Source organism: Eschrichtius robustus, chromosome 3 (assembly GCF_028021215.1).
Source record: "Eschrichtius robustus isolate mEscRob2 chromosome 3, mEscRob2.pri, whole genome shotgun sequence".
Lineage (NCBI taxonomy): Eukaryota > Metazoa > Chordata > Mammalia > Artiodactyla > Eschrichtiidae > Eschrichtius > Eschrichtius robustus.
The window spans coordinates 14,081,380-14,224,651 of NC_090826.1; the positions used below are offsets into that span (position 1 = coordinate 14,081,380).

The 143,272-nt window shown below is 50.8% G+C and overlaps 1 protein-coding gene across 3 annotated transcripts; it reads left to right on the forward strand.

The window, feature by feature from the left end:
- Positions 1 to 8,404: 8,404 nt before the first annotated feature.
- IGSF21 (immunoglobin superfamily member 21) lies at positions 8,405 to 90,356 on the forward strand. 3 transcript variants are annotated; one of them, XM_068537742.1, is made up of 9 exons: positions 8,405 to 8,626; positions 9,669 to 9,790; positions 48,373 to 48,491; positions 75,559 to 75,674; positions 78,604 to 79,078; positions 88,286 to 88,371; positions 88,780 to 88,972; positions 89,390 to 89,428; positions 90,126 to 90,356. In XM_068537742.1, the coding sequence occupies exons 2-9, from the start codon at positions 9,717 to 9,719 to the stop codon at positions 90,197 to 90,199; spliced, it is 1,176 nt and encodes a 391-aa protein (XP_068393843.1). In that variant the 5' UTR covers positions 8,405 to 8,626; positions 9,669 to 9,716; the 3' UTR covers positions 90,200 to 90,356. The 3 variants fall into 3 exon arrangements, with proteins under 3 accessions (XP_068393843.1, XP_068393844.1, XP_068393842.1); XM_068537743.1 differs by lacking the exon at positions 8,405 to 8,626 and adding an exon at positions 9,182 to 9,190; XM_068537741.1 differs by lacking the exon at positions 8,405 to 8,626 and adding an exon at positions 9,365 to 9,490.
- The last annotated feature ends 52,916 nt before the right edge of the window (positions 90,357 to 143,272 follow it).

Sequence of the window (143,272 nt, forward strand, 5' to 3'; positions counted from 1 at the left end):
GGTTGGGAGAGGGTCCATGGGAGTTAGGGCAGTGTCTCCCCATTGTGGTCCCCAACCCCTGCATTCAACTGACTCCATGCGGCTTGTTAAAAATCCCAAATCCGGACTCCACCCATCCGGACTGCATTTGAACCTCTGGGATGGGCTTCCAGGGAAATTGACATTTTCAAACCCTACTCCCACCTGGCTAGGTGATTCTGCTGTGCACAGAAGTCTGAGTGTCTAGCATCTACCCAGGTCCTTCCAGTCTCCCCTGCTTCTTGCCCGCCAGCCCCTGCAGCGTGGCTTTTGGAGGGTACACAGGAGATGGCGAGGGAGGTCTCAGAGCATCCTGTGTCTGGCGGAGTTTGGGGGCTCAGGTGGTTGGGTCCTGACTGTGGTTTTGCATTTGGCTGGTGGGAGCCTGCCCAGGGTGGGGACAATGGCAAGAGGACAGCGTTGGCGTGATGGTGTCTCCCAGCCTGGCATTTCTCAGACACGTGCCCCCCACACACCCGCCCCAGCTGATGCCCCATATCCCCCGGCCCAGAGCAGGGAACAGGGTGTGTAAACGGGGCTTACTCCGTGGGTACAGGCATCATTCACGCACACACACGTGCACACACACCATGAATCCACAGCTGACACACAACCTTGACTGTGCACACACACAATCTTTCTTATACACCCACAAACCCTCACGTTCTTCCCCAAACATCTAGAACGACACTAAATATTCTCACCATCACTTTGCTTTACACACACACACACACGCATCCTTATATGCAGCCTAGAGGCATGTAGACTTGTCCACTCGCCCCTGCTGACAGATATCCATCCCCACACCCCCTGAACACAGGCTTTCTTATCTGCACTCATGCTCATCCACATGAGCTGGCCGCCGGCAGCCCCTGGGACCCCCTTGTGTTCACTCCCGTTGCACACGCACCTCCTCACACTTGCATAGGCTCTGCCCATGTGTGTGCCCACAAAGCTAGCCGCCGCGCCTCTGCCTGCCATTCTTACCAGCCCCCGGGCCCCCGGGCCGCCCCACACCTCATCCCTGAGCTGCTGTCTGCCTTTGCACGGTAACCAGATGAGACAAGCAATTTATGACACCAGCTGTCCCTGTTAAAAACCGGATCTCCCACACACACACACGAGGGGAAGCCAATTACCCTGAGCCCAGCCCTGCCAGAAGCCAGGACTCACAAGGGAGATGGAGTGGGGGTGGAATCTGGCCACCCGGAGTGGTGAGTGGCACCTGACTTGAGGATTCCCACCCCTCCCTGCTATCCCTGGGAATCCGGCATCCTCCTCCCCCAGGCTCCAGGGGAGCCTGCCCTCTCCTCTCTGTGACTGCTCCCCTGGCCCAGCTCCCAGGCCCAGGAGATACAGGAGCAGACTCAGGGTGGAGAACAGGTGGGCAGGGATTCTAGAGGAAGAGTGGTCCAGGGTCACCATGGCAACAAGGAAGGCAGGAACCCTGTGCCCCTCCTGCTACACAGTAAGCCAGGGGGAGGCTGCAATGCTGTCCCCTCTTCCTCTCTATTTTTATTCTCCTTGCTCCTCTCTGAGCAGGTGCCCTGCACCCCGCCCTGGTTTCCCTCTGCCTAGAATACCTGCTCCCTTCCTTGCCCCAACCCAATACTTCATCAACCCTACTGCCTGGGCCACTTCCACTCTGGACCTCGGAATCAGACCCAGGTTCAAATCTTCACTCCTCCACTGACAGACTGGGCAGCCTGGGTGAGTGGCAGCCCTTCAGTGGCTTCAGTTTTTGCATCTATAGAAGACATGTGCATTTCTATAAAAATATTGACTGAGAGCCCCCTCTGTAGCCGGCTCTGTCCTAGGAGTGGGGGATACAACACTGAACAAAACAAAGTCGCAGCCCTCCTGGGCTTCAGGTTCTGCTGGAGGAGCTGGAAGACACCCATTGCAGACATTTAAGTGAGGTGATTGTGTTTCTTCACCGTCTCATCTGCTGTGTCCATGGCTGTCCTCCCGGAATTGAACACAGCTCATGAAAGGAACTCAATCAGTAAGCGAATGCTTGAATGCACAAATGGCTTGAGCCCTATGCTGAGGGTGACTTGATCTAAGCCTTTCTCTAACACTAGTTGATCTTTTGCACTGGGCCTCGGAGGCAGCTTTCTCAGCGTAATTTCTGAGTGGTTGGATGGAGACACATCTAAGTAGACTTTAGAACATTCCTTCCTTCGCTGACTTGTTGATTCACTGCACAAACGTACATTATAAGGACAGACTATGTGCCAGTCCCATGCTAGGCACTCGGGGTTGAGTGAGGTGGGGAAGAGACTTCTAGGTGACGATTGCATGGCAGAAGTTTTTAGATGTGCTTATCACATTTTACAAGAAGCTTTCACATATATTTGGGTTTTTAAAAAGTATTGCTAACAACTCTGGGGCATAGGTCCGATGAACACTTTACAGATGAGGAAACTGAGACTCCAAGACTATCAGTGACTTGCTTGAGAACACAGAGCCAGGAAGTGACAGCCCCCAAGGAGGAACCGAGCCTCCTCACACTTGGCCCAGCATTCCAGCCACCATTCATCACTTTCAGTGTCTCTTTCTCTGCAACTACAACTCTATAAGGCAGCCACGGCTCTTGCCCATTTTTAAAAATTAATTAACTAATTAATTAATTAATTTATGGCTGAGTTGGGTCTTTATTGCTGGGCGCGGGCTTTCTCTAGTTGTGGCGGGGGGGGGCTACTCTTCGTTGCGGTGTGCCGGTTTCTCATTGCGGTGGCTTCTCTTGTTGCGGAGCATGGGCTCTAGGCGCACGGGCTCCGTAGTTGTGGCTCACGGGCTCAGTAGTTGTGGCTCGTGGGCTCTAGAGCGCAGGCTCAGTAGTTGTGGCGCACGGGCTTAGTTGCTCCGCAGCATGTGGGATCTTCCCGGACCAGGGCTCCAACCCGTGTCCCCTGCATTGGCAGGCGGATTCTTAACCACTGCACCACCAGGGAAGCCCGCTCTTGCCCATTTTATTTATTTATTTATTTATTTATTTATTTATTTTTAATTTATGGCTGTGTTGGGTCTTCGTCTCTGTGCGAGGGCTTTCTCCAGTTGTGGCAAGTGGGGGCCACTCCTCATCGCTGTGCGCGGGCCTCTCACCATCGCGGCCTCTGTTGTTGCAGAGCACAGGCTCCAGACACGCAGGCTCAGTAATTGTGGCTCACGGGCCTAGTTGCTCCGCGGCATGTGGGATCCTCTCAGACCAGGGCTCGAACCCGTGTCCCCTGCACTAGCAGGCAGACTCTCAACCACTGCGCCACCAGGGAAGCTGCCCATTTTAATAGCCTGGGAGCCGCCTGGAACCTGCCGGTGCTGGGATTTGAACCTGGGCTGGCCTGACTCTGGAGCCCAGGCGCCATCACTCCTCCATGTCTAATCAGTTCATTAAAAACCCTCCTTGCAAACTCTCCCTCTCACTGCCCAGCCACAGAAACCTCAGCTGTTCCATTTCCAGGAGAGCAAATTCCTTCCCGGCTGGAGAGGAGTTGGGATGATGTAGGCAGGCAATTTAAACAGCTCCAGCAAAATACACCAGCAGTTTTCACTCTCTGCCACTATTACACTTTCCAGCCGTGGCGGGATTGGCCCATAAGTGGGATATCACGTTTATTACAGCTATTTCCAACCTGCAATTGGTTTTGTGGAACACAAAGAGAAGGAGGTTGGAGGGTGGGGGAGCTGATTTTTCCCCCCTTCTTTTTTTTCTCTTCCGGATGAGGGCACCCAGGGACATTGGGAGGAGGCTAGAGTTGGAGACTTATTTGTTTTTCAAATGGAAAACCCCGGTCGGCCCTGCAGGCTCTCACGCTGCTGGCTGGACTCAGTCCGTTTGCCACGCTTTGGTGGCTCCACTTGAAAATCAACCCAGCCTGGCTGAAGCCAGATTTGCTGGTCGGGGACAGCCGGCGCCCTGGGACACGGTCGAGCAGGCTTGGGATCCGTGGGCAGCTGTTGAGCCTTGGCTGGGCAAACAGAGCGTGAATAGGTGTGGCCTCTAGGGCCAGCTGTTCTAGAATCAGAACATTTGGGCATTCGGGGTAGAAATGGCCCTCAGAGGTCACCCTGCCCCACATCTCTTCATTGAGCATTTAGGGCAACTGAGGCCTGGAGAAGGGAGACGTGCAGAGAGATTTAGAACCCAGGTCTCCATCCAGTGTAGCTGAACAGTCGGGGGAGTTGATACCGACCAGGGTTCTTGACCTTCCCAATAAATAGAAATTGACTAGAGGCCAGACAAGAAATTCCGGCAAGGCTTTACTGGGGCCCCTGCTGTAGCAGGGGGGAGCGAGAACAAGTAAGAGGTTCCCTTGCTCGCTCTCCGAGCCGCGGGGCGGGGTGGGGTGGGCGAGCTGGTTCCTTAGATGGGGTGAGGGTAGGGGTGTGTCCAGATAGGTGGCTTAGGTGTTCTGCCCCAGTCCCTTTGTGGTGTTCTGTGTGCAGGGGGCATGCACAGTACCCTGCTTTTGCTCCCGACACCCAGTTTTTGCTCTGGGCTCTTCAGAAGTGGTAGATAGGGTTTTTTTTTTTTTTGGTCTTTTTGTATCTTTTGGTCCAGAATTTGCCCCAACTGTGCATGCATTCAGTTATTTTTAGTCCCATATAGTTTCTTGGTATTTGGTTGCTTGAGGAGAAATTTGTCCAGGTGCAAGCACTGCAGCAAAGGGTCCCAGGTCCCAGCCTGTCTCAGAATGACCTCTGAGAAAAAATACCTCAGATCCATGCTGGTTCCTTCTGGAGCGTCACTGCATGGATGGTCCCTCCACCTTCCCCCCTGGGCCTGGTCCTACTGGGAAGCCCCATCAAACTGGGGCGTGGGTGCAGCAGGTTGTTCTGGGGGCAGGTCTGTGTTGTAGAGCAGCAGGAATGGCTTCTCTTGTTCCTTATGGTGCCCCCAGAGCCTGGAATGTGGTAAGGATTCAACTCACTCTAACAAATATTTACTGAGTAAGAACCATGTGCCCAACTCTGGGGGCAGAGCATGAACAGGGCAGATAAAGACCCTGCCCTCCTAGAGCGTATGTTCTAGAAGTAGCTCACATTCAAGCCCTGTTTATTGATTCACTAAAAATCTGTTGAATGAATGAATGAGTGAATGAACACACAAGCACATCTCCCTCTGGGGAAGGGAAAACCCGCATATCTTTGGCTCTCCAACCGCACCTTGACTACCCCCGCTAGCTTTGTCATTCTCTGTCTGCCCTGATCTCCTGGTCCCAACCTACTATGGGCACCGGGGGACTGTCTTGGAGCCCCCGAGACCAGCCTGCCACCACGTCCTTGATCTGAGCCTCCTCGAGCTCCCTCTTTGGGCTGATATAATAATATAATAATTCAGCAAGTTCCTGGGCCTCTGCTTTCCCCACACACAACCCCCAGCCCTCCAGTTCTCAGTTGCCCACACTGGCTTCTGGCTCCTCCCACTCGCCTCCCTCCCCAGAAATGGACCCCCTTCTTTCATTTACTGATTTTTTGCATCCTCTGGCTTTTCAGCAAGAGATACTGTGCTCTTCAGCCCTGAAGAGTGAGAAGGGACACAGAGAAAGAGGTGGTTCAGAGAAGTGTTAGTATTCATAAAAATAGCTGTCTCCACTGAGCATTGACCACACACTGGGCGATCTTTCCAAGCCTTGTCTCATTTAATCCTCCCAAGAAGATGGGTTGAGTTGTCCCCATTTTACAGATGAGGAAACTGAGGCTTAGAAAGGTGAAATAGCTTGCTCAAAAGCACAAAGTAGTAACCAAAAATCAAGAATTCAACTGGGGTATGGGAAATCAGTATTGCTTCTTGCTCAAAAGCCTCCCATAGGCAGGAAGAAGCAGCCTGAGACTAGATACCCCCTGAAAAGGGCCCACCTCCTCCAGGAAGACTCCTGTGATCACCCCTCCCTCCAAAGGAATTCTTGGCTCCTCCATGAGCCTCAGATGACACTTGGCAAATACCTGTTGCTACAGCCATGATCTCCCAGACTTTGGCCTCTCACTTAACTGTGAGTGGTGTTATCTCCCCCACCAGACTGTGAATAAGCTCGTGATGGGCTGCAACGGTGTCGGAAATTCATTTCTTTCTCTCCCATGGGGCCTAGAACTGTGCCTGCGTGTCTTAGGCCTGGCGACATGTTTCTAGAACTAAAGGGAAGGTGTCTTCCAGCATCTTCTCAGGCTTACACCATGCCCTCTGCCCACAGCCTGTGATTACCCCCACCCCCTCCCAGCCTCTGTCGTGAGGGGTTCAAACCTCCAAGAACTACAGAATAACCTCCTTGCAAATAGCCACTTGCCCACTGGCCTGGGGCCTGAGAGTGAATTTGGAGTCTGTTACTTTCCTTTACCTTCCCTGAGGCTGAGGGAGGTCTGAGAGCCAGCTGCAGGGAGCTGGGACAGTGGATGCCTTGACTGGAAGGAGATCAGTGCTTGTCTCGGGCTGCCCGAGGCCAGTTTAACCACAGCAGCCAGAGGCGGGCCCCAGAGAAAAAGATGTAAATAAAACCAAAGTAAAACTAGGTGCGTCCTTGAAACTCCCCTGTCCCTGGGCCTGAAACAGCGATTTACGATTCAGATAATTCTTCGGTGCTTTATCTGGGGTGTGTGGGTATGTGTGAGTACGTGTGGGGTGTGGGTGTATTTTCCCACTAATAAAAACCTCAGTCCCGGAGAATAAATTTGAGGAGACAGTTTTACTGACAGATTTTTTTTCCTCCTTTGTATAATTAAAAAAAAAAAAAAATGGAGTGAAATTTGAAATTGGGACGATAAGGGCTGCCGCATTTTAGGAGGAGATAAAAAAGCAGTACCTGAAGGGAGGCGAGGCTGCTAGTCAAACAGGCAGGATGCCTTCCACTTTTATGACTTTAGGGGAAAATTACTCAAACCTCCGCTGGGCTTCTGGCATCCTGCCTCCTAATGAGGCAGCCGCTGAGTGTAGAGAGAGAGGGCCTGAGAGGCACTTAGTTCATCCTCAGCCCTTTTCAGCCTAGTGGGTGGGATGTGAACCCTGGTCCAGGAGCCAGAGCTCTGCCAAGGGCCCATTGTGGGACCTCGGATGAATCACTTTGCCTCTCCAAGCCTCAGTTTCTTCATCTGCAAAATGGGAGATTATTGTCTATTCTGCTCTATACAAAGAGATGTGCTTCAAGCAGATTTCTCAACCTTGGTATTGTTGACATTTGGGGCCAGATAATTCTTTGGGGGCTTGTCCTGTGCATCGTAGGATGGTTATAGCATCCGTGGCCTTTACCTGGTAGATACGAGGACCACGTCTTGCCCCTGAGTTGTGACAACCAAAACTGGCTCCCGACATTGTTAAATGTCCCCAGGAGGAGGAGGGGGCAAAACTGTCCCCCAGTTCAGGGGCCTGGTTTAAAGGTACTTTGCTCCTCTTCCTCACTCTTCCTCCATTCTCATCATCCCCTGTTTGGGAAGCGGGTGAGAGGCAATGTGAGAGGACCAGAGGATGAGATGTCTTGCCTTCTGACTGCACCCACGCACAGTCAGAAAAGCGCAAAGCCCTCAGAGAGGGAACAAGTGAAGTGTATGAGCGGTGGGTGAGCCTGCTGGAGACACAGAGGTGTGAGCTCAGCGAGGAGACACCGTGTAGTGGGAAGTCCCACCGCTGATCCCTCTCAGGGTCCTGGAGCTGGTGAGTGTGTTATCATCACTCTAACCCTCACCAGCCGGGGCTTCCCGGGGACCCCAGTGCTAATAGAGGTCTCCTACTCTCATGAGCTTGCGTTTTGGGGAGGGTGAGCCATGCTCTTATAGCTCGTGGCTGGCACACAGCTGGCACTCAATAAATGCTGGCTGCCTTGCACTGAATCTGTGTTCCCTAAACCAGCAGCACTACCACCTTGGCCAGACAGACGTGGTCCAAGTCAGCTGGGGTCCCGATGTGCCCAAAGGAGGCCAGCTGCCCCGGGGGCCAGTCCTCCCAAGAAGGTGGCAGACCCGAGCTCCAGGGCCCCCTTTGCTGGGCTGAGGAAGCACCTTTCGGCATCTCCCCCCTCCCCCAACCTCCTTGGAGAAACCCCATCCCAGCATCTCCCTCCTGCCCCAACCTCCTTGGAGAAACCCCATCCCAGCATCTCCCCCCTCCCCCAAGCCCCTTGGAGAAACCTCAGCCCCAGCCCCCTCTCCTGCCTCCAGCACACAGAGCCACAGGGAGTTAATTCCATTTCTCCAGGAAGTGGAGGCCTCCCTGTTGCAGGCTGTTAGCGAGGAGCCCAGCTGAGCGGCAAGAGGCTGCAACTCTGTAATAGAGTTGCTGAGACAAGCGGAAAACTGCAGCCGGGTAAACAGATAAATAATTGAAAGAGTGACAACACGTACCTTGCTGCTTTGTGGAGTAACACTTTCATTAGCGGGAGGCAGCGCAGCCGTGGGGAGGGGGATGCGGACAGGCGGCAGGCGGGCTTAGGGCACACTTGGGTCCGGCTTCTAATCAGCTGTGAACAGCTGGGCACCTGAGCAGCCTTTGTCTTCCAGCGTGGGCTTTATTACCACCTCCTGAGAGCCCCTGCCTTCTCCGGGCCTCCTTCGTATTCCTATGTGAAACGGGGACTTCCTGACCCACCTCCTGGCCTGTCTCAAGGGCAGCCCGAGGCAGGCAAGTCCCCCACACTGTCCTCTTCTCTCCATCGCTGGTGTCAGTAGACTGGGTTCTCCCTAGCCTCCCCAGGTTCCCCTGTCTCCAGACAAGTCCCTTCAATCTCTTCTAAGGCCAGAGGGAGCTTGTAAATAGAATCTGAAACTCTGCACCTCCTTGGCCTTCGGGGGAGTTGAGTTCCTTTGTCCACCAGGCCCTCCCTGATGTGGCTCCCACTTCACTCCTCAGAGTCTACTCTCTTCACTTCCTCTCTGCCCCAGGCACTCTGAACACAGCCTCCTTTCAATGAGCACAGATGCTTCTTTCCCACCCCAGGCCCTTTCCTCCCGCTGTCCCTTCTGCCTAGAAAGCACTCCCTCCGTTTACCAGGCTGGTTCCTACTCTTCCTTCAGAAGACAACTTACGTATTGCTTCCTCCAGGAAGCCCTCCGTGATTACCCTATCCCCAGGATGGGACCTGCCCCTCCTCTGGGCTCCCTAGCTATTCTGGTCCTCTCCCTTGAAGAATTTATCGGAAACTATTGCAATTTAGCTTGTTTGAATCCGTATGAGATCTTGGCACAGGTGACTGCCCTTGGCCCCAGTTCTTCTCTCTTTCTATCCGGCCTGCTCCCCCATTCCCTCTCTCCTTGGGCGGGGATGGCTTTGGGACTCTGGCTGACTCTGCAAAACACATTCACACTCTCTGGCCCTGTCTGCGGCTCCCCAAGGGTTGCTCGTCATTTTCTCAAGGCCAACAAGTGGGATGCAGAAGTGGGACCGCCTGGTGCATCGGAAAGGGCCAGAAGAAGAGGCAGCCCTACTCCTTCTTAGCTGTAGGACCTCAGGAAGGCACTTGACTTCAGAGCCTCAGCCTGCACATCAGTAATGTGGGGATGACCTGGGAGGATAATAGTGATGGTTGTGACATTTCCCCCCAGAGGCTTCTCCTGGGGCTGCCTGCATCTCCCCAGCATCCCAGGAGCCCACTCACCGCCTGGATGGAAAGGGGTGGCAGGGCTGGCTGAGCACTCACCTGTGACTCCTCTGTGCTCTGTTGCAGGTGACGGATGGCGGCACCATCAAGCAGAAGATCTTTACTTTCGACGCCATGTTCTCCACCAACTTCTCCCACATGGAGAACTACCGCAAGCGAGAGGACCTGGTGTACCAGTCCACCGTGAGGTGAGGGCCGGGCGGGGTCCGGGGGGCCCCTTCTCCAGCCCTTTCATGTCTATCCCACACGCAATGCTCTTGGAGTGGGGAGGGGGGTCTCAGGATCACCCTCCATGGGCTTGGAAGGCAGAGCTGGGGCTCTGCTGCAGAAGGGGGACCCATTCCCAAGGGGAATCACCCCCTGGAGGGAAGAAGCGGGAAGGGGTCAAGTTGCAGCTCTGCCACATGGAGCAGACCCTTTATGTCGGCCTCTCCAGACGGCTCCTGCAACAGTCCCGCAAAGTGGGTTTTCCAAACCCCTTTCCAGGTGAGGACACTGAGATCCAGAGAGGGTGAGCCATATGCCGAAAGTCACACAGCCAGAAATGCCAGAGGTGGGATGTAAACCAGCTCTACCCGGTTCAGAAGCCTGTGGAATACGTCCTATTGTTCCCCACGGGCTCTAAACCTGGGAAGGAAAACAGACCCTAAACAACCGGACCCTAGGTTCAAAGCAGCAAAAGGATGGGGAAGGAAGAGCCCTTGGGAATGGAGATACTTAATATTTCTACCCCTACCCCTTTCCTAGAAGACTTTAAGGTAGCGGATCCCATTCTAGGCCCTGCTGTGTTCTAGGCGTGTGGGCGCCCACGGCCCCACTCCCCTCCCACCCGCTGCCTAAAAGGCCCCAATCCTACTTTATTGCTCTGACCCTTTACACTTGATGGGTGCTGTTCCCTTTGGTCACCTGGTAAACTCCTCATCAGCCTTCAGAACCCAATCGAGCAGGTCTTCCTGTGGGACACCTTCTTTAGACAGCCTGTCACCCCAGCAGAACTGGCCTCCCCCAAAGCCAACGGCTGCGGCTCCTCCAGAACCTCCCCCCACCGTGAGAGAGGGGGGTCTCACTGCATTAATAGCTTGAGTAGCTTCACACAGGCACTGGACCTGCACAGTTTTACACACACACACACACACACACACACACACAGGCGTGCATGCTTTTTCACACAACACAGCCAAATGCTTTGCCTGGTGGCCAGGCAGAAAGTGGCAGTCTGCTCCAAAGCTAGAGGACAGCCTGGCTACACCAGGCACGCAGGGAGATGCTGCAGGAGACAAGCTGGCTCGCGCTGTGCTTCGTGGGGTGCCTGCCGCGTCCCCGCTTATGCCTTTACCCCTGACCCGCCAGGAGGATAAGGCCCCACTGTCCACACACAGGCTGGTCCTTCTCTCTGTGACCATGAGCATCAGGACAGAATGGGTGCTCCCCCTTCACCTGGCATCCTCAGCTCTCAACACGAGGCCTGGCACACAGTAGGTACACAATAAAATTTGCAACTTGAGTGGATGACCCTGGGCACCCTCCTTGGCCCTTTGGGTGTCAGTTTCCCTGTGGATAAAAGTAGAAAATGGGACAAGAAGATTGCAAAGGGTAAATCCAGCCCTGCATAGGGAATCTGGCCGGTGGTCCTTCCATGCCCACTTTGGTAAGAACGGAAGGTGGGTGTGCTCCCCTGGAGGACCTTTCTGGGTGCTCCTCTCTCTGGGCTTTGTGTTAGGAGCTCAGACCCAGCGTTTGTTGGGGGAATCTGGTGAGAATGTGGATGTGAAGGGGCTCCGAAGAGGTGTACAAATGGCCACACAGATACCTTCATCCATCTATTTATGATTTCTCCTACACCCACTTCCAAAAATGATTTGGGGTGCCTTAAAGCACACGTAGGACCCACCAGTTACCATCAAAACGAAAAAAAGGTAAAAGCTCGTTTTGGAGAAGAAAATAGCTATCCTGGGAGCCACAGATGATTTTGCACAAGTGGACATTTAGATCACCTGCGGCTTCCCAGAAACCCGTCTCCGCCTGCCACACCTCTGCCTGGTTACCAAGGTCTCTGAGAAGCAACAGCTCCCCACATACCATCATTTTCAGTTCCCCGCCCGCGGCTGCAGGTATGGTCTCCAGGGTGGTTCCTTGGCTCTGACCCCCACCATCTCATGTATCCAGAGCACAGCCCTGGTACGCAAAGACCTGGTTCAAATCCCAGCTCAGCTACTTCCTGCTGAGTTACCTTGGACCATAAGGACCTTGACCTCTCTCTGCCTTGGTGTCCTCACCTGTAAAGCAGGCTTAATATGATTGGCTTAAACAATCGTTGTGGGGTTTGATGAGACTTATGTCTGATGGCTTGAGTTCTAATCCTGGCTCCTCCACCCCCTTGCTTTAGTGTAATCTTGGGTTGGTAACTCTGTGCCTGAGTTTCCCAATCTCTAAAAGGGAATGACAACAGGAAGAAGCTCACTGCAACCTCGTGAGTTGAGTTAATAATTTGCGTAAAGTGCAGCCACAGTTGCTGAGTGGTGCGTGCACGCTGTTATTGCCTAGAAAAGCCCTCCTTTCCTCATCATAAAAAAAAAAAAAAAGCCCTCACCTTTTCCCAAATCTCATAAAACCCTCCCTGTGCACTCTTTCTCTTGATCCTCACTAACAACACCTGGAATGCAGGCAGGTATTATTATTATTGTTATTATTATTATTATTATTATTTTCTGTAGTCCTGATTTTACAGATGGGGTCAAAGTTCAGCAAGGTCAAGGGACTTGCCCAAGGGTCCCCTGCTATAACAACATCAACTTGGTTGGACCTCAACCCACCTCATCCTACTCCTCCACCACACTGCCCTTCTCATTTTACAGCTGAGGAAACCGAGACTCAGAGAGGGTAAGAGACTAGTCCAAGGTCACACAGCAGCTCAATTGCGGCCAGTGCTCTTTTCTTCCCCAGCCTTCTCCTGGAACCTTGGTTACAATGGGGGGGGGTCTCCCAGGCAGAGAGCAGCAGGGCAGGGGGCCTCGAGGAAGCCACAGAAGAAGGGAAGGAAGGAGCAGACCCTCTTGGAGAGTCTGATCCAATCACGGAGAGCTGCAGCCGCAGGAGCAGCTGCAGGGCTTCGTTAGGGCTGGTGAGGGGTGCGGACTCCACATTTACATATAAATGAAGATGTTTACAAATTAATGCATCTCATCTAGAGAGAGTCCCAGCTCCACAGCTGTCTGGGCTGCTTCCTCTTCAGCTGGGGATAGTGGGAAGAGAATGAGGCTGAGAAGATTACCAAGAGTGGGCAGAGAGCAATTTTCTGGGCAGCCAGGGGAGCCCTAGGGACTCCCAGAGCTTTTCCTCCCACTGGTGGGGTTCCCGGAGAGATGGGAATCAGGTGGGGTGACAGGGCTTATGTCCCCAGGTTGGGGGGTGCAGTTCATGACCCCCCCCAGTTCATGACCTCGTGGTGGGGCCCCAGTTCATGACCTCTTGGGCAGGTCACTGCCCCTCCGCACACCCCAAAGATTCCATCGATCAAATGCCTTTCTAGTTCTGAGCCTCAGAGCCCAGAACTCCCAGTTTGGAATTGACAGTAATTTATTCCTTCAAAGGATATTTAACTGAGCACCAACTAGGAGCCTGGTATGATGCAGGTGCCGGGGATCCAGTGGGGAACAAGAAAGACAGGGCTTTACACTCTCGTGGGGGAGACAGAGAGGAAACAAGGGAAGCAAGACGTCAATAAATTTATCATGACACATTCCACAAAGATGTGAGTCCGATGGTGATCACGTAACAAAGGGCGAGCAGCTTGCAGTGCCGGGAGGACTAAGGTGCTGGGGTGTCAGGCAGAGCCTCCCAGGAAGGTGGCCCTGGGCTGAGACCTGTGGGCTGGGAAGGAGCCATCCATGGTGGGGAAAAGGCAGGTGTGGCAGACGTCGGAGCCCAAGTGCCAGGGAGTTGATGTCTGGGAGCAGCCTCGGCCAATGACTGATGGGAGGTGTTAGATGAAACCCCAGTCCCCTTGTCCCTCCAGTGGGGCAACTCAGATGTGTCTTTTCCACTGTCCCCGAGTTCCCCAGCGGGACTGAATAACCTCCAGGATGCACCTGTGTTGACTTCCTTCCTGCTCAATCCCCACTCCCTTTCCAGCTGCCTGGGATACCCTCCTAAATAAGCCACTGGCTCCCAATTGATTCCTTGTCTCAGGTTCTGTTTCTCAGGGGCCCCTAAGTGGGGACATAGGATATTAGTAACAGTCCCACCTGCGGGCATCCTGCACATCTGCCATCCTCTACCCCTGCCCTCTCAGGCCCTGCCTCGGGCCCCGTTCACCTGTTCCATCAGGCCGGGCACAAGTGGACCAGATGGTTGGATCCCCCTCACTGAGGGGAAGATTGTGTGGGCAAAACTCATTAATCCCTGCAGAACGTGGCCATCCCCAAATGGCAGCTGTGACCTCCTTGGAGGTCAGGGTGAATCACAGCGAGCCTTCACCAGCCCCTGTTCCCCCCCACCCCCCACGCGTTGTGCCTTCCGTTTCCCGAAGTCCTCTGCAGTCCATGTCCCATCCCATCAGCCCAGGGTGTCCCTAGGAACACCAAGCAGGCTTCACTGGCCCTCATTTGGTGGTGAGGGAAATCTAGACTCAAGGGTTCAAGAGTGAGCCCCTCCCACGCCTTGCCCACCTCTCTTTGCCAAGGCCCTGCTCATCCTTTCAGGTTCAGCTGAAATGTTGCTTCCTCCAGGAAGCCCATCCTGACGGCCCAGACTGGGCCAGGCACCCCAGTGCCCTTCCCCTCCCACACTCACTGCCCTGACACCGGGTATTCAAAGTGCCTCCTGCACTCGACCAGAAGCCCCACAAGGATGGGGATTGGGGGTGATGTCTTCACTGCCATCTCCCCAGCCGCCCAGCCCAGCACCCCCTGCCCAATGTGGACAATTTGTAGATAATTGTGGAGTGGATGAGTTAGTGGTAGAAGGCTTGATGGATGTCTTCCACTGACGCTCTCACGGCTGTGGGATAAACTTCGGAAGAAGGAATTCAGGCCTCCGCACCTTCCCCCAACCCGGGCATCATTTATTTATCACAAAGGAATGGAGCGATTGCTGTATGTCAGGGACGGTGCTGGTGATAAAATGGTGAACGAGACATAATCAGACCTGCTCTGGTGAGTCTTACGATGTAGGGGGTGAGGAGAGACAGACTATAAAAATGTGTTTGAAGGAATACGGGAAAATATCTTCAGTAGGTGATGAAGGAAATAAGGGAATGTGACGGAGATGATGAGAGTTGTGGAGCATGTGTGGTGGCGGTGGGGGGAAGGGGGAGCGTGCTCGAGGTTTCTCATAGGAGACATCTGAGCAGGGATCTATAGGATAAAAGAAGCCCGACAGACCAGGCTGGAGGTAGGGAGGGCGTTCCAGGTAGAAGGCACAGCAAGTGCAAAGATCCTGAGGTGAGAAACAGCTTGGCGTGATCTAGGAGCTGCCAGAGGGCCAGCGTGGCCAGAGTTCAGGGAGCAAGGAAACAAGTTGGCTTTTATTCTCAATGTCCTGGAAACCACTGAAGGCTGGGGTCTCACGTGATGTGTCTTGTAAAGCTCACCCTGGTTGCCAAGCGGAGCAGGGGTTGGAGGGGTCAGGAAAGGAAGACAAAGCTTTCCTCAGAGGGGTCTGGGGAGGGAGAGAGAGGTCTCTTCATAGGTCTCAGGACTTAGATTCCAAACCTGAGTGAAGCTGGGAGAGGGAGCTGGACCACCGCTTCGGGCTGGCAGGGGCCAGGAGGCAAAGGTGAGGGCTGAAAGCTGGCTCTTTCACCCGGATGTGATTTCCATAGGCCCAAACCTGCAGGAGCTTGAGAACAGCTGGGAGGGTGGGGGGATGGGGCAGAGCCTGGGGGGATTCGTGGAGAATGTGAGTGCACAGTTACACACCTTCCTAATTCATATTTATCAGGGGAGGGAGATGTGGGAGAAATCAAGTAAATGAAAAAAGAGCCTGGAGGATTGAGGACATGGAAAGAAATGCCACTTCCTTTATTACTTTGAGATGCATCCGTTCATGTAGTCTCTTGATAGCTCATAATAAGTGTTTGCTGCATTCAAGGCACAGAGCTGGGGGGCGGGGGGCACAGTGCCCAGAGGTGGGCAAGACGCAGCCCCTGCCGCCATGGAGCGTAAAGCCTTCTCCCTCTTCCCCCACCCCACCAGCCCATAAGCTCCTCCAAGGCTCTGCTCTATCGTTTTCATCTCAGTGACCTCAGAACCTACTTGGCATTTAGAGAGGAACTCTAAATATTTGTGGGATAAAAGGAAAGAGGAGATAAAACATGGAGATAAATAGCTAACAATTCAGGTAATCAAGTGATGGCTATCATGGGAGGATTCAGAGGTAATGCAATGATGAATCAGAGATGGAGAGCCCGGGCAAATCGTGGAGAAGGTGGCATTTGAAGTGGCCCTAGAAGCATAAGTAAGTTTTAGACAAAGAGGAGCCTGGGAGCAGATACTGCAGGTAGCGGACACTGTGTGTGCAAAGGCACAGAGGCAGGTAGGGAAGTGCTGAAGTAGTAGCAAGGCTGCTCCAGGTAGGCAGACGGAGGTTTCAAAGTCAGAGCTCTCTGGGATCTGTTCAAAAGGAAAAATGGGGTTGGTTTTAAAATAGACATATTCACTGTTGGGTCCAAAGATCAGAGAGGGGTTTGTTTCCCTTTGAAATGTTCCGTGTCCCTTCTGTAGTGTCAGCTGTTAGCGGGCAGGGCAAACTCCTTCTCCACCGTTGGTACAAAAAAAAAGTGCCCTCTGACCCTTGTTGATTTGCAAGTGTGAATTCCACAGCTCACCTCCCTCTGCACGTTACAGTGGACCATACATCTTTTGTCTCCAGAACGTACATAACCCGTGCTGCTTGCACAGGACATGGTCCTTCATTTATTCGTTTATTTGAGCACGCAGCAAACACACATTGGACACCTACTATGTGCCCAGCTGGTGCTGGGTGCTGGGAGAGTGGATGAGCTCAGACCCTGCCCATAGGGAACTATCAAGGTTACACCCAGTCCTCGACCCACTGTACACCCACTCCTCTCTCTCCCACCCAGGAAGCGAATGAGCCAGTGACGTTGTAAGGATAACCGTGAGCCCTTTCAGCGCTTTGTTCGTAACAGCTGCCTCTGAGTAGCATCAGAATTGAACACCCCAGGTCTCCAGCCCCAAGTGGCAGCTGGTCCCCAAATAAAAACCAAGGATTATTTTAGGAGTCGGGGCTGCAGTCTGCCTCCCAGGAAGTTTTCAGCTGAGTGCTCCCCTCACAGCCCACCGCGCCCTAAAGGAGAGGCTGCCAGCTACACCACCTGAGCATGAGCTACCCTCCGTGGTGTCTACACCACAAGCCAATCAGTGCACCACCTGCGTTAGGGTCACCTTGGGAGTTGCTTAAAAATATCAATTCCTGGGCCCCACCAAGACGGAATTTGATTCAAGCATCCCGGAGCAAGGCCTGGGGAAGCAGTCTTTTTAAAAAGTCTTCCAGGTAAAGATGTTGGCAGCGAGACTTGGAAAGCTCTGCTGCACACAGCACCTCCCATCTGCTCCGATGTGCAGATGGGGCCAAAGAATTCAGCGGGAAGCTGCAAGGCACAGATAATTCTCGTTGCTGCCGGTGGTAGCCGGTGGGCGACAGACGATGTCCTAAGGCCCCCAGGGGCCAGACTCGTTTGGGTTAAAGATGACCAAACAGCTGGACCAGCCAGTGACCTCCCAGTCCAGGGCGACCTCACAGGCACCAGCCATTTCAGGAGCCTGGGCCGTCCCCACACCAAATACCATGAGTTATCAGCCGATGGAGCAATAACAGTATGCTGGGCCCCGTGCTAAGCTTCTCAGGAAGTAGGGCCTTGACTGGGGGGCAGGGGGCTCAGGAGCAAGACGTTCTTTCCACAGCCCCCTGGAATTTTCCCCAAAGGTGGAGTGTACCCACACTTTCTGAGCCAGAAGTTTCACTGGACCCCATCCCCAGCCTCCCACCCCCAAAGCATCCATTAGGGAAGAGTTCCTGGACCCACCCTCTGTGTCGGGCCTGCAGGAAGTGCTCTGCAGAGACGCCTGCTCTCAGCTGTCACTCTTGGGTCTTGTCTCTTAGAACTGGACCCTCCCTTCTTCATCTCTAGGTCCTCAGCGCCTGACACAGGTCCTGGGATGGAAGCCCAGGTTTCTCGAATCAATAGGCTGACAGCTTATCCAGATATGGAATTATCATTTCAAACAGTCAGCAAAGCTTTTTTCCATCCATCATCGGTTTAACCCGAGCAACCATCTCATGGAGTGCAGATCTCAGACTCATTGAATCCTGTTATATAGATGATGACACGAAAGAACAGAGAGGTACAGTCACTTGTCCAAGGTCACACAGCTTGCACATGGGGAAGCTTGGGTTCATACCCAAGCCGTGGCGTTCCAACGGCCACTGGAGTCATATTGGGTCTCTGGGCCATCAGGGGCAGGCTCATCCAACAAGCAGTCATGAGTGACCACCCCGTGCCAGGACCTCTGCCAGGCGCTGGAGACTCAAGTGACTTAGTGAGAGTACGTGACCTTGTGTCTTCATCCCAATATGCCCCCGCATGAGCACACGTGCACATGCGCACACACACAGTGGATCTGTGGCCACCCCCTGCTTGACGCCTCCAGGTAGGAAGCTGCCAGAGTTAGTCACCACCTTAAAAATAGACACTGCCTGGCAGTTCCAGGCCCCTGGACTCCCTGGCCAAGGACACCAAGTGATGTCCACTTCTGGCCCTAGAAATGTGACTCCCGGGTCTCCTTGGCTGCCTCCGCTGGTGGCATCAATTCCATTTACCTGCTGAGAAATCCATTTAGGCGAACATGCTTCCGCTGCTCTGCCTAAGTCCTCACTGAGCGCGATGGCGTCCCCTGACCCCCCACTTTCCACCTGCCCCTGCTGCCCTCTCCTCTCCCTGCCCCTCCCCCTGGTGTTGACGTCTTAGTTTCCACTTCTTTCCTCCAGCAGTTGCCTGCCCTTCTCTACCTTTTTGAAGCCCAGCAGCGCGTCCAGGCCCGGTCCTCCCCGACCCTGTTGCCTCTGCGCAGAATCAATGCTACCGACCGCGCTCCAGGAGAACCCTGTGCATTGCATTCAGCTCTTCTCATGCCAGGTCGCAATTTTTCACTCACCCAAATCTGCCCCCACCCAGGCCATGAGCAGCCCAGGTGGGCCAGTACCGGTGGCACAGGCTGGAACTCGGTACCCTCCCGAAGGACTGGTCCTGGTGGGTCCTGCCTCCCTTCACTTCCCGCTGGTAAAGGTCGACCTTCTACTTTTGCTCCTTGAATTTCAGTTTTTCCTATGGTTTCCCTTTCTTAGTGCGATCTTCATCTTTCCTTCATTTCCCCCTCCCCATGCAGGGGCTTTGCCCTCCTGTTCTGTGCACACAGACATACACGTGCATGCACACACACAAGCATGATGCTTTTCATTCTCCTCTCCCTGCACATTCTTGCATCTCTTGGCTTGGAATCCCTCTATGGCCCCAGAATCTCCCCAGCAGCACAGACCCTGGATCCCGAGGCTCCAGGTGGGTCCCCATTCCACACTGGGGGTGGGATCCTGGGTACTTCTCTGTGGTTGGGTCTTGGGTTAGTGGAGACCTTAGACGCAGTGACTGAGATGTGTGTACTCTGCTGAGTCCACAGCTGGCACAGAGCAGCACACTGCACCCACCCACCCCCATTCTGCATTTGTCCCCAGGCCCACTAGGAGGCCACTGGGACTCCCAGAACGCACCCTTCTCGCCAGTTTCTTCCCAGGGGAGGGAAGTGCTTGCAAAGCTGTCTGCCGCCCTCTGGTGATACCCTGGGGTATTGCAACTAGGGAGCCCTCTGCCTGTGCCCGCTCAATCACCAAGGATGGGTCTTGTCCCTCAAGAGTAGGGACCTTCCTCTCTTCATCTCTAGGACCTCAGCGTCCAGCACAAGGTCTCAGTAGAGATCTGTTAAACCGATGAGCTGACAGATTATCCAAATGTAGAATTATTATTTCAAACTGTCAGCAAAACTTTCCCATCCATCATTTGCTTAAACCCTATGGAGTGTAGATCTTAGACCCTATTTATGGGGACCAAGCTCAGCACAGAGAGAGGAAGTGACTATCGCAAGAGCTGGGAGAGCTTCCCCATCACACAGAACTTTCCTCCTCTGGGGGCCTCCCCCGTGAATGGGGCTGAGCCCCTGTGCCGATGGGATGGGGTGGGGAGGGGGCTCTGGCAGTTTGCCTTTTACCAGGGGCCTTTCGGAGACAGTGTCTTCACCCAGAATCAACCCCGAGGAACTGCAAGCCCAGTGTCAGGCGGCACCCTCGGTAGGGGGGTGTGGAATGAAGTTCTGATGACAGGTCCCATGCACCACAGTCAGGGCTTGCCCTAATTATTCACTCGTTGTTTAAAAAGTGTTTCTTTTTTTTTTTTTTAATTTATTTATTTATTTTTGGCTGTGTTGGGTCTTCGTTTCTGTGCGAGGGCTTTCTCTAGTTGCGGTGAGCGGGGGCCACTCTTCATCGCGGTGCACGGGCCTCTCACTATCGCGGCCTCTCTTGTTGCGGAGCACAGGCTCCAGATGCGCAGGCTCAGCAGTTGTGGCTCACGGGCCCAGTTGCTCCGCGGCATGTGGGATCTTCCCAGACCAGGGCTTGAACCTGTGTCCCCTGCATTGGCAGGCAGATTCTCAACCACTGCGCCACCAGGGAAGCCCTAAAAAGTGTTTGTTAACTGAAGACCTCGGGGGACAAGCGTGAGCAAGGGAGACAAGAACCCTGTCCCCACGGAGCTGACATTCCTGGGGTTCTGCTGGCAACACAGGGAGAGGACAGGGGGCTCTCTGAGGCCTGGATGGCAAGATGAAGCAGCCACGTAAAGGCCAGGGAATGAGCATTCCGGCAGAGGAGGAAGCAAGGGCCTGGGATGGGAGCAAGCTCCATGTGACAAGGAAGAGCAGAAACAAGCCCAGAGAGGCTGGGGAATTGACAGGCCCCGCGAGGAACGTGGGAGATGAGGGGAGGAGTCAGCAGAGGCCAGATCTCAGGGTGCAGGCCTCTTGAACCTGACCGTACCCAGGAATCGCTTGTTACAATACAGATTCTCATTCCGTGGGTCTGGGGGAGGGGCCCAGGGCCTATGACTCCAATCATCCCCCAGGTGAGGCCAATGCCGTCATCCATGGTCCACGTCGGAAACATCCGGGAGCTTTACGCACTCCTGATGCCCAGGCCAAGCCCCGCTGGTTAAGTTAGAACTTTGTGGGCAAGGGGTTGGGGACTCAGACATCAGTTTTTCAAAGTCACCAAGGTGATTCCAATATGCAGGCAAGTTTGAGAACTGCTGTTGTAGATCATTCTGGGTCTTTAGAGAGAGTTTGAATTGTATTCTACGGGTGATGTGGAGCCATCGAGGTCGATCTTGTTTCTACGTGTGTGTTGTTAAAAGACCCACCTTAGCTATTGGAGAGGTTGTGAAAGTGAAGGCAGAGGGACCAGGGAGGAGAGGTGGCTAGGGTGGAGGTGGAGGGACGTGATGGGAGAAGAATTTGGAAGCAGAGCGGGCAGGACTCACTGATGGACCAGATCTTTGCTTCCCCCACGAGAGTGATGCTATAGCCATAGCCCTGAGATCTGAGAACTAACAAAAATGCCAACGCCAGTGTTTATCAAGCTCTTATGCCCTGCTGGAAGTGCTTTACACACATTGACTCATAAATCCTTGCACTGTTGGGGCTATTACTACCCGCATTGGTAGGTGAAAAGATGAAGCTCAGAGAGGTTAAGTGACTTGCCCAAGGTCACAGAGCCGGAAGGTGGCCGAGCCAGGATTCAAACCCACCGGCTACAGGAGAGGTCAGCGGCAGAATACAGGCTCTCAGCCACTGCTATGTAAGTGCTCCAGCAGGCTCAGGGTACCAGGATATGGGAACCCCATCACTCTTGGCTATGATGCAGGTAGATATGCAACTATGGTTTGCCTCTATCAGATGCTATCTGTGGTGACACTGGGCAGGACTTTGAGCCTCAGCTTATTCATTGGTAGGAGAAGAATGATGATTCCACCCCCGACCCCGAGCTATGGTGAGGGTTGCAGGAATTCTTACCATCAAAATGCCTAACACCTAGCACGTGGTGGTATTAAGTAAAAAACGGCTGAATCACAGGTGCGTGTCTATAATATGCTTCATAACGTATTATACTTCTGTATGAGACAAATTTTATACCATAATGCAAAATAATAATAATAATAACGGAGGGGAAATGTTGTTGGCTCATAAGAGGCCCTCTCCATTTGCCCCAGCAAGGACCCCTGTTCCCTAGGGTCTCAGGAGCCTCTCCCATCACCCTTCCTTGACTGTCGCTCCTGGAGGGAGGGACCATGTCTGCACCCACCCACACCCATCTGGGCCCGGCAGAGCTCAGCACAGAGGAAGGGTGGAAAGAATGAATGAAGGATCTGGCTTTTCCTTCTGCTTTTCAGGGACTCTTCCCTGGCCCCTCCTCCCAGGTGACCCTCCTGAGTACAGCTCCTACCCCCAGTCTGGCCTGGAGATTTTTGCGGAGTGAGTGGAGAAAGGAATCACTGAACACTGTGTTCTCTTGTTCATTCAGTGAACATTTCTGAGCGCCTCTGATGAGCCAGATGCCAAGTTAAGCAGAGCAGGATGACACGAGGGCAGAAAAAAACCCCTCCCCATCCCCCAAAGGAAGGGCTATTTGCTGAGCACTGATGTGGTTTAAACATTTTACATGGATTGTGTCATTCAAGCCCCACAACATCCCATGAGGTAGGCCAAGCCCCACGTCCCATTTTACAGATGCAGAAACTGAGGCCCAGACAGATGCATAAAGGGACAGTTGCAGTACAGTGTATGGCACTGTGGGATGGACTGTAGGATCCAGGGCATGCGGGTGGGGACTTTCCATGCCCAGGTGCCCATCTGCCAAGGTTGCAGCATGGGCTTACGTGGGCATCCTGGGCCGGGGGGCTGGGGAGGTGGTAACTTGCTTTGTGGGCTCTTCCCTGAGGGGTCAGAGGCCCAGAGCCCAGAGTCTCCATCTCCGTGCTTGTACTGTTGCCTCCTTCACCAACCAGACAAGCCTGACCACTTGGTGCCCCGCCCACAACTCCCGATTCCCCACTTCCCACCTCCCCCAGGGGCCCTCCTCTGGAGGTTCAGACAAGGGGCAGGAGCCCCCCCTTTTCTGGCTTGATGTGAGTGTGATGGGAAGGCAGGGGGATGGCCCAGATGACCCTGTGAGGTCTATGGGCCCAGCAGAGCTTGAATCCATGCCCAGGACCCATGCAGCCTGCAGGGCAGATCTGGGATTTGAAGCAGGCATCAAGCTGGATCAGAGCAGCTGGGAATGGCCAGAGCTCAGGCCCAAGTGCTCACGAACGCTGCCTGGAGCCGTCTTGGCAGGATCCTACTTGGTGCCTGGTGCCCCAGGAGCCCACAGTCACGTTGCCACGTTGGATAAGCTGTGGCTGAGTGGGATCTGGACTCTGCCACCCCTGGCTTCTCCCCACCAGAGTCGTTGAGAAAGAACAGGAAGTGCCCACAAAGGGTCTCTCTGTGGGTCTGATGCCCTCAAAGGGCTCCCAAGCAGAAATGTGACCTTTTTTGCTTTCATCTTTGTAGCCACCAATGATAAAAACACCAACTCATTATAATAGCAAACATTTGTCTGGGACTTCCTATGTGCCAGGTAAAAACTCACAGCTATGGGGCAGATAACCACTATTGGTCCCATTTTACAGATGGGAAAACTGAGGGGCCAAGTGGTTAAATGCCTTGCCCCAGGTTAAGCGTGTGGTAAGGGGTGGAGCCAAGTCTTGAACCCGGGCAGTCTGCAGCGAGGGTACCTGTTCTCCACGAGACCACCCCACCAACCACCATGGGCCTGGAAGTTCATTCACTTGTTTGGTTGTTGCAGGAGTCTGGGGAGTATGGAGGAAGGGACCAGCCTCTGGGGTCAAGAGGACTGGAGTGGGGAGCCCAGATGTGTCCCTTGAGAGCTGTGGGACCTTGGGCAGATCACTCAGCATCTCTGAGCCTCTGCGCCACACTTCCTGTGGTGCTGGGGTATACCCCGGGTGGCCGTTCCCTGCACTGCCTCTAGCTGGCTGCTGAAGGCCTGCCTCCTTTTTGCCTCTGCAATGTACCAGTGCAGGAGACAGGCCATGAGGGCTTGGAGGTGCTGAAGTCTGATGGGGAAAATCCCAGGGTGTCCTAGGAATGATGGAGTTGATGGGAACAGAGCAGGGCCCAGCAGAGGGAGCTGATAAGGAGAGGCTGGCACGGGAGGAGAGAGAACCCGGGCTGCGTCTCTGCGCCATTAGCTCTCCCCGCAATGTTTCCCCCCTGCTTGCCGAGGCTGTGGTGCCAACCCTTGAGATCTAGGGTGGGGAGGGGCACGTGGAGGCCCTGCCAGCTGCTCCAGCTGCTGAGGGACCAAGGGGGCCCCTGGACTTGTCATAAATCCTCTTTAGATGCCACTAAGTGCCCCCCGTCTTGCTCATGGCTATACGCACCTCCTCCACTGCTCAACAATCATCCATCCTCAGCCTCTTGGAGACCAACAGAAGCAACTCCAGATGCCTGTGTGAGACTTTTGAGGTCTCCAGTGGGGGCTCCTCATCTATGTATTTCCCTTTTATTTACATCAGGGTATAACATACACACAGGAAAGTGCTTCATCTAAACGGCCCAGCTTAGGGAATCATTACTCAGGCATACGCCCCGCTGCCCACCCACCGCCCAGATCAGGATATAAAGCATTTCCAGCATCCCACGAACTTTCCATCCACCAAGAGGGAAACGTGATTCTGACTTTTGAATCAACTTAAACTAGTTTTTCCTACCTTTGCTCTGCACACAAATAGGATCACACTTTCCGCATCAGGCTTCTTTCACTCAGCAAGTCACTGCTGCATAGTACTCCACTGCCTGGCTCGATTACAGTTTATTTACCCATTCTCCCATGGAGGGACATTGCAGAGAGTTGCTTCCAGTTTTTCACAATGACAAGTGAAGTTGCTTTGAACTTGAGCATTCATTTCTTTTGGATGTATTCCTGGGAGAGGCAGTGCCAGAGCCTCAGGAAGGCAAATGCTCAGCTGGTGTGGAGGCCGCCCATATGGGTTTGCTTGGGCTGCTGTAACAAAATACCACAAACTGAGGGGCTTAAAACAACAGAAAGGTATTCTCACACAATTCTAGAGGCTAGACGTCTGAAATTAAGGTGTCACCTGAACCTTTGTTATGAATAATAAAGCTACAACATAAAGAACGCTTAAGATAGAAGGTGACATGATAGAGTCACCCTGGAGCTAGGGGTCCTGGTGTCTGAATCCCAGCTCTGTCACTTACTGGCTGTGGGACCCTAGACAAGTCACTACCTCTCTGTGCCTCAGCTTCCCCATCTCTAAAATGGGGATGATGATAATAGTACCCACCTCGTAGGGTGTTTGTGAGGTTTAAATGAGTTAGTAAAGCCCTTAGAACTGGCACGATGCACATGAGATACGAGGGTAGTGGAGATTATGTGCTAAGCACCTCACGTGGATGTTGGCCTTTGCCACGTTCATCCAACAATATTTACCAAACACCTGTGACAAACCAGGCACAGTGCTGGGCTCTGGGGAGACAGTGGTGAGCAATCTGGCCAGACCCTGTTCCATAGGGCTCTGGATTACCATATGGGTAGGAATATTTATTGCTCCCATTTTACAGGTGAGAAAACTGAGCCATGGACAAGCTAAGGTCTTGAGGCCACATAACCAGAAAGCAGAGGAGCTGGTGTTTAAAACCAGATGGTCTGCACTCTGGACCACTGTCCTTTATTGCCTTTCTAATTCACAGCCCCAGGACCCAGAGGCCTGGAACTCTGCCCTGAATCTTTCTAGAAAACTTGGAAACAATTTCAAAGCAGGGGTCTCTTCCTTTATTAAGACCACCTCGGGAAGACATGACTATTTGGCTCTGATCAAATTAGGCCCATGTTGTGGTATAGCTTTCTATATTCACCGTAAAGCTAATAAGCTAATAAATTAGACAGAATGAGAATATCATTGGGCAAGACTGCACACTAAAGCATTGCTGTAATTACTCGCACGGCCGGGGCCAATTTCTCAAATTTCTCCTTGGCCAAGTTTCCTCAGCTCACCGTGTCCCTAATAAGGCATAACTCACTCTATAAACATTAAATTGACTTATTTATTTTAAATTGCAGTGGAACTGAAAACCACCTTGATAAACCTATTCTCATGCGTCTGCCTTCTCATGAACATGGCCCAACATTTTTTTTTTAACAAAGAAAATATCTAGTCTGTTTCAGCCCTCTCCATCCTCCAGCCCAGCCTGGCTGATCCTCCCTTATCACGATTCCAGCTTTAGAGATTTGACTCATTCCCCGGAGGCTAGCAGAGGTCATCTTTTACGTAGAAAGATGATTCGTGCCTAATTAATAATAATAATAGTGCAAACGTTTATGGAGTGTGTATGATGTGGGTACCATGTGCTGGGCCCTCTGTTATGACCTCCGTACACTTGAATTTGTTTAATCGTCAAATAAGCCTGAGAGGGCCGTCCTTCATGAACCTCTCTTTGCAGATGAGGAAACAGGATCAGAGAAGGGAAGTGACTTGCTTGAGGCCACAGAGGGGATGACTTGGAGCAGAGCTGGGACCCAGGCAGGGTGGTCTGAGGCCAAGCCTTGGTCCTCACCACTGTCCTCTCCCACGTCTCAGCAAACTGGCACCAATGCTGAGGACACATCAGGCCTGGGAGGGCAGCTAGGAATTCTGACTGCGATAAGACACATTTCTTTCTTTTTTTTTTTCTTTAATTGTAATGCCTTTTTATTTTTTTTAATTTTTTATTTTTTTAACTTTAAAAAATTTTTAGACAATTTTTGAAGGTTACTTTCCATTTATTACAAATGTTGGCTATATATTATTACAAAATATTGGCTCTATTCCTCACGTTGTACAATACATCCTTGAGCGTATCTTACACCCAATAGATTGTACCTCCCACTACCCCACTCCTATATTGCCCCTCCCCATTCCTCTCCACTGGTAACCACTAGTTTGTTCTCTACATCTGTGAGTCTGCTTTTTTTTTGTTATATTCACAAGTTTCTTGTATTTTGTAGATTTCACATATAAGCAATATCATACAGTATTTGTCTTTCTCTGTCTGCCTCATTTCACTTAGCATAATGCCCTCCAAGTCCATCTGTTTTGCTGCAAATGGCAGAATTTTGTTCTTTTTAATGGCTGAGTAGTATTCCATTGTGTGTGTGTGTGTGTGTGTGTGTGTGTGTGTATACTACATCTTCTTTATCCATTCATCAGCTGATGGACACTTAGTTGCTTCTGTATCTCAGCAACTGTAAATAGGGCTGCTATGAACATTAGGGTGCATGTATCTTTTTGAATGAGTGTTTTTGTTTTTTTCAGATATGTACCCAGGAGTGCAATTGATGGGTCATACGGTAGTTCTATTTTTAGTTTTTGGAGGAACCTCCATACTGTTTTCCACAGTGGCTGCACCAATTTACATTCCCACCAACAGAAAACACACTTCTTGAGCTGTGGGAGGTACTCACAGCCTGGGGGGTGGGGATTGGTGAAGGGGAAGATCTGGACAAACAGACAATGGTTACTGGGGACCCCAGGAGTGCACAGGTATCTACCTGGCCTTCTTGATGGAGGTGCAGGAGGGTAAGGGGCTTGAGCGGTTTATCAGAGACCATGATGGGTCGGGGAGTGGGAGATGCCCAAACAAAGACACAGGGGGAAGGCATCCTGGGTGGAGGGCACAGCAGGACCAAAGGCCAGGGGTGCATCCAGAGGCCTGTGGCTGGAGTGAGGGTGGGGAGTGCAAGAGTGCCGTGTGGGGGGAATCTTAGCATCAGGTAGCATGTGCCCTGGTCCATCCACCATCTCCCAGGCTGTTTCCACTCGGCCCCAAGGAAATGACACCACTGGCAGCTGAGAGCTGTCTGTAAGCTGGCACAAGCTGGCCCATCTGGAGCCACTGGATCCAAGAAAAGAGGGAAACTCTGGCTCCGGGCAGGAAGTGTAGCTGCACTGGAATCCAGGGTTTGATGATGTTGTCCTCCCCAGAGATGAACTGGGATTGGCCCAGCTCCTGGGCACATTATGCCAACTCCCTGAGGCCAGCTCCTCGTGTGTGAAACGGGAGTGGTGATACCTACATCAAGGGGCTTTTATCCTCAGCCTGAATTCTCTCCAGACCTGCACATCCAGCCCCTTATCCGACTTTGCTCTTTGGATGTCTCTCAGGCAACTAAAACTCAAACTGGACTCATGTGGTCCCCTCTCAGCTGCTCCTTGCTGCCTGCTTAGTGAAGGACCCCACCATTGCCAGCTGCTAGAAACTTGGGAATTATCCAGGTGCCTCTGTCTCCCTCACTCTCCACGTGCAATCAGCCACTGTGTCCCATCCCTAATACCTCCTGAATCAATTCCAAGATAGCTGATTTCTCTCTATTTCCCCAGCTAGACCAAGCCAACGGCATTTCTCATCTGACAGCATTGCAGTAGCTTCCAAAGTAGTCTGTCCATCCCCACTCTTGACCTTCCTCTTCCCACTGTCTAACTCGGCAGAGTGGAAAATGCAGACGAATCATGTCATGCCTTCATTCTCACTCCCCCTCTACTCTCTTCAGTGACTGCCACTGTTCTTGAGAAAAAAGCCAAACTCTTTAACATGACCCAGGAGGTCACGGCCCGACCCTACCTTCATCACCTTCCACATCTTGTATTACTGCCCCTCACTCCCTGGATCTTCCCTCACTTCTTTAGTGACCATCACTCCTCTGCCCTCCCCAGTCTTTTGCACATCTGCTTCCCTTTACCTGGAACCCTCTCCACCTGCCCTCCCCCACCACCTCGCCTGCCAAGTCCTGTTCCTTCTTCTGGCCTCTGTGTTCATGTCCCTTCTTCAGAAAACCTTTCCTGATGTTCCAGTGCAGCTTAGTCAGGTCCTCCCATTGTCAATTCTAGGAGCGCCCTGGATGTCTCGTGAAATTCATCACACTGTTAATTAAACATGTATTTAGGTGGTTAGTTCCAATCCTGTCTGGAGCACTAGAAAGTAATCTCCATGAGGGCAGGGATCATGCCTGTCTTGTTCACTGTTGTCTCTCTAGTAGTTACTCTATGTGCCATTGAGTGGAACACGGTAGACACCCAATGTAGAATTGTTGGATGCATGGACAAATGGATGGAGGAATGGTTGGATGGATGAGTGAATGGGTAGTTGGATGGATGGATAGACAGAAGGATGTATGATAAACAGAAGGGTAGATGGATAGATGATGGATGGATAGACAAGTGCAAATGGATGGATGCACCAGAGGTTTAAGGAGATCCTGTGTAGAAGCCCCCAGCATAGTGCCAGGCACAGAAAAGTCATTCAGTGTTTGTTAGGTTGGAAACACAAATCTCTGCCACGCTCCAGTGTAGGGATTCCCGTTTGCCTCTCAGGCTCACTTTCTGGAAGGCAGAGTCCCTGATGGGAAACCAAGATCCACAGCCAGTCTGAGACAGAAGTATGACAGAGGGCAATTGGGGTCCTCGTCCTGTGCCTGTCACTGGGCCTGGGCTCTGCCAGGCAATGATGCAGAGCAAGGGGGTAGGATGCCCTGGAGACCTTGGGCCCTGTCAGAGCGGAGCTGTCATCTGTCCTCTCCCTCCCAGCAGGGGCACGGTCCTGCCAGACCCATAGAGTGTGAGCTCCAAAGCTGAACACTGAGGAATGGGGTCTCTCCTGCTGCTGCTGGGGATGGTACCCCAGTGCCTTCCAGAAACCACAGCTGCCTTCCTACCCCTTGCTCAGAGACCGAGAGGGTCCTTCTCCTGCTCAGAGCTCTGCACAAACTCTCCTTTTTGTCAGTTGTCCTCTCTGACCTTGAACAGTGGCATGAGCAATTCTCTTACTATCTTGCGTGCGAGCCCTGCCCCTCCATTCCATAGTGGGGAATTTTAATGTGGGGAAATAGGAGCACAGAGTGATAGAGTAACTTGCTCAAGGTCACACAGCTAGTCAGTGGAGGCGTCAGGATTCAAAGCCAGGCTAGAGTCCATGCTCTTAGCATCGCCATCTTTGGCATCTGAAGTATTCAGGCAGGCACCCGTGGTGGGTCTGGAGAATGCATGGGGAAAGGTAACCTGTAACATGGAAGAACTTCCTCAGAGCCAGGAGGCGGGCGTGTTGACCATAGATGGCTCTTCCCAAACCAGGACTGTGGGTCACACCACACCCAGTTGTTGGCATTTCCTTGGGTGAGCGTAACTATTACATGACATTGCTGTGGACATGAGCGAGAGCCCTTGCCCCTCCCTCCCAAACACAGGTGGGTGGACAGTTGCTTCTTTCTTCATCCCCACTTTCCCAGCACCACCACCAAGAACTCACCTCCTCCTTACGCTGGCGATTAGCAGAAGGAACAGATGGTGGAGGCTTTGGTTGAAAGAGATGTGTCCGTGAACATTCACCAGGCTGTCCGGCCACTGCTCACTTTTGCGGGTCTTGCTTCTGCCGATAAGGTGTGTGAGAATGTGTGTGTGTGTGTGTGTGTGTTTCGTTAAACAGCGCTGTTTCTGTTTCAGCCTTGTTGAGAATCCAGCATGCTTATTTCAGAAGCTTAAACCCAGGGGGGCTTGAAGTGGGGGCTCACCCTGCAGGTGGCTGCCATGCCAACTCTTCCCTGGCAGGATCAACTCTGAGCATCTGACGGTCCCAGCTCTGCCCCTCCCTTGCTCCTTCCGTTTCCCCTGTAAGTCCTTCCTCTCATGGGGCCTCACTCACAAACCAGGACTCACAGGCCAAAGCCAGCAATAAACAAGTTCTGTTTGACTGACCCTGAGGTTTTTTTTTAATTAAAAAAAAAAGCTTAAAATTAAATCAATGACAAACTTTTGAAATTTCACATACAAATCTTTATTTTTGGCTTCTCTTCAAAAAACGATGATGTGGCCTTTTTACCAGTTATTTCCAAATTATAGCAATTGACTGCCTTAAGTAGTAGCTGGATTTTAACCAGGGAATGACCTCTCTATTCCCCACAGTCCACAACACCCTCTGGTGTCTGAAGCTGTATCCATTAGAATTAGTTTTGTGGCTACAAGCCACAAAAACTCAAAATAAATGTGTCTTAAATTAGTTAAAAATTTAGTCTTCTTTCTCCGAAGAGTCCCATGTGACACCTCCAGAGCATGTACGGTGTTCCATGGTGTCAGAGACCCAAGCTCCTTCACTTTTGATGCTCTACTGTGTGTGACCTCCATTCTCAAGGTTGCCTCGAAGTCTAATAAGGCTGCTCCAGCTCCAGCCCTGGGGACTACATTCCAGCCAGGAGGAAGGGGGAGGAGGAAGGAGGAGGACGCACCCCCTCCCTTAAGAACCCTTCAGGAAGTTGTACGTAACACCTTTACTTACATCCCATTGGCTAGAATGTAGTCACATGGCCACCCCTCCTGCAAGGGTGGCTGGGAAATGTAGTCTTTATTTCATGTAGTCATGTGTCCAGCCATTAGGGCTTCTAATACTATGAAAAGAGAATAACTGTTGAAATGTTGAACTTCCTTACGCAGACCATAAATAAGCCCATGAAGAGGAGACCTTGTCTTTGACTTTGTCTCTCAGCTTCTGTTACTGCATTGGTAATTTACATACTGTTGTTCATCTCATAGAGTTGCTCCGAGGAATTCACAAGGAGATGATGAATGTAAGATTGCTTTGTTTATGGTCTGTCTCTCTCAACTAGAACATCAGCTCCATGAGGACAGCGATTTTTGTCTGTATTGTTCACAGCTGTGTCCCTAGCACCTAGGGCAGGCCCTGACACATAATAGGTACTCAGTAAAAATATATTGAATGAATGACGGTATGAACAGATATTTCTTGAATGTCTTCTATGTGCGAGGCACTGTGCTGGGTGTGAGACAGAGCGGGGAACAAGATGCCTTTCAGGTTTCATATCCCCATGGCACTGAGCCCAAAGCTGAACACACTAAGATAAATACCTATTACCTTGGATGGGATCTCGGTGCCAATGAGAGTCCAGGAGTCTTAATTTTGTTTTGACAAAGAGGCTGATGGGAGAGGCTACCTGGCTTTTCTGTCTCCCATCTGCCGGCAGCCCTGGGTGCCCTGGCCTGACCTTCCCCCTCCCAGCCCCACGTTGCTCAGGACAGTAAAACATAATTGGCCTGCCCTACTTTTTAAGAGAACCCAGATTGAAGGATTGGGTTTTTGATGGGCTGACCTGTTTAAGAGCCTTAAGAGGACGCTGGGAGTTTCAGTTTTCCACTGCCAAAGCAAGGCTGTTTTTAGCTCAGCTTTGATGAAACAGCAGGAATCAGGTTCGGCCCTGGGTCACCCATCAGCTGACCTGGTTGGGAAGGGCCTCCTGAGGGGCTCCAGGCTGAGCTGCAGGTTTGCAGGGAGAGGGAAGTTACGCTTTATTCAACCGGGGTAATTGGTCCTGCTCCGAAGCAGCCCCGGGGCCATCCCAAAGGAGAGAGGGAACACTAGGCCACACTCAGATGCGTGGCCTTCTTGATGGGCTCCAGGAGCCAGACAGACCTGAGTCTCTACCCCAGCTCTTTCAGGCATTAGCTGTGTGACCTTAGACAAATTGCTTGGCCTCTCTGGGCCTCAGTTTCCTAATCTGTTCAACGAGGTTCGTCATTTTCATCTTGCTGGGTGATTGTAGGTACAAATGACGGAATGTCGGCTGGCTGCCGTGTCCATCTCAGAATTTGAGGGTATTTCCCCCGACTCTCTCCCTGCGGGAAGCCAGGCTGATTGACAGCCACGCTGGAGGGGCAGGCCGGCTCCGGCCCCAGCAGGTGAGGCTTCTCCAGCAGGTGAGGCTTCTCCGAATTGCAATGCTTTGGCATGCTGTCTGCTTTTCTAAGGGTAAAGAGCCATTTCTTTGAGCCTCTTTTCTGATCCTTTCGTCAAACTGTGGTTGAAGAGATTGGCCTCTGGGCCACTGTGGTCCCATATTAAAGGGACCCAGGTGATAGATTCTTGCTGGAGTTCGCTTCCAGGAAAAAGTGGTCCCTGCAGATGATGCAGTCTGCTCTTGGTCACCAGAAGGCACAGCCAGGCTATGCACCCAGGACCCCATGCTGCCGCCCTCAGCTGGCAGGAGGCCTGGAGCAGAAATCATTGCTCTAGAGCCTTAGAGCTCCTGAGCATTCTGCTTCCCCTCTATGACTCTCCAGCCTGTGGGAGTGTGTTTCCATCCAGCCACTGACCGCTGACCGGGGGAGGGAACTTGCAGAAGCCCAGAACCTAGAAAGGCACCGAGCACGGGCGCTCAAGGCATCCACTCCGGAGCCCGACTGCCAGGGTGCAAGCCTGAGCTCTGACATCCTCTGGCTGAGTGACCATCAACAAGTTCTAGACAACATCCCTGTTCCTCAGTTTCCTCCTCTGTGAACGGGGCTGATAATACTAATACCTACGTCATGAGGTGGTCGTGAAGATTGATCTTTGCTGATGGGGTAACCGAGGCACGGATGTGAAATTACTTGTCCCAGATCCCTCGACTATAGCACATTAAAGCTGGGAGCATCTGACCCAGGAAGCTCTATTATTATTACTACTATTATTTTTCTTACTTCAGAGGGCTTCTGTGAGGGTTGAAAGAGATCAATGTTCCACGTGCCTCCCACAGGGTCTTGCACACAGTAGGTGTTCAATTGCCACGCAGAGATGAGCGAGGCAGGAATTGTCCCCTAGAATCTCTTGGTCCAGTGGGCTAACCCTAGCCTTGCACACAGTAGGGGCACGGCTGTGTTCACTGAACAAGATCAGAGTGGTCACTGGTGCCGGGAAGTACAGGGAGCCCTGGGACAGCCATAGTTCACACCTTCCCTCTCCTGCTGAAGGCAGGCTTGGTTCCAGTGGGCTTGGCGTCTTCCTGATGCCAAATCTCACCCACTGCCAAGTACAGAAGCAAAGACAGAGAGGCAGAGATTCTTGTTAAAAAGCAAAGCACCCCCAGGGTTAGAAAGGAGGCAGCGGGCACAGCCTCGCGCCCTCAGCCTTTCTGCCTTGCTTCTAGTAGGCTCACTGCCCAGCTTCCCTTGTCCGAGTTCCCTTTGGCCCGCTGCCTGGTTTCTAGTTCCCCACCGCCCAGTGTCTTTCTCCACGGGGCACATGCCGCATGCCATGTGCCTGCTGGGCCTGGGGTGGCATGGGGTGGAGACAAGGTGGAAGGAACGAACCCTTGGCCCCTCCCGCCCTTGCCCACCTCCCAGCCCAGACCCTGAGTTGAGCAGGCTGACTGTGAGGTGCTAAGTGGATCAATCGGGATGTGGAGGAGAAAGCGGTTTCCATGGCAGCGGCAAGAGGCTAGAGAAGAGAAGCCAGGAGAGGAAGGGGAGGGGGAGAGAGGGGGAGGAGTCACCATGGGAGGAGCAGGGGAGGGGGAAGCAGCCGGTCAGAGGGGCAGGGGAATGAGGTCAACAGAGAGACGGGGAGGTGGGATTGGGATTCGGGGCCTGAGGCTCAGTGTAGTAGCTGAACAGGGTGGGGAGGGTCAGGATGGATGGCACAGTGACCCCCATCTTCCATCAACCGGGCATCAACGAGGCCAGAGCAGCAGGGACCAGTGATTCTAAATGTCATCATCCAGCATCCTGGTTACTAACTTCCTGGGCTTGGGTAATCTAGGGATCCCACACTAGGATCCCTAGAGCTAGATGATTTCTTAGGAATTCATCTTTGGAAGATAAAATTTGTTTTCCAAGGGGTGATTTCCCACATTCGAAACAGGTCACTCCCTGTTTGCCCACTGGGAAATCCCAGCTGCCATCTCTGGAGCACCCCTCTGGGCAGGAATGAGGGGGGCCTTCCACAGTGATATTGTTTGAGCCTCAGAACAAAGGACGCACTGTGGCTCTGATGCAGAAGCTAAGGACCAGAGAGGCAAGGGACCTGCCTGAGGTCACACAGTCCTAGGAGGCTGAGCTAGATTTGGATGAGCATCCCCCCTCCCCAGTAAGTTCCCATCCAGCACAAAGGGTCCCTTGTCAGCATGAAATTCTAGGACCTAGGAGGATACAGCTCAGTGGCGGGCCAGTGGGAAGCAAGCCCCTTTCCTCAGAAAGTCAACGGAGGGGCAGAATGGGGCCTCACCCTGTCCTCACCCTAGCTGTCAGTGTAGTGAGTAATTGGACCCCAATTACAACACCTTAATGCTCATGGGCCAGAATCGCCAATCCACAAATCTGGGGCCAGGAGCAAGTCCTGAGATGAGTCTGAGGTTCCCTGGATGGGGGAGGGGAAGACCAATGGAGGGAGGGGGTTGGGAAGGGTGCTAGCCTGTTCTGGAACTTCTCCCCCTTGGCCGCCCTTCTCTATTATCTCCCCTCCAACTACCAGCCCCGCATTTGATTGGAAGCCACAGATACTTCATACCCACTGAGTGGTTTCATGATGGAAACCATTTTCAGGTTGAAAAGGGGGATGAAAATCACAGTAATGGCTTTTTTTTTTTTTTGGCTGCGTTGGGTCTTCATTGCTGCGCTTGGCCTTTCTCTAGTTGCGGCGAGCGGGGGCTACTCTTTGTCGCGGTGCGCGGGCTTCTCATTGCCGTGGCTTCTCTAGTTGTCAAGCACAGGCTCTAGGCACATGGGCTTCAGTAGTTGCAGCACGCAGCCTCAGTAGTTGTGGCTCGTGGGCTCAGTAGTTGTGGCGCACGGGCTTAGTTGCTCAGCGGCATGTAGGACTCTTCCCGGACCAGGGCTTGAACCTGTGTCCCCTGCATTGGCAGGCGGATTCTTAACCACTGTGCCACCAGGGAAGTCCCCACGCTAATGGCTTTTTAAAGGTTCTGGGGGAAAAAAAAAAAAAAAAGAGTTCAGGCAGTTTCTGAAAAGAAGGGGAAAAACACACAAGGAAGAAGGTAATAAAGCTCTCAGCGCTGAGGGAGGGGCTCAGCTCTTAGGTAAGGGGGTTTTTTGGCTGCCCCAGGTCCCCTGCCCTGAGCTCCCTCTCCCTCTGTCCCCTGCCTGGTTCGAGACAGCCTGTTCACCTCTAATGGGTGCTGCTCATGTGTCCTCAGGTGAGCCCACCACAGTTAGACTGGCCAGACCCTTGACTGGCTCCCCAGCCAGAGGGGATGTCTGGAAGGTGGTGGGGTCCCCAGCTGAGGGCTCCCAGCCCCATCGAGAGATTCTGACATGTCCTTCTCCTGCTTGGCTCGGGGAAGAAGTTGGACCCACACTCTCCAGCTTTGTGTTGTAAAAATAGCACCAGATTTTTCTGGCTCTATGAGACCCTGACTCATTGAGACTCTGGCTCATGGCGCTCACAGCGATAGTTCAGTGAACACCTATTATGTGTCCCCCATCCCCACCCCATGTGAGGGGCTCTGTAACACCATCACCAATCCTCAAACCATGCTGCAGGGGGCCATCTGGGTCTATTTCCCGGGGCCCTTTCTGGGTCACCTGGCACAGGTGGCCTGGCCTCTCCATCCTTGACCTGCTGCTGACTGCTATCTGGACCAAGGCAAGTCACTCCTCTCTCTAGTATGTTCGTTAGTTATATGGAAGGTGACCAGCATCCTGATTTGCCTGGAGCTGAAGGGTTCCTGGGACAAGAAATGTTCAGTGCTAAAACCAGGAAAGTCCTAGACAAACCAGGACTTGCTAGCTGGTCGCCCTAGTTAAGACCAGGCTGGACCGGAAGATCTGATATTAAAGGAGCAAAACTCCCAGCCTCCTCCATGCACACCCTGTGCCCATAGGACGAATCCATTCATTCAAGGGAAAGTTTCCTTCCTCCGCCAGCATCTCTGCCTGGTGCAGCCCGCATAGCTGCCCACCTGCCGGGGGAATGTCTCCCCAGTCTGCTCCTGGAAAGGGCTTGCTGGAGGAGAAAATCCAGGGATTGGCCCAAAGGAAGCGAGGGAATCATTTCTGACCCCTTGGGGTTGAGGCTTCTCTTCACAGGCAGCTTCCCCAGGAGTGTATTAACCAGGGGAGGCTCAGGTCTTACCATTTCAGGTGACTTTAGCCAAGTTCACGCCAAATGGGATGAGACCATTTGCCCTGGATCTAAGTCTAGTCTCTGGGTCCCACTTTCTGAGCTGATCTTGAGGGTAGACTCACTCCCAGGAGGCCAGGAACGATTGAGAACACACCATCTCTTTCAGAAGCTGGGGCTCAGGGAGCAGGTGCAGGTGTGGTCCAGGAGGGCAGAGTGAGATTCAGCATCAAGTCAGTGTAGAGTGAGGGTGATGGAGGCCACGTGGCCAGCTTTGGGGCAGGCCCTGGGGGTTTCAACGACCCATGCAGAGCTGCAAAATCTATCCATCTCAAGCAAATTCCATTCAACAATATTCATGAGGGACATACCATGTGTCAAGGCCTTCCAAGCTCTAGGTTCTGGTTGGTTTGGTGAAGCCAATGGAAGGGGACCTCCCAGTGTGTCTGGTGGGGGAGGGCAAGGTTAAACAGATGGATGGACCCCAGGCGAGGGAGGAGCGCTGAGGACCTGACACTCGGGGCTTGCTGACCAGCAGCAGTAGCATCGCCTGGGAGCCTGTTAGAAACTTTCAAGTCCCGCCCCAGAAACCTACTAGAACCTGCATTTGAACCAGATCCCCGGGGGATTCTTGAACACATTCAAGTTTGAGCCTTATACCCCAGCACCTTCCCAGGGTCTCCTATAGAGGATCCCATCCCAAGATAGGGTCTAGGTCTAGACAGACCCTTTCTTGCCTGTCCCCAGGTGCTTTCCCAGACCTACTGGTTGCCACAAATGCTACCCCCAGTAGCCAGTCCATTTCTGAGTGCTGGGGGCGTTCGTGCAGCCATCCAGGGCCTGTGAAGGAAAAGGGCAGCCAGGGAGGGGAAGCAGCTGGGGCTAGCTGAGCAGGTGCACACCTGGGCAACTGGGCCAAACAAACAAGACCTGAGCTGCCCACGGGCTCAGGTGCGAGGGAGGGGGCAGGGCAGATGCCTCAGCCCCCACCCCCATCCTTTGTCAGAGAACAGCGAACCTTTTTCAAGCGTCTTGTTAGCAAACATCCCAATAGCACCCACGGCTGCCGGACTTCACGGCCATTTTTATTTATTCTGTCTCAAGACTCTGCAGAAGTGGAGTGGGCTTTCTGTAATAGTTGCCCCGGCATCATGGGGCCATGACATTTGAACTTGGAGAGTAAGCAGGTGTTGGAGGGAGGGAGAAACAAGATCCAGGCCTCAGGGAATGTGCCGCCAATCAAGGAACCATGGCAGACGCAGGAACAGTAAAACTTCATTGCTTTCCACTTGAGAGTTTTCCAGCAGGCATCACGGAAAGCTGGGCAAGCACTAGGCTAATAGGATTGCAGGGGGTGTGCTTAACCTACTTGCAAGAATGAACTATTCCCAGGCCCCTTAGAAGCTCCGTTTCTATGCAAACAATGGTTGTACAAATGAAAGGCTCTCTCATCTCTTCATTGAAGCGGAGCCTCAAAGGGCCAATTGCTACCTGAATCTTTTTCATTAGCGCAGAATGAGGTACTGTCTATATAAATGAAGACCTTTGCATGACAAAATGTTTTTTAAATAGGGTAGATTATAAAAGTTTGGTTCTGACAAGTCTTCATCAGCAAATTCACTTGCTGAATTTTGGCAGAAGATGTGAGGCCACACACCCCTTTCTTCCCTCCATCCCTTCATCCTTCCCTCCCTTCCTCCTTTCTGGGTTTGGGGCCAGATCAAAGAGGGGCCTACAGTCACACTGAGTTTGGGCTTGATCCTCAAGTGTGTGGAAGCCACGGGGAGGTTTTAAATTGGAAAAGGACAGGCCAGATCCTCACTGTGAGAAGGTCACTCTGGCAGCAGGGTGGGGGAGGGGACAAACTGGAGGGCCTCGGGCAGGGAGACATGGCAAGAATGAAGACAAAAGTGGAGCAGTTCCAGACAGAGCAGAATCAGTAGAGTGGAGGGAAGGAACTGACCGCTGTGTCACCCGTCCTGCCAGCTCCCATCCCCTGAAAGAAGATTAGAAGAAAAGAGGGTCAGAGGCAAATGCCATGCAATCCCATAGCCCCTACCCTTCCTCCCCAACCTTTTTATCCACGTGGCCACACGATTCCCACAGGACTTGTTACCTGGGCTTGGAGCTCACCGCGGATTGAGAGGAGCATTTTAATAGTAGGAATAACGTAACGTAGAATGAGCTGCTTCTCAAGGAAGCACCCCCAAGCAGAGTGTGCAAAGGCAAAAAGCCATAAAAAGTGGAGACGTCCTCACTGTAGAAAACAGTTGAGCAACGTCTTAATGTTAAAATAAGCCCAGCCGTGCCACTCCTTGGTATGAACCCAAGAGAGATGAAAGCATACGTTCATACAAAGACTTGTCCGCATATGTTCATAGCAGCTTTGTTTGTAATAGTCAAATAGAGAGCAGCCCAAGCATCCATCAACAGGTCAGTGGATAGATAGGAGGGGGTGTATCCATGCAATGGGAGGCCACTCAACCTTAAAAAGGAATGAACTATTGATAAAGGCAACAACATGAATGAATCTCAAATAACAGTGACGAGTGAAAGAAACCAAACAAAAAATAGGACATGCTCCATGGTTCAATTTAAATGAAACCCTGAAAACGTGATCCTAGGAAACAGTGACAGAAAGTGAATCAATGGTTGCCTGGCATTGGGGGCAGAATGGGGGGATTACAAAAGGACACAAGGAAACTTTTGGGGGCGATATGTTCATTATCTTGATTGTGGCAATGGTTTCAGTGGTGTATACATATGGCAAAACCCATCGAGTGTGTAAACTTTATGCACAGTTTATTGTTTGTCAATCAGACCTCAATAAAGCTGTCAACAAATTTTTTGGTTAAAGGCAAGGATCCCAGGAGACATAGTATAGGGGCAAACTAACCTAACACATTGCACTACCCCTAAGCCATGGCAGGATGAGATCTGTGCTTATGATGACCTTGATCCAGGGTCAGCTTAACTAATGTTCAGCTGATTTCTCCCAGGAAGGAGGAGACATATATGTAGACTCAACTAAAAAAAAGACACCTTTATAGTGATGCCTGACGGTCCCCAACTTAACGATAGTTCGACTTAACGATGTTTCAACTTTACAATGGTGCAGAAGCGACATACATTCAGTAGAAACCGGGCTTCAGATTTTGAATTTTGGTCTTTTCCCGGGCTAACCATACGCAGTACCAGACTCTCTTATGATGCTGGGCAGGACAGCATGCTCCCAACCAGTCACAGGATCATGAGTGTAAACAACCGATACATTTACAACCATTCTGTACCCAGGTAACGATTCTGTTTTTCACTTTCAGTATAGTGTTCAACAAATTGCATGAGATATTCAACACTTTATTGTAAAATAGACTTTGTGTTAGATGATTTTACCCAACTATAGGCTAAGGGAAGTGTCCTGAGCACAGTTAAGGTAGGTGAGGCTAAGCTATGATATTCAGTAGGTTAGGTGTATTAAATGCATTTTCGACTTAGGATATTCTTAATTTTCAACTGGTTTATTAGGATGTAACCTCATTGTAAACTGAGGAAGATCACTATTGTTCTGTCTTCTTCCATGTTATGTACTCAACACCGTAAACATGGTAGACGTTTAATAGTTTGTTTTAAAAATTTAATACATTAATGGTGCAGGGGGAAAAAATCTGACAAGCGCTTACAGCATGCCAGGCTCTGCTCTAAGTGCATTTGCATGTCATTAATTTAGGTTTCAGGTCTCAGCAAAAGTCACTTACTGGATCATCTGATTTGCCAACAGTACAGGAAAAGTAACTCAGAGATCTGTTCCCTGTTTCATCCCAGCCCCACCCTCTGCCCCCAAGTCCACGATCTCCAGTCTGGGAGAATCTAGGACTCTTCCCAGTGGAAAGACAAAGTCAGGAAAGGAAAGATGATCAGAGGCTCTAGAGTCGTATCAGGTGTGGAGAATGTGAATACAACTGGCTCAGCAAACTCCAGGCATCAGAATTAAGGGGCCCACTGGAAGCTGGAAGAAGGGAATTTAGGAAAATAAAAGACCATCCCGTTTCTCCCAGCAGGGAGGAAACAGATGGCTCTCAAAACCTGGAGAGGTGGCAAGGCTCAAAACAGAAATATGCTCAAGAGCAGTGGAGGCAAATTCCGGTCCCAAGGAGCTCAAATTAATTTGCTGGGAAAGGAAGATCTGACTTACAGTGTGGGGGATGGCGGTGGGGTGCCAGAGACCTTTCACGGGCTCTGGCATACATCAGGCTTGGTTTCGAATCACAGCACCCACCTGCTCACTCTGTGACCTCCTCACATTCCCTCTTCTCTGGGTGCCTCAGTTTCTTCATCTATACAATGGGGATAATAATATTATTATTGCTATATAATACATACCAGAGAAGGTTTTATATACTGCATTATAATAGGGTGGTGTCAAGGATCCAGGGAGATAGGGTAAAATGCTTAGCACAATGCCTCTCGTTGTAAATCTCTATAAATATCAGCTCCTTCCGAAGGCTGTTATCCCACAAGGCAGATATCATAACACCCAGTTATCAGATGGAGAAACCGAAGCACAAAGAAGCCAAAGGGCCTTACCCAACCTCCCGCAGCTAGTCAGGTGCAGAGCCCAGACCAGAGCCCAGGGCACCTAACTCCTGGCCCTGGTAGCTTCTGCCACCCTCATTCATACAGTGAATATTCCCTGAGCACCTACCACGTGGCCAGGCTCGCCTTCAAGTAGCTCATATGCTTCTCTGGGAGGGAAGACAAAAGGGTACCAATGTAGCATGATATGGACAGGTAGGTGCTCCCAGACAGACTCAGCCCTGGGGAGGTGGAGAGGGACTCTGTCTGCACAGGGAGCAGCGGGCAGTCAGGGCAGTCTGCCTGGCAGAGGCAGCATCTGAATGTAAAGCCTTAGGACCACGATGTATCTAGTGATTCTAGTCCATTGGACTTTCAAGCCACATCATTTTGCACTAAGCCCTTGAAGTATCCCACGTAATCTTCTCAATTATCTGATGGGGAGGGATCATAAATGGGGAAAGTGAGACTCAAATGCTAGGCTTTGAAAGATGGCTAGAGGCTTGCTGTGTAGATAAGAAAGGAAAAGTGGTCCAAGCAGAGGGAACAGCCTGGGCAAGGAGGCACAGAGGCAGGAGACAAATCCTTGGCATCTCTGTGTCTACCCCTTCCCCCACCCCTAAGGCTCAGCACAGGGCGTGGTACGCAGTAGGTGTAAATACTTGTGCTGAATATGGACAGCCTACAGTCCTGGCCCTGGGCCTTGTGATGCCCCAGTGACCAGCTCTTGCCTGGCCTCACCTGAGCCACGGGGACAGCCAGTGGGGTCTCCGCTATCTCTGTGCCCAGCTTTTCAAAATCACAATTACTCGCCTGCCCTTCAGAACCACTGTCAGTGTTGGTAAACTCCAGCTGCTAAACTGCATTACGCTGAACTCGCCGGAAACCTTTGCCATTATTAATAGTTTATTGATTGCAGCCCATGGCTGATGAGAGCAGGACTCCTCACCCCCAGCCCCCTCGGGGCCCTGCTATCTGCGGAAGGCCTTCTAGCCAGCATGCAGATCAATGCCACTCAAATCTGGAGAAAGGGGGTCTCTGGGCCACTTAATCCACTTTAGAAGGATAACACTGAAGGCACAAGCTCAGATGAGGTGCTGAGAAGAGGCAGATTGGTCCAAATCAAAGCTGTGACTGGAAGCTCTTGGATCTGCAGACAAGAACCAGAATCTGCCTTGGGGCGGGGAAGGGGATGGGGGGCTGCATGGCTTGCAGCAGAGGGAGGCTCACACCATAGCCTCCTGGAAGGTCTCACCATCCACCCATTTAGCAACTATTGATTGAGTACCAACCATGATGGCAAGCACTGTGCAAGGCCCTGGGATACACTGGTAAGCCAGCTGGATGCAGACCTTGCCTTCATGGATTTTATTGTGCATGGTGTGGGGGAGGAGGACATTCGTGAGTTACAAACATGTCATTAAGTTACAATGTAGACAAGAACTGCTCAGGAGAGGCACTGCAGAGACCTGCTGTATCAGTCAGCTATGGATACATAACAAGCAGTCCCAAATGAGGATGGTTTAAAGCAATGTATTATAGCTCACGAGGTTGGGGTTGGCTAGGTTCAATCCCGAGTGTGGCCTTGGCTGGACCAGCTGGGCCAAGTGGGGCCTCCCTCCACTTGCTCTCAGCCTCCATCAGAGGCTTGTTCTCAGGACAGAGGCAGAGGGAGAGAGAGAGAGAATTCTTTTGAAACTTGGAATTTGCACACCATCACTTTCACCCCATGTTATTGGTCGAAGCAAGTCACAAGGCCAAGAATGGGGGAATAGACTCCACTTCTAGGTGAGAGGAACTATAAAGGCATTTTGCAAGATACAGGGAGGCTGTTAATCCAGGCCATCAATGCAGTCAATCTACCACAGACACCTAGTCCAGGTGGTCACTTTCTAAGTGACCTTTGTAACTTGAAGGATGTAGCCAGGGGAAGAAAATGCAATATTCTCAGGAAAACAGACTGCTGCAATCAAAAGTGCTGAATCAAAAAAGATCCTTGACTCAATTCACCTAGGACTGTCACCTATGAGGGATCCTGGATGGGATTCTGGAACAGAAAAAGGACATTAGTGGGAAAACTGGTGCAATTTGGATAAAGTCTGGAGTTGAGTTAATAGCGATGTATTAACACTGGTTCTTAGTCTGACAACAGTACTGTGATCTTGTAAGAGTTAACAATGGGGGAAATTGGGTGAGAGGTGTTTGGGGACTGTATTCTCTGTGCAGCTTTTCTGTAAATCTAAAATAATTTCATAATTAAAAGTTTCTTTTTGAAAAAAAGGAACTTGGCACATGGGAGGAATGGAAAGAATGCCATTGTCACTGGAGGATGGGGGAGCTGGGATATGGCAAGAACCAACTGTGCTGAGCCTTGTTGGCCCAGATAAGGATTCTGGTCTTTATTCAAAGAGCAGAGAGAAGCTTTTGAAGGGCCTTAGGTAGGGGAGTACCATTAATCCCATTTGCATTTGAAAAGATCTGGGTTCTACCTTGGTGCACAGATCAGGAGGGAGATTAGCAGGGGCAGAGAAACCAGTTAGCTATTCATCCCATATTCCAGGTGAGAAAAGATGTTGACAGTGGAGATACAGGGGAGAGGATGGTTCAGGACATAGTTAAGATGCAGAACATCCAGGACTTGGTCACTGACTGTGTTTGGGGAGTATAGAAATGGGAGATATCAAGGATGGTGCCCAAAGTGTGACTTGGACCTCTGGCGGAGAACAGGACCATTCGTGGAGGAAGAAACATCCGAGGCTGTAAAAACAGTCCTAAGCAAAAAGCCGCCTCCTTCATAAAGCACCAATCCAGATGTCCCCTGAGCTGTCTTCTATACCACCCGTATTGTGTCACCCAAACATACTGCTTGTGTTACTATCACCTGAACACGAGTGTAGTGATTGCCTAAACACATCAACTGTGTCCCTAGCACAGAAATACATCTTCTGCGTATATCACCCTATGTGGCGGTTACCTGTGCATTTCCACCTGTGTGTCAACCGTGTCGTTATTATCTGTAGCTGCCAGCTCCATGTGTCCCTCGAGCCTGTTTCTTTACAGAGCTGTCACCTGAGCATGTCACCTGTACACATGTCCCCGACGCAAGGCCTTTAAGAAAGTTGCCTCTATAACAGGCACCTATGAGTGTCACCTAAACATGTCACTCTAGATGACTGTCATTCAGCAACCCTGCCCAGTAGAGAGGCTATTTTTTTTCAGTCTAGCTGAGTTACAAACAAAGAAAATAGTTCCCAGAAGGGAGACAGTTCCCTGCTGCTTCCGCTCTCACAGTGTTCTTTTCTTCTGAGATGGGAGGCAGCATATTCCCCACAAAGTTTCCCTGATAAAAAGCTCCCCGTTCTTTAAGTCCTTTCGTGACAGTCGGTAGACCAGATGTCAGCCTCTGTGTATTCTATGGAAATGAAGGTGTTTGTTTATGCTAATGTGGGCTGGGCGATGGGAGGGAAGGAGGCTCTGTTAGATGGGCTGGCTTCCTCCATGAGACAGGGGGATGGAGAGAGAGGCTGGGCGCCCAGGTGTGTGCGTGTGGGCACGGAGGGTGGGGGACGTGGGGGACAGTGAGTCATAGGAAAAAGTAGCTGGAAGACAAAGATGGGGGTGGGGACAGCTGAAAGGAGAGGAGAGAGGAGTGACTCTGAGGTTAGATTGCTCAGTAGAAACAGATGGAGAGAGAGGCTTAGCTGAAGGAGAGGGAAATGTGTTAGCTATGGGGGTGGACGCGAAGAGCAGAATTGAAGGAACCCCCCTTCTTGGCGGCAGGGCTGGTACAGGCATCCAGGCATCCAGAGCCTGTGCTCTCAGCCAACGCCCTCTTCCTACACCGGGTTTCTGATAGGACTGCTGGGCCAGTTTGATGGGTAGAGCACCATGCTTGGCATTTACTAGGGTTCTATGAACATGAGCTTCTTCCCCCGGGTTTCTGCTGTGGCGTGAGAACCTCCAAGACCCAAACACAGAGACCCCACTTTCTTTAAGTTGTGGCCAGAATAGGCTCCCCTTCGGCTGCATGATGAGGCCCAGAGAAGGCTGGAACTTGCTGGAGGACACACAGATTTCCCTGGTGCAGCAGCAACATAGCTTCTGAACTCCAGGTCAAGGCTCTTCCCCTTCAAAGTGTCCAGATCTCACTTACCAGGAATCCCCTCTCCCTCATAGGGCATCACAGGATCCAGGAACAACAGGTAATGGTCCTGCGACCATTTTAATGTGACATTCCTGCTCGCAGAGGTCTTGCAGTAACATCGTCACATTTAATCCTCACTGCAGTCCTGCAAAGCATCAGCCCCATATTTTAGATAAGAAATGGAGGCTCAGAGACAGCATGGCTTACACAAGGTCACACAGCGTACCAACAGTGGGGGCAGGATTTGAACTTGGCTCTCTCTAACCCAATGTCAGAGAGGAGTGAGGAAAGAGCTGCCCCGGTGACACTCCCATGGGGAGAGAGAACAACAAACCAACTCATTTTATCGTGGTCTGACCCTGTAGACCCTGTAGAAGGATCTAGAACAGAAATCGTCAAACTACAGCCTGTAGCCTGTAAACCAAGAATTTTTTTACATTTTTAAATGGTTAGAAAAAAATGAAGAAACAGAATAAGATTTCATGGCACATGAAATTGTATGAATGCAAGATTTGATGATTATAAATAAAGTTTTATTGGAACACAGCCACGCTGGTTCACTTACTAAGGGTGGCTGCTTTTGCTCTACAAGAGCAAAGTTGAGTAGTTGTGACAGAGACTGTAAAAACAACACAGCCTAAAATATTTACTCTTTATTTTTACTTTTTTTTTTTTTTTTAAGATTTTTTTATGTGGACCATTTTTAAAGTCTTTACTGAATTTGATACAATATTGCTTCTTTTTTTTGTTTTGTTCTGTTTCTTTCTGTTTTGGTTTTTTGGCCGCGAGGCATGTGGGATCTTAGCTCCCCAACCAGGGGTCGAACCCACACCCCCTGCATTGGAAGGTGAAGTCTTAACCACTGGACTGCCAGGGAAGTCCCAATAGTTTACTCTTTAGAGGGCATGTCTGGAAGAAGGTTTGAGGCAGCGTCTCCTGTCCTCGTGGGTCGACTCCTCTGAGAAGGCCTCTTGACCACCTCGGGCAGAACCAGCTGCTACCCGCTCACTCTACGCATGGATAAGCTCACCCTTTCCCATGGGATCTGGTTTTTTTTTTAATGAAACATAGTTGATTTACAATGTTGTGTTAGTTTCAGGTGTACAGCAAAGTGATTCACTTTTATATATATATATCTATATATATTTATATACAGATATTCTTTTTCAGATTCTTTTCCATTTTAGGTTATTACAAGATATTGAATATAGTTCCCTGTGCTATACAGTAGGTCCTTGTTGGTAATCTATTTTATATATAGAAGTGTATATATGTTAATCCCAAACTCCTAATTAATCCCTCCCCCCACCTTTCCTCTTGGGTAACCATAAATTTGTTTTCTGTGTGAGTCTATTTCTGTTTTGTAAATACGTTCATTTGTGTATTATTTTTTAGATTCCACATATAAGCAATACCATATGATATTTGACTTCATCTTACTTCACTTAGTGTGATAATCTCTAGGTCCATCCATGTTGCTGCAAATGGCATTATTTCTTTTTTATGGCTGAGTAATATTCCATTGTGTGTGTGTGTGTGTGTGTATGTATATATATATATATATGACATTTTCTTCTTTATTTTTTTTAACATCTTTATTGGAGTATAATTGCTTTACAATGGTGTGTTAGTTTCTGCTTTATAACAAAGTGAATCAGCTATACATATACATATATCCCCATATCTCTTCCCTCTTGCGTCTCCCTCCCTATCCCACCCCTCTAGGTGGTCACAAAACACCGAGCTGATCTCCCTGTGCTATGCGGCTGCTTCCCACTAGCTATCTATTTTACATTTGGTAGTGTGTATATGTCCATGCCACTCTCTCACTTTGTCCCAGCTTACCCTTCCCCTTTCCCGTATCCTCAAGTCCATTCTCTAGTAGGTCTGCATCTTTATTCCCGTCTTGCCCCTAGGTTCTTCGTGACCATTTTTTTGTTTGTTTTTTAGATTCCATATATATGTGTTAGCATACGGTATTTGTTTTTCTCTTTCTGACTTACTTCACTCTATATGACAGACTCTAGGTCCATCCATCTCACTACAAATAACTCAATTTCATTTCTTTTTATGGCTGAGTAATATTCCATTGCATATATGTGCCACATCTTCTTTATCCGTTCATCTGTTGATGGACATTTAGGCTGTTTCCATGTCTTGGCTATTATGAATAGTGCTGCTATGAATATTGGGGTGCGTGTATCTTTTTGAATTATATTTCTCTCTGGATATATGCCCAGGGCTGTGTTTGCTGGATCATATGGCAACTCTATTTTTACTTTTTTCAGGAACCTCCATCCTGTTCTCCATAGTCCCATGGGATTTGGGGCATTGATCAGCTTCCCTGCCTCTTTGTCCATTGGGATGGGGGGCGGTCCTTGGAGACAAGAATTTTACTGTGTTTCTTCTCAAGTTTCCAGGGCCATGCATAAAGTGATAGCATGGCAGTGTGGAGAGAGGAGTTCAGATTCCCATCCTTCCTCTTAATAGCCATATTGCGGGGGGTGGGCAATTACATCCCCCCTGGAGTCTCAGTTTCCATGTTTATGAAATGGGAAGAGCGATTCCTGTGGGGGGGCAGCTGTGAGGAATGAGTGAGCTGATGGACTAGGTGACAGTTTTGAGCCTGAACCACATGACAGGCGCCTCAGTCCATGTCATCCTCAGGGGCCCCTAGGAGTGGGCACGTCACCATCCCTGGTCCAGCAGCTGAAAGGAGCACAGATTTTACTCTAGTTGAACACACAGCCCACACCTTCATCCTCTGAAGCATCGGGCACAGGGCCTGGCATACAGTCGGTGTTCCATAAATGTTTCTTCTCCACCCAGCACAGCATGTGGGCATTGGATGGTGGGTCCAGGAGCGTTGCTGAGAGAAGGCTGGATGGTGGGGCTTTGGGGTTGGTTTACTGCAGTGCTGTGACTGCCAGCCCCAGACAACGGACCCTCATCCTGCTCCTCTGCCTCCCCGCAGGCTGCCCGAGGTCCGCATCTCTGACAACGGTCCTTACGAGTGCCACGTGGGCATCTACGACCGCGCTACGAGGGAGAAGGTGGTCCTGGCATCAGGCAACATCTTCCTCAACGTCATGGGTGAGTGCAGGGCTCTTGGCACTGGCGTCACTGTGTGCGTGCACGTGTGCCTGTGTGTGTGTGTGTGTGTGTGTGCGCGCGTACCCACGCACACAGAGGGGCTGTCCTGGGAACCACCTGCCAAAATGCCTGCTGTGCTGGCAGTGGACCCTCTTCTCTCCCACCCTTGCCCTCGAGGGCAGGAGGCCAGCCATGCTGAGGTGTGACCGATGTGGCCTCTCAGGAACCCCTTCTCCTACCGGCACTGACACCCAGACCTGAGGAAGGCAGGGCTGTGCCTCATCCCTGCAGCCTCATGGACCAGGCACTTTGAAGGGGCTCCGACATGTTGATTGGAATGAATGAGGGACACTGAGACTTCCTGAGGGGCGGCAGCCTGCCGCAGCCTCTGGGCCTCAGTTTCCCCTTCTGTAAGATGGGGGTGGGATGCAGGCCTAGTGGATCACTCATGGATCTCCTAGCCCCAGGCTCTGCGACCTGGTGAGGTCACGGGGAGAAAACACTGAGTTGTATGGGCACCTTTCCCAGGTGAAAGCCAGGAGCCACGTTCATGGAAACACCTGTAGCAAAGTGCAGTGGCGGTGGGCACTCCCCCGGCGGGAGGACAATCCAGGAGCCTCCAGGGTGGGGGAGGGGGTTGAGACAGCATCTCAGTGGTGATGCATACCTACTGCAGAGAGAACGTTCCCTCCCTGTGCCTCCCAAGCCTTTTCCAGGACATTGAAGCATCAGGGGACAAGTTAGAAAGCGTGCTGGACTGGATGTCAGGGTTCCTGGGTTCCCACCCTGTGTCTGTGCCTCCATTTCTACATCTGTAAAATGGGGATAAGAATACTAGTGCCTGTCTCTGGCTGGCTGTGTCCCCTACCCAGCCCCGGTTTCCCCACTTGTAAAACAAGGCCTTTCTCCACGTGGTCTCAGAAGCCCCTTCCAACGCTGACGTTCTTGCCGGGCACAATCTTGGGTTCTGGGTCAGCTCTGCTCCCAGGATTCTAGGCACTTGGCCTTGACTCCGGACTCTGTGTTCCCTGATTTTCTTATCAAGTGATATTTATCAGGGAAACAAAGCTTGCCATACTCGGGCAGTCAGTGAAAGCATAAAGGACTCGTGGAAGCCACTGCTTCTGGGGAAATGGAAAACCTCCAAAGGCCCAACCTCCAGAGGGACATTGAATCCTGTAGAAGCAGCAGCACGCGGTGTGTTCTGGCTTCCTGGGGGACAGGCCATGGCCAGGAGGTGGCAGTGCCAGGAAAACCTCCCCTCTTGCAGTCGCCCGCCCACGGAACGGCTTCTGTAATACTTGGGCAAGGAGTGTTCTTGGTAACCAGCCCTAGGCTGGTCACACCAGGGAGGCCGGTGCAGATGAAACTCGGTTTGCTCCATCAAGGGGCTCCCAGTCTGATGAGGGATGTGTACTCAATTGTTTATTCATCAGATATTTATTGAGCACCTACCACGTGCCAGGAAATGGCCATATACTTTCAATAGGAAACATCTTTGTCCTTGGGAGTTTGCATCCAGTGCATGAGACAAGCATAAAACACATGTGCAGATGGGTAAGTGAGGTGATTATGGAGAGTGACAAATACTGGGAAGAAAATCACGCAGGGTAATGAATGGGTCACGAGTGACTACAGGGGAGGTGGCAGCCAGTTTAGGGAGGGGGCTCAGGGAAGGCCCCTGGAGGCCACGGGGTTAGGTGCTTTCCGGACCTTATGTCATTTAGTCCTCAAAGCCAACCCAAGAGGAGGTACTAGTACTATTATCCCTATTTTGCAAACATAGATATAGAGGCACAGAGAAAGCAAGCAACTTGCTTGAAGTCACACAGCAAGGATCACAAAACCTTCCCGTGAGACCAGGCTGCTTAGTGTTGAGGACAGAACCCAGGTGTCTTGACTCCTGGGCCAGCTCTGTTGCACTGATGGAGGCAGCGTGGATGGTCCAGCTGAGGATTTGCTCTCTGGTGCCTGCGAGCAAGGCCGGAGTCCTCAGAGCCACCTCGGCTACGAGGTTCATGCCCCTCACCCATTCACAAAAGGCTCCTGAGCAGGTGACTGTCCCTCTGTGGCCTCGGTTTCCTCATCCGTACAATGAGGTGGTAGAACCAGATAACCCTAAACCGCCTCTGCTAGTTCCAGCTGAGGCACAAAGAGGTCTTGTGGGGCTAGCCCGGCTTGCACAGCTGGCCTGACACTCCCAGCTGAAGAAGGTGCTGTGCTCCCGGTAGGCTCCGGGGAGCAAGGGACTTTGTACTTCTGGGCTCCTCCCAGAGGGAGGTGGCAGTCAATCCAGGGATGGGGCAGACAGCTCCCGGGATCCCACTTACTGAGCAGGAGGCTGAGACTACCAGGAGGGACCAGGGGTCCCACCCTCACCCGCCCCAGTGCCCCCAGGAAGGCTCTGACCCCTAGAAGTTCAGCGCATCCCGGGATGGGACTCTCCCTGGAATAGCGACCCCCCCATCTCAGTCAATCCTCTGACTGTCCCCAGTGCTCAGAGGTCACCGAGCTTGTCACTGGTCCCTACAGCCTAGCTGTCCCCTGATGGGTCAAGTCCACCGGTGCTTGCCACGCGGGCAGGACCTGATGCCTTGCCCCACCACGGCATGTGCCTGACAGTGCATGAGCTTCCAGCTTCATGCGCGTTTTCCGACAGAATCCTGGCGACAGCCTGTGAGCTGGGAGATGTTATAATCCCTGTCATATGAGGGGAAATGACTTGCCTAGGGTCATAACAGCCATCTGAGGCCAAAGCCCGTGGTCTAAACCAGTGGTTCACAAACTTGAATGAGCGTCAGAATTGCCTGGAGGGCTTGTGAAGATACAGATTGCTGGGTCCCACCCCCAAAGCTCCTAACTCAGCAGATCTGGGGCGGGGCCCAGGAATCTGCATTTCTCACAAGTTCCCAGATGATGGTGATGCTACAGGTGCCAGGACCGCGCTTTGAGAACCACTGGTCTAAACCTCTAAGTCTTCAAAAAATACCAATTCTGTATATATCTCTATTGATATCTGTATCAATACATGCATCAACAGCTGTATCTATACTCTTATCTATATGCGAATGTATTTCTCCTTCCTCCTTATGATTCGCACCTCACCCCAGACACAGGAGAATGCCCCATCTGCATACAAGTTAAGGACACGCGGGTTTGGAGCTGAGTCCCAGATCCACCATGCAACCGTGCATTCATTAGCTTCCCTGGGCCTCTGTCTCCCCATCTGTAAAATAGGGGTAAGGATGCCTCCTTCCTAGGATGATTGTGAGGTTTAAATTAGAAAAGGTTTGCAAAACATCTGGCCCAGCACGAGGCAGCTAAGAGGTTCAGTAGGTCAGATTTTACTGTCTTTATTAACATTGTCTCCGGCCTGCCTGCTCTTGGGCACGGCTGTGGCTGCCTCTTTCTTGCTCCTGGTTTTAGCCCTGGCACAGAGAAGTCCCATCCACCATTCCTGACTCCAGGGAGCTTTAAGCCAGTCTGAGAAATGAATGCTCACAGCTTTGTGCCCACTGGCTCCTTGGAAAGGGGGTCCAGTCCTGCCCTGTGTCTGGGTGTCAGGGTGGCCGGCCTCTTGTGTGACCATCCGCCTGTGGGTCTGCCTGTCCAGACATCACACGTCCAGGGGAGGAGCCAGGATACATCCCAAGTTTGAAAATGACAGCCACACCTCAGTCTTGGCCAGTTTGTGACAGTTCCACGGTGCTTCCCATAGAGCATTTCGCCTGATCCTCACCACGGCCCCTCAGGGGCAGGATAACCATTATCCCCAGTTCCCGGATGAGAAGACTGAGGCTCAGGGAGAGGAAAGGATTGGCTCTGGGCCCCACAGGGCTGTGGCTGTCCCTGTCCCAGAGCAGCGTGGCTTCTGAGGCCCAGCAAGGTCCGGACTGGTGAGGGGAGGGCTGGGAGAGACAGTGGGGCTGAGTGTAAGGCAGTTTCCCGTGTAGTATCTCCCATAACCCCGGCGGCCACGTCAGCCCATGAGGCAGAAACTGCACTGTGCCCACTGCATAGACCCAGGCACAGAGAAGGAAGTGGCTTACTTAGCCAAGGCTGGGAGGATTAAATGAGATGCTCCGTGGCCCAGAATGTTCTGAGTGACCCATACATAGTATCTCTCTACAAACTACTATATATAAAAGAGCTGGAAAACAAGGTCCTACTGTATAGCACAGGGGACTGTATTCAATATCCCGTGATAAACCATAATGGAAAAGAATATGGAAAAGAATATGTATGTATGTATAACCAAATCACTTTGCTGTACAGCAGAAATTAACACAGCATTGTAAATCAGAGAATTCCCTGGCTGTCCAATGATTAGGACTCCGTGCTTTCACTGCCCAGGGCCTGGGTTCAGTCCCTGGTCAGGGAACTGAGATCCCACAAGCTGTGCGACACAGCCAAAATAACACTAATACTAATACTAAGAGTAATTTTTAAAAATAAATCTCTTAAAAAACCATTGAAAATCGACTATACTTCAAAATAAATAAATGAGTAATATCTCTCACAACAAACAGTGATCATGTCAGTTAAAAATCAGGCACAATTAGAAAGGTTTAAAAATTGCCCCCCCTCCCCCTTCCTCCCCCATGACTGTCTCCTTTAGATATATTTCAAGGCAGGTTTCAAAAATTAAAGTCAACTCATTGTTTTGGCCTGTCTGTGGCATTGCATAGAAAGACCCTTTCTTGTCACACACACGCACACAGAGACCTTCCCTCCGGGTAAGTGGAGGTCATTGAAAGCTGGGGTCTCCTGTGGGCCTAAGCCCTGAGGTCTCCTAAGGGACCCTAAGGTCTGTGCAAGGAACAGTGGGGCAAGACGGCCCCTGTCCAATTTGGGGGTCAAAGGGAAACTTCCCAGGACGGTGGGGAGAGGGCAGCCGAGAGGGTGGGCAGCGCCCAGGCCCCCACCTGCATCAAAAGCACAGAGCAGGTCCGCCGGAGAACTGGGCACCGCAGCCCGCTCTCGCCAAGCCTGCATCCATCCAGAACATTCTAACGCGCTGTTTCCAGAGGCCTCTGGGTGGATGTCAAAATGCGAGCGCAGCTGTAATTTCACGCCTATAACATCCCTGCTGCGTGGTGGGGAAAGACATTTGGGAGCCCCATGGGTGACACCGAGGGTTCGTGCTGCACACGGTCATTAAAATGTTTTTATCCGAGCAGCAGATAAATTGTAAGCCAGTTTGAAAGTTGCGTGCTGGGCCCCGGGAACACACTGTGCACAGTCACGGAAGGCTCTCGGAGGCTCTTCTTGGGGGTGTAGGTTATGCGGGGGAGCGTGTTCAGGCTGGGACGTTACCATCAATTAAATGTTGAGAGGCCCAGACACTCCCACCTGCTGAAGCCAAAAGAGGCTGTTCTTCTGGTTTCGCCGCAAGACCAAGGCACAGGGTTTCTCCGCCACCCTCGCCGTGCAGAGTTGCCACTGAGGGGGCCTTTAACCCAGAGCTAATAATCAAGGTCACTAGCCATCAAGCACGGCTATCTGCCCAGCCTTGTGTGCTGAGTATTCAATCCATGGTTCGTCATGTGACCCTCAGGAGCACCTCCGGAAGTAGGCATTGTCACCCCCATTTTACAGATGAGGAAACGGAGGCTCTGAGAGTTTAAGGGGCTCACCCACATGAGTGCCAGAGCTGGGGCTCCCAGCAGGTCTGCCTGAGACCAGAGCTGCTGTTCCTAACAGCATCTCCAAGCTCCCAAGGGGAAACATCCCAACCTTTGGCACAAAAGCTGTTAGTGACACAAATGTCAAGCAAGCATGCGGGGGAGGGGGGGAGCAGTGCAGAGTAGAGAGAGTGCGGACCTTGGGGAGACTGAGCCCCAGCTGGGAGCGCTTGGCACTCAAAACTCAGATGGCCAGTGGGGCTGTTGTCCCTCTAGGGGTCTGGCAGGAGTCTGGGGGCAGGAAGAGCACGTCCACCAGTGCCCCCCGCTTCTCCATTCCTGTGCCCCAGTCCCCGTGGGTGGTTCCCCCATCCGCGCCTACCCAGCGCCCCCTCACTACTTAGACCCTCTGAACGGAGCCCTGAACTTGGAGTCCAGCCGGCCTGGGTCCCAATCCAGGTCGGTGCCCACGTGTGACATGGACAGTCCAGTATTGAACTTTCCTGTCTGGTGAAAACAATATCAGAATGTCTTTTTGGCTGAAATATATTAGAAAGTGACTTGGCTGTCCATACACACGGGCATTCTAAATCTCATTTATTCATTCATTTTTCATTCACTCGTTTATTTACCAAATATTTATGGAGCACCTGGTACATTCCGGTGCTGTCGTATGCATGGGAACTCAGCTTCGGCAATCAGACAGACAAAATTCCAAGTCCTCAAGGAACGGTCAGTGCAGGAAGGGAGGCAGACACGAACAAGTAGACAGCTGGGACCTGTGATATGTCAGTGGGCAGTCAAGCAAAGCAGAGGGAAGTGGGGCTATTGTAAACAAGGTGGACAGCAAGGCCTCTTTAAGAAGGTGACACTCAAAGAAGGTGAGGCCCGAGCCCTGTGGGTTTCATGCCTTCATGCAACCAATTCAATGGCTACTTACTTATTCATCATCTCCCCCGTGCCAGGCAGAGCTCTAGGTGCTGAGGACACATCCCATCTGAGGGAGGTAGCTCATGGTACAGATGCAGAAGCAAGGTTTGGGGATTGTGCTGCATCCCCAGGGCCGCCCATAACACGTGATCATAATCTGGGGGCTTAAAGCGAAAGGAATGTATTCTCTCGCAGTTCTGGAGGCTAGAAGTCCAAAATCAAGGTGTCGGCAGGGCTATACTCCCTCTGACAGCTCTAGAGAAGGGTCCTTCCTTGCCTCTTCCAGCTTCTGGTGGTTGCCAGCAATTCTCAGCATCCTTGCCTTGTAAATGCATCATTCCCATCTCTGCCTCCATCCTCACCTGGCGTTCTCCCTCTGTGCATCTGTGTCCCTGTGTCCCAATTTCCCTCTCCTTGTAAGGACACCAGACAATGGATGAGGGCCCACCCTAATCCATTATGACCTCATTTTAACTTTACATCTGCAAAGACCCTATTTCCAAATAAGGTCCCATTCACAGGGTAAGGACTGCAACATATCTTTTGGGGGGACACAATTAAACCCACAACAGTAACTGACTCAGGAGGGAGCAGGGCAGATTCACTGTCTGATTCCAGAGCCCATACTCTTGGCTCCCAACCACAAGAGTCACTGTTCATTGTGTGTTTGCTCACCTGCCAGGCACCGTGCTAAGCTTTTCATAAGTTAACTTATTGAACAGTCGCGACAGCTCTGGAAGGCAGGTACCGCCACTTCCCTTTTGACAGATGAAGAATCTGAGAGGTTACATCACTTACCCAGGCCACCCGGCCAGCTAGTGCCAGAGCAGGGGTAAATGCATCCTGTACGCTTAACCACTCCACTCTACTAGAGGTCACAGAGTATTGTTAAGCATTAATAAAATGTTCTATCTTGGGATCCCTGTGTCTCTTCTGGAGGCTTCCAAGTGAGGTTGGCAGATAAAGGTAGAACTTTGCAACCCGAGGCCACAGTGGCACCAAACCACACTATATGCTTTTCTAAACCTGATGCCAGGGGACACGGAGAACAGTTGTTAATAAACTTTGCATAGCTTGTCTTTTTTTTTTTCAGTGTGTATTACTGAATTTTTATTAAGTGCATCTGGTGCTTTTTTTTCCCCTTGTTTTTGTTTAAATTGATTTTTATTGCAATAGAATTCACATAACATATAATTCACTCATTTAACGATTCACTCATTTAACCACACGATTCAGTGGTTTTCTGGCCTGGCCTCGTGGAAATGGGCTCAGCCTCTGTCACCCCCCAGCCTGCCTGTAGCTCTCACCAGCCCCAGAGAGAGTTTCGTCTAATGGAATAAAATAGAGTGCGGAAAAAAACCCTCACATTGATAGTCAACTGATTCTCGACAAGGATGCCAAGACAATTCCATGAGGAAAGAAGAGTCTATTCCAAAAAATGGTGCTGGGACAACCAGATAGCCACGTGCAAATAATAAAGGTAGACTTTCCCTCACACCATGTACAAAACTTAACTCAAAATCCATCATCAACCTAAATATAAGAGTTAAAACTATAAAACTCTTAGAAGAAACACACAGGAGAAAATTGTGATTGTGATTCTATTGGTCTGTCTTTCTCCATTGTGACTTGGTTGCTCCCCTGCTGTGTGACTTTGGGCCACAAGTTCATGGGAAGTTCTCCCGTGGCCAGTTCCTGGACCTTTCCCATTAGAAGAAACTCACCCTGGGGCTGGTGAGGGCTAAGAGCATTCCTGGCAGGGTGACGAAGGCTGAGCCCACTTCCTTGAGGCCAGACCAGAATCTAGGATTTCTGGAGAGCTCTGAAGCTCTGCTTTCTAAGACCAGATTCTTTTATTTTTTAAAGGTTATACTCCATTGATAGTTATTATAAAATATTGGCTATATTCCCCATGTTGTACAATGTATCCTTGTAGCTTATTTCTTCTTTTCTTAAAAAATTTTTATTTTGTATTGGGGTATAGTTGATTTGCAATGTTGTGTTAGTCTCAGGTGTACAGCAAAGTGATTCAGTTATACATATATGTAAATCTATTCTTTTTCAAATTCTCTTCCCACTTAGGTTATTACAGAATATTGAGTAGAGTTCCTATGCTATACAGTAGGTCCTTGTTGATTATCTATTTTATATATAGTAGTGTGTATATGTTAATCCCAACCTCCCAATTTATCCCTCCCCCTACCCCTTATAGCTTATCTTATACCCAATAGCTTGTACCTCTTACTCCCCTACGCCTATCTTGCCCGTCTCTCCATAGGTAACCACCAGTTTGTTCTCTATATCTGTGAGTCTGCTTCTTTTTTTGTTATATTCACTAGTTAGTTGTATTTTTCAGATTCCACATATAAGCGATATCATACAGTATCTGTCTTTCTCTGTCTGACTTATTTCACTTAGCATAATACCCTCCAAGTCCATCCATATTGCTGCAAATGGCAAAGTTTCATTCTTTTTAGCAGCTGAGTAGTATTCCATTGTGTGTATATATATATATATATATATATATATATATATATATATATATATATATATATACCACATCTTCTTCATCCATTCATCTGTTAATGGGCACTTAGCTTGCTTCCATATCTTGGCAATTATAAATAATGCTGCTATGAACATTGGGGTGCATGTATCTTTTTGAATTTGGGTTTTGGGTTTTTTCAGATACATACCCAGGAGTGGAATTGTTCTATGGTAGTTCTGTTTTCAGTTTTGTGTAAATGGGTACAGCCACAGTGGAAAACAGTAAGACCAGATTCTGGAACTCCAGTCTCTGAACTCCCAGCCCAGTACTCCTCTCTAAAAGCGGAGCACATACCCAGGACCAGTAATTGGAATGTTGAGGACTTCTCTTGACTTGGGCAGGAGAAATGTCTCTGGCTCCAAGTAGGACGGGGAGATGTGAGGGCTGAGGGCAGACCCTGCATCCCTCAAAGACCTGCTGCTTCTCCCCAGGCCTGAGCAGAGCAGGAGAAGCACAGCCCTGCCTCTCTGTAGGATGCCAGTGGGAAAGTGGGTTTCAGCTGGTAGAATTCAAAGCCTGCCTGTGGGGCAGGACAGCGGTGGGGGCCTGGGAGGCTGTCTGCAGGACCAGCGCACAGCTGGTGTAAATGGTGTGGTCCAGGGAGCAGGTTAGTCATTGGAGGGAGACGGCTGGTCTGAGAATCCCTGGGGGTCCCCAGGCAGGGTAGCTGGGAGGCAAGATTCAGAGCCGCCACTGTAGCCCTCTCCGTAGCCCAGGACGCCTGCTGGGTGAGAAATGATCAACTCATTCCCTTGTCTTGGAGCAGGAGAGGATGAGCCACCTGCTGGGCTTGAACCGGCCCCAGGCGATTGCAGTGGCCACGGGCAAGGAGGCAAGGGCGGGTTGGGATCCCGGCCAGAGCTGCCGAGGAGTCCGGGGGCGCTGAGGGGAAGAGGGTGCAAACCCAAATCTCCACCTCCCACCCCAGAAGCCCCCAGGGTCCTGAAGACCAGACCTGGGCCTTTTGTCCCCCAGGCAAACATCTGGGTACCTCCAAGCCCTCTCCCCTCCCCCATCACCCTTCCCACCCACCCTGGGTGAGTGACAGTAAATGCCCGTGGTCCTCCAAACTGGGAACAGACAGCTGGGTAACCCCCAGTTGAAGAACTACACCTCTGTTCAGTAGGTGTACTGGAAACAGCATTTACTTCCTTAGAGAATCGATGGGTGTTTAAGGGTATAAGCCTTGGATTCAGCCGTGAATTTGAAACCCAGCTCTGCAACTACGAGTAATAAAAGCAGGAAATGCTTATTGAGCATTTACTACACACCAGGCACGGCCCTGCTTTACACCTGTTAACACATTTAATTGTCAGAGCAGACCTCTCAGGTAGGGTCTTCCGTTACTTTCCCCGTTTTACAGGTGTGAAAATGGAGAGGTTAAAAATGTCACCTGAGGGCACAGGTCCAGCAAGGCTAGAAATGGGATTCAAACCCAGGCAGGCTGGCTCCAGAAGCAGTGGTTAGAGGCCTAACCACTACGCTACACTGACAGGCTATTTAATCTCCTTGAACCTCACTTTTCCTATCTGCTAAATGGGGGCTGCAGTAGCATCTCCCCTGCTGAAGCATGAAATGTAAAGGTTTATGTCCCAAGCCCACACTGGGCACTCATGAAAAGAATAGTCGTTCTTACTTCTCACCCATTTTGCCCTAACCTTCACCCTGGAAATGTCAGTAGGGCCAGGGAATAGGGTCAGAGCTGCAGGAAGTGACATCAGCCCAGTGGGAGCCTTATAAGCCAGGCAGTGACAACTGTGGCCCCCTACCCTGGGCCCTGGTGGAGGAGATCAGGAAGGGACCGACCCAGCAGCCCTGAGTCCAATCCTATCCCTCCACAGTCTTACTGTGACTTATCCTCTCCCAGCCTCAGTTTCCTCAACTAGAAACTGGGGGTAATGAAGGTTCCTACTTCATAGGGCTGTTGTGGGAACTAAAGAAGATCGTGCACAGCCTGGCCTGCTGGCAGGTTCTGAAGGCAGAGAGGGCAGTTAGGAGGGGAGAGATGGCAAGAGCCAGCCCAGGGTTCAGTCAGGGGAGGCTGGACATGTGAGGTGTTTCCAGACAGAAGCCACAGGGCATGGGGACCAACTGGAAAGACGGGGGCAGATGTGGAGGACATGACAGGACCTGGCACAGGTTGGAGATGTTCCCCTGGGAAGGTACCAATGAAACCACGTGACCTCACTCAGCAGACGGCGACCGCAGAAAGTGGGCCGCTGGAGTGAAGAGGCCAGGGCTGCAGTCCTCAGGACCTCTGCAGACCTCCTCCCCACCAGTCGGAGCTTCTAGATGGGCATCAGGGGCCGGAGGCAGCTGGCTGGGCTTGGCTGCCAGAGGCGGGGCTGGAGCCCAGAGGACTGAGGCCAGAGTGGCCAGGGTCTTCCAGGATGGACATAAAGCCTGTTCGGAGACTGAACACTGCCATCTTGAGTGCCTGGACCTGGCCGGGGACCTGGAGGAAAGATGCTCGCTCTGCCCACCTGCCTGCCCAAGGGCCCTCAGCCAGCTGAGGTCACTGGCTGAGGGCTCATTCAGAGAGGGGCCAAACAGATGGGTTTGGGGCTCAGAGGAGCTCTTTGCAGCTAACTGGGTCATCTATCAAGGACAGTCACTTCCCAGCTTCAGCTTCAAAGGCCAGAGCCTGCTGACCGCCTCCTGGACAGGCTTCTAGAATCCTCTGTCCCTGCCTCTCTGAACACAGCCCCGCAAAGGAGGAGTGCGCTTGACTGCAGCCCACTGTGTGCTCAGCGCCAGGCCCAGCACAGTCCATTAGCTCACTAGTCCTCCCTCTTGTCTACCCACTCCTCGGCAGGCCCTGTGCTGCCTCCGTTATGGGGGCAAACTACAGACGGCTCAGAGAGGGCAGGGAACTTGCCTGATGTCCCACAGCAGTGAGTGGGCTGGGCTTTGAGCTCAGGTCTGCTGAAAGCCAGAGCCCCCGATTTTTCCACTACACGAGGCTGCCAGGAAGACGGAGGGACATGGCTCCTCTCTGAGTGTGGGCAGCCATTTGGGCCTCGGCCAGACACCAAGTCTCCTCTCGATAGGGACAGCATGGAATATTTGGGCTGCACTGTCAGCTGCTCCTCCTAGCTGTCTGGAAAGTCAGCAAGATCAGTGTCCCCATTTTACAGCAGAGAAAACTGAGTCTGCTAATAAAGGGAAGCCTAGGATAGGAACCTGAATGTTCTCTGATTACCACTCTCCCTCCATGGGGACCTGAGTCCCTGAGCTGGGGATGGAAACAGGGCCTTAGAAGCACATCCACACAAAGGGCTTGATTTGGAAAGCTGTGTAACCCCTCTGACCCATGATCATGGCTGGAAGGTGCAGCGCTTAGTCAAGCAGCATATACACTGTTCTGTGCATCTTTTCCCTGGGGCCACAGAGCTGACGTCACCAGCTCTTCTCTGAGGGAAACAGACCATTTGCTTATTCATTCATCACACTTACAAGTCCTTGTTTCAACTAATATTTATAAGCCCCTATTATGCGCCTGCCATGGGGGAAGGACCGAGAGAGATCCATCTTAATGTTAGTGGTGAATTTTCTAGTTACAGGGGGCCAACCACTGCTCTAAGCACTTTAAATGTATTAATCGATTTACTCCTCACAACCCTAGGAGGTAGGTACTTACTCATTTTAATAAATGAGGAAACTGGGGCCCAGAGAGGTTAAGTAATTCACCCAAGGTCACACAGCGAGTGAGTGGCAGAGCTTGTTTTCAAACCCAGACCGCCTGGCTAAGGAGCCACTTTACAGCCTCTCATGGAATGGCCTGTCATGCCCTCCTGAGCTAAGCTAGAAATTCATCTGCTCCCTGGAACTGTCCAAGCAGGTGGCTACAGTCCCCCAAGGCTCTCACCAACTCCCTGGACCTTCTGTATCTCACAGACCAGGGCTCGCCTCTCGTTCCAAGGTTGCCTCTCTCCACCAACTATCCACCCATCTCGGCTCCAGCCTCCCGACCCCACCAGAGCGGGCCTGCAGGTGCACCATTAAACCATGACAAGTGTTAGGCCCATGCGATGCTTTATCCTTTCCACCACTGGGAGCTGGATTTAGTGTCTCTGGCAGAAGGTAAACTTCCCCTCCCTGGGACAGGCCCCTTAATTACAAGGGATATGTGGCCGCCGAAACTGTCGTGCCTCAGACCCAGTGATTTAAGGAACAGGCACAAGGCTAAAGTTACAGGTGTTAACAGAGCTGTACCAGGAGCTGGGAGAGCAGGGATGGGGCAGCTGTGGGAGGTGGTGAGCCGGTCCCTGGAAGAGCGTCTGCTGCCTATAGCCACTCCTGGGGAAAGGGAAGTAATCCCACCGCCTCACGTACAGAAGGGGAAACAGACCAGGACCACGCTCCAAGTGTAGTTGCTGTTGGGGTCAGCACTGGTGTCTCTGCTGCCAGCCTGCAGTGAGCCCTGGACTCAGTCTCCCCATCTGTACACAAGGAGGCAGGATTACCTTGCTCACTGCCTAGGAGTGATAATCTTCATAACAGATAATCTTAATAACAAAAGCTAACACTGACAGAGTGCTTGTTATGTGCCAGGCATGGTACTAAGTTCTTTATGAGTGTTCTCTTGTTTAATTCTCAGCTGGTGAAGAGAGTGATCATGGTTATTCCCATTTTACAGAAGAGGAAACTGAGGCTCAGAGAGATGAAGCAACTGGCCCAAGATTGCATGGCTAACAAGTGACCAAATGGAAAGCCTCAGCCCCTCTCTCTGAATCCAGACCCTGACCTGTATGCTCCGGGGATAATGAGAGGGATATAAGACCCAGTGTCTGCCCTGAAGGAGTCCCTGAATGATGGGGAGACAAAGAAGGGCACAGGTTTCTAGAATTCCAGCAGATGGAAAATAAGAACGATGGGGGAGGACTAGGGTGCAAGGTGAGGGATGTGGGAGCTCCCAGGACGGAGGCTCTCCCCCAGGGGCTGACATCAGGAAGGCTTCATGGAGGAGGTGGCGTAGAGCTGGGCCGAGCAGGCTGGGGCAGACAGGACAGGAGGCATTTCAGGCAGAAGGAGCCCTGTAAGCAACGGTGTGGGAACAGGAAAGCATGGCAAGTAGAGAGCACTTCTGTGTGGCGGGACCCCAAGGCACAGGAAGGAGTAGGTAGTAAGAAATGCTAATAATAACAGCAACAATAACGACAACGGCTGACATCTATTCAGTGCTTACTGGGTGCCAGGCCAGGGTCTAAAAGTCTAAATACTTTATACAATGCTCACAAGAACCCTATCAAGTAGATACTGAGGAAAACAGGCACAGAGAGGGTAAGTGACTTGCCAAGGTCACCCAGCTAACAGGTGGCGGAGCCAGGATGTGAACTTGGGCAGGCTGGCCCCTGAGCCCATAGAAGGCCAACTGCTGTGCTCCAGATGGGAGCAGGGGAGGTGAGGTAGGAGCCTCCTGGGAAAGTTCTTCTCGCATGCCAAGCTGCTGGGGGTCCTGCCTGCCCTCTGTCCACCGGGCTTGGTCACAGGCAGAGAGGAAAAGTGAGGGGCCCTGAATCCAGTGACGTCTGTCCAGGGATGCCATGGGAGCCAGGATGGGCCTGGGAAACTCCCCGTGGCAGCCGGGGGACTTGGGAGCAGTTGTGAGGGTAGAGAGTGTATTCACTGCGGAACTCTGGTGCCAGGCATGCCTCCCAGCTGATTTTCCCGTGGATCCCAGGCCCATCAGAGGAGAGACCCCAACTCCTGAAGCTCAGGAAGAGCCTGGGCCCTTCTCTGCTGCACAGTCCTGCTATCTGACAGCTGGTTAGGACAGTTTTCCTCTTCTCTAACACTGAACCCTCCTGCTGCTGCCTCTGGACCTCCCACATAGAGCCATAGACTTTTTGAACTGGAGGAGGATTTTAGGACCCACCTAGGCCAGCCCCCCTCACCAGACCACAGAGGAAGCCGATGCCTGGAGAGAGACCCCACAGAAGGCGAGAAGCAGGGCCAGGCTGAGGGCTTAAGCCAGACATGGGTTCAAGTCCTAGCCTTGGTCCTTATTGGCTGAGTAGCCATGGACCAGTGCGTTTGCAAACCTCAGTTTCTGCCTCTGTAAAATGGAGATAATAATTCCTACTTCTCGGTTCTGTAAGGCTTTAATGCATTAAAGCATTTAGCATGGAACCTGCCTCAGAGTGACCAGTGAGCAGAAGTGATGGTCAAGGGCCCTCCCCCGCCTCACCCCACCCACTGTGTGCCTGGGGACCCCATAGACCCTGGACTTAGGGTGCAGAGGAGGATACTCACTGAGTAAATCCAGCACCCCCAGTCACCCCCTCAAACATCAGCTCAGCCCATGCTCGCTGAGATCTGCTCTGTGCTGCCCTTAGCTGGGGCCCTCGTCAGCAGGATGACCCAATGTCCCTACCTGAGGAAGCTCCCAGGCCAGCGGCCAGAGTGAGTGGTGTCGGCAAAGTCCAGCCACTGTTCGGGCCAGTGATGGAGGTTACTGTTCCTAAATATGATGGCCAGTAGGTACAGGGACTTACCAGTTCCAGGCATCCTGCAAAGCGTGCCACAAACATGAACCCTATGCAATAGGTCTGTTGTGATGCCCATTTTACAGATGAGAGAACTGAGGCTGGAGCGGACCTGGTGAGGGATGAGGTTAGAGAGGTCAGAGATGAGACAGGTGGCCAAGGCCTCAGCACATGGGCCATGGAAAGACCAGGGGGAGAGATCATGAGGGCTGGATCTCTGAGACTCCCCCACCCCCAGATCAAGCCCTACCACCCTGGCCAGGAGTTGGATCCCATGAGGAATGAGCTTGGCTCTGCCTCGCCCTGCTCTTGAAAAAGACACAATCCAATAGATGTGTGATAAAGCCAGTAGAGTTAAATGTTCATCGATGAAACTGGGTGATGGATTCATGAGTGTTCATTGGACATTTATTTGAGCTTTTTGATAGGTTTGAATATTTTCATAGTAAAATGTCAAGGAGGAAAAACTACACAATCCTTTTCCCACAAAACGCCCCTTCTCCACGGCTCTTCCCCTCCCCGCTATCCCCCACTTGCCTCCCCTGGAAATTGCTTTGTGAGAAGTGAGCAGCAAGAATGAGTTACTTGCCCTCTGACTCAGGAAATCAATCCTAAAATGCTGATGGGACAGGAAAGACTATGGCTGCAGAGCCCTATGGGAAGGGAGGGCTCTGAGCTGGCAGGTTGGGGGTTTGGGAAGTTCTGCTGGGAGGTTGGTGGGAGTATGCCCAGCCAAGTACTTCAGTCCTCACAGGCACCCGCAGGCACCAGTGTCACCCTTGTCCTATGCGGGAGACCCAGGAAGCTAGCACCTGCCTAAGGGACACATTGCCTGTGAGCAGAAAGCCTGTGACCTGGGAGCCAGGTGCCCCAGGGGCTGGGTGGGGAAGGCCAGGGGTGAGCTCTATTCTAAGCCCCAGAACACCAGGACCCGATGCTTGAGGGGGATACAGTTCTGCTGGAAGGGACAGAGGTTTTCCAGGGTTGGGGAAGAGGGCGTGAGACCCACCCAGAACCTCCAAGCTCCAGCCCATTGTTCTCAGGGGCTTGGGAGGGGGGCGGGGGGGTGGATAATAGAGTAGCCTGAACTTGAAGTTGAACTTGAGCAGGAGGAACTTGAGCTGAGTGTCACTGCCACTGGCCAGATCTCAAATGTGCTTGCCCACTTGCCAGAGCCTCCCCAAGCTTCCGCAGGCTTCTGGAGACTTCTTTCATAAAGCTAAAACGATGGCACCTGGTGAAATTGCCCATGCGTATAATATATACCTCTGGGATACATTGAAAACATCCCCCAAATAGCCAGCCTTGCTGCTATTTAAAATGGGTTCGTGTCACACCCCATAGATTTCATCTCTGCGGAAGTGGCACTTATCGTGGGCCTGAACACATTCACTCTATTGCCACATAAACTACAGTGGCGTGGCAGGGCTGGGGCAGTCACACGTGGTAGGGGCAGTCACACGTGGTAGCCGCAGTACAGGCTGCTGGACAGGCTGCCTCCAGACAGTGAAGCCCAGGTGTGGGGAGGGTCCACCTGGGGCTGGCAGCCTAGGAGGCCAATCAGAACACCTGGAACGTGGGCAAGCAGCCAATCAGGGCACAAGCAGAAAGTTGCTCCACTTGTAGGGGCAGGTAGTTTGGGGATTTGAGGTCCTTTGATTGAATCAGTGCATACAGCCGGAAAGCCTCCAGGGATCTCCACCTGTGCCCTGTCTGCCCATGCCGGGAGAAGCCGGATTGAGGTTCTCCAGCCCCCCTGAGCCTTGTCCTCCCAGCTGGTAATAATTTTCACAACAGTTACCAAGCACCCCCTACGGACCTGATCGTTAGCTCACATAACACTACCTTGCAGTGGGTCTTGTCGTCCCTGCGAGAAGACTGAAGCTTACAAAGGTCAAGGCAGTAATTCCCCTATGGAACTTGCATTAGAACCTCCTGGAAGGCTTGTTAAAACCTGGGTGGCTGGACCCCCACCCCCAGGTTTCTGATTCAGCAGGTCTGGAATTGGGCTCAAGAATTTACATTTCTAACAAGTTCTGAAGCTGCTGGCCCGGGAAACACACTTTGAGAACTTCCAGGTTAAAGGCATAGGTACAAAATAGCACTAGCATGCAAATTCAGATCCAACATCAAGACCTGGGCCTGGCCTCCTCACTACCCTTTTGTGTGTGTGTGTCTGCGTGTATGCATATGTGTGTGTGTGTGTGTGTATATGTATGTGTCTGTGTGTGTGTCTGTGTATATATACATGTGTCTGTCTGTATGCGTATGTGTGTTTATGTGTCTCTGTGTGTGTGTGCGCATATACATATGTGTGTGTCTGTGTGTGTTTATGTGTCTGTGTGTGCATATGTGTGTGTGTCTATATGTGTGTGTCTGTGTGTGTGTCTGTGTATATATACGTGTGTGTGTGTGTATGCGTATGTGTGTTTATGTGTCTGTGTGTGTGCGCATATACATATGTGTGTGTCTGTGTGTGTTTATGTGTCTGTATGTGTCTGTGTCTGTGTCTGTGTGCGCATATATATGTGTGTGCATATATGTGTGTGTGTGTGTGTCTGTGTGTGTATGTAAATGTGTGTGTCTGTGTGTGTGTCTGTGTATATATACGTGTGTGTGTATGCGTATGTGTGTTTATGTGTCTGTGTGTGTGCGCATATACATATGTGTGTGTCTGTGTGTGTTTATGTGTCTGTATGTGTCTGGGTCTGTGTCTGTGTGTGCATCTATATGTGTGTGCATATGTGTGTGTCTGTGTGTGTATGTATATGCGTGTGTCTGTGTATATATACATGTGTGTGTCTGTGTGTATGTGTATGTGTGTTTATGTGTCTCTGTGTGTGTGTGTGTGCGTATACATGTGTGTGTTTATGTGTGTCCGTGTGTGTCTGTGTCTGTGTGTGTTTATGTGTCTGTGTCTGTGTCTGTGTCTGTGTGTGCATATGTGTGTGTGTGTGTCTGTGTGTATGCGTATGTGTGTTTATGTGTCTCTGTGTGCGCGCATATACATATGTGTGTGTCTGTGTGTGTTTATGTGTCTGTATGTGTCTGTGTGTGCATCTATATGTGTGTGCATATATGTGTGTGTGTGTCTGTGTGTGTATGTATATGTGTGTGTCTGTGTATATATACGTGTGTGTGTCTGTGTGTATGTGTGTTTATGTGTCTATGTGTGTGTTTATGTGTGTCTGTGTGTGTTTATGTGTCTGTGTCTGTGTCTGTGTCTGTGTGTGCATATATGTGTGTGTGTGTGTCTGTGTGTGTGCACAGGCGCTCGTAGGATTTTATTTCTGCATCAGCAGTAACCCGAGCTGCATCCTGCTCGGCCCAGCCTCACCAATTCACCACTTCCCACGTTGCACCACCTGCCTCGCACTCCCCTGCTCCCCCCAGAGCAGCCAGCCAGGGCCTCCAGTTGGGGTTGTTAATTTTATCTCCCACCACTGGGAAAGCACAACAGCTGTCAGGAGAGGGGCGAGGCAGGTGAACGGGTGAACGGGGCTGCCAGCCAGCTCTCCTCGGAGAGGAAGGCGGGGTGAATGGGCTACGCCCGCAGCCACTGGGTACCCTTGTGACCCCACTCCACTCAGAAAGGACCCCGTCTCCAGGCAGGGAGGGTCTGGGCAGTGGCCACCGACACTGGCAATGACCTGGACCCCAGATTCCCACCCCTCGCCGGTGCATCAGCACGCGGGCTCCCACTCACTTTCAAGGTTGGGGGTTGTGAGTTGGCTCAGCAGATGCCACATAAAAGGGCCCCATTGCAGCTCATATAAGTACAGACACTGCGTTTATCTCTCCTGTCACTGATGGCGGCTCCATTTGGGGGCTTCTTGTCAGTATTTTTTCCCCTTGGCTGCCGTTACTACTCAGTTCAATATTTAATTTTCCCATAAACCAAAGTGTTGTGCTTTCCCTTCTCTCTTTTTCTTGCTGGAGTCCCCCTTCTGCTGGTGGGCTCTTGCTTCCACAGGTTTCTGCTGGGAGAGAGGGGAGTGGACATGGCTAAGATTTCAGCCCTTCCAAATTGGTCAGGGATGGGAGGGCACTTAAGTCCCTCCTCCCAGCTCATTCATTTGACAAATGTTTATTGAGCAAATCCTTGTGTGTCAGGCCCTTGGATGTAGCAGTAGACAGAATTCCTGTCCTCATGGTGCTTACATACTAGTGGGGTGTGTTGGAAAAAAAGACAAGTGTGAGAACCAGTATATGAAATAACTATATCGTATAATGAGTTCTATGAAGAAATAACAAGGTGTTGTGACAGAGAATAGAAGAGGTACCTCACTTAGATTAGGAGGTGGCATTTGAGCTGAGACTTGAAAGATAAGCAGGACCCAGCCTTGCTCAAAGCTGAGTGAAGGACTTCAGGCAAAGGAAAGAGCAGATGCAAAGGCCCCGGGGTTGAGACAAGCTTAGGGTGTTTATAGACCAAAAAAATCTCCGTACGTTTGGAGCATGGTGTTGGGGGGAGGGTCGAGACAAGGCTAGAGGTGGTGGCAGGGCCCACGGCATTGCAAGGTCTTTCGGAATTCCTTCCACAGGCTGTGTGCTTGTCTGTACTAGGAGAAGTGAAAGAAGGAAAAAAGCAAACAGGAATTGAAATTGAATCCCTGCGTGGCAGGCTTGCACTAGCTCTGAGGTTAAAGAAAGACAAAGCTCCAGCCTTCAGAAAGCACACAGCCTAGTGGAGAAACAGACGTGGGCCCGGGACAGAATGACAAGCACCTATGGGTATGACAAGAACAGGATGCTCCAGGAATCCAGAGGATGAGCCCTAACCCAGTCTGGCAAAGTGCTGGAAGGCTGCCTGGAAGAGGCAACACTTAAGGGCAGACCTGAAGGATGAAGCTGAATTAACCAGCAGAAGGACTAATATGTCCGGGGCACAGAGGAGGTGAGCAAGGCGAGGAAGGAACCTGGGGCATTTCAGTGTGGCTGGAGCAGAGAAGGCTTCCTGGAAGAGATGCTGTTTTGAGTAGCATCTTAAAGAAGCAGAGAGAGACTGGTAGAGAGGATGGGAAAGACACAGAGATGTGGGACAAAAAAAAAGAAAGAAAGAAAGAAAGGAAGAAATTAAAATAGGAAACATGGAGGAATATTTATATTCATGAACACTTTTATATTGAGGGTGGTTTTCTTTCTTTTTTTTAAATATGGTATAATGACTAGGAGCTGATTGAAACAGAAGGCAGTCAATAGAGCAGGCATGCTGAGAGGAAAGAATGGATTTTTGCAAATAATATAATTTTGAACTTGTCTTTTCCCTCCCCCACTCCTCCCCAAAATCTAATTGATTACCGCCCTTTGATAAATGACACCCAGAGCAGGAGTGTGCTAAGACCAATTTAGCACAAGGTACCCAAGGAAAAGGAGAGACTATCCCTTCCTCCAGACAGTGGCCACCCCTGAGAGGAAGATGAACTTCCCCTCTATGTCCCTCCCAGCCCAGGGAGAAGTGAGAGCAATTGAAGAGGTAATATAAATAATCCCTTTCTACTTCACCATCCTTGTAGAAGGTTTATGTCCGTATTCTCACTTGCTTCTTCTCTCAAAATCTTGGAAGCTGAAAGTTTGGCAGGATATGTTTTATTGAACCCATTTTATAGATAGGAAGACTGATGCCCGTGTGGGTCAGTTGATTTGTCCAAGGTCCCATGGGATGTTGGTAACAGAGCCTGGGCTGGAACCTTGGCCTGACTCTATTTGAGCTGGTTCTCTGGGAGAAGTTGGGGGGAGCCTCATGTGGGGAGAGAATTTAACTCTAGTAGATACTGTTAGACCCAGATCTGCTGGGGTTTATATCACAACAGGTTTGTGTTCCTGAATTGCAAAAGCCACAGGAGGATTTACAGAGCTAAGAGCCATCACATTATCTGCAAAGTGAGTTACGATGACCGAAACAAAGTTCTGCTTTCAAGAGAAAAACAGGCAATATTTCAGAGTTAATTTCATAAAACCGATCACCTAACCATTGCCTCACTGTGTCGATGTTAACGGTAGAGTCTAAAATAACTTCGATTCCTGCCCCCCCCCCCCCCCACCGCCAATGTCCTGGAACAGAGACGTGCTGTGCTGTGTGGCGGTGTCAGATGTGAAGCCGCTTTACCTTCCCGGATGCTGGACAAAATCAGTCGAAGAAACTTCTAGCAGCAATTCTCTCTGCTTAAGACAAAGTCAAAAATAAACTGGGAAGTCCACTGGCTTGACTTGGGGGCAGTGGATTCAGGGGAGTTCTATGGCAGTGGCCTCTGTTTGACCATGATGGTGAACTTGTAGAACTGAGGGGCTCTTCCTAATGCACAGGGCTGGGGTTACACAAGTGCCGTGGTATGTCCACGAGTGGTTTGTAAATTCTGAAGCTCTGCCTTTGTCTAGGGTCTTACTGCTATGACTACTACTATTTCTCCCTTGCCCAGGCCAAATATGCCTGCTCAGTGTCTCTGAGGAGGGTCATTTCAGGTACATGGTACCCACCCTCGCCCCAGGAGAGTGTTGCACTAGCACGGACATCCCTGAAGACACACTCTCAGAGTCCACAGGAATGAGGCACTTATGTTGGGTGCATTGGGTACTGTTTCAGAAGAGTGGGGAGAAATTGGAGATCTAGGGGTCTTTGTTAATGATTCTTTGCCATTATATGCCACCTGGATCATAGCCAGGTGACCTTGCTCTATACTGCTCATTCTGCAGCCCAGCTTTGAATTTGGGATTATTCTCGTCCAGGACCTTTACACCCATGACTGCAGCTGGCCATCTGTCTTTGACTGGATACTGCTTCTGGGGCCACGGGATCTATTCCAGGCATAGAGTCATAAGGGGGCTGCTCACTTTGACCTTGGTCAGAGATTGTAGCAGGGATGGGGATGATGAGAATGGAGATGGGGTTGGGCTTGGAGGAGGGATGCGATGGAGACAGATATGAGGATTGAGTTGGGAATGGGGATAGAGATGGAGCAGAGTTAGGGATGGGGAAGGGAATAGAAGTGGGAATAGGAATGGAAAAGGGAATGGGGATGGAGGTGGAGAAGAAAAAAGATGGATGGAGATGGGGATGGAGGTGGGGATGGAGATGGGGATGGAGTTGGAGGTGGAGAAGGAAAAGGATGGAGATGGGGATGGATGTGAGGATGGAGGTGGGGATGGAGATAGGGATGGAGTTGGAGAAGGAAAAGGATGGAGATGGGGATGGATGTGGGGATACAGGTGAGAATGGGACTGGAAAAGGAGGGAGAGATGGAAGTAGAGAAGAAGATGGGCATGGGGAAGACTAAGAGTAAGGGAAGGTTCTAGACCACGAGCCTAAGAAGCAGTAGTTTGTGGGGGAAAGAGTGCTGCACGTAGTCAACGGAAGGGAAGGGAGGAGGAAGGGGGAGAGGATGACGTGTGGATTGAAGCATCCCGAGGCAGCCAGGGACTCCCGGGTGTAGACAGCTCCCTGACCACCCGCACTCAGAGCCCTCCGGCGGGCAACAGGAGGCGAGATGCAGAGTGACATTTTCCTAGGACACAGCAACTGAGGAATACGTTGATGGAGAGTGTGGGAAGCCTGGGCTGTCCACGCTGATATTAGCAGCTCTGCTGTGTCATGGTCCATACAACTGAAATCCGTTATTGTCTTATGAGCTTGATTAACTGTACATATTGCTAACACCTGCTCAGAAATAAAACGAGGGACAAGAACACAGCTCCCAATCAGGGTCTGTGTGGGCGGTGTGCGTGACTTGGGTGCAGATCTCCAGAACGGGGATGTGTGTGTGTGTGTGTGTGTGTGTGTGTGTGCGTTTGTGTGCGTGCATGTGTGTGTGTGTGTGTGTGTGTGTGTTGGGGGGAGCACTCGTGCTGTACAAAGAACCCTGGTCAGGATTTGGAAGGCCTGGGTGCCAGTGTGATGGTGCGACTGTAGGCAAATCTCTCCCTCTCTCTGACCTCAGTTTGCTTACCTGTAAAATGGAAGGTCTAGACTGGCCCTCTCCAATAGAAATATATATATATTTAATTGTAAGTTCTCTAAAGACCACATTAAGAAAAGGCTTTAAAAAGTTAAAATGAATTGGAATAATATATTTGTTCAATCCAATGTTTCCCATGTATTATTTCAGTAAGTAACCAATATAAAAATATTCATGATATACTTAACACGCTTTTAAAAAATTGTCTTCCAGATTCAATGTGTATTTTACACTTACAGCACATACGAACTTGAAAAAGCCACATTTCAAGTGCTTAAGAGCCACAGGGGTGGTCGGCTACTGTATTAGACAGTGCAGGTCCAGAGCATTTCTGGTCTCCTCACTAAACCGTGAATGCCCCAAAGGCAAAGACGATGATTTATTTTCCCAGACAGTAGCAAGGAGCCTCAAAGAAAGAATGTTAATAAATTCTGCTGATAAATGCATCTGATATGCACTTTCAGAACACTTTCAGGTACTTCTTTACTGAATCCTCACAGGTATTCTATAATTCCACTTTGCAGATAAGGAAACTGAGGTGCAGAGAGGCTAAATAACTTGCCCAAGGTCACATAGCTGGTAAATGGTACAGCTGGTCTTTAAACCCTGGGTAGTGTGATTTAGAGCCCATATTCTTAACCATTGTCCCACACTATCTCTTTTATAATAGTGAGACAAATAATATTAATTAAAATTGCTGAACTGTATTGCAGGCTTACTATGTGCTAGGCATCTTGTAAACATCATCTCAATTATTCCTCAAAGCAATCCTATAAGGAAGGTTCTAGGTGTCTAATTCCTGTTTGCTCAGTAAAAGTAAGAAAGAAGGAATGAGTGATTTTAAAGGTGCCCCCTGACTAGCCCTGAGCCTCTAGCACAAGGGTCCCCAACCCCCAGGCCATGGACCGGTACTGGTCCTCTGCCTGTTAAGACCTGGGCCACACAGCAGGAGGTGAGCGGTGGGCGAGGGAGCGAAGCTTCGTCTGCCCCCCATCACTCCCCATCACTCACATTACCGCCTGAACCATCCCCCCACCCCGTCCGAGGAAAAACTGGCTTCCACAAAACCGGTCCCTGCTGCCAAAATGGTTGGGGACCGCTGCCTAGGATTCTTGGAGGGTATACTTATCCCTACCCATAAGCCACCATGAGCAGTGACAGAGAATTATTCTAAGCTCTAATTGGCATGGTCCCTTGATCTTTGGGGTATCCGAGTTAAGTAGAGCCACCCACGGGAAGAGTTCCTCCAAGGATCTGGATTAAAGGTATCCATGAGAGTTGAGATGTGTCAGGTAAATGAGCATCCCCAGCAGCTAAGATATGCACTTAGGGCTAAAGGTGCTAATAGGTACGAACTTCCTTCTTCTTTCCAAAGATATGTCAGTGTTCCAGCTTAGTGTCAGTGTTTGAGCCCTGGAGCCAGGGCACTCGGGTTCAAATCCAAACTCTGTGAACCCCAGAAAGTCACTTCACCTCTTAAGTTTCCCCATCTGTAAAATGGGAATAAATAAACCCATGTAGACGCATGGTGAGGATTAAATGAATTAACACACGTTGAGGGCTTGGAACAGCTCCTGGCTCCTAACTGTTGGTCATTGTTGGTTCTTGCCGTGGGATCCAGGCTTTCAGTGAGTTCTAGAAAATTTAGATTGCAGACTGTGACTTGTGGATAATTGAAGTGTTCTGGTGTATTTTTTCCCCTCTCGGAATTCCTTACCCCACTTCCCATCTGTTTCCTACCATCTCACACTTAATTACAGTTCTCCATCTATTGTTCTCCCATTGTTTCCCGTTTGTTCTGCTTCCCTTGCGACAGCACATGGTGGCTGTCTGAGTGGATGAATGGTTCACACCTGGCTTCGTTTCACTAGACCTTAAAATAGAGCTGCCAGGCGTCTGTCGCCCCCGCCAGATTGTGAGCTTCTCGACGCGCTGTATCCATTTCATCACTGGGCGCCTGTGGTGAGCACCTGGCACCATGCCCGCACCTAGTAGGTGGCAGGAAGTGTTTGTCGGATTTAATTAAACTTAACTGGAGTGAAAACCCCTTGCAGGAAGAAAAGGCCCACCCCTCTTCATTTTCTCTGCGTCCCCCACTGCACTTGACCTAAGGCTACAAGAAGCCAGAACTGACAGCCTTTCCTAAGCAAAGTTGTAAGGTTCCGGCTCCTGTCCTGCTGATGACAAGGCAGTTGGGGAAATAATCTCAAGAATCATAAGACTAGTGAATTCCTAGCACGTGCTAAGCCCTTTCATATCGATTAGCTGGTTCATCCTTCAAATGTGTCTGCCAAGGATTAATCCCACTTAGCAAATCGGGGAACTGAGGCTCACAGTTTTGGTAACTTGCCCAAGGATATGGAGGTGGTGGTGACCTCGCTGGGACTTGGACCCAGGAGGGCCCGATGGCTCCACATTTGACCTCTCAATAACCCACGGTGCCTGGGAACACCGGCTTTGGCAAAGCAGCCAGCAGTGGGCGGTGAGGAGAACAGAAAGGGGAGCTGGTGGGAAGCGGGGTCAAAATAAGCCAACTTTGGCGGGGGGGTGGGAAAGAAAGAGGGAAGACTCTTGGCTCTAAATATCTCTCAAAGTCATCTACTTCTCCCGCTCTGCCCTCACCACGGTCTAAGCGACCCATCTCTCTGGCTTAAACAGCACTCTGTGTATCCAGTCTCTTCAAAATGCAGCTCAGATCATGCCTCTGCTCTTGTTTGAAGCCTTCTTCCTCCTGCTCTCAGGACAAAGAAGAAAAACTCACAACCAGCGGTGGGCTGGTAAACCTGCTCTCTGGGGGCCTGGGGTGGGGACAGGGGAAGGAAACAAACAAGAAAGCCCTGATTTGCAGTGGTGGCTGATTTCCATGGTGTAAAGATGCCCACCATGGCCTGTTTCGATCTAGTAGCAGTTTAAGAACTTGTTCAGAAAATTCCCAGTAATGTCACGATCGGCTCTCAGGAGCTGGTAGGAACCAGCCCCAGCACACCACTGCAAGTGGTGACCCACCAGCAGTGCCCTACACATCTCCCCAGCCCCAGCAGTCACCACATCACCCCTCCTTGCCCTCCCACCGCACAGCCTGCCTTCCATCCCCCCTGCCCTGAGCCAGCTGTCACGAGGCCTTTGCACATGCTGTTCCCTCCACCTGCCACACTTGTCCTCTGCCTACTCTTGCGTCCTCAGGCACAGTACAGCGTCGCTTCCTCAGGCTTGAGTGGGTCCCTTTACGCCCTGTTATACCTCCTGGTATCTGATGCACTTAGCACAGTTGACCGTGAGATCACTTGATTCATGGTTGTCTTCCGCGCCAGGCTGTAAGCCCCGTGAGGCAGGGCCTTGTCTGTATGCCTAGTAGGGACATCCTTCTCACTGTCGTTGCTGCCAGTGGCACCCCCTGGAATTGTGCAATATTTGTCCCCCCCCTTCAATGCCCACTGTGGGACCTGGCCCATCCTAGGTAATCAGTGAACTCTTCCCGAACCTTCCGGTTAAGCGTTGGTCTTCCTGTGCTTCTCTTTTGGGTAGCTCCTCCCACCTCCATTGAGGTGGTGGCCGCTGACACACCAGCCCCCTTCAGCCGCTACCAAGCCCAGAACTTCACGCTGGTCTGCATCGTGTCGGGAGGGAAACCAGCGCCCATGGTGAGTACCCCTGGAGTCGTCCCTCCTCGTCCCCGCCGGGCCCCCCTCTTTCATGGCTCATCCAGCTGCCCCTGTCACCACAGTGCTCAACTCTGCAGCATGAAGGATAGAGGCCACAGCTTGCATAAATTAACTCTGCCCCGTCTGCCTTGGTTTGACCCCGTCCACTCATCTGACCTACCCAGGCGTCCATATGCCCCTCTTGCTCCCAGCCCCCTGGTGCTGAGAACCCCCGCTTCTCCCGGACCCTGCAATCCTTGAACTGCACAGTGAGGGTGGTCTTCAGGGGATCCCAGCCTCAAGCACACCGCTACCCCAGTTATTGAACAGGATGGAGACAGATGAGGTCCGGAGGAGGCAAGAGATGTAGAGGGAGTCAGCTACTGTGTTCTTTTTTTTTTTTTAGTAGTCATCTTTTCTTTTTTAAATTTATTTATTTATTTATTTATTTTTGGCTGTATTGGGTCTTCGTTACTGTGCGAGGGCTTTCTCCAGTTGCGGCAAGCGGGGGCCACTCTTCATCGCGGTGCGCGGCCCTCTCACTATCGCGGCCTCTCTTGTTGCGGAGCACAGGCTCCAGATGCGCAGGCTCAGTAGTTGTGGCTCACGGGCCCAGCTGCTCCGCGGCATGTGGGATCCTCCCAGACCAGGGCTCGAACCCGTGTCCCCTGCCTTGGCAGGCAGATTCTCAACCACTGTGCCACCAGGGAAGCCCGCCACTGTGTTCTTGACAGGGCTGGGACTCAAGGTCATGTCCTCCAGCTCCAAGTCCAGCTCCAAGTAGGAAGGAGGGAGGAAAAGGGGGAGGAAGGAAGTGGGGAAGAGGGGGAAATCCCTGTTTGGGCCAACTCCTTATTAGACCCACCCTAACCGCTTTGAGGTCTGTCAGTGCAGCTCACGAGTTATTGTCGTGGCTGCTGTAAGGGGCGGGGGTAGGATGGGAGAGCATGTGGAGAGCTGGGTTCTAGCCCCTAATGTCACATGCACCAAATGACCCTGAGCAGGAAGACCTCCCCTCTGCTTCTCATGTTCTTTGAGGAGGTTTAGGGCGTGGGCACCATTATAGTTTTTCAGCATTTTTAGAAGCAGCAGGACCTGTTTGGTCTGATTCAAATACACAGAAGCCCCATGTTGAAAACATTTAAAAGTGAAGGAAGGGCAAGTTGCCCTAATGGGTCCCTGAGGCACCTCTGTGGAACCCTTAGAGTTCCCTGAACCATACTGAGAACCTATGGGCTACATACTCCCAAGGCCAATTTTGACCTTATATGATACTTTGAGTCTTGACCTTGTGAGTTTCACACATCACTAGGGGTGGGGCTGGAGCCTTGGGCAGGGGGATTAGAGTTCAAGGTGGGGAGGCAGGTGCTCTCCTCCTTCCGGACCCTTGACTGTCTCACAGGCAGGGTCCAGTGGGGTGACCTTGGGACTGGGCCAGCCCCACCCCAGGACCAGCTGTCCAGGACAGGGCAGGAGTGGAGAGAACCAAGACAGGGCAGTAAGCAGGTGCTCAGAGGCACAGGGGGGCAGTAGGCAGGGGTGCAGAGATGAGCCTTTGACGAGGCCCGTCTCCCTCCACCTGCACTTTACAGTCCTGAGGACACAGACCAAAAAGCAGCTTCAAAGCCAGCAATTGGTGAGAGAAGAGCATGGCCCCAAGATTTCCCTTTGGAGCCCAGAAAGAGGTCTGCCCTCTCAAAGATGAGACAAGCTGGTCTTTTTCCCCAAAGAAAAACTCCTTTTCTGCAGGTCACAAAGAAAGCCTCCTCACCCCCCCTGGGGCTGCAGGAAGACCCCCTCCTCCCCCAGCTGGCCAGTTCCTGCCATTTAAGACATAGCAGTACAATATTCAAATATATATATGTAAAATATATATATATATGTATCTGAAAGGTCCTCATCTCCCCACATTCCAGGCACCTTACGTTTGCCTGGGATATCAGAACTTGAAAGAATTCTTTGACATAAATTACAAACCTGCTTTTGAAGCATTTTTCAAACAAAAAAAAAAGAAAGGAAGGAAGAAAAACCCCAAAGCACGCTATTATGTGCATAAGAGATTCTTCGTTAGAGCTATAAACTCTGACAGATTCTGCGCATCCCACGTTTCATTCCCCTCCCCCCACCCGGTCCTCCCCCGCCTCCTCCGTCTCCCTTTCCCCGCTGGCACCAGCGTCCCCAGAGCTGCTTCCTGGCCTCCTCTCTCCCTGTCTCCCATCGATTTATTTAAAAAAATACACCGAATCCCCACAGGCCCCTGGCGTATGTACCAAAATAAAAAGACAGCAAATTAAATTAAATGCCGCCTCTCAAAACTCAAATTCCCTATTAGCGGAGGAAGTGAGAAGATGCGGCCTTTCTCCTCATCTCGCACCTAGCTCCTTCCCACACGCACACCTGTTTCCTGCCTTCCTCTCCAAAACCTCCAAGATGTGCACACACACACACACAGATCCTTTCCTCCTCCTCCTGACATCTCACTGAATCTCTGGTGCTCCTCCACCTTCGCTCTCACCCACCTGCTCTCCCCAGGTGGGCACGGACCACACCCTTGGAGCCCAGGGGCGCTGCCAGGGCCGGGTCCAGGGTGCTTTTTCCACACACTGTTTCTAAGCATCCAACAGCCTCGTGAAGTAAGTGTTCTCATTCCCTTCGTGAAGTAGGTGTTCTCAGTAAGGAAACTGAGGCTCAAAGAGGCTTGCCAGCTCAGTCTCTGCCACCCGAGCCTGCGTGTCCCCATTAAACCGAGCTGACTCAGAGCGCCTGGGGTGCTGGAGGGAGAGAGACAGAGAGTGGTCCATCTGGAAGGCTACTAGGAGGAGGAGGCTCCTGAAGGATTGGACCCCTGTGGCCAGTTCCTCTGAGAGCCCACTGGGAGATCCATGTCATTGGGGCAAAATCTTTTCCCACACCCTCCTTGCAATTTCAGGTTTATTTCAAACGAGATGGGGAACCCATCGACGCAGTGCCCCTGTCAGAGCCGCCGGCTGCTAGCTCTGGCCCCCTCCAGGACAGCAGGCCCTTCCGCGGCCTCCTGCACCGTGACCTAGACGACACCAAGATGCAGAGGTCACTGTCCCTGCTGGACGCTGAGAGCCGGGGCGGGCATTCCTACACAGAGCGCCCCTCCCGCAGCCTGACCCAGGATCCCAGCATCCTCCTCCAGCCAACCACCGAGAACATCCCCGAGACCGTGGTGAGCCGCGAGTTCCCCCGCTGGGTCCACAGCTCCGAGCCTGTCTACTTCCTGAGCCACAGCCGTACGCCGGGCAGTGACGGCACCGTGGAGGTGCGCGCCCTGCTCACCTGGACGCTCAACCCGCAGATCGACAACGAAGCCCTCTTCAGCTGTGAGGTCAAGCACCCGGCACTGTCGATGCCCATGCAGGCAGAGGTCACGCTGGGTGAGGCTCGATGGAAGCCACTCTGCAGGGCCCCTGCAGAGCTGGGCGGTGGGGAGCCTTGGAATAGGGCGGGCTGCCGGCCACCACGGAGATGGGAAGGAGTTGGAGCAAGCCGGGGTCGGGGTTAGGCACGGAGGTCAGAGTCAGGCTATTTGGGAGGTTTGCTGAGCTGTGTTGGAGGACATGGGAAATTACAGGGAAGTCCGGGGAGTTTGGTCCAGCAGGATCAAGGATATGGAAGTCACGGATGTTTTGCTAGATCAGTGTTAGAAACATGGGAGGTTTTCAGGATTGAAGATGGAACGGGACAGTCCCAGGGAAGTTTGCTGGGTGAGTGAAGAAGACACAGGAGCTGGGACTCATAGGGGAGAGTTGCTGAGTCAGGTCAGGAAACGTCCAGGGAAGGATGGGAACATAGGAGGTGACAAAGGGGTTTTCTCGATTGAAATAAGAGACCCATGAGTTCAGGGACACTTACTGGGTAAGGATCATGAATGTGGCAGGTCGGAGGCTTGTCGGATTAGGGTCAGGAATACTGAAGGTAGTTTTGCCGGCTTGGGGTAGGGAACATACAGGACGTGGGAGGATACTGCTCTCGCTTACACTTTTAAGTACAATGGAAACCCTGTCATCTGCAGGGATGTGGGACGTGGGCACAACCAGGACACTGGACACCCAGGGATAGCTCAGCCCGAGAACCCAATCCCCATCTGGGACCTGCTTCCTCTTCCCATGGAGCCCCAACTCTGCATGTCCCCAGAGCAGATCCTTGTTTCCCCTTGTACATCTCCCAGCTGAGTAAAGGCAGGGAGACGGGACATGTGGAATCTTCTCTATTAGAAATATGAGGCTCTCAGAACCAGGATTTGTATTGACTGGGGTGGGGTGGGGTGGGGCAGGGAGATGGGCATATTGACCCTGTACTGGCCCTCTTTGCCCACAACCCTCTGGACCTTGGTTTTCAGCACCCAGCAGCTCAACCCAGAGCCCAAGGTGCCGGGGCTTGTCCCCTGCATCTCCTGCAGTGGTGAAGAGCTGCATGGAAACATCCACAGCCCCTAACCCAGGACCCTCATGACCGAGGACAGAGAGCAATGACTGACTAGGGTTGAGACCCCAGCCTGTGCCTGGGGGTCCAAAGGCTGTCTCTGTTTTTAACGAGTCCACCAGAAAACCCAGCACCAACTCTGCACTAAACACCAAGAAAAGGATTTCATGTACATATAACACCTACTCTGTGCCAGGAATATATGCAAGGATTCTCTCATTCACTCCTCACAAGCAGTTTACCATGCAGTCCCATTTTACAGGTGAGCAAAACTGAGGCTCAGTTTGGTGGGGTCCCTTTCTCTGAGTCACCAGCTTATAAGTAGCAGAGCTGGGATTTCCAGCCAGGTCTGTTGGTGCCTTCTCCAATTTCCCTATGCCAACCACTGAACTTACCAGCCCCAGGACTGGGCACCCTTGCTGGCTATGGGGTTAGTTGTCTGAAGTCTGATGAAAATGGCCCTTTGATTCCCACAGGACGCTTGCCCACACAGAAAATAATAATAAGGGCTAACATTTACTGAACACCTACTATATACCATGGACCGTTGCTTTTCTCATATGAACACAATTAGTAACCCAGTTACCCAATTGGTAATCCTCATGGTCACTCAGTGAGGTCAGCATTATTAGTATCCCATATCACAGACAAGGCAACTGAGACGCAGGGAGGTTAAGTAAGTTGCCCAGTGTAAGTGGGGGAGGGTTCAAAGGCAGGCAGTGTGGCCCCAGTGTCTTGCCCTTCGCCTCCACTCACTGTGCTGCCTCAGGGCATCTGTTGTCATGGTGCCTGCCCCCTGAGTACCATTTGCTCGTCATGCCGTAGAAACTTCACAAGCACCCCTTATGGCCAGGCCCTGTGCCAGGCCCTGGGATGATCCCCACGCAGAGCCTGCCCAGACCCCTCTCTCAGCCTTCCCTCCTTGCCAGAACTCCCGCCCCCAGTTTCTCTGGACCCTCCATCCTTTCCAGAGCTCCTCCTTTCATTTGAACCTCCCTGTCCCCAAGATACAGTCTGCTTCCAGGCTGGGAGGCAGAGCAGCCTCGGCGCTTCAAGGGGATGCCTTGCCCATGAAAGCCGCCCCCAGCCTCTCTTGCCTAAGGCTCGACTTCCCATGGGAGGGCTCCCTGCCCCACCCCCACAGAGAATGAGAAAGACGAGACCAGACAAGGACTTCCGAGCATCTGGAAAGGTGAGCTTGCGGTTCACATCTCCCAGTGATGGACGGGGTGCTGCCGCTGGCTTGTTCCACCCCCTTGCCACCCCCTATCCCAAGCCGTAGTAAAGCACTTGCCTGCTCTGTCCCAGATTCCAGATTGTTCCCTTGACCGGAGCCACCTTGGTGTGCGCCCCCAACCTCCATCATCAGAGCAAGAGAAAGGCCCGCTCGCAGCCAGTGGGCATGACCGATATGTGTGTGCCCACGGGGAATTGGGGGACACAGCAGGGTCACCCAGGCGAAGGGGCCAAATTGGGTGGGTGAGTGAAGAGACCCCCAGGCTGGCTTCCCGTCTTACCCCAGCTGCTGTCAGTTGGTGAGATCTCAAGCCTCTTAGGTCTCTGAGCCTTGTTCTCTGACCTGTTGAGTCGGGGAATAATAGTAACCTCATAAGTGTTTGGAGCATGTGCTGGCAGCCAGGCTCTATGCAAGATGCTTTTCTCCAAGATCTCCTTGCAGTGACCCTATCAGGCAGCTGAGAGGTGCCATCATTATCCCCATTTTATAAGTAAGGGAACCCAAGCTTAGAGCAACCCTCCCCAGGTCACCCAGCCAGGTCTGACCCCAGAGCCCACGCTCCTAACCACTGTGCTCTACTGCCCATCCGGTGGGGCTGCGGTGAGGACCCATGGAGCCAGTGGGTGTAGCCGGTGGAGAGTGGTGTGAACCGGAGGGGTCCTGAGTGAGTGCTTGCACTTCACACAATCAAGGCACCCTGCACTCTGGCAGGGTGAGACAGAAGGCTGCATGAGATGACCCCGGGGCACAGAATCCAGTTATCTGGTCAGGACTTTAAAAGTTAGGCCAACAAGGGTTGGGGCATGCCTCCCTGTGATGGCCCTTTGCTCCTCCTGTTCCCGCCGCCAGGGATGCCCTCCCCAGCTCAGACGCCACTGCCCCTAAGAAGACAGACGCCTGGTGATCCTAGAGCCCATCTCAGTAGACAGCAACTACATTCTTCCCATTGATCAAGCCAGAACACTTGGAGTCACCCACTATCCCCCTCTTTTCTCCTACCCAACAGCCAAGCCATTCTTAAGCCCTGGCAGCTCAACCTCAGAATATATCCCACATCTACCCTGTCTCATGGTTTCCTCTCCGACCACCCAATCTAAGCACCAGCAGTTCACACTGGATTATTACAGTAGCCCCAAAACTGGCCTTTCTGCTTCCACTTGTGTGCATTTCTGTTCTCCACTCTGATTGATCTAAAATATAAATCCACATACACACCCACCCAAAACCCTCCAATGGTAGACAGATTGATAGAACAAAAAAAGGGCCCAGAAATAGACCCACATAGAGTCAGTTGATTTTCGATAAAGGTCCCTAGGCTGTTCGATGGGAAAAGAGAATGCTTCTTAACACATGGCCCCGGAACTACTGGATACACTTAAGGAGGAAATGAACCTGACCCCTACCACACACACACACACACACACACACACACACACACACACACACACACACACACACAAGAATTAACCTGAGATGAATCACAGACCTCAATGTAAAACCCAGCATCATAAAACTTCTAGAGCAAAACACAGGAATATATCTTTGTGACATTGAGGTAGGCAAGGATTTCTTAAAGAGTCACAAAAAGCACTAAATGCAAATTTGAAAATTGGTGAATTGGACTTAATCAAAATTCAAATCTTCTGCTCCTAAGAAGATACTTTTAAGAAAGTGAAATGTGGTGAAATGGAAAAGCAAACTACAAACAGAGAAAATACTCTCAGTACAGATACATGATGAGGGATTTGTATCCAGAATATATAAGGAACTACTACAGATCAATAATGATGACTCAAATTTTAAAGAGAGGATATACAAATGGCTAATCAGCATATAAAAAGATATATAACATCATTAGGGAAATGAAGACTAAAACCTCAGTGAGATACCATTTCACAACCACTAAAATGCCTAACATGGGAAAGACGGACAACACTAAATGTTGGCAAGGTGGTAGAACAATAAGAACCCTCATACAGGGCTGGGAGTATAAAACAGTACTACTGCTTTGGAAAACTAGTAGTTTCTTACAAAGATAAAAATACCCCTCCCTACTCTATGACCCAGCAATTTCACTCCTAAGTATCTACCCAAGAGAAATGAAAACATATGTCCACAAAGACCTGAATGTTCACAGCAGCTTTACCCATAAGAACAACAACAACAACTGTAAAAAAACCCAAATGTCCGTAACTAGGAAAATGGATGAACAAATCTGTGATATATTCATATAATGAACCACTTCTCATCAATACAGATGAATGAACTCCTAATACACCAACAACGTGAATGAAGCTCAGAAACACTGTGCTGAGTGAGAGTAGTCAGGCAGAAGAGTACAAACTGCACGCTTCCATTTATATGAACTCCTAGAACATGAGACAAACCTCTGAGGATAGAAAGTGGAACAGTGTTTACCTATGGAGGGTGGAAATTGACTGGAAGGAGGCATCAGGGGACCTTTGGAGGGATGGGAATGTTCTCGAATTTGGTTGGGGTAGTGGTTACATAGATGTTCACATTTATGAAGATTTGTCAAATTGTGTTCTTAAGAACAGCGCATTCCCCTTATGTGAGTTTGCTCACAATTTAAAAATATATGAAAGTCAAAACAAAACAAAATAATCCTCTAGACTGCCATCACATCTAAAATTACCTCCCCACGTGCTCATCTTTCACACTCGTCTCTGCCCCATCTGCTCCAGCCACAGGCTTCTCCTTACTCTTCCTTGAATATGCCCAGCTCAGACCCACCTCTGTGACTTTGCACTGTCCTTCCTTTCTGCCTAGATTAATCTTACCCCAGGTATTCTCAATCCCTCCTTCATCAGATCTCTGCTCAAATCTTCTACTCAGAGGCTCTTTCCTTGAACACCCTATTTCAGCCGCCTCCTCCTGGCCCCATCAATTCCTTACCTTGCTTTGCTTTCTGGCATTGCGTTTATCTCCACGTGCAAGTATATGATATATTTTCTTATTGCCTGGATCTTCCACTAGAATTTAAGTTGCACGTGGGCAGGGTCTTTACCTGCCTTGTTCACATGGTACAGGGCTCAGCACAATCTGTAACATATGACTTAATAAACACTTCCCTAATAATCAATTAGTTAATACTTTTCTGAGTTGTTGTGAAGATTAAACAAGGCGTGCATACAAAGTGCTTAGCATAGTGACAGAGTAAGTACTCAGTAAATATAAGCTACTGTTGTTATTCATTATTGTGTCCCCAACATTGCCCTGCATAGTGATCGACACAGATTAGGCATAAAGAACTAGATGGTTAGAGTAGATGAATGAATGGGTGCGTGAGTAGATTAGTAGGTTTGTGGGTAGGTATATGGATGGATAAATGGATGGATGGATGATATGGTGGAGGGATGAATAATATGATGGAATGATAGATGAATGGATAGAACAAATGCTTGGTTGGATGGATGGATGGATGGATGGATGGATGGATGGATGGACGGATGGATGAATGATATGATGGAGGGGTGAATAATATGATAGAGTGATGGATGGATGGATAGAATGAATGCTTGGTTGGATGAACGAATGGATGCATGGATGGATGAGTAAGTGGGTGGATGAGTGGGTGGGCGAGTGGGTAGATGAGTGAGTGGTTGTCTTAGTGAACACCTAGAATTCCTGTGGTGGGGTGCCTAGAGGAGCTTTCCGTGAGATTTCACAAGGCTCTCCTTGCAGCAAAATGCTAAGGAGAGTAAAGAGAGCAGTTATATAATCAGGATTTTTTGTACACCCCTGAACAGATGCACACCACTTCACATTTCACATTTCCATCTCATATCTCTCCCCCATTGTCATTTTCAGAGCAACTTCTCAAATAGTAGGATAGCAGTCTATTCTCCCCATTTACAGGTGAGAAAATTGAGGCCCAACAAGTTGAACTGACTCATCCAAGTCACGTAACTGGAGAGTAGAAGACAGGCCTCAATCCTGGGTCTCCTGACTCCCACTCTTTCCATATGTCCAGGGGTTGAGGGGAGGGAAGTCCCAGGGGCCGAGAACCTTCCTTCAGGTACCTTCAGTGATGTGTTCTAGGGGCAGGAGAGAGGGGCCAGGACTGACTGCCAGGAGCTGCTAATGGGTGTCAGCATGTGGTGGAAGCGTGCGGGTGATAGCAGCTGGCCTGGCTTCCAGAAGCATCTTGATGCAGCAGTGAGGGCAGGAGTCAGAGGGGCCACCTGCCACCAAGGCTCTTGCCGGTCGGCAGCTGCCAGGATTGAGCTTGGAAGAGTGAGGGCAGAGCAGACCCCTTGCCTACCCACCCTCTGCCTCTCAGGGTCAGTTTCACACAGGAGCCTCTGGACCTGGCAGCTCAGGGCAGCAGGGGAGGGGTCTGGCTGCCCACGTGGAAGAAGTCATCCAGCTTTCCTCCTCCTCCACCCCTGGGTTCCAAGCTTCGCTCTAAAGACTTATGTAACTTCAGGTCCCACCCCTGCCACTTCTTTGCTGTGTGACCTCGGGCAAGTCGCTGCCCTCCTGGGAGCCAGTTTTACGGCCTGCAAAACGGGTTTCATGGCAACCTGCCTCGTAAGCACCAAGATGGGTGAGACAGTCCTAGAATGAGGTCTAGCACATGTCAGGCACCTGATAAATGTGAGTTCCCTCCCTTTGGGGCCAGGAGACCCAGGCGCGGCCCGAAGGGGGCGGGCGGGACCTTTAGAAACGGAGACAGTTAGGAATCTGACCTAGGAGAGGAAGTTGTCTGCCCTGGTCCTCCGGCTCACGCTTCTCCGGGACAGGGATGCCCTTCCACGCCCCCTGCTGGCTGCAGCAGGACAGTGCCATCCCAGCAGGACAAGAAGAGGAGACAGAATAACCCAGGGCCAGACGGCCCTATGCAGCGCTTCTCACCTGCAAAGGGACCTTGACAGCACTTGAATGTTCATTAAAAAGACGAGAAAGTTACTTGACTTCCCCAAGCCTTCATTGCCTTATGGGGACAATCTCAAGAGTTTGGAAGTGTAAATGAGGTCATGCATAAAGTGTGTCACAGAGTGCCTGGCACTTAGGATGCTCTGGACAAATGTTAGCCCTTAAACCCACCATCTCCCAATATTCCTAACGACCCAGTGTGGTGGGTGGGCAAGGGTTGCCTTGGCTGTTCCCACTCTGTGTTTGGGGAAAGCCAGGGGAAGTGACTGGTCCAGGGGCACATAGACTAGACTCCTTTCTTAAGTGGGTGGACGCAGCAGCGGAAGCTGCCCGCGCCTTCCCTGCCATTCCCTCCCCTCGCACAGGCCCGGCTTTTCCTGCTGATGCCTCCCTCCGCCCCACACGGCCCTTAGGGTGTCTTGCTCGTGGTTTAATTAATAGTCCTTTGGTCTCATTCTCAGAGAGTGAAATTGGTTGGCAGTGCCTAGGAAATCACCCACATCTGCCAGCTGCTCTGATTTCTGCTCTGAGAGCTCTGAGTGGGAAGGAGAGGCTCGGGTAGCAGGTGGGGCAGATGGGGAGAACCCAGGCCAGCCCCAGGGCCTGGGGACAAAGCTTTTCTCCTGCTGTCACCCCTGGAAGATGTCCAAAGAGAGTGGCACAGAGCATGGCACTCTGATCAAAACCCTATCGCTTTCCCCTGGCCCAGGAAGCTCTATGGGGTCTGGCCCCGTCCCCACCCCCATCACCCCTGACCTTCCACCTCAGCGCCACGCCCTGGCTGTTCCCTCCACGTGGAACCCTTTTCAGGAGCTTCGTCTCAGCTGAAATGTCAGCTCGTTGGAAGAGACACTCAGACCATCACTCCCCACTTGTCCAATTCTCCACACAATGCCATGGCTCTCCAGTAGTTTTTTATTCATGTACTTATTTGTGTATCAAATGTCTCCTCAACTAAAGTGTAAGCTGTGCGTCGGCAGGCATGTGTCTCCATCACCACTGCGTCCCCAGCCCTGCCCCAAAGCCTGCCACACAGTTGGCTCAATAATTACTTGTTAAATGAAAGAATGAGTGATGAATGGATCTGGCAGAAAGAAGCCTGGCACAAAAGTCATGGGACAGGAGAAACTGGCTCCATGGGTGACCTTGGATAAGCCTCTTCGTTACCCCTGGGCCTCAGTTTCCCAATTTGAAACCTGAGAGCATGGACTCAGTGATCCCAGGGGCTCTTCCATCCCCGATATTCTCTGGTTCATAGGAGGGCAGCACCCTTGGGCATCTTGTCTCCCACGTTCAGAGAAGTTAAGGGGCTTGAAAGAAGTGATACAAGCAGGTGAGGAAGAGAGGCAGGGAGCACACAGGCCAGGCCCAAGGAGGGAGATGGTTCCCCCCACATTTTGCCACCTTCCACTCACCTCCAACCCAGAGATTCCAGAAAAACCCCACTGGGCATATTAACCTGGTAGAAGGCTCTCTGGAGTAGGAGTAATGAGACCAGAAACTTCATCCCAGTTCTCCTTCACTGCGTGAACTTTGGCAAGTTACTTCCCCTCTCTGAGCCTCAGTTAACTCAGCTATACAATGGGGATGATAATGGCAGGACCCCACCTCACAGGGGTTTAGTGCAGGTAGGAGTGTGGGTGTTTTGAGTAGAACTGGCTGCTGGAGCAGGTTTCTCCCTGTTAGCTGCTGAGTCGTCTCCCAGGTGGCACCTCCCTTGGGTGTCCCTGACTCCACTGTCCCCTGGGCTTCTCCGATCTGACCCCTTGTTACCACGGTTTGTGCTTGTCCTTTGACCCCACTGAGAGTGAACCCCACAAGGACAGGGATTGTACTCTGTACACCATTAAATCCCCAGGTCCCAGCCAGGGCTCGGGAAACGTGTATGAATGAATGCAGGCATCAGTGAATGATCTGGATGGAAGCTTTCTCTCCCTTTCCCCCAGCACCTCTTTTCTTTGCTTAGTCTCCTCTCCCCGGCACAAACACACACCTCTCTGACCTGGCCTTCCTCTCCCTATAGTTGCCCCCAAAGGACCCAAAATCATGATGACGCCCAGCAGAGCCCGGGTCGGGGACACAGTGAGGATTCTGGTCCATGGATTTCAGGTCAGCCTCTCTCTGAGCATCTGCAAGGGTGGCGGGAGGTCATCAGGCACCAACGGGGCACCAGCATTCCTGGCAGCATGCTCTGAGACCCTCCCCTTGACCTCCAGCACAGCCAGCTGGTCTCAGTCTCCTAATCTGTGTAATGGCAGAATTGGCTTCCACGAGGAATGGCACGGGGTGCACGCATGGATTTGCTCGCCCACCTACAACTTAGAGCAGACATGGCACATGGATCTTGACATACTTTCCAGCCCTAGAGTCCTTTCCTTCCTGGGGTCTGGGCAGCCAGTCCCAACCCATCAGATGAAAATGTGTCACCCACCCTGGCCAGGCCATGCCTCTGGCCCCTTCCTGCTCTGGCAGAATGGTCCCTCCTGTGACCCGACTCTCTCCTGCTCTGGTCAACAGAACGAAGTCTTCCCAGAGCCCATGTTCACATGGACGCGGGTTGGGAGCCGCCTCCTGGATGGCAGCGCTGAGTTTGATGGGAGGGAGCTGGTGCTGGAGCGGGTTCCTGCTGAGCTCAACGGCTCCATGTACCGCTGCATGGCCCAGAACCCTCTGGGCTCCACCGACACACACACCCGGCTCATCGTGTTTGGTACGCTGCGCCCAACTAGGGGATCAGGAGGGCTACCCGAGGAGGCCCCGGGCTGGAGCTTTCCCAAGGAGGAGGGAGCAGTAGGGGCCCAAGTCCCGTAAATTTGCCCTGAGAGGGTGCCCCACAGGGAAGCACAACAGTTCAGTGGTTAAAACCATCACAGCTTTGGAGCTAGAGAACCCTGGGTTCAAATCCCAGATCTACCACTTCGCAGCTGGGCAACGCTGGGCAAACTGTTTCCCCTCCCTCAGTTTCTCCATCTGTAGAATGGGGCTGATACCACCCAGCCCGCAGAGGCTGTGTGGCTGCCCTGAGAGGGTGCACATGACACCCACAGCGGGTGCTGGATGAGGGGCCTCCTTTGCCGAGTTCCAAATGCCATCCCCGCTCTAGTTCTCTTTCTGTTCTTCCCAACAGAAAACCCAAATATCCCAAAAGGAACGGAGGACTCCAATGGTAAGTCTCCGCTCTCAGAGCTTCTAGCTTAAAAGCTCTGGTCCCCCAAACAGCCCCTTTGTATGACCTTGCCCCTCCCTCATGCCGTAGGCACATAACTGACCTCTAGTTGGGCAGAGTCTGGGTCAAAGATCAGGAGTGGGCCCTAAACCAATTAAGCATCCCTAAGCAGCTGCCAGGGATCTCTAGGGACCAAGTCTCTCTCAGAGAGCTCAGCTGCCATGGTCCCCAGATGTGTCTAGCGTTGACCGTGGGGTTGTGATCTGGGGCCCTTGACCACTTCATAGGATGGTGGGGCCCTTTATACTGCCCTCCCTCAGCTGCCCCCGAGCTGGGCACCACCCCATGGGACACAGACACTCCTCCCAGGCCTGCCAGCCCTCCCTTTCCCACAGTGAGCCAATCTCACAGTTCGTGATGGAGGCCCCCCACTCCTAATGCCCACCGCAGCGTCCTGATGGCCACCAGGGAGCCTGACCTCCACCCAGCAGGCCTGGGACAGGGAAGAGATCACGCACAATCAGGTGGGACAGATAGCAGAGCTACGATTTGAACCCAGCCCATCCCAACACTGAAGTCCAGACTCTTGGCCGGGGCCCTTCAAAGCTCTGCGGTCCCCAGGCTCCACACCCACCCATGCCCCCCGCCAGAAAGCAAAGCGAGGGGGTCACAGGCCCTGACGCTGCTCCCTGCACAGGTTCCACGTCTGGCCCTGCTGGCATCCGGCTCACCTTGGTGCTCGCCCTGACAGTGGTCCTGGAGCTGACGTGAAGGCTCAGCCCTGCTCCCTCCATTCCATCTGGCACTGACATCTCTGCAATTGGTTTTCATTTCTTTTCTAAACTATTTCCAGTCTTGTTCTTAGTCTCTTTCTGTCCATGTCTTGGCTTCTTTGGTCAGTTTAATTAAAACAGAACATTTTTCCCCACCTCGGTCTGTGGCTCTGTATTCTTCCTGTTCTATAGCAGCAACTGGGCACCTCCGGACATGCAGCCTTGGGACAGGCACTGAGGGGGGTGTTGAAGGACATGGGCATGCTCTTCCCTGGAGGAGGGGTGGAGGGGCAGCTCCTTGTTTCACACAAATCCAGTTGTGGGAAGTGGCCAGAGACTCTATTCAGGAAATTCAAGTTCCCTCAGGGCCAAGTGTAATAGTCAGCTCTTGCCACAATAATGCTGCATAACAAAGGGACCCAAATCGCAGTGGCATGCAACAAAAAGCCTTTATGATTGTGTTTACGTTTGGGACAAAGTGGTTCAGCTGATATAGTCTGGACTCACTTGGGCAGCTCTGCTTCAGGCAACAGGCTATCTGGGCTGAATTCTAGGGTATGGGTTGGGCACAGGTCTCATCCATGGTTGTTTGTTCTGGGGCCCAGGCTAAAGGGGCTGTGGCTGTCTGACAGTTGATCCTCTTATGGTAGGTCATCATAGCTAAAGAAAAAAAATTCAAACCATGCAAGCACAGTTAAGGCATCTGCCTATCATGTCCTTGAACACTCCTTTAGCCAAAGCAAGTCACATGGCCAAGGCCAACGTCCATCAAGGTCACATATAAGTCAATGGTAGAGGTTCCAGAACTTCCTGTTCAACTACTAGAAGATTCCCCATGCCATTCAGCTATTGGAGGGAAGGGCTGAGAGTGTCTGGAGATGAGTGGGGTTGGCCTCTCTGAGCTGTGGCCAAAACCTGAGGGTCACCAAGGAGAGCCCTGGAAGACGTGTTAATCTGGATAGGAGAAGCTAGGCTGCAGTAACACACTAACCCCAGAGTTTTACTGGATTAACACAATAAAAACTTATTTGGGGCTCATGAAAAGCCCAAGGCAGGTTGGGTAGTCCTCTCCTATCCTGTAGCTAGACCAACTGGAATATGTGGCCTCTACAATCTGCAGGGCAGGGAAAGAGAGGGCTGGAGGATCAGAATGACGGGCAGAATAATAGCCCCCCCACCAAAGATGCTCACATTCTAATCCCAAGAACCTGCGAATATGTTACCTTACCTGGCAAAAGGGATTTTGGCTGATGTGATTAACTGAAGGATCTTGAGATGGGAAGATTGGCCTGGGTTGTCCAGGTGGGCCTAATGTAATCACAAGGGTCCTTAAAAGAGGGAGGCAAGAAAGCAGTAGAAGGAGATGTGATGACAGAAGCAAGAGATTGTCATGATGCAAGGAACGGGCCATGAGCCAAAGAATCCAGGCAGCCTCGAAGCTGAAAAAGGCAAAGAACCAGGTTCAACTCCAGAGACTCCAGAAGGAACCAGCCCTCCCAACACTTTGAGCTCTATAAGGCTTATTTCAGACTTCTGACTTCCAGGACTCTCTTAAGAGAATAAATTTTCCTTGTTTTAAGCCACTAAATTCGTGGTAATTTGTTAACAGCAGCGAAAAGAAACTCATATAATCACACAGGATGATTTTAAGGGTCAGGCCTCGTAGTGGCATAGACCACTTCTGTCACACCCCATTGACCTAGGGGAACTTGCCCTCTTGTCACTTCCACTGCACTGTATTGGCCAACACAAGCTGTAAGGCCAGCCCAGATCCAAGGGGTGCAGGAATCTATTCCACTTTTAGATGAGAAGAACTGCAAAGCCATACTGTATAATGTGCAGATACAGGTCAGGAAGCGGAATGAGGGCCATGTTTACAATCTACAACAACCCCACATTCTGAACTTGATGTTCTAGAATTGTGGTTTCCCATACACCATGACATGCTCTCATTTCAACTGGGAAGCCCAAATGGCTCTTCACTGCAATTTCTCTTTCAAAAATGTAACAACTAAACGATCCATTCATTTGATACATAGTTTCCTGCCTGCATCTTGCAAGCAACAGTAAAGAAGATGATTTTCAAGTGTTGAAAGTTCTATCATATCGATTAATATAAACATCCAGGCCAGGTCAGCAGCAACAACTACATTGCACCACCTGCCTCCTCAACCGACTTCCTTCTTCCCTAAAGCCCTGCTCTGTCTCACATGAGCCAGCTGCCCGCCCCCCCCCCCCTTCTGATACCTGTCAGCAATCCTACCTAAGCCAATGTTACACAATGCCTCTGCCTGTTTTCTGGAAGGAATAAAAAAAGATTTGTTCCTTCTTTTTTGTCTTAATAGAGGGAAGCCCATGTAGGCATGAAATTGGAATTGCTTTCCCTTATTAACAGTGTGGTCTTTGGGCTCAACTGACCCCTAAAGTGCATTAATATCTCAGCAGCAAGTGGATGAACCACAGAAAGTGGCAGAGGACGTGCCCAGAGAGAGCCAACTGGGAGGCTTGAGGTCCACAGCGGGTAGGGCGGCCGTCTGCTTTGGGGTCTGAGTTTGAGGACATTGAGCCCTGAGCAGGCTGAAAAGGATGGCTTATTCAACCTAGGACTGCAGGGATGGAAGGAGGGCTGGGTGACACCGAGCCCAGCCTGATGGTTTATTCAACCTAGGACTGCAGGGATGGAAGGAGGGCTGGGTGACACCGAGCCCAGCCTGACAGGGAGGCGGCTCCTTCATCTATTTGCCCACCTGCTTACTCACTCATCTGACAGACTCTGACCATCCCCCTCTTCGGGCTCTGCGCCAGGCAGGGGAAACACCAAGACAAGCTGGGCAGATCCTACTGTGAAGAGCACCTGATCCATCCAGAACGACAGATTCGAGGAAAAGAACAACTGAAATGCCATGTAGTAAGTATTGGAACAAAAACGTGAAAGAATACAATAGGGTCACAGAAGGGGTGAAAGATTGTCCTGACTGGACAGGTCAGGGGAGGCTTCCAGGAGGTGGTGACTTCACAGCCAGGTCTTGAAGGAGAGGAAGGGGCATCAAAGTCAGTTCTGCCACCTTCACCATTTGGCTCCAGGTCAGTCAGTCCAGCTGTCGGTCCGTGCAGAGACCCATGCTAGGCCTCCAGGGGGCCACCTCCATCCCCCTCCTGGTCAGCTGAGCCCTCGCTGTTGGGCTCATCAAGGAGAACTTGGCAGTCCCATGCGCGGCGGCCCCAAGGCAAGACCACCCTTCCCTGGCCTGGGGTCCCGAGCTACGAACGCTTGGTCACAGGAAGTGGAGGAGGCACGTGCCGCTCTCCCAGTGCTGCCGCTTCCAGGGCGGGGGTTCGGCGCCTGCTGTACCTCTTCCCTCCGCCTGTGCACCCGCGAGAGGAGCGAGGTCTGGGGTCACCGTCTTCTCAGCCTTGGGGTACTGTGCCTCGGGGCCCCACACACCCCCGAGAGGAGTCACATGCCTCCTCTACCCCAACCCACCTCATGGGGCTGGAGGCGTCCAGCCCTCCTGCTTCCACCCCAGCTGGGCTCTTGGCTGAGCAGGAACAGATCTGGGGACCTGCCCACCGTGCAGGCTACTGTGATGCCAGCAGCCGTCTCCACCAGGGGTCACAGCCACCTTGCTGAGGGGAGACATGGAATCGTCAACCATGGCTCCTACACGAGGACCCAGGTCTTCAGAGTAGCCATCCTGACCCCAGGAAGGCTATACGTTTTATGAAGTGCACACATGTACACAGAGCAGAGAAAACAAAACCAAAAACAAGGGTCTCCGGGCTCTGCCCCTGCAGGGAAGCTGACAGCCCCACATGACGCCCAGACCTGGATGCGCACTTTTACATTTCCAGGATGGGGGGCAGGGATGGGAAGGCCAGTGTCGGGGCTGACGCCCCCAGGAGCCCTGGCAGCTGATGAAAATGAAAGGGAGAGGGCTGTGGTTCTGAGTGATGAGAAGGTGGGTCGGGGGTCGAGTGGGGAGGGAGATCTGGAGAGAGCAGAGAGGGAAACCGAGGATGGGGTTGGCTTGGAGAAGGGGGCAGGGAAAGGAAGGAGAGAGGGAATAGGGACAGCCATCCGAGGAGAGCTGTTTGGGGTGCTAGAGGTCAGGCTCACACTGGGATCGGAAATCCTGGAGAGACAGGAGTCTTCTTGGAGGCATTTGGAGATGAGGGATGGAGGGGACAGAGAAGGGGGTCCCTGGAGGAAGGGATTCTGGAAGAGAACTCTCCAATCCAATTGGGCTCCTGTGAAACTTTCGAAAGAGACCAAGATTCGGACTGAATGAGATGAAGAGAAGTGTTGAAAAAGTGGGGAGTGGACAGAAATGAGACAAGAGATAGAGGAGAGACAGAGACACACAGAGTCAGAGAGACAGACACACAGAAAAAAGCAGAAAAAAGAGAGAGACACACACAGAGACACAGAGAGACAAAGAGAGAGAAACAGAGAGTGTGATAAAGACAGAGAAACAGACAGAGACAGAGAAATAGAGACAGAGAGAGAGAGAGACAGAGACAGAGACAGAGATGGAGCTAGAGAGACTAGCCCTGCAGCCCAGCCCAGAGCTGGGGAGTCTTCCAAAAAGCGCTTAAGCTGTTATGTAAGGTATTATGCCCTTGGTTTCCTCTAGGGAAGACAGCCCTGAGTGATGGGTGGAAGGAAATAGATGCGCAAAATACATGCATTTTTTCCAAATGGGCCCAATCATCAGCGACAGGCCTAAATGTCAGCACACACAGCGGAGCCCTGGGCTGCCAGCTGCATCTGACCTTGGGGCTGAGCTTCTCAGGAGGCTCGCCTCCCCTCTGCTCCTTCCCCTCCCCCTCTCCTACTGCCCCAGGCAGCTGTGGTCCCCACCCCAGGCTCCCATTCCCTCCCACCTCTTCCTCCATCGATCCTGGAGATCCCAGGGCCACAGACAAAAAGCATTTTGGAGGAGCCCTTCCCTAAACCGGTACCCCTACCCCCGCCTTCTCAAACTCCACCTCCCCCAGAGACCTTCCTTCTCTGACCACAGGGACAGTCCTTCCCCAGTGACAGCCATAGTTTTGAAAGGCTTTGGGGTTGAAAGTGTTTGAGGGCTCAGACTGCAGCTTTACCACATTCCCACTGTGGGATCTTGGGCAAGTGGCTTAACCCATCTGAACTCAGTTTTTCCAACTATAAAATGGGGATAATTACACAACTTACAGGATGTGTGTAACAAATTAAATAGCAATGTTTCCATATGCAAGAATTTGCATAAATATCAACATTCCAATATTTAGGAATTTACCATATACCAGATCTTCTCTACGTGTTAAGGGCTGTGCTAAGCACGTTGCATGCATGTATCATCTAGTTTGATCTTCACAACAACCTTGCCGTATAGGAAGCATTAGATCCATTTTACAAGTAAAGAAATAGTCTCAGAGAGGTTATGTAACTTGCTGAAGGTCACACAGCAAATAAGTCCTGGAGAAGAGATCTGGACCTAGGCTTGATGCACTAGGTAATTTTGCCTCCATAGGTCAGAAGCCCAGCACAGAGTCAGGTATAGACCAGAAACTCAGTGAATTCAATTCCTTTTCCTTCCTTCTTCCTGGAAGCTCCTCCAAGGCAGATGGTTCTCCTAGATATTCTACTGATCTCAAGCTGGTCAGTCCAAGAGGCAGGACTGTGTGGTAGGTGGTTAAAGAGGTGAGCTCTAGAGCCAAACTCTCCTGGGTTCAAATTCTGGCTTAGCTGTTGACTAGCTGTGTGACCTCAGGCTATTTACATAACCTCTCTGTGCTTGGGTGGCCTGTCTCTAGAATGAGTATCATAACTGTACTCACCTCTTAGGGCTGAATGAGAGAGCGCATATAAAGTACTTAGAAAAATGTCTGGCGTATAGTATATGCTCAGTAAATGTCACCTGTCATTCTCATTCACTTGGCACGAGATGCTAACATTAATCTCCCTCCTTTAGTACTAGATAAAAGAGATCACGTGGTCCTTCCCCCACAAGGTCATTCTGTGCCTTTAAATCAAGCCAGCAGAAGGGGAGGGGAATGGAGAAGAAGGAAGAGAACCAAAGGGAGAGAAACGTAGAGTTACGAACTCAGATTCTTTACAAGCCGTATAAGATAGGACCTATCATGCTCGTTTAATAAATGGAGCAAGAAGGGGGCCTCAAGGGGGAGGGGGACTTGCCCAGAATCACGTGGGTAAAGTGGTGACCCAGCTGGAAATCCCATCCTCTTTACACGCATCTCCCCTCCCCTCCCAAGTGGGAGGACAGGGCCACTGCACCACCCGCCCTCTGAGGGCACTGCCAGCAGGGGGACGAGTGCATGCAGACAGACACACTTTCCAGCGGCAGCCTCAGAGGACAGAGAGTGACCGACAGAAAAGGGAGAAAGGAAAGGGGCAGGCTTGCACTCCAGACCCTCTGGGTGCTACATTAAGGTCCTGACCCCAACTCCAGAGAAAAGACTGCTTCCTTCCAGCTAAAGCAGAAATGTATGTTGAGTCTCAACCCATATCCCAGCTGGGCAACAGAGGCCCCGAGCAGCTCGTCCGGGGTTACAGCAGCTTAGTGGTGACGTGAAGATCAGAAACTGGGTTGACTCACCCCCCATCCCTTTTTCTGGAATTATACTCAGTGATTCTGCCTGGTAAAGAAAATATGGGCTTCCCTGGTGGCGCAGTGGTCGAGAGTCTGCCAGCCGATGCAGGGGACACAGGTTCGAGCCCTGGTCTGGGAGGATCCCACATGCCGCGGAGCGACTGGGCCCGTGAGCCACAACTACTGAGCCTGCACGTCTGGAGCCTGTGCTCCGCAACAAGAGAGGCCACGATAGTGAGAGGCCCGCGTACCGCGATGAAGAGCGGCCCCCGCTTGCCGCAACTGGAGAAAGCCCTCGCGCAGAAACGAAGACCCAACACAGCCAAAAATAAGAATAAAAATAAAATAAAATAAAGAAAGAGCAGCTCACTCTCAAGCATGGTATCATTGCAGTGCCATTTTTTTAAAAAAAAAAAAAAAGAAAATATTAACTCAGCCATTAGGTGCCCCTTTTACCTCTTTGGGGACCTAGGAATCTGTGCCAGGGAGGAGTTCCAGGGCGGGCCAGTCTCAGAGAGAGGGGGAAAAGCTTCTGCAGCCAGGGTGGGCTTCCCCGAGGGATGCGGACCACGTTGCGTAGGGGCTAAGGTCTGAGCCTGGTGGCCCCTCCTGCTGCCACCTCCTGGGATGGGAGCCGTCTACCTGGGGGGGTACCCCACCCTCAAAGGCAGTGACCTTGATCTCACCCAGAACCCTCCTAGGCTCAGGACTCTGTTCCAGGTTCTAACAACTCCAAGGGCTTTTGTTGGAGGCTCTGGCTGAGGTCCTGCAGGAGTCCAGGTTTGAAATAACAACTTTGCTTCACTGGGCACCTGCTTCCATCTTGTCCTTTTTTCTCAATTTCCCCTAAAATATATATATGAGTGAGTGTGTGTGTCTGTGTGTGTGTGTGCTTTGAGGTTGTTCTTGGGAGACTATTAACTAAGAATAATTTAGCCAAGAAATTTGTTATGTTAGAATTACCAATTAGATATGATTATAACTTGCCATGGCTAACACGGCACTACTGTTGGAAATCTGAATCCCATTAAAATCTAATTAGCATATATTAAGTTGAAGGCTGTTTTACTGCAGTGCACCAGCAGGTTTGAGCGGTGCCAGCCCAGCACATGGACTCACTGCCCACTTTGGCATGTGGGCCACGTTGCCCATGGCACCCAGGGGCGTGTCAGGAGGACCCTGAGCAGCTTTTCTCTTCCTAAGCTGGGGACCAGATGGTCCATGCCTACAGACAGGGCCAGCTCCGAAATTGTACATGACATTCAAGGCTCTGTCCCTGGTTGAGATGAGTGGCCAGAATCCATCTTTGATTGTGGCTAACACAGGGTGCTCTGGGGTCAGGGCTCTGGGCCAAGAGGATGGGGAGTGATTTTGGCAGCCCCTGGGGGCAGTTAGCTTCTGGGCTGAAAGCTAGCATCACAGATGGATCCTTCCCTGGGCTTAAGGGCATGGTGGGTCCTGATGTGAGGACCTAACTGCTATCTCCTCGGACCTAGAAAGCCCCTGGCCCAGGAAGAGAAAACACTTACTGGGCTCCTACAGCGAGGCCTACTTTCTTGTTCTCAATCCTCATGAGAACTCCAAGAGAAAAGTTCCAGTATTGTGCCCATTTTATACACAGAGAACTTGAGGCTTAAAGAGGTTAAGGAACTTTCTCAAGATCATGTAGCCACTAAGTGGCAGAATCAGCGTTTGAACACAGGTGACCGTTTTTTTAAAGCTCTGTCTCCTAACAACTCGTTGCCAGAATGAATGAGGTCCGTTGTCAGGTCCAGGTCAAGCTTGATCAATGCCCTCCACTGCCAGCAGGGGGAGGCAGTGAGAGAGCAGGGAGCCTTGGCAGAGTGGGATGTGTTCATGGATGTATTAATGTCAGCTACAAGGTCACCAGGGGATATTCCAGGTGCAGAATAAGACCCCAAAATGATGCTCCATGGAGATTTTCTGAATGCAATCATCCCAATCAATGGGTTTTGAATTTTTTAAAGGGGAAAAAAATCTTTCTTTTGTGCAAAAGCTAATAAAATGTAGCAGACTAGATTACTGCACAGCAAATGTTGTCTCCCTCCCCACCACCTTCAGGATGGGTGTGTACTTTCCCTTCCACGCCCTATTGATGTTGGACATGGCCACGTGGCTTGCTTTGGCCAACAGGATGTTAGTGGATGCACCAGGAGCAGGGACTTCAAATATGCTTGACTGTTAGGCCTTCCCCCTGGCACATCTGCCATCACCAGGAGAACACACCTTGGGTAGCCGAGGTCCAAAGAGGATGAGGGATGCGTGGAGCAGACCTGGGCCCAAGGCCCAGCTTGAAGCCAAGGCCAGCAAGGCCAGCCTGAGCGACAGCCCCGTGGACAATGAGTAAGAAGTGAAGGCTTCTTGTTAAGTGCCACTGAGGTTTGGGTGGTTGTTACACAGCAAGAGCTGACTGATGTACCCGGGACGCCATTGTGAAAAAGACGAAAAGCGAGCTATCCCGATCAAGCAAAGAGACAGGACAGAGTCTTGCTCTCACCGCACAGGCCCTTCCCCCTCCATCATCACCAGCCTTATTTCTAACATTGTCATCAAATGCTTTGCTTCAGCTGGTTTAGTCCCTCAGCCCCAGCCCCTGGCCACACATCACTTCTGGACGTCTGCCCCGCCTCTGTTCCGGTTCCCCCATCACCCACTCTGCCTCCCACAAAACACACTCAAACTCAGTAGGGCCCTGGGACCCGCCGTACTCATCAGCCACCTCCTCTGGGAAGCCCCTGGCCTCCACCCTGCCCAATTTTGAGGCTCTTTTACCTTCTGCCAGCTGGCTGGGAAGGGGATGAAAAGTGGACAGAGGCCTCCTGAATTGCTTGTACCATTCTGTACCCCACACTCCTACTGTTTCCCTGCACAGGGTCACACCTGTGTCCCCAGACGCCTTCCACATTTTCCTCCAATAGCTGGGCCAACTCCCTGCCCCCAGCCCCAATCCCGCAGGAGGAAGGGGAGGCCCAGAGAGGCACGGTGGCCGACGGAGCCACACAGAAAGCCCGAGCCACACATTCTCCCCGGTGGCCTGGGGCGCACTGGTGCTGGGACTGAGCTATGCTCGGGGAGAGAGATGTGACCTGAGGGTTGGGGCCAGGCCTGGGCAGGAGCAGGTGTCACGAGTAGACAGAGGGAGGAACGTGATGGGGAGGAAATTAGAGATCAGCTCAGGGGTCCCCAGCAGAGGCCTGAACAGGCCGGCCCTGCCCGCCTTGCGGGGTCGCCGGAGCGTCTGAGCAACTCCCACTCCTTAGCCTCTGTGCTGTGCTGAACTTCCAATAAAAGAACCGCTTAAACCTCTTCTGGGCTCAGCTGGTATGAGGCCTGGGGACGGGCAGGGAGGCCTCATCCCCGAAGCAGGCAACCCCACGTCCCAGTCGTCTTGGGCACCAGCCCAGCAGCCTGGGGCTTACAAATCGAGAGGAGAGGACCAGGGAGGAGACATCTATATTGCTGTGCAGGGGCTACTGTAACAAGGCATCACAGACTGAGGGGCTTAAACAACAGAAATTTATTTCCTCACTTCTGGAAGCAGGAAGTCCAAAGTATCGGCAGGGTTGGTTCCTTCTGAGGCCTCTCTCCTTGGCTTGTGGTGGCCACCTTCTCCCTGTGTCCTCACGTGGTCATCCCTCCTTACCTATATCCTAATCTCTTCTATATAAGGGCACCAATCAAGTTGCACCGGGGCCCGCCCTAATGACCTCATTGTAACTTAACTGTCTCTTTAAAGACTATCTGCAAACACAGTCGTGTGCGAGTTAGGACTTTAACATATGCATTTGGGGGGACACAACTCAGCCCATAACAGCACTGCTCAGACTGAGAGGCCATGAGACCGACTCCTCTGGCCCCCCTGAAGCAGGGCAGCAAAGGACCGCCCTGGGGACAGCGGGGAGGGGCTCTGTCCTGTTTATGCAGGGTTGTTTCCTTGATAAAACTCTGCCTACACAGTGATAGGAACAAGCCAGTTACAGCTACAGGCCACAAAGTGGCTGGAGGCCCCAGACGTGCAGGTGAGGAGAGGATGCCGGACACAAAGGAACATGCCCTGAGTCCACACACACAAAGTCCCAAAACATGCAAAGCAAGTCTATACTGTTGGAAGTCAGGCCTCACCGTGGTTACCCTGGAGGAAGGGGAGGTGACTGGAGAGGGTATGAGAGACCCTTCCAGGGTGCCAGTCATGTTCTGGTTCTTAATCTGGGCACTGGTTCCAGGGCTGAGTTCCGTTGGTGAAAACCCACTGGGCTATCCACTGAAGGTGTACGCACTTTTCAGTTTAGTGAATAGTATTGTGCCAGTGTCAACTTCCTGGTTTTGACAATGCTCTGTGGTTATGTAAGATTTCATTGGGAAAGGCTGAGTAAAGCGTGGGAACCCTGTACTATTTTTACCACTGCTTGTGGGTCTCAAATTATTTCAAAATCATTTTTTTTAGTGCTCTAAGTAAAAATGATAAAAGCAAGACATTTTAGGTTTATTTTAAGGTTTTGCAACACTTCCAGCCCCAGAGGAGTTGAAATAAATTTTAAATTAAAAAGCAAACAAAAGAGTTATGCACTTTTCTGTGTGTATGTTACAGTTCAATTAAAAGTTAAAAAAAAAAAAAGAAAAAAAGCTTCTGCCAGTCTCTGAGCTTTTCTAAAAGGAGAGGAGAGAAGTAGCATTCATGGAGTACATTTTATGTGCTGGATATTTCTAGGCACTTAACCCAAGTTAACCCATTCATTACTCTGAGTTGGGGGGGCGGTGACTGTTGTGTCCATTTGCATATGAGGTAACTGAGGCTCAGAGAGGCAAGGGAAGCTGCCCAATGACACACAGCTCATTCAGGGCTCAGTGGAGGTTCACACCCAATGCTGGCTGCTTCAAGACCCCTGCTCTTGTCCCTGCCCGTGCTTGGGCCACTCAGAAGGACACCTCTCCCTGCTCTGCTGCCCTGGACTGCCCTGCCCAGCCTTGCCGTGGGGCACCCCCCGCCCCAAACTCTCTCCACTCCGACTCACAAAGATGCCGACGTAGAGTTTTCCAAGGGATGTCCGCTCCACCTGCCAAGCACCCTGGCTGGCACTGACCCTCGGACCCTTATTAGCTCCATTAATTGCAGTGTTGAGTATGCAGCTCTCCTTCCTCGGGTTCCCGCGGACCCTGAAGCCCATTCCATGCTGGGCCCCCTCCCTGCAACACATCTGTACGCCCTCAGCACCAAGGTCCCCAAGACCCTTGGAGCTTGAACAAAATTAACTCATTTATCCAACCAACCCAGTAGGGAGGACTCCTTCTCATTGCCATGGGCCCTAACATTAACCTGGTTTAGCACGTCCTCTGAATTTTGGCTCAAGCAGCACTTTTAGGGACTTTCAGGCACCTGGGAACCAAAGAACAGCTGGAGGAATGGGAGTTGATGACTATAACTCCAGCCTCAAAGATCGTCCCTCAAGGTGGACTGAGGTCAAGGGCGAAGATGAGCCGCCGCTGACCTGGGGAGCCGGTGGCTCCGGGTTTGGTACCCGGCACTCAACCCGTCTGGGTCCTCCTGGCCTGGCAACCACCCAGAGAATGCCGTAGACTGTTCCGCAGGATGCTGACATGGGCTCTGCCCAAAGGAAGTCTGCAAGCTTACAGGCTGGAGAAATTTTCCACTACTGAAGGTCTTCTCAGAGCCCTTATGGTGCTAATATGCTGCAGAGTCTCCAAGATGGACCCATCCAAGACAGTGTTCTCTGCTCTCCTTTGGACAGTCCCTCAGAGAAATGCTGGTCCCAGGCCTTCAGCACAGATGTGTCTCGGGGGCAGTTCTGGAACAAGATGAGAAAGGAAAGAATTTGCAGTGGTGGTAAGGTAATGGGCAGGAGTACTACTGTCCCATTTTGCACAGGGGGAAAACTGAGGCTCAGAGAGGGAGAGAGACTTGCCAAGTCAGCAGGCAAATTCGTGCCAGAGCCAGCCCTCAGTCTCAACAAAGTGTTCTTTCCACTGCCCAGGGCCAAGGTCAGGTGGGTGGAAATCTACTCAGAGAAGATTTTTCAGGGTTCCTTGGTGGGAATGATGTAGTGTCCAAACTGTCTACCAGGCCTGGGAGGAGGAATCAGCAGAGCTACATCATGTATAACTCGCCTGTAACATTTCCAAAGCTCTTTCAAAACTATTCATTATCTTTTCTTTAACAAAATTTTGTCATTATCTTTTTTAATCTTTACAACCTTTCTTTAAATCTTAGGCATTAGAGCCTCATTTTAAAGAGAAGGCACATGGACCTCAACGAGGCGATGTGATTTGTCCAAGGTCTCAGGTCCCATTGATGCCAGAGCAGGGATGTCCCTCCCGGTGTCCCAAGATCCTGAGCCCTGGCCCGCTCCCCATCCACACTCTGGCCCCTGCCCTCCAGGGCAGGACCTGGGTCTTGCTCAATTCAGTGGTCCCACCACTCCCACCCCAAGTGCCAAGTTGTCCAGGGGGAAGCCCCGGCTCTTGGTGCAGAGTCCCCCAGGGGAGGGCACTAAAGGGGCAACTTGGGGTCCAAATCTTCGTGCGTCCAAGGAACTGCCCCTCCCAGCTACTTCTCTCCTTCTTCCTCATTACGTCCCAGCCAAGGTCAAATCCTGGTCCAGCAGCCTGGGCATGGCAGGACTCCTTAAAAGAGGGGGCTTCTCCTTTCTGCTTAGTAAAGGAGGCGGTTACCTGAGATATGAATTTCACTTCCTTGGGAGGAAACGTATCCTCTCTGTTTTAAATCAGGAAGCCAAGTTCAGAGTGAGCAATTAACTTACCATGAGTCACACAGTAACCAGAGATGGAGTTGGTCGACCCAGCTTTATCCATCAGACCAGTGGGTCTCATAATTTACAGTGCCTAGGAATCCTCTGGAAGGAAGTGGGTGGTGCAGACAAACATTCACATAGTAGGCCTGAGACTGCTGTCCTTTGAAAGGCCTGCTTGCAGGTTTGGCCTTGGCTGGCCTCTGGGAACTTGGGTTTGGAGAAGGTTCCAGCTGATAAGAGCAGCTCACATTACCTGACCTGTCGTGCAAACAACGTGCTTTAGGCTGAACCCCTGCTTTTCTTCTGGGAGTCTGGAACTTTGGAACATGCCAGGCAGAAGATGCCTGCATGACCAGCCCCTGGTACCATCCCTGGGCACCCAGTCTCTGAGGAACTCTTCTGGGAGACAGCATTTCACATGTGTTCTCACAACCCAGTGCTGGGGGCATTAGCTCGCCCTGAGGGACTCCAGGGAAAGGCTCTTGGAAGTTTGCACCTTGTTTCCTCTGGACAACCCTCCCAGGCTCCTTTTCCCTTTGCTGATTTTGCTGTTTCCTTCCACTGTAGTAAATCAGAGCCAGGGTATGCTGAGTCCCGTATGTCCTCCTAATGAACCATCACACCTGGAGGTGGTCCTGCCCCCACCGCCCAGCCACAGGGAGATATTACAATGCAGATTCCGGGTCACAGGCTCCATGAGTTATGATCCAGTGGGTCTGGGAACGAGGCCCGGGAATCTGCACACTTGCACACACTCTGGATGGCTCTGAGACCAGGGGTCTGCAAACCTCGCTTAGAGAAACACCACCTCCTGGTCCTAGGGCGGCCATTTCATTAAGGAAAGTGTTGCCTGGGGAGCCTTTCTCTGAAAACTCCGCAGCTCTCTGGGGAAGGAAGACCATGGGGCAGGGGAATGGACCAGAAAACTTTGGAGTTATCTCTGAGATACCGCGTCACCCGTTTTCTGCCTTATTCCGCTTATTCCCATTTTTCACCTTATTCCTCTCTTCTTCCGAAGGAGAGCCCAGAGCGTGAGCCTGAAGCTATTTTCATGCACTGCCTCTGTGTCCTGACTGCACTTCATCGTGGCCAGTGGGAAGAGCACCTTCCCTAATCACAGCCTGGAAGCTGTCAGATGAAGAGGCTCAGAGGAGCGCTGGGGGAGAGGGAAGAGGGGTCTAACCGGCTGCCGAAGAAATGGGACTGATGAGGGGAAACTGGACGCTGGGATGGCAGTGCCTTTCAAGCCTCCTATCTGGTGGCTCTCCCTGCCCGGGCTGGAGAGGCAGGGGCAATCAAAGGCCATTTCTGGCCAAATAAACATCATTCTCAAGGTGCTAATGGCGGCTGATAGAAATGCCCAATCGTCCTGACTCGGCCATGTCACTGTCCGCTTTTGCATCTACACTGGCCGGCAGTTTGACCTCTGTGCACGCCCAAATTCCTCCCAGTTCTCCAGCTTAAAAAGATTAAGTCATCTTCAGTGTGCCTTAGTTTAGCGGGCTCCAGCATCAATACCTTTTTTTTTTTTTCAGAGCTGCGCGGATTCACTGAATTGATTCAGAGCCATGCTAATACAATGAATATTCACTGAGCACCTACTACACGCCAGGCACTATTCTAGACTCTGGGGATGCAGCAGTCAGCAAACCAGACAAAAATCCCCACCCCTGTGAACCTGACATTCTAGTGTGGGAGGCAGACAATAAGCAATGTAACTAAGTAAAATATGCCTTAGAAAATACATTCCATAAAGCAGTGGTCCCCAACCTTTTTGGTACCGGGGACCGGTTTCGTGGAAGACAATTTTCTACAGACCGGGGGGGCAGAGCGAGGATGGTTTTGGGATGATTCAAGCACATTGATTTATTATGGTCTCCGGGCAGTCAAACCTCTCTGCTAATGATAATCTGTGAGCCCAGCAGCTCACGTCCCAGGTTTGGCCTGATAATCAAGCCAGGGAAGACAGACAGCCTGTGGCCTGGTTCTGCTGGAGAAACTGAGAAAGCAGAGGTGATTATGCCAAGAGGTAAACTGAGTCCAGGCCTGCAAAGGAGCTCAGCAAACAGAGGTGACAATGGCAGCAAAACCATGACACTCTGCCCTTGCCCTGCAGAGAGTACAGGAGGACCGCTCTCTGCACGGCCCACGCAGAGGCTGCTGACATAACAAAGGTAAGTGATTGCCTGTCCCCGTGAGCATCAATTAGCTCCTCGTCTTTCGAAGGGTTTTCACAGCGTTACCTGGAAGCAGCCAAACATTCAGCACGGGCCTTTGTAGAACCGGGAAGGTGGGCTGGGGGTGACGTCCTTGGCAGAGTCGCTGGCTCCATACTCATGGTGCCCCCGACACTGAGCTGGCCAGAGCAGGGACCTGGGTGGACCAGGGGAGGGCCACCCCAGCCCAGGGGAGGGGACCCCACTTCTCCGATTGCCAGGTGCTCCCGGGAACTGTGAACATCACCCCTGCACTTTGCAAGGTCAACACAGAAGATAGATTCATCCCCTTCTTTATCCCAGGTTTGGAAACCGAGGCACGGAGCAGAGAGGGGCTTCTCAAGATCCCAGGCTGCTTAGTGACAGAGGCAGGACTGCAACCCAGGGCCCTGACCCTGGTTAGGTGTCCTGCCTGCTACCCACCAACCCAGCTGGTTTTGAGGCTGATTGCACCTGACCCTGAAGGCTTCTCAGAACGTTCCTTGCTTTGGAGCCCCTCCTCCGAGCCCCCACCAAAGAGGAAGGTAGTTGAAGCTAAGGGGGCTCTGGTGTTTGGTTTGCCAGCTCTGTCAGAGCCCTTTGGCAAGTGACTCACCTTCGCTGGGCCTCGTCATCCACATTTCAGAGATGAGGAAACTGGCACGTGCCTCATACGGTTTCTGCGAGGATGGAATGAAGTCAAGAATAAAACGCACTTAACGAAGCAACGGGGAAAGATGTGTTCTGTAATTACAATACATTGTTTATGATGATGATATGCTTATACAGACTCTAGGCCTCACACAAGGGGCTTCCAGATCGTCATTTCCGACTCCATCACTGCTGTAATCAATTGACAAATCTGGTGGGCCACCCATCCTGGGTACAAGTACTTTGGGGCTGCAAAAAGTACCATTCTCCCAGCTGCCCTCAAGGACCCACGGTCTGGCTACAGATAAGAGGCTCATGGCACACAGTTGGGGGCAGATCCGTGCCAAGCTGGGGGTTGATGACAAGGAGTCATGAGAGGTCAGAGGAGGGAGAGAGAGCTGATGTAGGGAGAACGGAAAGGCTTCAGCCAGGTAGAGGTTTTTTAATGGCAGGGAGTATCAGAGTCACCAAAGGCAGAGCATGACCAGAGCTTCAGGTGCCTGGTCTCCACTGCAACCCATCCTGGAGAGGAGCCCAGGCAGTTTCCTTCAGCAAGCTCCCCAGGGTATGGCTGCAGGTGGCGCTTCCAATCTTACCTGCCCTCCCTCTGCTCCCAGGCCTGGACCATTTGACCTCACACCTCCAGGCCTTTGCATTTGCGGTGTTCCGCACCTCAGGGCTCTTTCTTCTCTGCCTGGCTTTCTCTGTGTGCACCTTTCAGGACCAGCCTCGGAAAAGCCAATTACACCCTCCCTGTCACCACCACCTGGGCACACCTGGACCACGTTCATCCCCAAAGCAGAATCCAGGCTCCGGACTCAGGCTGACTCCAGCTGGAATCCCTGATCCTCTACGGATATATTGTTTGGGCAAATAAGTCAACTTCTCTGAGCTTCAGGATTTTCAGCTGTAACATGAGTATAAAATATTCTCCTAGAATTATTGTGGCGATTACAGGAAGTAATGTATACAGAGTGCTTCATACAGGAAATGTTCAACAAATATAAGCTAATATATTAGGAACATTAATAATTAGAGTAATAACAATGACATCTGTTGGCATGTGTCTCCCCCGCTAGACTGGAGATCCTAGGGGGACCGTATTATATCTCTTTATTGCTCCTGGCTTCTACCATTAGGCTTGACATAAAGTAGGCATTCACTGTTGACCCTTGAATAACATGGGGGCTAGGGGCGTCTATCACCCCTGCCCCGTGCAGTTGAAAATTCACATATAACTTTATAGCCGACCGTCTATATTCATGGTTCTGCATCTGCAGATTCAGTCAACCTCAGATCGTGTAGTACTATAGTATTTACGGGAAAAAATCTGCATGTTAGGTGCCCCTCGCAGTTCAAACCCGTGTTGTTCAAGGGTCAACTGTAGTGAATGAATGAACTCATGCATTAAGGAGCTTGGGGAGGTCAGGGAAGGCTTCCAAGGGGAGAGAAATACTGATCCAGGCTGGAGAAGATTTGGAAGATTTGAACGGTATATCAGTTAACTATGGCTTCAGTTATGCTGTGGAACAAGCAAGCACCAGACCTCAGTGACGGACAACAGAAAGCATTGATCAAGCTCCTCACTGCAGATTGGCTGGGGCTCTGGGATGAGCTGGGCTGTACTGGGGCGGCTCAGCTAGGGCTCTGCTCCCCAGGTCTCTTATCCTTCTCCTGGGGACAGCAGGCTAGCTCAGGTGTGTTCTTCTTGAGACTGGCAGAGGACCAAGGGGAGAGGTAGAATCATGCAAAGCCTCTTGAAACCTGTGCTGACTATTCACAATAGCCAAGACATGGAAACAACCTAAATGTCCACCGACAGATGAATGGATAAAGAAGCTGTGCTACACATATACAATGGAATACTACTCAGCCATTAAAAAAGAATGAAATAATGCCATTTGCAGCAACATGGATACAACTAGAGGTTATCATACTAAGTGAAGTAAGTCAGACAGAGAAAGACAAATACCATATGATATCTCTCATATGTAGAATCTAAAATATGACACAAATGAACTTACCTACAAAACAGAAGCAGACCCACAGACATAGAGAACAGACTTATGGTTGCCAAGCGGGAGGGGGGTGGGGGAGGGATGGAGTAGGACTTGGGGGTTAGCAGATGTAAGCTATTATGTATAGAATGGATAAACAACAGGGTCCTACTCTATAGCACAGAGAACTATATTCAATATCCTATGATAAACAATAATGGAAAAGAATATATATGTATAATTGAATCACTTTGCTGTACAGCAGAAATTAACATAACATTGTAAATCAACTATACTTCAATAAAATAAGCTAAAAAAAAAAAGACCCGTGCTGAGAATTAGGCTCACTGTTACGTCCACCTCATTCTATTGGCCAAAGCAAGTCCTATCCCCCAACTCAAAGTCAGAGGGTGGGAAATACCTTCCGCCTTTTAATGGGAGAAACTGCAGAGTCACACAGCAAAGGGAGGGCTGAAGTAGTGGGATTAAATCACAACCTCCCACCGGTGGGCACAGGGGAGGGGGGGAAAGGGGTTGCTCTGTGGGGTGGGAGGACAGAGGAATAACCAGACAAAGAAGCCAGTCCAGAATGCCTGTTATGGGGCTGGAAGGTCCTGCAGGGATGGGTTATGGTGGTCCCTCATGCTCCTAGGACTGTTAGAGCATCATTCATTCATTTATTCATTGAACAACATTCACAGCGCACTTACTGTAGGCTGGGCTTTCTTCTCAGCACTGTGGATATCATGTCAGTAAAATGAGTCAAGGTCCCAACGCTCCAGATGAAGAGGCTCTGCTTCTTTTTCTGGCTCCTCCACCAACTTGCTCTGTGAACTTGGGAAAATCACCTTCCTTCTCAGGACATCCCAGCCACCACTAATAATACCTTACATGTGTAGAACACTTTTAACTTTATCAAATCATCCTCACATAACGTTCCCTGTGAAGCATCGGAGACTGGTTTTATTACATCCTTGATGTGACAAGTGAAACTCTTAATAGTTATAAAATGCACGGCTCCTTGGAAGTGCTCTCCAGAGAGGACTCGGAGGGCAAACCCCTTACAACAAACCCTAGGATTCTCTCTACAACAAAGCCGGTCCCTGGATAAGGGCAGATGGTTGTCATTTCCAACAACTTTTGGGGCCGCGCAATTCTTGTGTGACCCAAGGACTGAGACAGCTTCCTTTATCTTCCCTTTTATTTTAAAAAGCCACCGCTCTGAACATTTCAAAGATTCCAGTAGAACTTTTCCAATTTAATTAAAAAAAAGAAACCAAAAACTGCCTCTTCCTAACTGGCTTCACAAATGAAAAGAGTTGAAAATGAGACATAAGCCAGGCCGCAGAGAATAGCCTAATCACTCGAGCTCCTTATTTAATAAGGAGACGCTCCACCACCACAGAAAGCCAGGCTGCACATTTTACAAGAGGAAAGAGAGGCAGAAGGCCTGCTTCCTTCCTGCCCCATCAAATCTGCCTCTCAGCCTAGGAGGGGGTCAAGTCTAAAGCAGGCTTCTCTGGCTGGGGATCTACTATGGGCTACACACTTACAAAAATGCCTCTCCTCATATCAGTTCTGTCGGTGCATATACCATCTTACAGGCTAGGAAACTGAGACTCAGCCAGACAGAAAGTCACTGTTAGTAACACTAGCTGAGCTGGATGTCAACTCAGACCCATCTGAACCCAAATACTGTGTTCTTTCCCATTTTCCACAACATCTCTTTGTTATGTGGGCGGGGGGTGGGTGTTTAATATGGTAGGGGAGCAGGGTGCCAGGTGCAGTGAAGAAGGAAGGAAGGAAGGAGGGAGGGAGGGAGGGAAGGTAGCATTTACCTTGTAGTGTAGTGTAGATGTGGAGTTGAATTCTGAAGGGGCGCCTTCCAGAATTTGCAGGGCAGCTCCCTGGATCATTTTCAGAGCCAGGTGCTGTAGCAGATGCTATGGGGGCTCTGCCCCATCGCCTTGGCCTACCTGGAAGTTGCCTGCCGCTCGGATGGACAGGTTCCCTACACTGAGAGGCCATCCTACCTCCAACGGGACATGTCTCTGACTGCAGGCTTTCTCTGGCCACAGGAATCTGTGTCAGGGCCAGCCAGGAGTGTCGGGGAGTTAGTTCTCCACCCACCCCAGCAACCCACAACAATGAAGGATGAGAGTTCGTGGATGTATCAGTTATCTACTGCGGCATAATAAACAAACCCAAACTCAGGAGCTTAACAGTTGTTTATCTGCTGGTGATTCTGCAGTTGGGCTGGGCTCAGCTGGAATGGTCTCGCAGGGTCACTCATGAGTTGCAGTCATCTGGCAGCTGCCCTGGACCAGATGGCTCAAGGTGCCTGGTGGTTAGGTGCAGCTGCGGGCTGGGTGCCTCGACGTCCCCTGTCAGGAGAGTCCAGGCTGCGTTTATGATGGCAGCCGTGTTCCCAGAAAGCCGGCCCCTAAGTGCAAGTGCTCACCAGGCCTCTGCTTGCATCGCATGTGCTCACAGCCCCATTGGCCAGAGCAAGTCACACGGCCCAGCCCAGTGCCACTGGCAGCAGGGCCTCGGCCAGGGCGCGGACACAGAGAGGTGAGGTTCACAGGGGGCTATTAACAAGCAATCTACCCCAGTGGGTCAGGATGCTGGCTTCCTCAGCCCTCAGTGGGACAATTCTTAGGTGTGTTCTTTTTAGTCTCTCGGAGTCCCCAGAGGGCTCGAGCCCAGGTGTCCCCAGCTGCAGCCCACCCACAAACACGTTTTTTTAAGACTTTCTTTCTTCCCTGGCTCACTCTTCCCACTCCCTCACTGAGCTTCCCGAAATCCCCTCCCAAGTAACCCACCTGCACTCAAGTCCCTGTGTCAAGGTCAGCTTTGGGGAAACCTAAATGGGGACCGTAGCACAGCCAGGAATCAGAATCCCCAGCATGTATTTGATTCTGCCTTACTGGCCCCTGGGAGGGACAGATGGGGAGAGGACACAGTGAATGAGAACACGGTTTCTGGGGCACTGGGGAGCCCCCGAAAGCTGTATGCAAAGAGGGGCGTGATCAGCAGACAACTCCTGCCCCTCTGAGCCTTGGCCTGACTTCGGGGATGGACCAGGCTGGGTCAGGGGTGGGGACCTGCCCTGCCCAATAGGGACAGAAAGACAAGACCCTGCAAAGGCATGTCCAAGTAAGGGAAGACCCGGCCCCTCACCAGCCCCCCTACCGCCCCCCGGTCCATTCGGGTCCCCAGAGCTGTACTCACACTTTGCTGGTCTGAAACCAACCCACCCTTTTCTGAGTTCCGTTTTTACTGATTATGCAAAATCTCCCATCCCTGCCTAAGCAAAGCAGGCTGGAAGTGGGGCAGCTCGACAGGATAAGATGGGCAAACGACAGATTACAGCCGCCCACTCTAGTAAACACAAGTTTAATTGCTTTTTCAGAGGGGGAAGAGGGAGGGGGCAGGCTCAGAAATAAAACAAATTCCCAATCGGCTGTGTCAGGGCTGGCTCTGAGCCAGCTCGTGGCGGGGGCTCTGAGCTGAGAGCCGTGGGTTCTCACCCCGGGGGAGAGAGGAGGCAGGCAGCGGAGAGGAAGCGCTGGAGACTTAGAAGTACCCCCGGGGAAGGCAGCAGCAAGGGCAGGCTCTCTGTCCTTCAGGTCAGTTCAGGTCAAGGGCAGGGCAGTCTGTGCCATGGGAGTGGGGAGAAGCATTCTCACCTGGATCTTTAACAACAACAACAACAAGAATGGTACCTCACACTTACTGTGAACTTACTGTGTGCCAGGCACTGAGCTAAGCGCTCTACATGAATTAATCACTTAATCCTCACAGCAGCCCTGTGATAGCATTACCATCCTACAGATAAGAAAATGAAGGAACTGAGTTTAGAGAAGTTTACAAAGTACTGGAAGTTCATATAATGAATAAAGGGTAAGTCTGGGATTCAAACCCAGGTCTGTCTGATGCCAGTGACTCTACCTTTAACCACAAAGCTGGCAACATCCCTAAATACTATTGCACACATCAAAGTAATGACTCGCATTTGTTGTCACTCTGTGCTAGGCCCCCAGACCTACATGCCAGGCTAGGAATAAGAGATGGCCCCTGCCCTTGAGAAGCCCATGATCTAATGAGGAAGAGAAACACGTACATGGAACATTACAGTGATAAGGGCTTGAAAAGGTGAACAAGATGGGGTGGGAGCCCCTAATTCTACCCGCAGAGTTTACAGGATTAGGCTTTACGGGCTTTGCAGAGGAGGTCACATTTGAGTTGAAGCCAAAAGGATAAGTTGGATTTCACTGGACAGGCCAAGAAAGGGATAACAGAACAGCATGTAGAAGGTCCTCAGGTAAGGCAGTAGCTAGCATGTTCTGGATCAGCCAACAGCCTGCTGTGACCAGGACACAGGGGGGCTGTCAAGGAGGACGAGGAGACCATGGTGAGAAGGTGGCAGGATCACATCATGATGGGCCTTAGCAGCCAGCGGAAGGCCGCCCCTAATCCCCAGTGCTAGCCTTCCTTCAAGTGTCATCTGGTTTGACAGGATGCTCCCAGAACCATGAGATTCCGTGGCCAAGGAAGTTTGGGAAGCACCACACACTTTTGTTCCTTCCAGAAGCTGCATGGGTGTCTGAGAAACCTTGTAGTAAAGAAAGCTGCCACTCCACTATATATAAAATAGATAGACAACGAGGTCCTACTGTACAGCACAGGGAACTATAGTCAATATCTTATAATAACCTATCATGGAAAAGAATCTGAAAAAGAATATACATAGCCTTATTCTTATATATATGTATAAGAAGATATATACACATAAATATATGCATAACTGAATCACTTTGCTGTACACCTGAAACTAACACAACATTGTAAGTCAACTATACTCCAATAAAAAAATAAATAAATAAAAAGAAAAGAAAGCTGCTTATTTCTGCTGAGCCTAGTACCCCCAAACCTATCTGACTCCAGATGCCTCCTCTGACCCATGAGTACCCCCTGTGATCAGCATTCCAGGGACAAACACTTCAGGAAACATCTCTTGAGTGCCATAGCCAGGGCGGTGACAGGGGAAGGCCATGTGACCATTGCTCCTTCCCGTGTCTTCAAGCCCCGAGAGGCCTGCAACCTGAGGATGGCAATAATAATAGTAATAGTAACCGACACTAACTGAGCACTTGCCATGACCTGAGCTGGGCCCCATGCCTAAGTGCTCTGTGTACCATCTCACCAAATTGTCATACTATTATTATTCCCATTTTACAGATGGGGAAACTCAGGCACAGGGAAGTAGGAATTTGCCTATGATCTCTCTATCAGTGGGTGGAGGAACCAGGATTCAAACCCCAGTCTGCCAAACCCTGAGGCCCCAGAGCTGTCCCTGTACTGTAGCTCCAGTCTGCAGGGAAGACCCCAATCCTACATCAGGATGACGTGAGAAAGGAGTCTTTCTTTCTCATTTAGGAAAAAGTCTCAAGGTGCCAGCTCCTCTACCCTTCATGGGGACTGCATCATTTCTAAAACGACAAAGTCAAGTCAATCCAATTCAGCAAACAATTCCAGACTCCCGTTTTGCACAAGGGGCTTCTGAGGGTGTGAGAGGAGAGTCAGTCCCTGGCTGCCAGGAATCCCGCTCCTCTTGGAGGCTCTGATCACATAATTCCTGAGCAGAAGTGACTTTGGAAATCACACAGTCTCCCAAACTCTCATTGAAAGAAAAGCCAGACAATGAGATACCACTACACACCTATTAGCACGGCTAAAATCCAGAACACTGACACCACCAAATGCTGGTGAGGACGTGGAGCCACAGGAACTCACATTCACTGCTGCTGGGATGCAAAATGGTACAGTCACTTTGGAAGACAGTTTGGCGGTTTCTTACAAAACTAAGCATACTCTTACCATACCATCCAGCAATCACGCTCCTCGGTATTTACCCAAAGGAGATGAAAACTTATGTCCACACGAAAACCTGCACATGGATGTTTACAGCAGCTTTATTCATAACTGCCAAAACTTGAAACAACCGGGATGTCCTTCGGTAGGTGAACGGATAAAGAAACTGTGGCATATCCAGACAATGGAACATCATTCAGCACTAAAAAGAAATGAGCTATCAAGCCATCAAAAGACATGCAGTAAACTTAAATGCATAAAAAGCCAGTCTGAAAAAGTTGTGTGATTCTAACTATATGACAGTCTGGAAAAGGCAAAACTATGGAGACAGTCAAAAGATCAGTGGTTGCCAGAGTCTGGGAAAGAGGGAGCACAGAGGATTTTTAGGGCAGTGAAACTAATCTGTGTGATACTACAAAAGTGGATACAAGTCATTTTACATTTGTCAAAACTCACAGAGTGTACAAGATCAAGAGTGAATCCTAAATGTAAACTGCAGACTCTGGCTGATTATAAGGTGGAGGTTCATAAATTATAAAAAATGTACCACTCTGGTGGGGAAGACTGTGTGTGTCGAGCAGGGAAAGTGTAGGAAATCTATGTACCTTCCCTTCAATTTTCCTGTGAACTGAAAACTGCTCTAAAAAAAAAAGAAAAAGAAAATAGTCTTTAAAAAAAAAAAGAAAAAAAAGCTGATGTCAAATCCCCAAATTTAGAACTGGGGGTGGCAGCCCTGGAGCTCACCTGCAGAACTTTCCCTCCCCCCTCCGCTGGGAGCTCCAGGTAGGAGAAATAGGAACAAATAAAGCACTGTGAAATCACAGGAGAAGGAAATGAATTTCGCCAGGGAAAGCTCCTTCAAAGAGGTGGGCCTGACCTGAGCTGGAAACTGGGGCGAAGGTCTGCAGGCAGAGAGTTCCCAGTGTGTTCAATGAGGCAGGTTCTGGGAGGTGTGGGGTGGAAGCGATGGGAGGAAGGTGATAAAAGCTCCGTGTTCACTCACACCCCACCCCACCCCACCTCCAGCATCCTCCCCCAGCCCTTTCTGGGCTGCGAGGACAGGGCAGGTGGCAGGGCCAGACCCCAAGGCCAAGTTTTACTGCTTTCTGCGGCAAGCATCTGAATATCTTCTCTGAAATTGGAGACTTTCCTACTGACCTGGTTGTCGTTGGCAGGCCTGGCCTGAATTCCAGGGGACAAGGAAGGCTGGAAATGCCACCTTGAAAAGGTCACCTGCCCTGTCCCAAAGCCTGGGATCCAGCCAGGTCAGGAATGCACCTTGCCCCTGGCAGAGCCTCCAAACACAGACCAGGAAATGCTCCGTCTAGCACCTGTGAGAGGCGGCACAGGATGCAGTTAACAACCCTGTAGTGGGCGGTAAAGCCTTCACGGCCTGAGCTCTGCTTCCAAAGCCGTGGGATCTCAAGAAGCAGCTCTCCCTCTCTGAGCCTGGATCTTCATCCACAATGAGGGGATAGTGGCATATGTATCATGAGGTTCTGACAAGGGTCTCACGAGATTGTGGATGTGGCCATGTCCTGTTAACAGTACAGGGCTTTATGCGGTGTCGGGGGCCACAGAAACATCAGGTATTCTTTTGAGCACTCAGCACACAGCCCCTCACATGGGGTACCACCTGAATTCATACACACACAGTAGGGTACCACCTGAATTCACTTACGCGTTGTAGGGTAAGTCACTGCAGCTGGTGCACTTCAGAGGATGCGGAAGTGGCCACATGCACGTCATTAACTCTTACTGTAAAGCCCCCTTTCTCACAACTCCTGGGGTTTGAATCAGAACGGGGTGGGGACAGCAGTTTAGACAAACCCCATCACCCTCCAGTAACTCACCGCGAAGTCTGAGAATTATAGCCATGAAGCAGACCCCCAAAGGCCAACTCTTTCTCAAGTTTAAGGGCAATTTGGAGTTATATTAACTATCATTTGAAAGCCCCTACTGTGTGCCACCTACTTCACATGAATGATTTGGAAGTATATGCCCTTCAGGTTCTAGATACGAACGGGGACACCCAGAACAGTTAGTTGAGTGATCTGCCCTTGGCCACAGTAAACCAGGGGCAGGTCAGGCTGCCAATCCAGGTCTCTCTGAAGCCAACTCTCTGCCACTGCTTCTCCACTTTGCAGTGTAAAGGGAAGACTGCAGGAGTTTTGAGTGACAGCTACTTCTGAGCAGTCCCAGAGGCCTTCCTGGAAGGGGTGGGGGTCAGAGCCCTACCCACGTCCCGGGAGAGCACTGAACAGTCCGCAAGCCTCCCAGGCAGTGCTGGCCCAGCCACCGGACAATGAGGGAAGAACCCTCTGCCTGCACGCCCCTCATTTGATCTTTGTCTCTGCTGCGTGGATTTAAGATGCACCAACCCTCAGTGCTCCGGGGGTTCATCTAAACGTGATTAAACAACCATTAGGCCTTTTCGGTTGGGAAATGGAGATTTACAGACTTCCAAACCTCCATTTAAATGCAAATGCAGCGTCTGCCTGGAACCATGGATCTGAGTAGCCATAAAGTCACCGTGTCCCCTCGCTCCCGCTATACTGGGCCACCTCGGGCCCCCATTTAATCTGAGGGGCGCTGCGGACACCCGCTGGAACAAGGGGGGACAGGGGACAGGGCCCGCAGTGATGCACACGAGTTGACACCTTGCCTTCCTTCCACCATCATTGCCTTTCCTGGCCCTGGCGGGAGTGCAGATGTTAATCTCCAGCCCGGCCGGGCTGACCTTGTCTAGGTCACACGCACAGCTGGGAAATCCTGTAGCCAGGACTCAGTCCCCTGCCTGCCTGGCTCTGGAGCCTCAAGAAGACCAGACTCTGTGTTGAGTCACACCCCCCAGGTCCTCTGAGCAGGGGGCCCAGGAAATAGTCATTGAGGTGAAAGCAAAGAAAAACCTACCACTCAGGTTAAGCTAATAGCAACAGGGGCCATTTTATTGAGTACCTACTATGTGCCAGGCAGAGAAGGAACCATTTCATCCTCCCAAGACCTTGTGAGGTAGGTTTTAGGATCCTCATTTCTAAAGGGGGAAATTCAGAGGGACTCAGGGAGGTGAGGGGCCTGTGGAGTCACTCATGGGGGAGAAGTTGAACCCAAGTCTAGCTGATTCCCAGATCTAACCACTTCTCCAGGCTTTGCCATTCAGCTCCTGTGTGACCTTTGGCAAGTGACTTGACCTCTCTGGGCTTCTGTTTTTCTGGATCTAAAATGGGTCTAATAATAGTATCCACTTCATAGGATCTTGGATCTGGGGATTAATGAGGGAGTTAGTATGAATCAAAGAACTGGGACCAGTATCTGGTGCATAGAAAGAACTTAACAAATATTAGCAACAGTTATTAATTACTCTACACTCAGAAAGTCCCAGCCCTAAGAGAGGCACAGACTACACACTGTGGGGATTTCGAGGGGATACAGATTTCATACCCTGGGGGTGAAATCAGGGACGGCCTCTCAGAAAAGGCAGCCCTTGTAATGGACCTTGGGGGTGGACAGGGGAGGGAAGCAGGGAAGGGAACAGCTGGAGAATGTGAGTCAGGGGTCAGGGAATGGGCAGCTGTCCAGCAAGACTGACCCTAGGTGGCACCTACAGGAGACGGGCACTGGAGGGTGCAAAGGTCAGCTGGGGCCAGGCTGTTGAAGGCCTTGAATTCCAAGCTGGGAAACGGGTAATGTGTTCTGCAGGCAGGATTTGGAACAGATAACGTGGTGGGCGGGAAGAGAAGGGAGTGACCGTGGACATGCACTTGCTGCATGCCGGGTGCTGTGCTGCATCAATTTCATACACGATCTCATTCTCTCCTCAAAGCAATCCTGTTGGGTTTATGACCATTACTCATGTTTCAGGTGAGTTGGCTGTGGCCCAGAGGCGTTAGGAACCATACCTAAGGTCACCAGGACAGGGGAGGTGGAGCTGGCCTGCAAACCCAGGGAGGATACTACTCCCCTCCCAGCCCCAGCCCTGCTTCTCTGTGACACTGAACTTTGCAGTCTGGGTGCCTGGAAGAAAGGGATGCTCGGGCAACCAACTCATCCTGGTTTGCTCGGTACCCTCCTCGTTTGAAAATGAAGTCTCTGGAAACTCTCTTGTCTTGAGCCAGCCAGGTTGATCGGTTCACCCCAGCGATGACCCAGAAATGGGACAAAGGGATAGAGGGGTGGGAGGGAGCTGAGAAAATGATGGATGAAGTTTTTTGACATGTTGAGTTGGGTCTCCAGGGAGCAGACCCGGCCACTGCTTTGACACAAGGTCAGGCCAGAGACCCAGATTTGGGGCTCAACCATAGAGAACCGGGGAGCCCCCAGGACCCACTCAATCACCCGAGCCATGCCTTGAGAGAGGGATCCGACTCGAGGGAGGAAGGGGTCCTCCTTCCCAGGACAGAGATGGCACAGGAAGAGCATGGGACTCACAGTTCTGCCTTCCAGCCAGCCTGTTAAGCAGGGTTCAGAAGACCATTCTTGTCCCTGGATGGCTTCTTAGCTACAGGTCCTTATGGGGCATTTGCTCAAGGCTTAGATGCAAGAAATCACGTTCACATGGGGGTATTTTCCAGCATCAGGCCTTCCCCTTATTTCTGGAATCTGTCCGATTGGCCAGTGGGCAAAGTCCTGTTCAGTGGTGCCAGGGAGGAGACAGCACAAGCAATTTCTTTCTGTTTCTGCCCTCTCTTCACTTCCTCCCAGCCACTCTGTCTCTGGCCACTGTTTGCTTCTGATCTTTGACCCCAGAGACGGACCACAAAGGGTGACAGATGCCAGGGCCAGCTGTGCACACAGGGCAGTGCATCCCCCAGGGGGAGGCCCGAGCTGGGGTCGATGGGGAAGAAAGTGACAGATTCCTCCTTAGCATCTAAGTACAGACACACTACCAGGGCAGGGATGGGGGCGGCTCATCCACTCACCTGGCCTGAGGTTTGGGGGCACAGAGCACAGGTCCAGAAGACCCCAAACTGTAGGTCTAGCTTGTACAGCCATTGACTTACTCTGTGACCCCGAGCAAGTTGCTTCCCTTCTTTGGGCCTCAGTTTACTCATCTGTCAAATAGGCCCATAGCATCTCATGGGACGTTGGCTGCGGGGTCCAAGGTCAGAGTCTGGCCAAAAGATGATGTGAGGTAGTGTCACAGACAGGAGGAAACGAGGGCTAGGGGAAGGGCCGGGAACAGTGACAGGGCTACCGATGAGGTATTCGGAGGAGGGCGCCCAGCTGGGTGGAGAAGACAGATGGTGAGACAGGTGAGAGCGTGTTGAAAACGGGAGCTCGATGTGGACTCATCAATCAGCTTTTATATCCCCTGCCCTTCCCTCCCACCCTCCCCGCCCCTCCCAGCCCCTGTGAATAATTGCAGCGGACACCGATTAAGAGGACCCAGCCCCTGGGCTTCTTTGTTTGAAGTCCTCCTGGTGAATTATGCAGGAGGCTGTGGGAGACGCGGAGCTGGGATCGCTTCATTATTGATGAGAGATGACGGGTCCTCTGCTGACAGCCTGCCTAAGAGATATGATTAGCTTGTAAAAAATTAATCACTGTTCTCGGGGAGGACACAGATTCAAACCCCGAGGAGTGGTGTTATCTATCGATGTTCCCTAATTTCAGGGGACTTTGAAAAGGTTTTAGCGCAACTTGGAGGAGACAATTAAATTCAATTAGCATCACACGTGCTGAAATGTCACTCCCTCCTGGGAGGCAGGCACGGGGTGGTCCAGGAGGGAGGGGCTGCAGGTGGATGTGGGGGGGGGTCTCTGGGAGCCTGGCCTTGACTCTTTACGCCCTTGGGAGGCTCCTTCCTCTCTGTCCTCTCTCCAGGTGATCCATGCTCACCAATGGCTTCAATTACTACCTAGACTCCGATGACTCACACATCTATGGCTGCAGCCTGGACCTCTCCCCAGAGCTCCCATCCATGTATTCAGCTGCTTTCTCAACACCTTCTCTGGGCTATCTCAAAGGCACCTCCAACTCAAAGGATCGCCCACCCATCCCCTATCCTCCCTACCTTCATACCTGTCTTCCCCCAGGTCCTCTTTCTTAATGAAGGGTACCACCCTCAACCAAATCCATCACCGTGACCTGTTGGTTTAACTCCCGAGCATTTCTGGAACGCACTCACTTCCCTCCATGTCCTGCTCCCACCACCCTAGCCCGCAGCGCCTTCCTCTCTCACCTGGATGACACCCGTAGCCTCCTCACAGGTATCAGATACTTCTGGCCTCTTGCCTCATCCTCTCAGCCTCTCTGATTTCACCTGTGGTTGGAGTGGACGGTTCCTGTGAGATGTGATTCCCTGCCCTCTGACATAGTCTGGTCTCAGGTGTGCGCCATCATTGTTTTCCCTGCCGGCCCCAGGGCTCCTCTGATGTTGCAGGGAGGGGAGGGAGGGGCGGGTGCTGTGCTCATGCCCAGCTCAGAAGTGTGGGAACATCAGCACCCCTGATGGATGATGTCCCAGCCTCCTATCTGAGGTGGGTGGGCAATTCTGGGAGGCCTTGCGCTCAGGAGGTCCCAGCTGAATGGAGCCCCTGTGGCCGAGAGCAGTGTCCCAACAAGCCCTGTCTCATCCTTGGTTCATCCATCACTCCTGTTCCCAGAGATCACTCCCCATAAACTACCTGCCCCCAAGTCCTTGTCTTGGCTCTGCTTGCTAGGGATCCCAAGCTAAGACATCCTGCTTCCGCTCTGGCGCCCTCTTCTCTGTTCTCCCCACCATGTTAATGATCTTCACAAACACATCTGATCATGTCATCCTCCCTCTTAAATCCTCCAAGATTTCCCAGTACCCTCAGGATCAAAGAAAACCCCCAAGCGTGGTCCCCAAGACCCCGAATCATCTGACTCCTCCCACCCTGTCCCCCGTCATTTACTGGACCCTCGACCCTCGTGTTCACCATGACCATCCTGCCACAGACCCTTTGCCCACGCTGTGCCCACTGCCTGGAGCCCTTTGCCCCGCCTCCTTTGATCTGTAGCTCATGTTCATCCTTCAGCTCTCACCCAGCGGTGGTGTCTGCCAGAAGTTTCCCTGACCCTCTTGACGAGGTTAGACCTATTCTCTCATCAGTTCTCATAGCACCGGACCCCTCTCCTCTTACTGCTAATCGAGAGCTGTGATTTCACAAATTTCACTTTTTTTTCAGGGGTGATTTGATTAAAGTCTGCCTTCCCTGTTAGGAGGGGGTGTCGTGAAGACAGACTGTGTCCGGCAACTGTAGGGCCAGCACAGTAGCATGTCAGGAAGGAAGGAAGGACAGAGGGAAGGAGAAGGAGGGAGGGAGGGAAGGAAGGGAGGGGGAGAGGAGGGAGGGAGGAAAGGAAGGAAGGAAGGGAGGGAGGGAGGGAGTCAACCGTGAGCTGATTACAAATCTTTCTCTACACCAGACTTCACCGCTTCCCCAGCGCAAGCAGAGAAATCAAAGCTACCTAGCAAGGCCTCCACTAAACCCCAATTTCTCCCTAACATTATTCCCTTTATCCACCCCCCCGCAATACACCCCTGGCTCCAGCCAGTCCGAGCTGCTTGCACATCTCCATTTGGTCCTCTTTGGGGAGCACCCGTTCGAACTTAAGCTCCACGAGCCATAGCGACTCCTACACACAGCAAGGGTTCCGTGACTGTTTATTGACTGAATGGAGGACCTTCCACATACCACCACCACGCCCCATCCTGGCTCTGCCTATCTTGTTCCTGAAAAACTGTCTCCTGTGTGTCAGGTGCTCTGTGGGCCTGTTCTGGGCACTCCCCACAGACCCTTCCTACTTTACAGATGAGGGAAGTTGGGGCTCAGATGTAAAGCCGTTTGCCCCAGGTCACACAGCTTGAGAATAGCAGAATGTGGATATCAACCCAGGCTTTTCACACCAGGCCCACTGCCCAGGGTCCCTGCCTCCCATCACCTCCAGTGTCCATATTCTCCCTGTTCCTGGAGGGCCAATTCAAATGCCGCCTCTTCCCGGAAGACTTCCATGATCACCATGCCCCTGGCAGTAACAAGTGTTTCTTACTCTGAAAAGCCAACAGAGCCTTTGTTTATTGGTTTTGATTTCGATTTTCTTTTAAGAGCTTTATTGAGGAATAATTTACATACCATTCAGTTCTAAGTGAATGACTCAACTATCAAGCCTGTTTTTAAACCCCGACCTGACCTGTATTGATTTCTAGCTGTGGTCATTATTCACACAACTCTCAGCTCCCTGCTGCAGATGGGACCAGGGCATCCACATCTCTGGGCCCCCCGCTAGCAGGGCCTGCACCCTGTGGGTGCTGGGCATGGTGAGTGAGCCCACACCTCATCGTCTCCCCCTGGGGGAAGGGAACTTGAAAGGATGACAATGGCTGATGTTTCACAGCAGCTGCTGGACGCCAGGCCCTGTGCTAAATATTCTACATGCGTGATCTAGCCAAGTGCACAGGTCTGCACGAGGTGGGGTGCGTTACCCCCGTCTTACAGATAAGGACACCGAAGCACAGAGAAAGTAAATAATGTGCCTAAATCACATAGCAAGTAGCAGCGCTGGGACTCAAAGCCAGGGGTCTGGCTCCAGAGGCTGGCTTTTACACAAAGTGCTCTGATGTTAGGGTGACCAACAGTTCTGGTTTTCCCAGGGTGCAGGACATTCTGTTTCAAACCTAGGACAGCCCCAGGCAAACTGGGACAAGTTGGTCACGCTCCACAATGTTTACACTTCTCATTCTAGTAAAGTCTGCTCTGAGCTCACAAGGAGCTCTTTAGATGGCTGTATCCCAACTACTCACTGGCCTCTGTGGCCACTGTCCAGGGCTCTTGGGAGGTCATTCATGCCTCTCCTCGACCCCACCTGCCAGGTGAGGATTCCTGGGGGTGCTGGGTGTCAGGATCCAAGGATAGAACCAGGAGAGCCGGCCTAGGAACTGGGACCCCACCCTGCTGTCAGGGGCTTCCAGGGGCTTGGAGTTCAGGACAAAGGAGGGCGGAGGAGCAGCTTGGAGGCTGGGGGGAGGCAAGTCTTCTGCTCATTGTCAGTGTGTTGAGTGGCCTCTGCTACAAGACACCTCACCTTGCCCATCTGTTTAATGGGTAGGTCTCTGTTACGCAACCTCATCCTAAGGGCTTGACAGTTTGCTAAGTGTGTCCAAATCCATTGTCTGATGGGCCCCACAGCAGCCTGAGGAGCTGGGAGGCCAGAAATGATGATCCCATTTGATCACCAACAAGACCAAGGCTCAGAGAGGTAAAGTAACCCGCCTGAGGTCACACAGCTTAAGAAGTAGCAGAACTAGGTTCACACCAAAGCCATCACACTCCAAATCTTCACCATCCGGCTCTACGTCAAGGGGAGGGCAGGCAGCAGAGGCCTTGACCAGGACTCCAGTCCGGACTGGGGAGCAGGTGGGGATCTTGTGGAGGTGTAAGGGCCCCTATGGGGCCTTCCTGGGGCAGACCTCTCCCCCATATCCTCTGCTTTAGCTCCTCTCTGAAGGACCTAGATAATATTAATTGTATCTGATGCACATTTCCTGAGCTGCTTTACAGATGTGAAAATCTCCATCCAAATGGAAGATGTTCACCACTTGTTGACCATGAACACATAGCTCCCAGCCCTCCTGGAGCCTAAGGACTGATAATGTTAACCCCTGTGACACCGCCCTGTTACCTCACCATCAACCGATCAGAGAACTGTGCACGATCCGATCACATACCCTGTGACACCCCCTGCCTCACCTGGGCTTTAAAAAATGCTGTGCTGAAACCCTTTGGGGAGTTCAGGGTTTTGGGGGGCACGAGCCACCTGTTCTCCTTGCTCGGTGCTGCAATAAACATTTCTCTGCTCCAAACTCCAACAGTTTGGTATTGTTTGGCCTCACTGTGCATTGGGCACACAAACTGGCATTTGGTAACAAAGGACTAAGTCCTGCTCGAGATTTAAGATGATGGAACCACTATGAGGTCAGCCATGTGGCCGCACAAATGAGGTGAGGTCCCGAGAAAAGAGGGGACCTACCCTGTCACGTAGCTAAGCAGCAGCTGATGTTCAAGCTCTCAAATGACTTGAACTGAGATTTATAGGAAAAGAGGACCCCCTCCTCCCGTGGGCTCCTGTCCCCTGAGTTTCCAGTCCTGCCACAGCCCTATCACACCTTTCATCTAGATCCTGGTCCCTGCTCCCTCTTCCCCAGGCCGCCACCCACCAGAAAGGTCCCTTCCTTCCTGGAACCCACCCAGTTTCCTCTTAATGTCAATAATATTAGATACAGCTAGTATGTATAGAGCATTCACTGTGTGCCTGGCACTGGGCTATGAACTTCTGTATATTTTTTTAATAATTCTCACAACCACCCCATGGTGGGTACTGACATACACACACCTCCCACACACAGGTGAGACTGAGGCTTAAGGAGCTGATCATTGGCCCACCCTCTCACTGCCAAGTTTCTTTACCCATCCTTGGGGCAAGAGGAGGCTGATTCAGTTGGTACAAGGTGGGAACCAGGAATGTACATTTTTAGCAAGCACCCCAGGCAAGCATTGTGCTCTCCCATTCACAGCTGGGGAAACTGAGCCTTAGGGGAAGTAAGAAACTGTCCACGGTCACACAGCTCACAAACTGTAGAGCTGATATTCAGATGCAAAGTCCAGGCTCCCTCATAACTGAGTAGCAGGATACACGGTCCCCTCCGTCATACATGGTCAGAAGCCTGGGTTGCCCGGCTGGGAGGCCCAGGGTAGGAATCAGCCCTGCCCAGACCCAGGCTCAGGCCAGGGTCCCAGCACTCCGTCCTCCCAGAGGCTAGGGAGTCCCAAGACAAATGACTGAGGTCCACCTCCAAGAGCAGCCTGCAAGGACAAAGCTTCATGTGCTAGAATTGGAGCGGCGCCATTCACCTGCTTGAGGAGTTGCTACTATTGGCTGGTTTTTAATGATGCTAAATTAGTAGCTACACCCCTGCAGATCTGAGGTCGGGCCTGGAATTGACTGCATTAGCCAGGAATGGCTCCCAGAACATCTTTGCCTCAGGGCTGGGGAAGGGAGAGTGAAGGGAAGGAGGCAGAAAAGACACAAAGGGTGGGTACAAATGGGAGCATCTAAAAGGAATCATTGGGCACTAAGACCTTCAGGCTAAAGGAAACAGGACAGATTCGCCACCCAGCACTTGACCTTGAGCCTACCTCCGCCTCCATGTGGACTAGGGGTGTCTAACGATCAGAAGAAGGATACTCATCGCCATGGCTAGCATTTTCAGAGCACTTAATACATGCCGGGTCCTATTCCAAGTGCTTTCCATCTATTAACGAATTAATTTAATCCTCAGAACGGCTCTGTTAAGGTAAGTACTTGTGACCGTTATAATACATGACCACAAATTCTTTGACATTCAGCCCATCAAGAGGCATGGGCTATGTCCTCCGCCGCCCCCCACCCCTTGAGTCTGGGTGGGCTTGGAACTACTTCAACTAATAGAATACAGTGGAAAGTGAGGCCATGTGACTTTAAGAGCTAGATCAGCAAAGCCAAAGCAGCTTCTGCCTTGTTGGTGTGAATGTTCGTCTTGGAACCCTGAATATCCATGTGTGAAGTCTAACTGCTCTGAGGCCACCGTGCTGTGAGGGAGCTCAAGCTATTAACACATGGAGAGGCCACGTGGTGCAAGCTATTAACACATGGAGAGGCCACGTGGTGCAAGCTATTAACACATGGAGAGGCCACGTGGTGCAAGCTATTAACACATGGAGAGGCCACGTGGTACTCCGGTCAGCAGTCCCAGAGGAGTCCAGCCCCAGCCACTCATGTCTGAGAACACAGAGACAAGCCATTCTCTCTCTGCCCTATCTAAATTCCTGACCTAAGAAACCATAAGCATAATAAAATGGTGGGTATTCTATGCCATGGAATTTGGAGGTGGTTTGTTACACAGCAGTAGACAATCAGAAGAATATTATTATCATCTCTGTTTCCTAGTTGAGGAAACTGATGTACCACAGGTAAGTGACAGAAATAAGATTCAGCCCAAGGCAGTCTGGTCCCAGTGTCCATGTGCTTAAAAACCCTCAATAAATGGGAGCTGTTATAATTACTATGGTCATTATTCCTATTATTTCTCTGGCCTAATCCCTAAGCCATGTTGACTCCAAAAACTCGCTTTAGCGGCCAGAGATAATTAAAAGTAATTGTATTCTTTACTGAAGTCTCTCAAAGTATATTCAAGGTGATCCCAAAATTTAGTCCCCAATCTTATTAAGAACACTTTTGGTCTCCCACTTGGCTTCTCCTCAAATCTATTTCCCCACATGGACCAACCTCCTCCACTCCACCCCTCCACATCTTATTTCCCAGCAAGAAAGAATTCTTCCTCTTTAGAAAAGGGCCCCAGGGGGCACCAGGCTGACAGTTGTAGGGTTCTCCCCTGTGAGCAGGGGACGTGTGCACAGTTAGGTAATGTTTCCGCCTCCCACTTGAGTCATTTTTGTCCTGCCCCACGGTGTAAAGCCCTCAGCCCTTTTTGATCATTTCAAAAAGTCTGATAATATCATGAGTTTCCCAGAACCTTCTGGTGGGTTGAAGAAACCCTAATATTCCAGGAAGGCAGTGGTTTTGTCAAGAGCCAACCTCTCCATCTGGATGTCCCCATAGACACATCTAGTTCAAGGTCTAACACTGAAGCTCCTTCTACCTCCTACCAGAGAGCCCTGGGTTCAAATCCCTGCCCAATGCTGTCTGGCCATGTCATCTTGTGCCTCAGTTTCCTTATCTGTAAAATAGGGGTAATAATAGTACTTACCACCATAGACCAGTGTCTTCCATGGGTTCAGTATTCATTAAATGACAGCTTTAAAATGGCATGTAACTGACACATAAGTAAATGCTCAATAAGCCTTAGTCATTAAACAAAGTCAGCAAGGATTTCTTATTCTTTTAGCTCCCAGAGTTGTAGGGGGAAGTTAACATTGTATAGCTCTGGTAAGACTTCAGGGGAAAATGGTGTCCTCTCTCACTGCTGGTAGACGTGTAAATTGGCACCAACTTTCTGAAGGACAAATTTGCCCGTGTAAAATGCTATAGATCATTTATTTTGTTTATCGTCTGTTACCTACTACTGCCTTGGCCTGCTTTTTCGTGGCTATGACTCCAGTGCCTGGGGTAGTGCTCGGCATGTCACAGGCTCTCGGTATGTCTTGAATGAATGAATTAATTAATCAATAGGCCAAAATAATCCAGGATTTCTTTTGTTTAACTTTTAATTGAAATATAGTTGATTTACAATGTTGTGTTAGTTTCAGGTGTACAGCGAAGTGATTCAGTTACATATATATTCTTTTTCAGATTCTTTTCCATTATAGGTATTACAAGATATTGAATATAGTTCCCTGTGCTATTCAGTAGGTCCTTGTTGTTTATCTATTTTATATATAAGTAGTGTGTATCTGTTAATGCCAAATTCCTAATTTATCCCTCCCCACTTCCCCTGACGCAGGATTTCTACTCCTAAGAAGCAATGCCAAACTTGTCAGCAAAAGCGTTATGTGCAAAATATTTCACGAGCATTGTTTACAGTGGTAAAAAAAAAAAAAGAAACAGCATCACATCTATTGATCAAGGTAGATGAAATAAATGACAATGCAGCCAAGAAGCACTGCCATCGAAAAGGATAATGCGGGGTGTACTCACTGATGCTGAATGAGAGAAGCAAATAGCAAAATAGAATGTTTCACTTGATTTAATTTGTGTAAAACTGGGCAGGGGAAGGGGCAAATGAGAAAGTCTGGAATGGCGGCCTCCTCTTCTGGGTGGTGGGACTCCAGGGGATTGTTTTTCTTTCTGAATTGTTTGGATTTTTAGAGGGAAGATGGCAGCACCTACTAGCCACCAACATCATGGAAGACAGAGGGAAGGGAAACCACTTTCATTATTGCTACAGCAACAATAACTATAAAGTAAAAGATGCTAACAGTCATGTCAGTTACCATGCATTGAGTGCTCCCTCTATGCCTGGTTGAATGTGTTACATTTAATTCTCACCAGACCCCCTATTGGGTGGTGCAACCACGAATACCAATTCAGTCGATAGTCATTTGCACCATCACGAATGACAACCACCAACCTCCGTGTGTGTCTACTATGGGTTTTAGGTCCATATATACATGAAATGACTTGTATGTGTTATGTGATCATTATAACTGCCTATGAGATTGATGACTATCATTATCCCCATTTTATAGATGAGGACATTGAGGCACAGAGAGGTTTAGCAACTTGCTCAAGGTCACCAAGCTAATAAGCGGCAAAGATAAAAATTGAACCCGGGTGTTCTGGAGAAACATGACTCCAAAGCTAGCCTGAATCTCAGGTTTAGGAAGCATAAACTGATAGCCAGGGTCACACTGTGAGCGGGTGGCAAAGCCATGACCAGCCAGACCAGCTGCCTTGGGGCCTCTTTGTGCCTCTGTTTCCCTGGCTGCCTCCGCTGCTGCTGTTCCCTCCCCTCCCGACAATGCTCAGCCTAATTAACGCGTGGGAACAGCTAAGTGCCTTGTTTGGCAGGTGTTTCTAGATCACAAACATTTCTCTTCTTTCCTTCTCAAACTCTCCAGCCGAGCAAGCACTTCCCAGGTGAGAAACTATATTAACTCTATTTTATTACTGTAATTTATGTTAACTATATTTTATTACTTACTCTAGTTTTATTTTCTTGATGCTTTGACATCTTGCGGGCCTTGCTGGCAGGAGAGAGACAGGTCCTCCCAGAGCAAGCTGATTCCTAGAGATAGCAAAGAGTCCCCTTCTTCAAGTGAGCTTTTCATATGTAAACCAACCAATCCAAGCTTGTACCCCCCCCCCCAGCCACCTCCTTCGTGGAGCCTCACAGGTTACCGCCTGCCCCAATCACCCAGGGCCAGGTACCAGGCAATGAGAGGCATTCCTTACAGCCCAGAGTCCACTGAAATTATTCAAACTGGTCAATCCTACAGCTGCTTAGCCTGCCTCACCCATTCCTTCCTGCAAAGACCACAACAAAGGCTCTTGTCCACGCTTTCACCTTGCCCTTTCTGCCTCCTGACTGGCCCTGGTGCTTCCCCATGTGGCCCTGAAGGGCATGCCCCCCTCTTCTGGAGAGCTATCTTTTCAATGGCAGTCATCTCCTGATCTGTTGGTCTCACCACACCTGAATAAAAATAAAACCTACATTTAAAACAAATATCCCAGCCCACCTTAGGGAAGAGATGGCCTCCTCAAAGAGACACTGACAAAATCATGGATCTCTTGTTAGGGGCCCCTCCCTCACCACCTCCAAAGCCCCCTTCTGCATGGCATAACCCCTCAGACTCAGTTCTCTTTATCTCTGCCTCAGTGAGAGAAGTTTCACATGATAGGTGCTAAGTGTGGGGGATCAAGGCCCAACTCTGCCATTTCCAGGCTGCATATACCTGGGCCAGCTAGTTAACCTCTCTGTGCCTCAGTTTCTCCATCTGCAAAATAGGAAAACAATTCCAACCTCGCATATTTCTTCATCGCTGCCCGTTACCTCCAAGAAGGGTCAAAGGTAAGCAGTAATGGTTAGTACCTATTACAGGGACCCTGTGACGTAGGCATCAGCATGCCCATTCTGCATATGAACAAAACCACAGTTCTGAGAGACGTATGTCTTCCTCCAGGTCAGGTGGAGAAAAACAAGTAGAGACACAATACGAGCCCATTTCATTGTACCTCTCTTCTCCCATTAACAGGGCTGGGACTATGGCGGGGCAAGTGGCACAGCCAGGATGCAAAACTTAGGGAGGCACTCACTCCCAGTTTTGAGCACTTGAGAGTGAGTGCCTGCTTACGTTTTAGACCCCGGATGCCTCGCTTGCCTCACCCTAATCCCAGCCAGGCCCATCAAACACACGCTCCAAGGCTGCCTTCCTGTCCCAACACCATCCCCAACATTGCTCTGGGGTCCTAGTCTTAATCAAACTACAGGGAAAGGAGTGGTCTCCTGGTGACAATCTCTTCACATACATGAAGAGCTAAGGCTAGGTTTGCTCTGGCGCGTGTGTGCGTGTGTGCGTGTGTGTGTGTTAGGGGGATGGGTTCTCAGTATTTCCTGGGCCGAGGGAGTGTGGTGGAGTCAGGGGTGTGGGGTGAGGCAGAACAGGATGGATCCCCCCTCGGGGTTGTCAGCCCAGAACTCCACCTGCCACCAAGGATAAGGAGGTGCAGGTTCCAAGGGAGAGTGTTCCATGCTTTTCCCCATTTCAAGGTTGGGAAGAGTCCCTGATAATAAGTCACCATCTGCTGCTGGCTTACGTATGTAACCCTGGTAAAATAGTAGCCTCTGTGGTCCAGTCTCACAGCAATGTCACGACCAAAGGAACTCAGGCCAGCAACCAAAGAGTAACTTCAAAATAATTCAAGTCCTTTGTTTATATTTTCCATCAGCTGGTTACATACCCCACAGCAGCAACTCTTACCTTCTCCTTTACCATCCTCATCCCCGGAGGGATTCCTGGTGCCTCTTTTCTCCCCATGCCTCCCAGTCCCTCTCCCTGAACAGCTGGTCCTTCTCCCTCCCTCTTCCTTCTCATTCCACATCACAGAAGCCCAAGGAGTTGGTCTGGCCCCTGCGGAGCCCACCTCAGAGGTGGAGATTATGAAGACCTGAACAGTCACAGCCGGAAGACCCTGACGGACTGCAGGCATGCAGCAGTTAATCATTTCTGCCTTGTCACACAGATGAGGCCTCTTTATATCTTCACAATAGACCGGCTCCCTCACCTCTGTAAGGGGCAACACCATCCTCCCCTCTGCTTGGGCCCAAACCCCCAGGACTCAGTTCATCTCTTTCCCCACCTCCTACATTCAATCCATCAGGACATGCAGCGCTGTGCCTCCAAATACAGCCTGATTTTTCGTCCACCCCTTGTCTCCTCCGCTGCTCGTATCAGTTACCACAGGAGCCTCCTGCCTGGTCCCCCTGCCCCTATTGTTCCCCACAGGTGGGGTCCAGCTCCCCATAGCAGCCGTAACAGTCTCTTATCAATGCAATTCAGAGCATGCCATTCCTCTGTTCAAACGTGCTGAGGCTTTACGTGTCCCCAGAATAAAATCCAAACCCCTCACCATGGTCTCCAAGGCTTCCCATGATGGGGCTCCTGCTGGCTCCTTCTCATTCAACTTTCAGCTTGAACGTCGCTTCCTCCAAGACCCCCTTCTGCTCATTCTTTCTGGAGGTGATGGTCCCCCTGCCTCAGGACCCCTCTCAACCTTTCACACATCACCCTGGTTTGTGGTCTTCGTATACCCGGTTACTGATATTGTCTTGTTTCATTATTTATCTCCCGTTCGCTTCTCCCAATTAGCGAGTGAGTTCCATTGGGAGCCCCTCCTCATTAAATGCTGCCACCCCCATGCCTGACGCCTTGTCTGGTTCTTAATAGATGCTTAATAAATACTTGTTGACCTAATACATGAAAACACAAATGAATGACCTGGGAAAATGCATTTGCGTTCCTTTGGCTGCAATAACAGGAAACAGGCTCACCCTGGTTTTAACTATGCGGAATTTCCTATTTCACATAATGGGAACTAGAGGTTGGGTGGATTCCAGGTCTAATTTGATCATGGGTCTGGCTCCATTTCTCTGTGGTTGCCTCAGCCCAGCTCTTCCCCACGTGTGGGATTTATCCTCAGACTGGCTTCTCTCATAGGCATGCGATGGCTGCCCATGGCAACGGGAACAAGAGGCTTACCTGTTCCCACCCAGTAGAAGAAAGAGAGAGAGAATCAATCCAAAGTCCCCAAAATGAGATGTTTCCGGCAGTCTGTCTGGGCCACTGCCACGTGATGATTGGCTTAAGCCTGGACGCCTAACCAATCACTGGAAACCATGGCTGTGTCTGATGGCTCTAATGAGGATCGCCCATGCCTAGCCCTGGGGTGGGGTCTGCTTCCCCTATTGAACTGGGCTTCATCAGGGAGAGGCGAATGCTTGAACAAAACAGGGGTGTCCTTAGGAAGGAGGAATGGTGAATGAGGTTGGGAAGGCAGCCACACAAGTTCTACTACAGCATTAACATCCCCATGTTTCACATGAGGGAGTATCTGCCCAGGGAGGTTAGGTTATGTGCCTAAGATCATAAATTCATGTATGGGGAAACCTGGACTTAAACCCAGACCTCTCTGACCCCAAGGCTCTTAGTAACCAAGCTCTAAGCCCTCCCAGACTGCTTAGATTCCAGGATAGGGGTGTGACCATTGTTTTTCACTCTCCAGAGCACAGAGAAGTGGCAGGACCCCTCTAGTGATACAACAGCACTGGGACCCCTGACTCAGGGTCCCCCAGTGTGCTTCTGCTTGGAGGAGTGGGGTCCTCCCTCATCCTCCCAGGAGCTCTAAGTCCTCCCCTTCCCAGGAGGTCTGGGCTAGGTCCTCAGACTCAAGAGCATTTACAGTCAGCCCAGGCCTAGGAATGTCTCATCTCCATGTTCCTAAGCTGCAGTCCTCCCTAGGCAGGATTCATCTCTGGGACTTACCTCCCTCCACCCCACCCCCTGCGTCCCCTAGACTGTTATCCCTTCAAGGTAGGAACAGTCGAAATCTTCAGCTTCTCTACTCAGCACACTCCTCCCCACACTTTCTGCTCCAGCCCTGTTCCTTTTCGCCTCCACAATTTTGCACAAGCTGTTCCCTCCTCTTGAAGCACCATATCCCTGACCGACTGCCCTCTCCCCAACCTTCACCTCTCCTTCAGCATCCCTCACTTCTTAGTTCATGACCTTGGCAAGTTACCTCCCTCTGCTTTTGTTTTCTCATCTGAGAAGCAAAAGGAACAATGGAATTGTTGTGGAAATTAAATGAGAAAATGTATGTAGAGTGTTTAGAACACGTAGTAAGTGCTCATGGAGCTTGTGTTATGATTTTTACTATCCATATTATCCTTTAGGTCTCAGTTTAAACATTACTTCCTCCCTCTCTGACTATCTCTGCCAGGTCAGGGTTACTTGCCCTGCACTGTGCCCACATGCGTCCTGTTTAGGATAAGAACCCATCATCTGTAACACAAAAGTAGCTGTTTTCTCTTCTCATCTTTGAGAGCAGAGATGTCAGTCTCTCTTGTTCACTCCCGTATCTTCAGTGCCTAACACATTGCCTGCCACATTATCATAAATGAATAGACACTTGCAAGAAAGAGAATGAACGAACAACAGAACCAGAAATTAGTCTTTGTGCCACCAGTAGATTCCCACAGTGGTGGCCAGGGTTTTCTTCTGCTCTGAGAATAGCCTCCTCTCCCTCTCCTGCCCCCCTGGTGAACACCAGCCTGGAGTTTAGCTTTCACGGCCTGATTAGCGCTTTCTCTTCTCCCCAGCCTGCCTTTCAGAACAGGTGTCTCCTCCTTCCCAATCAGTCCCCTCTGCTGCCACACCTGGAGCTTCATCAAAGGACCCTGATTTCCCTCCCACCACCCAAGCGTGTCAGACACATTCCTGCCGCCAACAGGGGCTGACCCTTCCCCACGCGGCTGGGCCCTGCCCTGGCAGGGAATCCACGCCTGGCATCAGAGTCCCACACCCCAGTCCTTCCAGAACCACGCACACCGTTCACATAGATACAGATAATCCACACAAGCAGATGGGAATCCAGGCAAAGATAATCCAAAAGCCAGCGGAGGATCCAGAAGTCATTTCTATTTGGCTCTGAAGTGCGTTCAATGAACTTATTTTTTCCCCCACCACAGATTTCTTTCTTTAATCCTCTTTGACTTCAGCTAATACTGAAACGGGTTTGCCTGCCCCGTGCACACACTGGGGACACGAGCCCAGGATACATCTAACAGCTGTAAGGATCAGCTTCAGGCTTTGCAATTGGCCAATGCAAAGAGCCAGGACCTGTTGGGGTCCAGGGTCCCCCACCTCCCCCCCCTGCAGGGGTGCAGCAACCCCAGATACAGACCCTGAAAAGGCCTACAGTCGTCCTCGGGTAAGCGAGGCCCTTGCCCTGCTGTCTGCCATTCAAGCATCTCTGGGAGAACAGCCCTGCCAGAAACAAAGCCTAGCCCCTCCCCACCACCACCATCACACATGTGCATGCCTGTGTGCACACACATACACACACACACACACACACACACACACACTCACACGCTGGACCAGCTTCTCCCAGAAAAAAAGAAATCAAAATCACTTCTCATTTACCTGGAAGAACTTCTCAGAACCCTGATTGAGAGCAGAATTCCTAGCGCTCCTGAGAGGAGTGGGAGGCCCCAGTCACACCTCTCTCCACCGTTCTTCCCAGCCAATGGGAACATTCCCTCCTTCTGGGTAGAAGAAGGAGTGGATTTGGAGGCCAAATGTCATGCCTTATCATCTGGCTCACCTGGAGCATGTCACTTAACCTCTCTGAGCCTCAATGTTCTGTGAAAAATGGGTGCTAATACCTGGTCTGCTTCCCTCACCAGGTGGTCGCATGGAAGCCATAGACGGCGGTGGTGAACATGCAGTTCTCTGTGGGCATCACCTTAGTCACCTCACCACCAGAATGGTAGCAAATGTTAATATACCAGCCCCTCTTTGCAGAGCTTTACGTATATTAACTCACTGAATCCTTAAACCACCTCCTAAAGCAAGTGTTATTATTCTCATCTTCCTTCTAGAGATGCAGATATGAAAACTTAGAATGCTCGCCAAGCAGCCCCAGGTGCCCCAGAGCCAGGATTCGAACCCAGGCAGGCCCTGGACTACAGCCATTCTGCAGGCCCACAGTGTAGCAGGGACACCGGGGCAGAGAGAGTGGGACACGGAGCCATCCACTGGTAAGGAAGCCTGCCCTGTCCCTGGAAATAAAAACAGGCCAGGCTGCTTAGGCCAGCCAGGTGAGGCATGGAATGAACACAGAGACCCTGAGGAGCCAGGCCTTGTCAGGAAAAGGGAAACCTGGCCAGCTCGAGACAGCCACTGGGTATCTCTGCCCGCCTTCGATTCCCATCTCCAGCTGCCTTGGACATTCCTTCACTCATTAGACAAACCTCCACTGGAGCCCCACTACTTGCCAGGCCCCGAGGTAGGTCCTGGGCACCGTCGAGCTCCCCTGACAATTGCCTGTCCCCTCCCCATTACTGCAACCCAGAAAGTCCCCACAAAGGCAACATGCCCAGAGGGGCCTGCTGGATGCCCCTGACCCAGCCCCCAGGCTTGGTCAAAGCAGGAAGTGGGGAGGGGGGAATGCAGGCATTGTGACCCTAGGTGCGGAGCCCCTCACTGCCACTCGGCAACGTCCTCCTAGGACGGACCTGCAGCAGATCAGGGCACAAGACTGACCTGCAGGACGCAGCCCGGGAAGGCCTTCTGGGCTGAAGAGAGTTTAGTGCTCAGAGGCAGGAGGAGTAAACTCTGTCTCCGCCAGGAGCCCCAGAAGTCTGTCTTCAAAGATATTCTTGGCAAATAAGGGTCAGATTCTCCTCTCCTGATATCTTTCTGTTCCTCTTCAAATTCCTCATCAGATAGACAATGAAGAGTTTGGGGCAAGAAAGCCAGAAGATATATGTTTGACACTTGAATATGTCACCTCTTAATTAGCTGTGTGACCTTGAGCAGAGTCCTGTTGGGGCCTCAATTTCCTCTTCTGTGAAATGAGTCAGCGATGGTAGGCTCTCCCATTGCTGTGCCCACGGCAAACATTGCTAAAAGATCATTCATTCATTCAACAAATGTACTTATCATCATAGGGTACCGCCTATGCAGTAGATGGTATCCTAGGCACTGGAGATAAGATAATTTACAAGACTGAGATGTTCTCTGCTCTGAAGGAGCTTGCATTCACTTTATTCTTACTCACTGAACCTAGACATGGTCTCAGAATCCTTCTTAACACAGCTTTTTAAGCAGCCACTACTAATCAGATTAGCATGAGAGATGAGTTCTGTATCAGAGTTTTCCGGAGAGACAGAACCAATCAAATATATAGATAAAGATATTGATGGAGATGGAGATATAGACATAGGTATAGGTATATACAGAGATTTATTTTAAGGAACTGACTTGAAAAATGCAACTGTGCAATCGTGTGTGCTGGCAAGTGTGAGATGTATAGGGCAGGCTGGCAGGCTGGAAACTCAGGCAGGGCTGCATATTACAATCTTGAGGCAGAATTACTTCCTTTCCGAGAAACTTCAGTTTTTGGCCCTTAAAACTTTCAACCAAGTGGATGAGGCCCACTCACAATTACCTCATTATTGAAGGTAATCTCTTTTACTTAAAGGTAACTGATTGTGGATGTTAATCACGTCTACAAAATACCTTCACAGCAACATCCAGACTAGGGTTTGATCAAACAACTGGGCACCACAGCCTAGCCAAGAGAACACATGAAATTTAACCATCACAAACCCTATTTCCCACCCGTAGGAGTAATCTCTAAGCAAACATTCAGCTCTGACTATCTAAGACCCAAAGCCTTTGATCCTATGTAGTTCTTGGGACAGCACCTTCAGGTGGCAGTGGACTAACTAATCAAAGAGTCCACTCAAATCTCTACAAGAGAAGTTAGGAAGTATTTCTGACTGGACAATTTTGACAATCACCTCCATAGAACCCTCTCAGGATGTTTTGTTAAAATGATCTGTTATTGGTTATCAGCCAGGAACACTTTCTTCTTGTTTAACCTAGAACTTCAGAATGTACAGCCCTTGAGAATTCCAGAAGCCTCTGTCTTAGGACAAAGGACTTTTCTTTCTCTACTATACCTGTCCTTTCTATGTTGGCATGTGGCTTATGCCTATCTGAGCCATGAAGGGTGGGGACGAGGAAAAAGCATAAGTTGTCCAGGCCCTGTGTTAGGGACTTGCATTAGTCAGGTAGAGTCTAGGTTATGCTGCAGTAACAAATATCCCTGGAATCTCAGGCACTTAATACAACAAAGTTTTATTTCTCTCTGATGTTACATATCTGATGTAGGTTAGCAGGTGGCTTTGCTCTAGAGTCACTCAGGAGCCCAGGCTGATAGAGATGCCACCACTCTGTGATGTTGCTATCCTAACATGTGGCCTCCAGAGTCTCTGTGGTAGGGTGAGAGACAGTGTGGAGAATTCACACATGCTCACATACCTGTGAATGCCTTGGCCTGGAAGTGGCACACGGCACATCTACTCACATTCCATTGGCTAGAACTAGTCACATGACCCCCTCCTGGCTGCAAAGCGTGCTGGGAAATGTAGTCTTCTGTATGCCCAGGAAGGAGAGGAGAACCAGATCCTCAGAGTATTATTCCCCTCTATCAGAGTGCTTTTTTAAACCTATTATTTTAACCGATTACCATACTTAACCCTCACAGCAATACTCAGCAGGAGATATTATGCCTGTTTTACAGATTAGGAAACTGAAGACCTCTCCTCTGATCCAAATGCAGGAACTTTAACGTAGGGATTTTCAAAAGCCATTTTTTGGCAGCTCCTAGATCTCTCGTAACTTCCTTCCTAGTTCTCATCTGTGTTCTGGACCAGCTGTTCTCAACATGGGTACCGTGATGCACCAGGAGGGTTATCCAAGCTATCAGCTATTAACAGAGAGCAGGGTATAAAAATTTGCAAATTATTTGCTTTGCTAAAAAATATATGAATTAGAGTAAATTCAAGGATAACCCTAGAATGGCGAGGGGAGGTTGTGAATGGGAGGATTGTTAGAACAAGAGCAAACACCCATGGGAGTATTTTTCCCTGGGGAGTCTGAATCTCCCCAGACAAAAGGCTAGAAAACTGCCCTTGGCAGCTGAGTGTTTCAGTCAAATGCCCCCTATGGAGCAGAAGAGATTTTATGTGACCATTTGAGGGGAGAAGGCAAGAGTCATCTCATTGGACAGAACTGGGGTGCTCTGGCCACACTCAGGAGGGAGCAGTGTGGGGCAGACCCAGGAGTCAGGCTGGTCTCAGAATCCTAGCTCTGCTCAGTTCCAAAACTGTGATCTAGCCCATTAACCTCCTGGGCCTCAGTTTCTCCTACTGTAAAATGGAGAGAGGGGTGTCTACCTCCCAAGATCATTGAGAGGGGGGTGTCTACCTCCCAAGATCATTGACTAAATAAGAAAATGTCAGGGAAGCTCCTAGCACGTTTGGCTGTCTTCTGCCTTTCTCTTCCCCGTCTGATGGATGTGTGGCATGAGGCGGTGTGTGTCATTATAAACACAGAGGTAGCGGCTATATCCACCGTCACCTGTCAGGGATTGTTTAAAATGCTGTATTGAAAAAAAAAATGGAAATGAGTTAAATATCCGGTACAGGAGATTGGTTAAATAAACTCATTCAGATTGATGAAGATTGTACTGCCAAATGCTCACAGGGAATTTGAAGCAGCAAAGGAAATGTTTATGACACAATTCTGAGAAGAAAATAATAGGGCACAAGATGGTACATACAAGATGGTATCAACCATGCAAAAAAAAGGGTTCTGTGACCTAGGAAAAACACGGGACAGGTCTTCAGATGAGTCATTATCCTTTTCTTTAAATTGTATTTCATTTCATGTCATTTTTTCTTGCAATTTCAATTTTTCTTATATTTGATTTTATATTTTAAAATGTAACAGATTATGATGAGAAAAACATCCCTTTTTTAAAAAAAACGCAAATGTGGAATTTCTGTGGGCGTCTGTCGCATCCATATGTCAGAGACCTCGTTGTTAGATGTTGGGTGAGATCAGGACCAGCAAGGCATGGAATGAGAAGCAGCAAGCACTGCGGGGAAGGCAAAGCTGAACTTGACCCCTTCCCTTCTCCTTTCTAGCTGTATGACCCTGGGCAAGTCATTAAAATTCTCAGAGCTCCAGGGTGCTCATGGTTCAAATGAGGATAAGCGTTCTCCCCTCCCCGAGGACCTACACAGACCACCTCGCAAAATCTTTGGCACAGAGTAGATGGAGAGTAGGGGCTCAACATCAGCTTTTCCTTCTCTGTATCTCATGGGTATTTCCAGGCGGATGGCTGCCCATCACCCACATCAGGACACTGGCACCTGCTGCAGAGGCCTCTCGCTCAGGATCGATGCTTTGCTTTACTTCTCACCAAGGTGGAGCCCGTCCCTGCACCATGAGTGCTTCCCCCAAACACTTGGGCTCCTGAAACTTGATTGCAACTCTCTGTGTGAGTCACGGAGTGTGGCTGTCGACAGCTTCATCTTCAAAGGGATGTTGAGTTACGGAACAGCTGCTTCCTTTACCAATAGCCTTTGAAGTCCAGGCCCCAGTAAGCAGGGTGATTGGACAGGATGACCTTGAAAGGTCGCTTCCAATCTGGGGGTCTGATATTCTCTTCCGTGCTCTCATCACATTCTCTGGGGGATAAAGTGGGCTGCACTGAGCTGCGGCAGCTGCTGCCGCAGCTTGGGATGCCCACCTCCCCCTCCCTTGGCTCCCTACTGCCTGTGTATCCTCCGAGGCTCCACATAAGCATAATCCTCCTCTTGAAGTCATCCCTAACCTCACCACTTTCCTTCCTGATGGGGCTGGAGCCCTCCCCCTCAATTCTATTCTACATCCTCTGAAGCATAAGCACCTTGAAAATGACTGCCATCCCCCGGACCCCGGGCTCCCAGAGGGCATGGACTGGTGTACCTCATATTCCTGTACCCAAGGCAGGATCTAGCACAGGGCAGGTGCTGAAGAGATGTTGGATGATTTAGTTAATCCCATTCCCCCGACCAGAGATGATATCTCACCAATAAAGCCAAAGCCTAATTGTGGCTTCCCTAAAAGAGACCAGAATGTACAATGAGACATATCTCTGTGCTAGGCACCTGCTAAACCTTTCAGGACCCCGTTTTAATCCCCCAAAGTACCCCAGGAGGTAGGAGTTACTGCCCCCCTTTTACTGAGGACACTGAGGCTTGGAGAGCTTAAGTGACTTGCCAAGCAGGTGACAGAGTGGCCCTGAGGCTGGGCTCTTCAGCACTCCTTTCTGTCACCTCCCTGTCAGAGAGCAGGAGGCTCGTTCCAGGAATTTAACTATTTCCCTTTGAGGACACATGATGGGCTAAAAATATATCCATTCTTTAATGATTCTATTGAAGTGTAATTGACAAATCCTGAAATTCACCCATTTTAAGTGTAGAATTCAATGATTTCTTAGTAAATTTTATAGAGTTGTTCAACAACCACTACAATCTAATTTTCGAGCATTTCCATCAGTCTAAAAAGAAGCCCATTAGCAGACACTATCCATTCCCACTCCCAGCCCCAGGCAACCAATAATGTACTTTCTGTCTCTATAGATGTGCCTCTTGGGGACATTTCATAGAAATGGAATCATACAACACACAGCCCTTTGTATCTGCTCCTTCACTGAGACAGTGTTTTTGAGGTTTATCCCTGTTGAAATATATATCAGCACTTATGTTCCTTTTTTTACTGACAATTAGGATGCCATCGTATGGGTGTACGGTATTTCCTTTATCTGCTGACCACTTGATGGACCGGGTTGCTTCCACTTTGGGGCTATTGTGAGTAATGGTGCTGCCGTGAATGTTCACATACAAGTCTTTGAGCGAACTTCAGTTTTCATTTCTCATGGGTAGATTCCTAAGGTTGGAATTTCTAGGTCATATGGTAAAGTTATGCTTCACTTTTCAAGACACTGCCAAATTATTTTCTACAGTGGCTGCACCATTTTACGTTCCCACCAACAGTGTATGAGGATTCCAGTTTCTCCACATCCTCACCAACACTTGGTGTTGTCTACATTTTTTAAAATTATACCAATCTCCTGGGTGGGAAGTGGTATCTCACTGTGGTTTTATTTTGCCTTTCTCTAAAGGCTAATGATGCTGAGCATCTTTTCATGTGCTTATTGGCCATTTGTCTATCTTCTTTGGTGAGATATCTATTAGGACCTTTTGTCCATTTTTAATCGGGTTATTTGTCTTCTTGTTGAGTTGTGAGAGTCTGGTTTTTTTCCCCCTGAAAGCGAAATTCTCATAATTGCTTTGGGGAGAAGGAAGGCACTTATTTGGTGGGAAAACAGATCTGAGTTTTAATTTTGGCTCTGCTGCTTTCAGGATCTGGAATTTCAGACAAGTACATTTATTTCCCTCCATTTCAATCTCTTCTGTTGCAGAGCAGTGATAACATCAGTTGCAATAATGCAAAAAAGAAAAAAAGCATCAGCACACAGTAGGGGCTTATCTTCTATTTGCTCAGAAATATTTATTGGGCCCAGCTCTATGCTGAGCACCATTGTTGGAGGTGGGAATACAGAAGGGGACAAGACTAACAGCCTAGTCCCTGCCCTCATGGAGCTCACATTCCAGAGACAGAAACAGACAATAAACAAATACAAAATAAATGTATAATTCAATGTCAGGGAGTGATAAGTGAAAAATAAAACAACGTGAGGAGACAAAGTGTGGCCAGGAATGGAATGGCCTGGAACCTTCTTGGATAAGGTGGTTATCATTAGAAAACAGGTTTGTCTGAATGTACCTATGGTCCAACATATCAGTGGCTTAAACAAAGTAAGAGCTTCTTCTGTCTCACTCATCACCAGGGTTGGTTTCATGGCTCTACTTCTCAAGGTCAACCAGACACCCAGACTCCTTCTACATCGTGGCTCTGCCTTCCCTGGAGCAGAGCCCTCCTCCAAACCATCCATAGTGACTCACTACCTTGTTCACACTGCAGGTTGCAGGAGGGAGGAAGTGAGGAGGAGGGGCACACGCCCTCCCTTCAGGAAATGCCTGGAAGTTGCTCACATACCTTGCCCTCCCTAACCACTGGCCAGCACCTAGTCACATGGCCACACCTACCTGTCAGGGGGACTGGGAAATAGACCCTTTATTCTAGTACCCAGCCATGTGTCCAGCTAAAACTCAGGCATTTTATCACCTCGAGTTCAGGGGGGAAGATATTGGGGAATATAAAACCATCCTTGCCATGGGTGGTCAGGGAAGACTCCTCTGAGCAGTTGAGCAAAAATCTGAGTGAAGTGAAGGAGGGAGCCATGCAAGGTTCTGGGGGAAGAGCATTCTATGGCAGAGGCAACAGTGGTTCTGACGTTTCTGGGTCAGGAGCAAGTTTGGGGTGTGGATGGAAACCAAGAAGTCCATACGGCTGGAATGGAAGCAGCAGGGAGTAACTTGGTAAAAAAAATAATAAGTCTGCACAAATGACCCAATTTCATTCCTTTTTATGACTGAATAATATTCCATTGTATATATATACCACATCTTCTTTATCCATTCATCTGTCGATGGACATTTAGGTTGCTTCCATGTCCTGGCTATTGTAAATACTGCTACAATGAACATTAGGGTGCATGTGTCTTTTTGAATTATGGTTTTCTCAGGGTATATGCCCAGTAGTGGGATTGCTGGGTCATATGGTAGTTCTATTTTTAGTTTTTTAAGGAACCTCCATATTGTTCTCTATAGTGGCTGTATCAATTTACATTCCCACCAACGGTGTAAGAGTGTTCCCTTTTCTCCACACCCTCTCCAGCACTTATTGTTTGTAGGTTTTTTAATGATGGCCATTCTAACTGGTGTGAGGTGATACCTCATTGTAGTTTTGATCTGCATTTCTCTAATAATTAGTGACGTTGAGCATCTTTTCAGGATTGACATATATACACTACCACGTGTAAAACAGATAGCTAGTGGGAACCTGCTGTATAGCTCAGGGAGCTCAGCTCAGTGCTCTGTGGTGACCTAGATGGGTGGGATGGTGGCGGGGGGGGAGGTCCAAGAGGGAGGGGTATATGTATACATGGGGCTGATTCACTTCATTGTACAGCAGAAACTAACACAACATTGTAAAACAACTATACCCCAATTTAAAAAAAAAGAAAAAGAAAAAAAAAGAAGTCTGGGAAAACAATCAGGCCAGGTGATAGAAATCATGTTGAGGAGGGTGGATTTTACTCCAAGTGGAAGGGAATCCTCTGGAGAGCTGTGAATCCAGGACTGACACATCTGCATGATCTCATTATACAAGGAGGGCTCAGGTGAGAGCTTGGACTCAAGCAGA

Bases quoted from the DNA above. Each gene is read 5' to 3' on its own strand.
- IGSF21 (XM_068537742.1), top strand. From the start codon at position 9,717: ATGTTCTCCACCAACTTCTCCCACATGGAGAACTACCGCAAGCGAGAG. The intron at 88,372-88,779 runs GTCAGCCTCTCT...TCTGGTCAACAG, and splicing joins TTCTGGTCCATGGATTTCAG to AACGAAGTCTTCCCAGAGCC. The intron at 88,973-89,389 runs GTACGCTGCGCC...TCTTCCCAACAG, and splicing joins CACCCGGCTCATCGTGTTTG to AAAACCCAAATATCCCAAAA.